The 144179-nt window shown below is 30.8% G+C and overlaps 2 protein-coding genes and 3 long non-coding RNA genes across 12 annotated transcripts; 1 reads left to right on the top strand and 4 right to left on the bottom strand.

The window, feature by feature from the left end:
• Positions 1-6812: 6812 nt before the first annotated feature.
• On the top strand, positions 6813-7604 carry LOC140668222 (uncharacterized). The gene is made up of 2 exons (XR_012047143.1): positions 6813-6921; positions 6987-7604. It is a non-coding gene; the product is annotated as an uncharacterized lncRNA (long non-coding RNA).
• A 14860-nt stretch (positions 7605-22464) lies between these two features.
• On the bottom strand, positions 22465-23410 carry LOC140666534 (uncharacterized). Its single transcript, XR_012046772.1, has 3 exons — positions 23121-23410; positions 22942-23033; positions 22465-22838 (listed from the first exon to the last, which is right to left on the bottom strand). It is a non-coding gene; the product is annotated as an uncharacterized lncRNA (long non-coding RNA).
• Positions 23411-52554: 29144 nt separating this feature from the next.
• On the bottom strand, positions 52555-101083 carry LOC140668353 (uncharacterized). 5 transcript variants are annotated; one of them, XM_072897294.1, is made up of 10 exons: positions 100874-101083; positions 100516-100617; positions 100161-100253; positions 99559-99867; positions 98960-99094; positions 98209-98532; positions 97860-97973; positions 53867-54187; positions 53285-53413; positions 52555-53034 (listed from the first exon to the last, which is right to left on the bottom strand). In XM_072897294.1, the coding sequence occupies exons 1-10, from the start codon at positions 100968-100970 to the stop codon at positions 53012-53014; spliced, it is 1647 nt and encodes a 548-aa protein (XP_072753395.1). In that variant the 5' UTR covers positions 100971-101083; the 3' UTR covers positions 52555-53011. The 5 variants fall into 5 exon arrangements, with proteins under 5 accessions (XP_072753395.1, XP_072753404.1, XP_072753422.1 ...); XM_072897303.1 differs by having other exon boundaries at positions 100516-100614; XM_072897321.1 differs by lacking the exon at positions 100161-100253 and having other exon boundaries at positions 100522-100617.
• A 12530-nt stretch (positions 101084-113613) lies between these two features.
• On the bottom strand, positions 113614-119581 carry LOC140668332 (uncharacterized). 4 transcript variants are annotated; one of them, XM_072897265.1, is made up of 10 exons: positions 119391-119581; positions 119039-119134; positions 118678-118773; positions 117374-117685; positions 116775-116909; positions 116026-116349; positions 115675-115788; positions 114924-115250; positions 114342-114470; positions 113614-114091 (listed from the first exon to the last, which is right to left on the bottom strand). In XM_072897265.1, the coding sequence occupies exons 1-10, from the start codon at positions 119485-119487 to the stop codon at positions 114069-114071; spliced, it is 1653 nt and encodes a 550-aa protein (XP_072753366.1). In that variant the 5' UTR covers positions 119488-119581; the 3' UTR covers positions 113614-114068. The 4 variants fall into 4 exon arrangements, with proteins under 4 accessions (XP_072753366.1, XP_072753372.1, XP_072753361.1 ...); XM_072897271.1 differs by having other exon boundaries at positions 118678-118770; XM_072897260.1 differs by having other exon boundaries at positions 118678-118770; positions 119033-119131.
• Positions 119582-121051: 1470 nt separating this feature from the next.
• On the bottom strand, positions 121052-126735 carry LOC140667193 (uncharacterized). The gene is made up of 3 exons (XR_012046970.1): positions 126587-126735; positions 126239-126517; positions 121052-121432 (listed from the first exon to the last, which is right to left on the bottom strand). It is a non-coding gene; the product is annotated as an uncharacterized lncRNA (long non-coding RNA).
• Between the last annotated feature and the right edge of the window lie 17444 nt (positions 126736-144179).

Here is a 144179-nt window from a genome sequence, read left to right as displayed (position 1 = left end):
AATTGCGGTTCAAGTTTAAACAAAGAGTTAAAATTTTTCGCATAGCAAAAAAAAAATTAAAAAAGTATATGTTTTTATAACAATTATAATAAATAGAAGTAAGATAATTTTTTAATCTTTAATTAAAAATCTATCTGCGTAAAAATGTTGCGTTTTAAAGGTAGCGCTCATTTTATATTTCCCGTAATTATTTAATATATTAAATTGCAATTGTTTCAATGAGTTTAATGCAACTCTATCAGCGATGCAGCGACTGAAAACAAACGTTCATTATTATTCGTCTGATGGATACGACGGACTCTTGATTTCAACCAATTTTCTACTTCCTCTTATAAAATAGAAGGAAACGCGAGGATTCCGGGATGACCGGTTGCAGCGCGTAAAGAGGACGGAGGTTTCCACATCGATGCCCGCGGTGCATCGTCCGATCAGCCGGAAAACGTTCAAACTCACAATCGGCCCCATGAAATATTTCATTCACAGTAAAAATTTTTCTCTCGCATTTTTCTTTGCTACTTTTTTCGCTTTTGCCGAACCTTTCTCCTCTCCTCGTTGTACCGCGGTCCAAAATTGCATATAAACTTCCGTAGGTCAATATAGATGATTAGAATGGAAAGTGAGAGAGATAGATGCACACCATAAATAAGAGAGGATCACAAGAAGAAGGACCAGGAGAGAATCATTAACCTACGCACCCTTTGAATCAACGCGCTCACCCAGAAAATTCGAAAACACGTACGACCAGTCCTTTGCCCTCACGCTCGTTATCGCACGCCCATGTGACCGTTTTCGTATGTACATTTTGCACCGATAAACACGAGAATCAAACGGCTCTCTGTCGATTTTGCCCAAATTTTCATCGTTCAACATGAGAGCAGCCGAGAGGTCAGCCAAACTAGTTTTAGAAGGACGTGAAGGATCGGTAATTATTAGAGTTCTTTGCTACTTTATTTTTAATCATTATGTACAGCATAATCTATTTTTGTGTCTACTATTTATCAAACATTGAATTTTTATGCAATCATTCAATCTATAAAATCACGTAAATGATTCATAAAACAAGATCTTTTTAGATAGGAATTATTTACGATTATTTCCTTTCGAAAGAAATAAATTTAATTCAATAAATGATATCTATATTATTTTTACAAATAATACATTTTTATGTATTTTATAAAACATATGTATAATATATATTATATATAAAATATTATGCATGCATACTATAATTTTTTTAAATAATTGGAATAAGTTAATAATAAATAATTTATTCATGTATGTGTAAAACTGTGATTATTTGTCAAATAATACAATTGCCTACACCCAAATATATATATGTCGTCTTCGTCCCTGGCTCCATATTCACGCGACTGGAACAGGCCGATCCAGCGTATTTATTACGAGCGCGAGCAAAGTGGAAACCAATCGGGGTGGAAATTCTGTCGCGGGCGACTCCGAAGCTTCCTCCTGAAGCGTAAAATCCGAAAGAATCACAGCACGGAGATGAGATCCATTTTTTTTCTCCCCATGGGGACTCTTTCCTTATTTTATCGTCATATTAGGCGAAAAAAGAGGGATAAAGTCGGACGGTCCGACGCGGCGCTCGGACGTGGCTTATCTCCACCGTTCGCAAAGCCTCGCTTCATCCCGCGTATGTAAACTACGTAAACTGCGCTCGAGGGGGTGTCCTGAAAGACCGGCCAATCGCCGTAGTATGGTCGTTTGGCGCTGGACCTTCTCCGATAGTTGAACCTCGTAATTCAAATACTCGCTATGTCCGATCTGCAAATATCACTTTTGCTTCAACGATTACGATTGATGTTTATTTAAATAACATTTGTCCGACATATGTGTTCCTTTCCTGCAACAAATACATGATTCATCTAGTTGGGTTCCCGCATTTGGCGACAATAAATAGGCGTAATTTTATCCCTCGAAATTATCTAGAGAATAAACTGGCATTACCAATCTTCCGCTAAAGTGCATAATGTATTTGTCACATTATGTATGTGTGAATTTTGTGTACGTGTAAAGCAAAATGTGATATTTGTGTGCTTGTGACTGAACTATGTGTAATATAATGGACATATATAATATAATATAAAATAACATTTCCGGTACAAATTTTTCGTTTGCGGGAGAGTCATCAACATTTGAAAAGTCAGTGACAGGATAACAACACGGGACGTTGGAAATATATCCGAGAGCTGCAAATAACACTTTTCTTGTAATTCCTTGGACAAGAGTACGAGGAGTAAGCGCGCCCGAAGGAGGTCACGTCGAGTTGCCCTCGTCATCTCAGATCAATCACGGAATACGGGTAACGTAATCGGAAAGTCCTTTATATCCAACGAAACTAAGTTTCAAGACAATTTGTGTCTCTCTTTGTAAGGAGTAGGTGAAGACGACGAGGGAGAATCTCGGAAAGGAGGAAGGGAGGGTGGAGGGAGACGGGACAGCTACGACAGAAGTAGCGACTTTGCATTGCTCGAAGCTTAGTTCAGACTGCTTTGCCCTAACGCGAAGAGGGGATATCTTCCTTTTTACTCCTCGTCGTGCTCATCTTGGTCCTCTCTCCTAACACGTGGCCGACCTATCCTTTCTTTCCTTCCTTCACTGCTTTTTTTACCTGCCTACGACGGGGGCTGCCCTCGTCCGCAATTCCCTCCAATTCTTTTCTCGAAACAAGTTTGTAAAACGCAATTTTCTCGTAGGTTGACAAGTCATCTAATCGCGAGTTGGAGTACTATATATCTTTCTTTCTTATCCTCTTTTTCTTTCCGTCATTCCATCTACAATCGTAGTCTTCACCTCTTTCTCTCTCTGAAGCGTATCAATTTTTTTCTCTCATGTACTAACAATTTTTCACTTCTTTTTTTCTATATTATATTTATACAAAAATTGTTGCGACTGATAATAATTATTAAAAATAAATATAAGATTTGTAACATTTTAATTTAATTATATGTAATGTTAAATTCCTTGTGTGATTAATTTTATTTCCTAAATCTGACAATGTTATAATCACTTTTAACATTAAAGATTCTAATTTAGTCAAGCTATACTTGCAGCTATATACATACACATACACATACATACACACGAAGCTTCAAGCTCTGGGAAAATACCGAAATCATAAAGCTGGATCTATAATAGGTGTAATAAGCCGTAAACCGTAAGAAATTGATCAATAATGATTGAATATGAGAAGAATAATTGAATGTGATTAGTTAATTTCTTACGGCTTAAAGCTTACCACACCTATTGTAGATCCGGCCTAACTGTGTTTATATCTGAGAGAACTAGCGTGCAATTTCTTTGCGTTTCTCATATGAGAATACTATCGCATTTTTTTTTCAAGAAAGGCTATAGCCGGATAAGCATACTAAAAGTGCCCCCGATGAGTTTTCAAATAACATTTGGCCTGTCATTTTTTCACTGTAAAAAAAAGTTTTCAAAATGTCAGCTCCCTAACTCTATTTCCTGAGCTATCGAGAAAAACGTCATTTTCAGTTTTTATTTATTTTTTCTGTAAATACGCAAAAAAATTATAGAGCCACTTTCTTCTATATAAAAAAGGCCTTCTATATAAAAAATTTTCAAGAAGTTGCAACTTCCTTGAAAATAATAAAATAAGATCAATAAAAAAGCGTTTTAAAGCTTGAAGTTTCTAGTTTTAGAATCTTTAAATAAATTTTAAGTGTTTTTATTCATTACAATTACATTATAAGAAAGTGACGAACATCGATTGAAGAAATTTTCCAAAAGTTTGTTCAAGAACACCGAATTAAAAAAAAATCCTAGCACAATTTTATTAACTGGGTTTTAAAAGAGCAGAGTTTTAGCTTTAATTTCTATTTTTAACGAATGTTCTATGATTTTTTTCGCCGAGATATTCATTATTAAAACAAAATCGAACTATTGACTTTGAACGCTTGTAACTAGTGAAAAGAATGATCGTAAAATAATCATTAAAAAAGCAATTTAAAAAGAAAAGTTAGCACTTTGAAATGCTCCTATCGTTTTTTCAATCATTATTTATTTATAAAGCGTAATTGTTATTTAAGAATTAAATAAAAATTGCACTTTTATCTTTTTTTATTTAATAACAAATCAATGAAAGTTAACGAAAAAAAACGCTAAAATTTTTATGAACTCTACAACATTTAAAAGTCAAAAGCATTCCAGTTACTCGTACAAAAGGCCGCTTTGTTAAGTTCTTTTCAGTATATTTTAAAAATTTAAATCAGATCTTAAATAAAAAATTTAAGTACCGTTAGTATTAGCGTTACCCAAAGCGTATCACATGGAGATTGCATGATTGAATTTTGGCTTCTTTGTATACATGTATTGTATATGTATGTGTATTAGCATACAGAAATGAGATCCCGCGATTCGTCACTTTCACAGTATACACACACATTGCACTTTATGAATTATTGTACAATAATTATTTTAATTAAAATATCTCTATTTAAAATTTTATATTATTTAGCATACAATTTTGGATATTATTATTTTTGTGGGAAATTTGCATAACAACTTTTTTTAATATAATAGTTTTTAAAAAATATAATAGTTTTTAAAAAAATTATACATATAAACTTTTACGTTTATAAATTTTACTTTTCTGCATCAAATATATATTTGTATATTGAAACATGTGACTACAAAAAAGGAAAAGCGGAAAGACCACCACAACAAATGGTGTCTGAAGAAGGTTCTTTGTTCTCTTCCCAAACTGATAACAATAAATTGTATACCTAACGAACGGTATACCTATAAATGTGAATCGGCGATATTTCAGATTTTCAAATAGTTGTGATAATTAATCTCTTTTATAATAACTAATAACAAATTATGATTTAAATAATAGCAATTTGTGTTTTTTAATCAAATTGCCACATTTGTACATCTAAAAACAATAATCCGCATAATTTTCTCAATTTATTCTTCACTAATAATGCAATTCTTTTCAAATACAATTTTGTCTTTCTTAAGACATTTTCTCTATAGATTTATCATATTTAATGAATAATATAAGAGAACTAAACTATATATTAAAAGCAAAATTGGATTTGTATAATTTTTTATCCATTATTTTCTGTATTGATATCAATTTTTATGTTGATACAGCAACTGTTAAAATAATTATTTAAAATAGTTAAGATAACATGAAATTGGTGCCATTTCTCATGAGGCTGATCATATCGTTTATTATGTTGGTGGCGTTGTGGTATAGCCATTGTTTTCTTACTGCAAAGTTCTGAGGATTATTCAGGAACCACGAAAGTAAAGGGTCCAGTTGTCCCTTTTAAGCAAAGTAACGCATCGTTATTCTCTGGCACAAGAGATCAAATTCAAGTTAACACTTACGGTTGATTCTTGGATCATGATGGTGCAGACCAAGATTGTCACGGTTAGACACAACACTGTTAGTCTCATGTTGAAAATTTCCGCATTCAATGTGTATCGTAGTGCAACAGCACGGCATTTATATCATACTGTTGAATGACGCTCTCTGTTTGTTAAGTATTGACAATGAGTAAATTACATGCATCTATTTCACTACTTGCGTAACATGTCGTTAATGAAAGTAATTATCGATTTCATGACGTGCCAAAGTAATCCGCATTTTTCTTGATGTATATATATATATGTTGCTGATACAAAAGTAGCCAGATGCGGAAGTGACGCCTGACAAGTGTATTCAAGTAATAATTTACGTAATTTTATGAAGATACAGAAAAAAAGCATCGGCTTTTTATGCACATTTAAAAACACCACAATGTTATTTGTCAATATTTGAAAGTTATACTTTATCTTAAACAATTAAATGAATACTAGCCAAACTAATTAGTGTATATTGTAAAATGGTTAAAAATCTTTTGCACAATCAAAATTAAATTTTTTAATAATAAAGATTATAATAATAATAAAATAGAATTATATAATCTCTTGTAAAGAGATTGTTATATGTGTAGTATGTATAAATGTTTATTTGTGCTATTTGTGTAATAAAATTAATTTATTATATTGCGATTTGATTAGGAATTAAAGTGCTTCTTCTACTGTAACATGTAACGCAGCGTGGAATCAAGTTACTTTCACCGTTATTAGATTGGAGTATTAACGAAGCATTGCGCTCTTTTTTCACCTGTTCCAGGTTATACAGTAATATAAGCTTGTACAATTTTTGCTAAATATCTTGCATGAGATAAGTAATAAATAATGTCAGTTATATCAGAACAGCAGCCAAAAGTAGATGTACTATTGGTTGGTGCTCTCATATAACTGCCATTATTTATTACTCAAGCAAGATATATAGCAAAAATTGTAAGAGCAGAAATTCTGAGTCTTTTTACTGTAGATTGTGACATTGCAGTAATTAATGAAGACAGTAATAAAAACTAAAATTAACTCTTTGATTATATACATATTTAAAAGTTGTATTTGTAAAAATTGTTTTTGCATAAAAGTATTTCTATCTTGCAGTATAATTATAACTATTGTAATTGTTATAATTATTATTATTATTACAAGAAAAATAAATAATTTTTTGTTCTATTTTGAAAAAATAATAAAAAAAAGAGTTTCATTCCTTTTCACCATGTTGCACCAACTCGAAAAAATAGAAAACAATTTATATACATATTAACAAAAGATGGAATACTTCAGCACTTCGTAAAATCATTAATTACTTTCATTAAACGACATATTACGCAGGTGATGAAACAGGTGCATGTAATTTACTCATAGTCAATACTTAACAAACAGAGAGCGTCATTTAACAGTATGATATAAATGCCGCGCTGTTGCACTACGATACACATTGAAGCGCAAATTTTCAGCATGAGACTAACAGTGTCGTGTCTAATCGTGACAATCTTGGTCTGCACCATCATGATCCAAGAATCAACCGTAAGTATTAACTTGAATTTGATCTCTTGTGCCAGAGAATAACGATGCGTTACTTTGCTTAAAAGGGACAACTGGACCCTTTACCTTGTAAGACGTTTTCGTGGCTCCGGGGTTGTCCTCAGAAGTATGCAGTAAGAAAACAAGGGCTATACAACGACGCCACCAACATAATAAACGATATGATCAGCCTCATGAGAAATGGCACCAATTTCATGTTATCTTAACTATTTTAAATAATTATTTTAACAGTTGCTGTATCAACATAAAAATTTATATCAATACAATAAATAATGAATAAGAAATTATACAAGTCAAATTTTGCTTTTAATATACAGTTTAGTACTCTTATATTATTCATTAAATATGATAAATCTATGGAGAAAATGTCTTAAGAAAGACAAAATTGTATTTGAAAAGAATTGCATTATTAGTGAAGAATAAATTGAGAAAATTATGCGGATTATTGTTTTTAGATGTACAAATGTGGCAATTTGATTAAAAAACACAAATTGCTATTATTTAAATCATAATTTGTTATTAGTTATTATAAAAGAGATTAATTATCACAACTATTTGAAAATCTGAAATATCGCCGATTCACATTTATAGGTATACCGTTCGTTAGGTATACAATTTATTGTTATCAGTTTGAGAAGAGAATAAAGAACCTTCTTAAGACACTATTTATTGTGTTGGTCTTTCCGCTTTTCCTTTTTTGTAGTCACATATTTCAATATACAAAAATATATTTGATGCAGAAAAGTAAAATTTATAAACGTTAAAAGTTTAAAGTATAATAATTTCTTAAAAACATATTATATTAAAAAAAGTTATGCAAATTTCCCACAAAAATAATAATATCAAAAATTGTGTGCCAAAAAAAACTTATGAAATTTTAATAAAGACATTTTAATTGAAATAACTATTGTACAATAATTGGTAAAGTAGTCGTTTTAATTTCTAACAAAAATAATAATATTAAAAATTAAAAACTTGTTCAAAAATGAAAAACTGATAATTAATATATAATAAAAAATTTGTTAATATTTATTAAAAGTACTTGGTGCTACTAAATTTCAAAATATATACTAAACCAACAAAAATTAAATTTTATTTTAAAAAACTAAATTTAATTTAGAAATAGAAATTTAGTTTAATTACATCAATAGTTGCAAAATAAAATGTAAAATACAGGTTGAAATTTCATTAGAATATTGTTCAGTTTAGCCGCGGAAAGTTTTTTAAATTAAAAATTAAAAAAATTTTTTATTTTGTGTTAATTTTTAATTTTTATTTTTTTGATAAGTTTTTAATATTATTATTTTTGTAGGAAATGAAAATAATTATTTTACCAATTATTATGATAGTGTTTTTCAATTAAAATGTTTTTATGTATTCGCCACGAATTATGAAACATGTGCACATCATACAAATCTTATAATTATAAATTATCGGATTTGAATTCTACGTACATTAGAACTCTGACGATCAAAATTTAAGAGAAATCTATTATATCTATTATATTATTTCTTATTACAGTCTAGTAGAAAGGTTTCTTTATACATGGCAAAAGATATGTTTGTTTAATTATCTCAGTGAAAATTATAAATATAGTAAGAAATAGATCGAGTTTAAAGTTTGAAATGTAAAAAAATATATAGGAAGGAAGAATACTTAACTATGTTACAGTAAGAATTACGTATTGTTAGAGAAGAGTATCTTTACTTACTTATAATAATTTAGTTAACACGCAATCTATATAAATGGATCAAATCGTCTACGCGCGATAATCCGAATCGATTTCACATATTGCCGATACGAATGATTAATTGATGTTCCTTGAGGTATTCGCGATCTAAATTCCACGTCCTTTACTCTATCCGTTCCTTTTGGAGGCTTCGAGACGATCATATCGATGGGAATCGATTCCCTTGGATCCGGCTGTAATACCATTTTGGCCCGCATTCGCGCTATCGACGGCGTCTGCACGTCACTCGACGTTAAATTATACGATTAATCTCTTACCGAAAATTAGGTTAGCGGAGTGAGATCACGGCGGATGCTCGGATAGTTCCATCAGTATAGAGAGGGGAGGAAGCGCAGTTTAACGCGAGCGAATTGGAGATTGGAGAGTCGAAGTTTCTGACTGTTCCGAGACCATAATTTTCCTCTAATTAATAGTCACATTGCCATATATTTCTCCATTGATCTCATAATCAATATATACTATCAAATCAATCAGCATAAACTATCAATCTAGCTTTATAAAATTTCGTAAACTGACGTGCCGACAAGGCATATACATAAATTATATATTTTTGTTTTGTTCCCCTAATTTCAAATTTACATCATTCGAGGTATAGACGAATGGATTATCGTTTTAATATACGTAGGAATAATCTCTCATAATTTACGGCTCCTTCCAGTGAAATCGCGATATCGAATGCGGCCGGTTGTGTGTGAATATCCATGCAAATTACATCGATTTGCTTCGGTTCGTTCAACAACGCCTTCAAGGTCTTATCAAGCCCTACGGCTGATCCCTTTGGAATTCGAGGCGAGCCAATTGCAAGCACAGGTGTACGAAACAATGAGGATCCCGTGTCGGTTAAAGAAGAAGAGTAAGTAGCGCGGGGGCAATGAAGAGAGCGAGAGAGGATAGGTGTGTGTGAGAGAGAGAGAGGGGGTAGAAGGGGGGAGGAAATGGAGGTACATTTTACCGATTACAGGGCGAATCTACGGGATCCCTTTCATGCTCTCGTTCCGCGAACGAAGTCAAGTAACAATTCCGGGATTACGGCGCTCCCGAAATGAAATTTCATTCGCGAGTCCCCGAGGAGCGCGTTTCAGGACGAGCGCGAGCAGATCTCTTCCCGCACGGCGTCTCTCTTCCAGGCTTCCCCCCAGGCCGCGCCCAGGTTGGAGAACCTCGTCTTGAAGAGGCCGCCGCCTCCAGTCTCTTCCAATTTTCTCTTCGTTTCGAGAAGAGCGGCGGGAGGTACGCCACCAGGGAGTTTACCGGAAGGATCTCGTCGTGGGACGATATTATTCCTTGCCGCCTTTCCACCCCCCCCTCTCCCCTCCCCCCTCGCGGAGGGTGAACCCTTTGTAGAAGGACTTTCGCGCGACAACGTTTTTAAGGCTCTCTCGCGAGCTTTATTTCTTTTCCCGCCGCCCTTAAATGATTGACGCGTAATCAGCGCGAGCGCGAGGAGGTAACTCGCAAAGAGATAAACTGCGAAACAAGATTGCGACGAGAATAATAGCGTGGCGGATTTCGCTGTGTGTGAATCCATTGAAGCGAAAGGGCAAGTTTTTTTTTTTTTTTTTTTTTTTTTTTTACAACAGGTAAAAAGTTTTACGATCGAACGTACCGCGCGAGGATTGATTTTTGTGGCTCGAGATGAGTTGCAGCGCGCGAATGCATTAATCGTCGGATGAAATTATTTCTCGCTGGAACAATAAAGTATTCTCGATGATCTATTTGAAAGAGTGGATTCATATACGTCGGCTTTTCCCTATCGATAGCGCTTTAGCGCCAACTGGAGGAAGCAGAAACGAATGGGCGCCGCCGACAGACGTACGCTGCACGAAATAGAAACGAGGCGGAAGTTAATCGCCGTCCGCAACGATTTGTTCCGGGATTATTTGGACAAATCGAGATAACTGCCGGAACGCGTTTGTCCTATATATATGTATATACAGGCGTAGGCGCAGTGTAGCTCGTTGATTAGCATGCCACAGCAGCGAGATAAGCGGCCTAGCCGCGACGGTATAGTCAACTAACCGATCCTGAATTCTCCTATAGAACGTTTCACACATGATAATCCACGATCTTGCATAATATGTGCTCGACACTGCACTTAATCTACATATATTCTCATTTTCAGTGTCGAAGGACGCTGCGGTTGAAAATAACAAAATCATTTATTTGCGTAAGAGGCGTATTTAAATTAATGAATAAAAATTATTAACGTAATAATATGTGTCATCTAATAACTTTTTAAATTATATTTAAAAAAGTAGAAAATTTCTTATAAAACTTTCTATACAGATTTGTATTTCGTGTATAAAATACGCGCATTTTCGATAAATAATAAAGTATATATTATAGAGATTAATTATTTCAAATTAATAATAATATTCTATTATTTTTGCTCTAATCATGAACAAATTATACTGCAGAATTTTATTGTAAATAATTTTATGAATAAATGTAGAAAGTGACTTATTTTTTTGAAATATGATTTTTAGAGAATTTTAAAAATAATGACTGAAAATGACGGAAAAAAATTTTATTTATAGTAGATAGCATAGTATCTTTATCCTTTAAACCTGAAGATGACTTACTTGCTGATAACAATGGAAAGTACACGCGTGAACGCAGTTTAGAATGTGCCCGTTGTAGATCGGCCAATGCTCTAGCCCAGCGTGATGTAGATAGGAGGCGAACAATAATTGATCGAACCCCTTAAGCTCCAGCTATAAGCTCATGATCCTGTTATTGCAGATACGCATGGGCGCCGTTACCAATAAACTCATCTACGTTCCCCGAAATACGTATATTCTAATTAAGATTCGCGCTGAGCTCTACGAAGAAGAACAAATCGGAAGAACAATTTTATTGGACACGCGTATCGAATAAATATAAAAATATTTTGCGATACTACATGCATCACTTTAATACAACAATAGTAAAACTTTTAGTTTTTTGTTATTTTTATATAACAAATATTATTTAATATTTTTTTAATTTAATTTAATAACAGTCCACTTTTACATAACGTTAACTTACAACGCATATATATTCCATTATTTTATTAATATACAGAGAGTTATATAATATATATTATTGTATATATTATTTATACATATATACCTATAAATGTTAAAAGATTGATACAATAGTTTTTTTATAAACAAAAATATTTTTTCAAATAACTTTTATTTAAATAAATGTATAAAAAATTTTTAAAACTACTTTTCAGCAATATTTTTCTTACTTTTATTTTCGATCTTTACCAAGTTTTCGTATATAGTATCTAAATTTTATTTTTTTATTACTTGTCATAATATTAATTATTTGTTATAATATTAATTTTATTTAAATGACTTTAATCATTTAAGAAACATTATTTCTAATATTTTTGTTTAAATAATACTTATGTTTAATATTTCATTGATGACAAAAGCAACACATCGCCAGTGATCTAGGCCGCGTGTTCAAAATTAAAAAACAATTGTTAAAACCTTCAACATGTTATTGCAAACTTGAAAAGATTTTATTTTTAATTTTTTTGTTCTTCAAAAGTGCAATGATATTAAATTTGCATTAATAAATTAAATTACTTGCACATTATTAGTTCTTTCAATATTTAAGCTGTCAGATTTCACAATCTTTTTTAACGACAGATTCTTATTATCGACATAAACTTAACACACAATGTATATATATCGAGATATGTAAATATATAAAAAAGAGGTAAATTGAAAAAAAGACTATTACTTATATGAAGTTTGGTTATTTTTTTTACGAGTAAATTCCAGCATTAGATTATTGTGGAATATATTTCTTCAAGTAATATAACACACATGCACACACACCCATACACGTATACACAAATAAATATTTATCGATTTGGATTAATTGTGCAATACTATACAAATGACCATCGAATCAAAATTCGTCTCTGCATTTATACGCGAAAACGCATGTACACGCAAACGCTTTCGTTAGGTTTTTAGAATATCGCGTACCATTGTTATTTCTGTCACAACTTTCATTCGCAATTATTGTTCATAACATATCGAAAACTACCGATCATCGTGTGCAACGCGCTTTTACGCGGCGATAACTCGTCGCTATTTTTTCCTCCTTTTCAAAACAAGCACGGATGAAAAAAATGTTTACGCGAGGCGCGGAGAAATGTGGAAAACTGGGTCTTGCGATAAATCAACGATAACGCGCCGAGCGAAATATAAATTCTATCCGACCACGATGGCATCGGGCGTGTATCCGTTCATATGCGTAGGCTAGAGGCAAAAAAAAAAATTATAAACGCCATCCTCTACTTTGAACATCAGCCCTATGGTCACCACATGGTACCGGCATTTTAGGTGGCTGGCGCGGTAGGTTTTGCGCGCGCGAGGAAATAGATGAAAAAGGGTGAATCGATGCGAATGGCGCGGTACAAAAACGTCGAAATCATTGACGACCCGTTCAACCGTGACTCGAAATAGCCATTGTTATTTATTTGATCGTAGTCATTCGTTTCATCTTCGCCCTCGTGCGATTATGTCGACAATAGTAATTGTACATCTCATTAGTAGTGTGAAGAAGTCGATTATTTTTTCGATAATTTATGAGATAAAAGATTGTTTTTTTTCTTAGCATCGGATAATTTATCTCGAGAAATGTCTGTTATGACAGAAATATAATAATTGCATTGTATGATGCATAGTACGTTGCTCGTGTAGAAACACGTGATATCAATAAAGTACCTGTTCGAAGACTGTTCGAAGACTAAATTTCTAAGATTTACAATTTATCGATTTACAGTTGCCAAACAAGATGATGAGCAAATGTCTACGGACGTAATAGGCCCACAGTCATAAGCGACGCTGACAAGATTTGCATGACAGTACCCCGTCATTACGCACGGCTCGCCCAATCAAATGTCGAGCGCACACCGTTTGCTCATCGAGTGTTTATTGCCTACATGTCCTATGTATATACACACGCGCAGATTTGCTTCTACGGGGGACACGCGTACACATTGCTTGGTTGCACTAATAATCCGTCACTCCGTCTAGACTAGAAACACGAATTAGCATTACTTAAGGCGTGTCAAATGTGCATTTCTCTTTGCATATGAAACAGAGAGCGCAATAAAAAATAAAGAACAATAATTTAATGACATTTTATTTTAATAACTATATTTACTACATATACAATTATACGATTTGTAATTGTAATAATTGTATTAAAATTTATCACGTGTGAGTTTGCGAGAGAAGATGCACAAAATACACATGTCTTTTTATAACAATAACTCGTCCATGCATGATATTAATATGAAGTATCGAGTTTTATCTACATATATAGTTTTTGTAGTCTTTGCATTTGATGATGCGTGCTTAAGTAATAATCGTAATAGAGACGATTAAAAAAGACAGATCGAGACCGTAAGATACTATTTCGAGAAACTTGATATAAAAGATCGCCAGATGAAAAAAATTCTTCGGACTGATTCCATTAACATTTGAACATGGGATTTGAATTGCGACAATGACGATAGATAAATGTATAAATTCCTTTGGTTTTTGAACTTGATACTTTCTTGTTGATAAAAAGACTTTTGCAATTTGGATAAAAATAATGTTGTGAATTAAATTATATAATTAACTATGGTTCTATATAACTTTTAAGCAAATACTTTATTCTAATAAAAAAAATCGAAATATTAAATAATATTTTTTAGAAAATGTATTTCGAAACTGATATTTGAAAATCAAAACGTGAAAAGAATACGCGTTTGAGGTATTAATAAAACACAATTCTGAGAATTTATAAGTTAATGTATAAAAAGGTAACCTTTTTCGAAAATATATACATAGTTGTGACTTATCTGTAACTGAGTTATTTTGTTACATATAGCAATGAAAAAAAAATTGCAAAAAAACAAATTATATTTATCGGCGTAAAAATAAGTAATGACTACTTGGTGGAATAGAATTGTCAAACTCTTTATTCCTTCCCTTCCAGAGCGAGACCGCGTCGGCGCCATTGAGGAACAATAAATGATTATTGTCGGGACTATTACCGCCGGAGTGGTGGCCAGGCCCCATTGGAACTGTCCGGCGGTCAGTTTCCCTCGGCGAATGTGGCCTCGTGTGTACAAGCGGCCAGCGTATACGTGCTGCCATTATTTCTCGTATCTCGCGAGCCCATGCACAGTGCAACCCCCGATCAGGTTTACCACCCGGCGCCATCGGGTGGCCTTTCCCTCCCGCCCCGACCTCCTCCTCTCCCCGTGCTTATTCCACCTCTGAAATACCGACGACACGAGCAAACAAACTGCATTCACTTAATTCGACGCGAGAGTCCGCGCCGAGGAAGATAAAGCGATTTTTGTGACAAGTCGCGAGATTTATAGCTAAAGAGAGTATGAAAAGAGTTTCTTACATTTCGATATAACCAATAGCGGCAATAAATAATAAATTCGGTGTATTTATATAAATATATCCGTATTCTTTGAAAATACTTTAAAAAGATGATGTATTTTTCTTTTCTTTCTCTTTTTTAAAGTTAAATAGTTTATTTATCTCCATTTAAAATTGGTTCTCATTTTCAGTACAAATAAACAAAATTTCGGAATATTTTTTTATCAAATACAGCTAGTTGTTAGAGATATTTAATAGACTCATAATTAGTTTAAGATGATACTAAAGCTTACAAATAATGCTAATATTAATATTTACAAATAATAATGCATTATACTTATTTATGCTTACAAATGCTTTTTTAATTTTTTTTTCATTATTATAAAAATTGTAAAATTTTATTTAAATGTCACAATATTTATACTGCATACAATACTGAAGAACATCATTAGCTGACTTAATAAGTAAAACATTGACATAGAAATGCTGCCATTTGTCTCATATTTTTCAAATACGAGCAAATTTTTATCTCAATTCCTTTTTTCTCGGAAATAACTCAAACATCTCAAATTAATAATTTAATTAGTGCAATAAAAGATAAATAAATCTTTTAATTTGTTTATCAGAAAAACTGTTTATAGGATAAAATTAGTAAACAAACACTTATTTTCGACCACTAATACTTGAAAAAAAAATGTAAGATTTTTATGATAAAATTGGTCATTTTTATATGGAGAGAGAAATAAGCGAGTTTAAACACGTTTCAAAGATTATGCACTCAAGCGTTTCTTTTGTCACGAAACATACAAAGCAGCGAATAGTCATGCTATGTTCAAGATTGTTATCGGTCAAACAAAATGTCCTGTTTCATGCACACAGAGCTGTTGATTCTGAATGGCGAATTATTCACTTTTTCTTTTCATAAACAATAAAACAAGAAAATGCAATATATATTTCTCCCTTTTCATTGTTTTCTTCTTATTGTATTCGAGAAGGAGCACCTTTCGACTATATGTATTTAATGCAAAACCGACACGACACATGTTGGTGCTATAGAATATTACAAGGATACCCCAGTCCTTCTATATACCATTTGCATTTCTATGGAACATGATCGTAACAACAAGGATATGCTAAATATGAAAGAGAGAGAAAGAGAAGCGCATGAATTAATTAAAATATTAAATCTTCAATCTCTCTCTAAGATATGACTCTTTGCGTGGTTAGGTTTATATGATTCAATTAATTAAGTGACAATATATTAGTGCATTTGTATATTTTCGTATATTTATTTCTGTACAAAAATTACTCGTTTATTCATGTAAATAATATTCCCATCAAATCTTTGCTATCAACGCTAATGAATCCATACACGAAAGAAATAATATAAAATAAAAATACTATTGATATGTAAAGTAAACATTAAATCTTACACTTGTTACGTAAATACAAAAGAATAAAAATAAAACTTTGTATGTGTATTGGAGTCGCGACAAGTTAAGAAATATTGAAACAAAATGACAACTTTTTATTATGTCACATAATAGAATGAGTTTATAAAAGTGTATGGAAAAATAATTAATTTGTATGTTAACAACCAAACAGTTTATTCACTGTATTCAAAATAAGAACGTCAAAGGCACGTTAGCATAGACGGCACAAGCAAATTAGCATGGCACGAGTGGACGTTTAAATTCAATTCGGCCAAGGGGGCATCGTATCTGCATAAGAAAAGAGGACCCAATTTACTTAAACGATGCTTCAAAAAGGACGTCCAAGCCAAATCGCCCTGGAAATATTACGCATGAATTCGTCTCTTCCGTGCCATTGAGTAGCAGATGTGTTATGCGTCGCGTATGTTACGGCTTTGCAAAATGTTGCAGTAACGTTATAGAGAGTCCACATTTTATACGATATTCTGCTGCGCAAACTGCATGGGCATTCGCAAATAAAGCCCTTTAAACGAAGAGACTTCAGCGTTCTAGATCCATTATGGATAATATAACTTTTAGATTAAACTCTCTGCAGCACTTTCGAAATCAGCTGCTTCGTGTCTACCCGCGCTTTAAATGTGTATAATGAAATTTTCTTTAATACCGTTAGAAGAATCATCTCTACACAAGTACTAAATTTGTATCGACGCACTCACCAAGATTTTTTACGCTCAATTAGAATCATTAAACGGAGAAAAAGTACATTTTGCGCCGGATCATTATTTTGTTTCGTTAATAAAAGCCCGTAAGTTTCTTGCGCTTGGTTCGGAACAAACGGAAATGGACGCGCGAAAGAAACGGAAGAGGGTAAGGCTGTAAACGCTACAGGCACAATAATTACGTAAGACTCTCTCTTTCTCTCTTCCTCTATTACAATTTATAGTTCTCGTCGTGACTCCTCGAGAAGCTAATCGCCAGCCGGATCTTTCCGGTCGATAGTAGTTTCCTCCGATCTCCCATCGTGTTTCCCGGCGATGCCCGGTAGCTGCTGCATCCAACCTCGGCAGGTGATTACTTTTCACAGTTACATCGCGCCGTTTCTCTCGCAACGGGCAATGCATTTTCCTCTCCCCCGCAATTACTTATCCTGCCGTTAGCGCCGTTGGATACTGTCGTTGATGTGCGTTAGAGTCACTCGGAGATGAAAGGGGGAGGGGGAGAGAGAAAGTAAGAGGAAGGGAAAAGACTCGACGGAAAAAAGAGGGATGGCAGCTCGTAAACGCAGAAGCGAGATGCAAGAACGGTGAAATAGCTGTAGCATGTTGAGAGCTGCTGGTATCTGAAGGACGAAAAGACGCGGCCCCATCGGAAGAAACGGAGAAAGAAAGACAGCGGGAGCGAGAAGGACGAGGGGGACAAGCCGAGAGAGATGGCGGTAGGGAGGGGAAAGAAGGCGGGGGAGAGGTAAACGAGGTACGGAGCGGCGGCTTCAAGGCTCGATTATGTGATATAAAGTTGCCAGAGAGTGAGGGGTGACGAAGGAGGTCGGAGAGGGATGCACCCTCGTTGATTGAGCCGCCACCTCCAACGTGCCGTGAACACATGTGCTGGTGGCAACGCTCTGATTGGAAGCCAGATGGGCTCTTCAGCCTCTTACCTCCGAGCACAAACTCTCACCTCCACTTCCATCTTCTTCTCCTTCTCCTCCTCCTCCTCGTTCTCGTTCTCTTCCTCCTTTTCCTCTTCGGCGGCTCCCATCTTCAGCGTCTCCTTCTTCGATATCCGAAACTCACAGCCGCCGTGGATGACTATCCCACGTCGGTTGTCGCTAGTGTTTCATCTGGATAGATGTCTGCGATTGCCACACGATTGAGCTTAAGACGAATCGGATTTATTTGGGGGAAGAGAGTACCGATTGGAGTTTGTTTGTTGCATCTTAGGATTAATTAATCGCACCGTTAAATGGCAATGTTTGTATTTTTATAAGTAAATATAGAGTTTCATTATTTATTTTATTTGATAGTTTATTCATTGTATTTGATATATATGTATGTATATTTGAATTAAAAAATTTAAATGTTAATATAGACAATAACATAAAGCAGCACGTGCTGTGCTAGTAAATTAGTAATGTCATGCACATATATGTATATAAGAAGCAATAATTTCTCAAAGAAGTACAATTTTCGAAATCTAAATTATTTAAAAAAAGGATTTTTAAATAGAATTTTTGATGCTTGATTATAATGGAAAAAATTAAACAATTTTGATAAATTTTTATAAATTTTAATCATCTCTTTCGATACTTTTGCTAAAGAAAGAAAAAAAATCGATTTTAAATGATTTAAAGAATTTAATATTTAAAAGATATTTAGTAATTTTAGGACACCCTATACAATTGACCTATATAATGGAATATGTCTCCGAGTTTGGATAGTATTCGGATCGTACAATCGTAGAAAGTTTTCTAATGTGGTCGCTGTGAAAAGTTTGCAGTGAGGGTTTTCGCGAAATGGTGCTATGCTTTATTCAAGCTCTCACTTCCTTTCTTATTGCGCGCCAAATACGCGACTACGACGATCGTTCTAACGTGCCAAGAACTATTCAAAAAATCATTGGAGGAAGCCTACCGTTTTGCATTAATGGTGCCGTTTAAAGTTTTCGATCCCGCTTGGCCATTCTCTCGTCTGATACGTTGCGATAGAATACATTTTAACGAAACGAGAAAAACTTCACGGATTCTGCAAAAGTGCAAAGTTGGAAAGTCCATCTGAAAAACATTTCCGAGTCTATAAATAAATACTTTTATAGAAAAAAATTTTTTATATAATTATATAATATATAAATATATATATATACATTTAATATATTTCTCTTAAATATGGTTTTATTAAATTTATTTGCTAGCACAAACATTAATGGTATGAAAAAATCGAGACATAGAGATTCATGGCATTGATTGTGACAGTGATAAATGAGAATAAGAGACTCCAACAAAGACTTATGCTCACGGCAATTAACTGTTTCGTGAAATAATTGCTCGAGTTCATTTAACTTTGCTATCTGACAACATCATTCGTGGTTGACGCGCGAGGCCTATTATGTACGATACGAATTCCCTTTTATTCCGTATTTCGTATCTGTGAGAAATCTTAGTTAGAGCGCGGATTGTATTCTTCAGGATCAGCGGGTGGCGTCGCTTTCTGTCTAATGCAGTGACAACATCATTATAGTATGCGGCTCGTTACATCTTTATCGCGACAAAGAGTCGTCGTGATCTCACCCCGGCATGACAACAATTGTAACGTGCGGTCTATTAAGAGAGAGAGTGTCGTACATTCGTAATTAAAATCTCAGAGATAACTTCTTTATCCCCAATAGATTTTAACATCTGAAATCAAATTATATCCTCCCACGCGTCGCGAAGGAAACCGCGACGTTTTTTTTTTTTTTTTTTTTTGTGCGTACCGTGGCGGTTACGAATGGACATAAGAGGGCTTGTTAGGACGAGCGAGTGGGCGGATGGTAGGTGAACACAAAGATTTTCACCGTAGGGGTGAGTGCAGTCGGGACACACGTATACATACAGAGGACAGTTCACTGGCGTGTAGCCGCTGGCGCCGGCGGTCCCCAGAGGTGGCGATCCTGTTGCGAGCCGAACCTGGCCTGTGGTCGCCGGCTTGTTAGATCTAGTTTGGGGTCGCGGCACCCAGGCCGAGGGCAGGGGGAACGGCACCACTCTTCAGTAGACCGCAATCGGGTATGCAATTTACGTGGTGTCCGACCTCTCTGCGATCCTTCCTCGTCGAATCGGTGCTTCCCTCGACTCGCTCCCTTCCTCTATCCTTTCCATCCCACGCATTTCGAGGATTCGCACTCGTGGACTAAAACGAAAGGGTTGACTGCCGGCTCTCTCTCTGCATTCGATACGCAACAGTGAAAACGTCGCATACGAATGGTAAATCCTGACTACGGCACTAGTTGACGAGAAAGAGAGAGAGAGAGCGAGGGAAAGAGAAAAAGAAAGATAGAAAAGAGATGAGAAAGAGTGAAAGAGAGAGAGAGAGAGAGAGAGAGAGAGAGAGGGAGAGAGAGGGAGAGAGAGAGAGAGAGAGAGAGAGAGAGAGAGAGAGAGAGAGAGAGAGAGAGAGAAAGAGAAGGGTGGCAAGAAGGGGAGAATACGGGAACACGGTCTGAATGAGACGGAAGAACGAAAAGCTGTAGCTGTCGCGAGCAGAAGTTCCTACCTTGCTTACCGTGGGGGTCGGTTTCTTTTCTCGTAAAGGTAGCCATGATTTCACCTGGCCGGGATCTCTATAGCCGGAGGAAAAACGCGCAGGAAATTGGTAACAGGACGACTGCTTGAACACGTGAACTAACAATCTGTCGACGTCGAAGAATGTTTCTGTCGCCATTTCCATCATTTTTTCAAAAGATTCTGCACGTAACATGTCGAACGGATAAAGAAACCGCACAACGTAAAACATATTTGCAATAAATAAATACATTTTATTCCTTTATAAAACAATTTATTTAAACAATGTTGTTTATCTCTCTGCAAAAATATGAATAATAAATTTCATTGGAAATAAACGTTCTGTCGTATTTATTTTGCATTAAGGGTGAATGTAATTATTGCGAGCAGTTTGCGCTTTACACGACTATCCGTTTAAGGCCCACGTGTTAAAATCTCAGGCCGTTCGACGCGTACCAATGCAAATGTCAGGTCGAACGGCATTATCCGGCGTAACGTGCATGTTAATCAGACGAGGCTACGTCGGGTGCCAGCACCGGTGGCATAATTCGCTCAATTTACAAGCATTATCGCGCTCGTTGCATTTAATCGCTGAAAATTAGGTTACGCCAGCGAGCTGACGTGACCACGCTGCTGCTGGCTTTTGCCGTATTAAAACTTTTTTTTTTACGCTTTTACAGCGCGCCACGCTTTTACGAAAGAAAATAAAATCGATGATTAAAAAAGCGATATAAAGGTGTTTTTAGTTTAAAAGGGCCGACTGTGATACTGGTAACCGTGTGTGCGTGATGTGCTTCTGTTTCAAAAATACAACAGATAAAAATAGATTTTTTAGATTTTGTATGCCTGACATTTCTATTTTTACCTGGAATTATCACATATATGTAAGCAGAGTAATCGAAGTAGAATTTTCTTCCAAAAATGCGTCGTCATACGGTCGTCGACAACCAAACAGGCATCTACTTTCACTTCTATGAAATTTATGTATGGAAATATGTGAATAACGCATGCAGAATATATATCGTACCCAGCAGCTGCTGGCGTCTGCGCCGACACGCACATATGCACCATCCACACATACATACACGTACACATACGCACATCTCGTAGGAAAATAAATTCTAGCCTAGCAAAGCCGCCAGGATAGAAATGTGCGCTCGAGCGACTTTTTTCTTTAGTGACATATCTTACCGCTTTTCGCCACATCTCGAAGACATCATCATCGCAAATCCAGCATGTTCGACGAGGGGCCTGCAGGCACGATAAAGAGAAGCGACGAAGCCGTCTATTCACACTAGTATATGCTCGGCATATTCGTTGTATCAATCTCAATGATGGGTTTTTTTAACTAGCAATACGTCGAGAAAATCGCGTAAAAATTTTCAATTTTGTGGTCTTTCTTGTAAATAAAAATAAATCAATATTCATTAAAAATATACTTTGTATCAAATATACTTGAAAAATTTTACCTGACGATAAAAAATTATTACAAATTTTTAAGAAAACTGTTCAAACTTTTTTGATTACGGAATATTGTATTGGATGTTCACTCTTTGAATATGCTCGATTTGCGATGGCTTCGAAATGTGATGAAAAGATAAGACTTGTCTGTAAAGAAGAAAGTCACTTGAGCACACATTTCTAGTCTGGTAGCTTCGCTAGACTAAAATTTCCTTCAAAAAACTTGAAAAGTTATTGTTGGTATATCTAGTATGTTTTTATTAGCAAGACTATTTCTTTCACAGACTACAATTCTAAAATATATTAGTTTGCCTTGTTAATTTGACAAAACTATTATCATATATACTATAATCATATAGTATATTATATATATAATGCATTTTTTTACATTTTAGTACTACTTCCCTTCGCGGAGACTTGACTTTCCAATTTCTTCACTCTTATTGCGCCAATGCTGATATAAGCGGAGCAGCCATAATTTCGCGCTTTCTTCTACCAGTCGCTCTCACTGTAGTTGTCGATGTACTTGCCGATGTAGTAGCCGCTGTTGTAGAGGTCGTTCTACGACAGCCTCTATGTCTACGATGATTCCAAAGCCATTGTTCCTTTAGACAGAGTAACGTATCATTACAAACTTTATTCCTTCTCGACTTTTATAACGCATTGTTATTCTCTGGTAAAAGATTATCAAGATAAATTAATACTAACGGATTCCTGGACCATGGCGCAGACCAAGATTGTCACGATTAGAAACACCACTGTCAGCTTCATTTTGTAATCTTGCGTATCCAATATTTGCACTGTAGTGAAGCAGCATGGTATTTATATCATACTGTCGAATGACGCTCTCCATTTGTTATGTATTGACAATGAGTAATTACACGCACCTGTTTCATCATTTGCGTAGTATGTTGTTAATGAAGGTAATTAATGATTTTACAAAGTGCCAGAGTATTCCGCATTTTCCTTATGTATTATATACGTTACTGATACAAAAGTTGTCAGATGCGGAAGTGATATCTGTATATTCCAATAAATTATGAAGTTACAGGAAAAAAAAATATAACTTCATGCATATTTAGAAACACAACGGCGTCATTTGTCAAGTATTTTAGAGTTATCTTTTCCTTCCTTAAACAAATAAATGAATAATAGTCAAACTAATCTGTATATATTGTAACACGGGTGAAAATTTTTCGCACGACCAAAATTAAATTTTTTAATAATAAGATTATATAATAATAAATAAAATAGAATTATACATATTCTTTTGCAAAGAGATTGTTATATATGTAGTATGTATACATGTTTATTTGTTGTATTCGTGTAATAAAATTAATTTACTATATTGCGATTTGATTAGAAATTAAAGTGCTTCTTTCATTGTGACGTAACTGCATGGAAACGAATTACTTTCGCCGTTATTAGATTGAAGTATTAACGAAGCATTGCGCTCTTTTTCCGCCTGTAATCGGATAATACGTCGACAATGACTATCACGGGACGTATTATGGAAGGGAGTACAAGGCGGATCCGGGCCCTACATGCTTCCAGGTTATACTGTAATACAACCTTCTCTCTGGCACCCTCGTCAACTCATACCGCTCTCACTGTATCACACAATCAAAAACCATCTCTCTCTCTCTCTCTCTCTCTCTCTCTCTCTCTCTCTCTCTCTCTCTCTCTCTCTTTCTCGTGTTTGGTATTTAATCTTCTCTTTCTCCCTGTTGTTGGCCGATTTGATAACGCCTAGCGGTACCTTATATGAGAGAAAAAAAGGGAGAAAGTAATAAAAAAAGGAAAAAAAGAGCGAAAAGAAAAGGGTTTGCACTTATATAAGGGCATCTTTTGATTTATGTCGTCGCGTTTATCGAATGACGCCCAACATCAATCATGTGAATGAAGGTATCGACGTGACGTATGAACCATCGAGCGGGAACCGCGTATGCGAATCTTGGGATCAGATTTGACAGGTCGGATGAACGCGCGGAAGGTAGAATCTTAGCATCTCTTGGCTGTTACTGGTTCCTCCGATTTAATTTTTTACCTCCCGTACGGATGGGACATTTTCTACCTTCTCATAGTAGTTGATGAAATTTGTAAGAATAAAAAAGATACCAAAATTATATTTGCAAGAATTCTTACTTTTTTTTATCTTTTTTCTCTCGTAGTAGTTAAAACTTATTGACAAAAATCTTGGGAAACAGTTTTTGAACTATGAACAATTTGAAAATAGAATAATTTATTTGAACATTACAAGTTTATGAATATAGCTTAATATATTAAAATATAAAGTATTAAAATTTATAATATAAATGTGATATAGAAAGAAATATGTATTTAAGTATTAAGTTGTTTATTCTTATCTTTAACTTTAAAAGAAATATTTAATTTTAAAAAAGTGTCAGGCTAAAAAATTCAATAGTTGAATAGTTTAGAGATATTCTATAGTTAATAAAATATCTCGTAAACTATTCAATTATTGACCATCATATTTGCAAGAAAATGATTTATGTTAAAAAATTATTAAGATAGTGTCATTAAAAAAATAAAGATAACCTTTATAACTCGAAAAGGTTACAAGTAAAAATTATTTTACATGCACTTTGTAAGAAATTCAAGTTTTGCAAATTTTTTTTATTAAACTTTCTTGTAACTTCAACCAAGTGTAAAATATATGCTCGGACATTTTATTTGACAGCTATTGATGTAATTAAACTAAATTTTTATTTCTAAATTAAACTTAGTTTTAAATGAAATTTGTTAGTATATATTTTAAAATTTAGCAGCGCCAAGTATTTTGAATAAAAATTAAAAAAATTGTTTATTATATATTAATTTAAAGTTTTTAATTTTTGAATAAATTTTTTAGTTTTAATATTATTATTTTTGTAAAAATTAAAACAACTATTTTATCAATCATTGTACAATAGTTATTTAAATTAAAATGTCCTTATTTAAAATTTCACAAGTTTTTATTGCTATTTGGCACACAATTTTTTATATTATTAATTTTGCACAACTATTTTTAAAAGATTATTATACATTAAACTTTTAACGTTAATAAATTTTACTTTTTTGCATCAAATATATATTTATACATATATCGAAATATGTATTAATATGTATCGCACTGCGAAATAGGAAAAGCGGAAAGATCAACACAACAAATAGTGTCTTAAGCAGTTCTTTTTCATTTTCTTCTCAAACTGATAATAACGAATTATATATAGATTTTTAAATAGTTGTGATATTTAATCTCTTTTATAATAAATAATAACAATATGTGTTTTTAATAAAATTACTACATTTGTGCGTCCAAAAACAATAATTTGTACAATTTTTTAAATTTATTCTTAATTTAATACAATTTTTTTAAAATATAATTTTATCTTTTTTAAAACATTTGCTGCATAGATTATTATATTTAATGAATAATATAAAAGAACTAAATTATATATTAAAAGCAAAATTGAACTTATATAGTTTCTTATCCATTATTTTCTATATTGATATCAATTTTTATTTTTATTGATACAACAGTTGTTAAAATAATTTACAATGCAAAATTGTGTTTTTTCTCATGATACTCATGATTATATCGTGTTGTTGTATTCGGTTGGATTCGTCGACAAAAAAATGGAAACTGGAAGAGTGAACTAATGTCCGATAATTTTAATTGTTTCTTTTAGAGAAACGCATTGTTATTCTCTGCCTGAATCAAGAAATCAAGTTTAAGTTAACTTACGGATGATTCCTGGATCATGGCGCAAACCAAGATCATCACGATTTGATACATCACTGTTAGTTTCATGTTGAAAACTTGCGCTTCAATATATATCGTAGTGCAACAGTGCGATATTAATACCGCATTGTCAAATAATGATACCTATTTGATAATAAATAATTGCACGCGCCTTGCGTTTCGCCATTTGCGTAACATATCGGTTAATGAGAGTAATTAATGATTTCGCGAGATGCTAAAATAGACTTATAATTGTTTTTCCGTTATTTCCTGCATCGGTAAAAAATTTTTATTGTCATTCTGTATAAATATAGAATTAATTAAAACTGCTAGGCTAATTGAATTTTTATAATTTTTTGTAGAGATGTTTTATATTTTTTGTAAGGATGATTTATTTTGTATTAATTTTCAGTTTTTAATTTTTGCACAAATTTTAATTTTTAATATTATTATTTTTGTATGAATTAAAACAATTATTTTACCAATTATTGTACAACAACAGTTTTTTCAATCAAAATGTTTTTTCTTAATTTTATAAATTTATTTTTATCGAAAGGATTATTCGTATTCATTCTCTTCTAAAATTGATAGCAATGAACTGAATATATCTAAATAGACGATTATTTCAGATTTTCAAACAGGTGTGATAATTAATTTCTTTGATAATAAATAATAACAAATAATGATTAACATAATAACAATTTATGTTTTATAATAAAAGTTACCACATTTGTACATACAAAAACAATAATTTATACAATTCCCTTAATTTATTTTTACTAAATGTAAATTTTTTTACATATACAATTTTGTCTTTTTTAAACATTTTCTTTATAAATTTATTATATTTAATAAATAATATAAGAAAACTAAATTATATAATAACTATAATAATAAATTATATATTGAAAGCAAAAAATATTAAACTTATATAGTTTCTTATTCATTATTTTCTGTATTGAAATAAATTTTTATATTGATACAACAATCGTTAAAGTAATTTATAATACAAATTGGTTTTAATTTTTATGAGACTCATGATTATATCGTTTATTACGATTTTTAGCATTGTTGTTGCCATTGCTGTTGTTGTTGTTGTTGTTGTCCTTCTACGATTTCCTTGGCGCCAAATTCGGTGATACCCAATAGGATTGTTCAATTGTCCCTTTTAGGCAGAGTAAAGCATCGTTATTCTCCGGCATAAGAGATTAGATTCAAATTAATACTTACAATTGATTCCTTGATCATGGCGCAGACCAAGATTGTCACGATTAGATACACTGTTAGTCTTATGTTGAAAACTTGCACATTTAGTGTATATTTTAGTACCACAGTATGTTATTTATACCGCTTTGTTAAATAAAAATATCTAGTATGTGATAATAAATAATTGCACGCGCCTTGAGTTTTGTTACTTGCGTAACATATCGGTTAATGAAAGATTTCATTAATTAAGGATTTCATAAGATGTCAAAATGGACTTATAATTTTTTCTCCATTATTTCTTGCATTGATAAAAATGTTTATCGATGCAGTATTAGTACAGTAATTATTAAAAATTGTTTCTATTTCCCATGACTATTAAGTCATGGAAAATAATAATCATATAGTATATTATAATGAATTTTCTGCATCTTAGCATTATTTTTCGTAAAGACTTGACTTTTCAAGTCCTTCATGTTTATTAGCTAATGCTTAATGAAGCGGAACAGTTATAATTTCACTCTTTCTCATCAAATTGTGGCACCGGCACGATTGTAGTTGTTGTCGTTGTTATAGTTATATGTCTATGGAGTTTCAATACTTACTTTAGTCTTTTGTGTCTTATAATTTGCGCAAATTCGACAAATGTTATATAATGACAGAACACGATAAATCATGATAAAATATGACAAATATTTAGCTTCTTGTGACTTTGTTAATTTTTGGTATGTTGGTTAAACTTATGTTAAACCGTTTTAACATATGATTTATGTTTTTCTGTTCTTTTTTACTTTTTGCGTATATTATTTATGACTAAAGAAACAAGTCTCACTTTACATTAAAAATATTGTTACAATTATATTTACGTCCTTTAAAACATTTTTCTCTTTTAACAACTTTTTTCTGCTCATATCAGCCCATTATTTTTGTACTTATTTTTTTATCTTGCTAATTTGATATTTTTCTAGTATGACGTAAATACTATATAACGGAAAATTCTCGAATAAATATCATAGCGAACATTAACATATCTCATTTATTCAATTTCTCGAATAAATTTAATCTTCATGTGGATCACAGGTTAATATTAATTTCCACTTTTCATTTAAAACTTTATAGCGGATCGACTTTTAATTAAAAAAGTAAATATTGCCGTTTTGCAATTATTCAAAAAAATGATGCAATAAACGATGCATATATTATGGTCACTAACTCTATTAAAAGCTACACGCTGAAAAATCACGTTTAATTACATGAACCTTTGTTACACTTTTAGCAACAAAAAAACGATGTAGTAATAATTGATATAAATGATTCAATTTAATATACTAATGGTTTCACATAGAAAACGCGACGAAAAATAAAAAAAAAAGATACTTCTATCTATAAATACAATTTTATTTCAACAACGCAGCACTTTCTCTGTTATATACTACATTCTCTTTTTTTATAGACTTTGTTATATAGATGGGCATGCATTTTTTTTGAAAATACGCTCACATATACACACACACAGAGAGCACAGGACCATACTATCTCCCGTGATCGTGCGCGGCTGGCGCACGTGCGTGATTGGCACAAATTCATTTCGTGCGATTTACATGTCGCGCGGAAATTGCGTGTCTGGCGCGCATTTGCGGCATGAGGCCTTTTGTTTAGATGGCAAGGTTTGTCATCAGTTCTCTTCGTATTCAGTTGAGTTGTCGTTCTACGAGGTACACAGAATTCGAGAAATGACATGAGAGGGTGACTCCAAGACAATCGTCAGGAATATTGGGCACAGATGTACGCAGACCGTCAAGATTACTTACAATCTTGATAATACTCAGGTGCTTGAATCTGTATAACGGAAATTTGCCTCAATAATAGATTTTGATGACGATCGATCTTGTTTTTTTTTTTAATAATATACTCGTATTTTTTAATTTCCATTTAAATTGATTCACGGTCTATTTATTTATTAAAATTATATCTTTTGAAAAGAACGCCTTTTAAAAATATTTTTTCACATAATTTTGTATGCATTATATTTTTTTGTTAGAAACTACTATAGTTTGTATACGATGGTAGCCAATCAGTTAATGGAAAATATAGCTAGTAAAGATGATAAGTACGCTTGATAATAAATTTCGAAATAGGTTCGCGGCAAAATACGCAAATGTAATAAAAAAATTATTCGCGCGGAAAGCCGAATAAGGAAATTTTTAATTGAATTAAATGAAGCGTTTCATTTAGCTGAAAGTATCGCGGACACATTTTTAAAAGATGAATATTTCTCACATGAGAGAGGTATTCGCCTGCGTGTGTGCGCATCCGTCCCGCCGATTGCACTATCCAGGACGCGAACTCGCGATATTTGCCGATCAAACAGACTTTATAACGAGATGAACGCGTGCAGCCTGTTGATGGAAAATATTGAATGAACGTAAGCTCTATTGTCCTCCTTCGAAAGGGTGGCCAGCTTGTTCGCGTCCGATGGAGGAACGCGACCCTCCGCTGCTGACGGGAATACGAACCCTTTGCGATTCAACGCGAAACAAGCCTATTCAAGCGAGGTATCGAGTGCTCCTGACACCAATTCATGGAATATCAATTTAATGATCGAGAGCCCGACATTCGTTCACGCGATTACCCGGGCCGAATTTTCCCTGTAGAGAAAACTCCGCGACAAGCTGAGAATAAGGCACGTGTGATAGTTTCGTTGCGGTAACATTTTAGTGCCTGAATTTGTGATATCACAATATTTTAATCTGAAAATTGTATCTATTGTCTGCGTTTTCATAGCAAGTATAGTATATAATATATAATATATGACTACTTTAATTAATTTTTAATTGAAAGAGAAAATAAAAGAAAGGCAGGCTTACTAAATTTATTCACTTAAATATAAAGTATAATAAATAATATATAATTATTATTAAAAATGTGAACAGCAATAAACATATTGGAGAGAAGAAAAAAGAGAGAGAGAGAGAGAGAGAGAGAGAGAGAGAGAGAGAGAGAGAGAGAGAGAGAGAGAGAGTTTTGACATGTATTTTAAAATAATCACATCCAAATTTATAAAAGTTGAATTATTCTTAATAAAATTAATATAGTGTTATTATCTACATGTTATAATATAGGTGTTTTGATCACTCAATATACACGTGACAGTAAGAATCATTACTGTTTAGTAGACATTAAATCTTGGCAAACATCTCTAACGTAATGACGACCGTTAGGAGCGCGTGATAAACACTTGAGATAGAACTGCAAATTAATCGACGCGGGAATCGCGAGTGATCCATTCACCTATGTCCATCCTTCTCCCGCCGGTATCAAACAGTGGCCTCGTAATGGGATAGCCCCGACCACAATACGCCCTTCAGCCAGGCGGAAGAGAAACAAGGAAACAGCATTACCCGGGAAACGCGCCGGTAATCCCGACCGATCCAAGAACCATCAGTATCGATGGATGTATCAGCGTCATTGTCACCATCGAAGTCGAGTCCCGCTATCACTTTGAACAGCTGTAGACATTTGAAGAGTAAAAAAAAAACAACATAGAAAAGCAAATAAACATTAAATTGTGAAATTTTATATCATCTAGACTCCTCCATTATGATTAAAATGTCAATTTCGACACCTCGTAATATTATCGATCCATGTTGTAATTAGACTTACGATCGTAAAACATGAGTAGCGCATCGCGTTTATTACGCCGATAGAGTAAATTACGTCATCCATTGGAATACGCACGTACACGCAAACATGGTGCCATTATCATCGACTAACGAGGTGATCCGAACGAATATTGGCCTACGGAAGCGGTGCTATTTCGGCCGATAATTGGTCTCCACCGCATTATCTGGCGATCAAATGCGGAAGTACCATACGAAAGATCAATTATTGCTTCGCAAATCGTCCGTCGTAGTCATTGATAGAGACGTTAAGCTCGCGGAAGTGCGCGAAACAATCCTCGTGAATTTCCACGTGAAGCTGCATGGTCGACCGAAGAGCACGACAGTCACACTCGAGATCCAAGGATTTAGGCGTGTGATACTTGATGAAGTGGCCATTGCGCTAAGTCTGACCAGAACACCGAGGATCGGCCGTTAGGATCGCCGTTGGTGCTCCGTTAGGCGGCTTACGAGGCAGTTACCAGGCCGTTACCATGTCGATGGTGCCACTTGTCTCGAGAGGCACCCTGCTACCTGCTTCAGCCTCGCCCGGATGAATGACATGATTTCAGCTTCGGCTATTCGATCGCATCAATCGTCCAGTCGGCCAGCTTCGCGGGCGATAATGAGCTGATAATGTTTCGAGTATTACGTCGTGTTCTGTTCAGAAATTTTTCGAATCCAGTTAATCAGGCCGAAAAAAATGTAACGGTAGCGGGCAGATAACAGATAGCTCTTCTCGCAATTTATATAAAATTTAAAAATAATAATTCTCTTTAACGGTATAATTTTATCAGTGTTATCCACAATAAGGGTTTCTATCATGCTGTTGTCTTTTGCACTCCATTGTATTATAACTTATTTCTGCTAACACGCCTACTACGCGACAGAGAGCTTTAAAAGGCGATTGTCTGCAATGGAGAGGATAACGGTAGTAAAAAGAAATGACACATTATGTCACTTTTCGATAATGTTGAGAATATATGTACTAAAAAATTAAAGAAAAGGATACAATTTTTTCATGTAAAAGACATAATTTAAATTTCCCGGACTACATATAACACTTATTAAATATATTTATCTTTGTAGAATTTTTTTATAACAACGATAAAAATTATAGAAACAAAATTTACTGCCAATATTAATTGCTGCACTATACAATTATAAGTATAATTATTATACATTAAGCTTGCAATGAGTATACGAATTTTATTTCTCTGTGTCGAATGTTTTATATTGAAACATGTTGTTGCAAAAAGGGAAAAACTGGCAAAACAAACGGCACCTTAAACGCATTGTTAGTCGCTGTTTCTCGCAGATAAAATAGACTAAACCGTCTGAGTAAGATAAATAGGTCGACAAATGCGGAATAAATAAGAAAACAAAAACAATTTGTACAGTTTTAAAAATTTGTATACTTTTTAAAATGTATCTTTTACTAAATGCAAATATTTTCAAATAATAATAGTTCTGTCCCTTGTAAAACATGGCTCGTCTTTTCTCCATTATTCTATTTAATGAATAATATAGCAGAACTATAACTAATCAATTATATATTAAAAGCAAAATGGGCTTAACTAATATCTTATCCATTATATTATTTGTATCGATATCAATTTTTATATTGATACAGCAATTATTAAAAGAATTTACGATACAAAATTGTTTCTATTTCTCATGAATTATATAATCACACAGTATATAAAATTTTCTGCATTTTGTATTAGTTCCCTTCACGGAAATTTAATTTTCAATTTCTTCAAGCATAAGCCAATGCTTATAAAAGAGGAGCAATTATAATTTAACGCTTCCGTCTATCACTCGCTGTAGTATTTGCCGATGGAGCAGACGTTATAGTTGTCGTTGTTGTAGTGGTCATTCTTTCTGTTCTGTCTTGGACTTCTTCTTGATATCATATTTTTGGACCTGACATTTCATCTATCGGAGCTGGTATTAGACTTGACGGTGTCATATTTGTTGTACTTATAGGACCTTCGGGTTCATCACGTTTGTTCAAAGCATGTTCCTTTAGGCAGAATAATGCATCGTTATTCTCCGGCATAAGAGATTAGATTCAAATTAATACTTCAAATGATTCCTTGATCATGGCGCAGACCAAGATTGTCACGATTAGACACAACACTGTTAGTATCATGTTGAAAACTTGCGCATTCAATGTATACCATAGTGTAACATTTATTAACAAATACGACATTCATACCGCATTGTCTAATAACGATATCTATGTTGATAGTAAATAATTATAATAATAATAATAATTGCGCGCGCACGCGCTTGTTTCGCTACTTGCATATCGGTTAATGAGAGTAATTAATGATTTCACAAGATGCCAAAATGGACTAATAATTTTTTCTCCATTATTTTATGCGGCGATATAAATTTTCATGGACGCAGTATCAGTACGTTAGTTATTAAAAATTGTTTTTATTTTCCTATTGACTTGAATAATCATATAATATATTATAATGTATTTTCTACATTTTAGTATTATTTTCCTTTGAAGACTTTTCAATTTCTTCACGATTTTTATGATAATGCTGATATAAGCCGAACAGCCATAATTTCGCGCTACCTTCTACCACTGCCATTACTACTGTGTAGTACGCAATATTCTTGTAGTTCTCGTTGTTGTGTAGATCGTTCTACAGTGGCGTCAATATTCATGATTTCGATGATGCCAGAAAGGGATTAGTTTTTTTAGAATAACGCATTTTTATTAACCTTATTCATTCTCGACTTTTATAACGCATTGGTATTTTCAATTGTATTCTCTAACAAAACAAATATCTTAGGAAGATTCTTCTTTATTCTTTTCTCAAACTGGTATTCTAAAATTTCTTTTCTTAAACTATAGTATTTGTAATGAACTGGGTATATCTAAATGTGAATTGACCATATTTCAAATTTTGAAATTGTTGTGATAATTAATCTTTTTGATAATAAATAATAACAAATAATTTAAATTATAACAATTATGTTTTTAATAAAAGTTTCCACATTTGTACATATCCAAAAACAACAATTTTATTAATTTATTTTTTACTAAATGTAAATTTTTTTCAAATACAATTTTAACTTTATCAAAACATTTGCTTCACATATATTTATCATATTTAATGAATACTGTAAGAGGACTAAATTATATATGAACAGCAAAATTAAATATAATTTTTTATATTGGATAAAATAACAAATAATAATAACAAATAATGATTTAAACAATAACAATTTGTGCTTTTTAAATAAAAGTTACCACATTTGCACATTCAAAAACAATAATTTGTACAATTTTCTTTATTTATTCTTTATTTAATACAAATTTTTTTCAAATACAATTTTGTCTCTTTCAAAACATTTGCTTCATAGATTTATTATATTTAATGAATAATATAAGAGAACTAAATTAGATATTAAAAGCAAAATTGGACTTATATAGTTTTTTATCCATTATTTAATGTATTGATACCAATTTTTATATTGATATAACAATCGTTAAAGTAATTTACAATACAAATTGGTTTTAATTTTTATGAGACTCATGATTATATCGTTTATTACGATTTAGCGTTGTTGTTGTTGTTGTTCTCCTATGATTTCTCTGGCCGAAAATTTAGGGATACTCAAAGATAGAAATGTTCAATTGTCTCTTTTAGGCAGAGTAGAGCATTGTTATTCTCTGACAAGAGATCAGATTCAAGTTAATACTTACAAATGATTCCTGGATCATAACGCAGACCAAGATTATCACTATTAGACACACTGTTAGTCTCATGTTGAAAACTTGCGCATTCAATGTGTATCTTAGTGCAACAGTGCGGCATTTATACCGCCTTGTCTAATAACGATATCTATTTGATAATAAATAATTGCACGCGCTTGTTTCACCACTTGCGTAACGTATCGCTTAATGATAGTAATTAATGATTTCACAATATGCCAAAATGGACTTATAATTTATTCTCCATTATTTCTGCATTAATAAAAACTGTTATCGATGCAGTATCAATGCAATAATTATTAAAAAAATGTTTCTATTTTCCATGAGTTAAATAATATATTATAATGATATGTTCTGCATTTTAGCATTTGGAGATTTGACTGACAATCCTTCACGCTTATTAGCCAATGCTGATATAAAAGGAGCAGCTATAATTTCGCGCCTTCTCATAAAATTGTGACACCGACACATTGTAGTTGTTGTTTTCATTGTTATAGTTGTAAGTTTATGGGGTTTCAATACTTACTTGAGTCTCTTATGTCTTACAAATTGCGCAAATTTGATAGATGTTATGTAATGACAGGCCATGGCGAATAATGACAGAATATGACAAATATTTAACGTCTTGTAACTTTGTTAATTTTTTGTATGTTGGTCAAACTTATGTTAAACATGTGAATCATGGTTTTTTCTTTTTTGTTTTTTAATCATATTATATTTGTGACTGAAGAGACAAAAGTAAAGGTCAAAATGTCTCACTTATACCTATTAAAAATATTGTTACAATTATTTACGTTTATTAAAAAAATTTTATCCTTTAATAACTTTTTCATAATCGTATCCTTCCACTTATTTTTTCAATTTGCTAATTCAATATGACGTAAATACGTATTATATATAACGGAAAATTCTCGAATAAATATCATACCAAACATTAATATATCTCATTTATACCTCATTGTTGAATAATGATATTTATATGATAATAAATAATTGCGCTGGTTTCGTGAATTGCATAACATATATCTCAATGAGAGTAATTAATGATTTCACAAAGTGCCAACTTATAATTTTTTCTCCATTATTTTCTACATCAATAAAAATTTTTATTATCGATGCAGTATTGGTACAGTAGTTGTTAAAATATAATGCAAATTGGCTTTTTATATATCTTTTTAAAAACTTTTTAGAAAAGGAATTCTTTTCTGGAAAATTTTGGGAAATTATATATTATTGAAAATATATTAACAAATTTTATTAAATTTAATATCTATATTATATTTAGACAATATATTCATTATAATATTGATGCTATTTATTTAAAGAATTACGATTTTCTTTCTCTCTCTCTCTCTCTTTCTATTGCTCAGAATAATCTACTTTGTTATACGCGAGAACGTAACTTTGTCACTGGTGCCACAGTGCGTTTTATATGTTCAGATCGCGCTACTGCATTATTCTTGTTTAATTCATTTCAATCGTATCCTTTTTTCGAAATTACCGAACAATCTTCGTCGCGGTAAAACTATGGATCTCTTCTAACTTCAGCAGATATCGGTTTCATCTCCTTGCCCTTTCACCTTCGTCTACTTTTATCCGTGTCTCCGACTCAGAGTTCTTCTCTTTACGCGAATAGTATCTCAACCAGAGACGATTTTTCGCCGGAAGGAACAAAACGCGTGGGTGCTACCGCCTCAGTGCACAGTGCACAGTGCACAGTCGATTCCAACCATGAAAATGGAAAAACGAAACTTTATTTGTGCCTTCGACAGAGAAAAAGAGAGAAAGACAGACAAAGAGAGAGAGAGAGAGAGAGAGAGAGAGAGGGAGAGAGAGAGAAAGTACGAAATATATTGTCACGATTTGAAATTTTGACGTTGAATTTGATGTATTAATTTGATCCACATGATCCATTATACAATCTGCTTAATTGATATTTTCTTCTTTATTCTCAATATTATCTTGTAAACGTAGCAATTACATCAATATTATTGTGCACAAATATAAAACTAAGATAAAACTAAATCATTATTTCTTTCTCTTCATTCTTCTTTCTATTGGTAGAGAGTTCAATAATTTAAAATGACATTGATGAAAAAATTATACAATTATATTTTAAAATGACAGTATTGTATCTATTATATATGAAAGTGTATTAAATACAAATAATTATTATTAGTAATAAATATATAATATGTATATTATATGTTAACCTACTGATCATAATATGTATATTTTATTTCATTATTCTTATCTTTTCTATTTACATCTAAAGGATAAATTAAACTGTTATAGTTATTTTTTAAATATTGTATATTATAATGGCAAACATGTTAAAGTTTACATTTTTCTGAATTTTACTGGTATTTAAAATATACTTTTCAGTGTTATTAGTTTAAGACAATATTAAATTAAATAAACTATAAAATTTTCTTAATCATTTTAGTTACGTTGCATACAATTAAGTCTCGATATAAAGTTCGTAAAAGAAGCAAATATATGTATATATATATATATATATATATATTATTACATATATATATATATATATATATATGTGTAATAATCATAAATAAATAACGCTAGTTATCCGATATAATATACAGTACCTGATTTAAACTACCTGTGCCAATCGTTTTCTTCAAAAATGCAACATAACACGAAGTTAGAAAAAAATTATCATTACTAAAGGACACCTAAAGTATTCAGTAGTGATAGGTTCAATTTCCGAGACAAATCGGAAATAAATGTAACTTGAGTCAATTTTAAAATTTCAAATGGTAACATGGATCGAGTGGAATATTATTGAATAGAGCTTTGAAAAAGCAGCAACTTTTATTAGAACTTAATTCAATTCTTTCTTATAGGTTTCGAGAAAAACAATTAAATGTGTGAATACTTGCAGTAATTTGTAAATGCGTGCCAGGTTTACTCTATCATGTTCTCCATTGTTGTTGGATGTAGATAAAAAATCTCTTTAATCCCTTCCTTGCCAAAAAAATATTCATGGAAGTCAAGTTTAAGGATCGAGATAACCATGTCAAAAAAACATTTATTTTTTATTATTTTTTAATAGTGTTTGACATGTTGTACTAAAGTTTGATACGTAATACTATCGAAATTAAAAAGAAAATACTTAATAGAAATTTTATATTATCAAAGTATTACATAATATAAACATCTTTCTTGACTTTTAGAGAAAATATGATTATAATATTATGAGATTATACATATTTTATGTTAAAAATGTGTATATGTGCATGCATGCATGTGTGCGTGTGTATGTAGCTGACATTTTGTAAAATAATAAAAAAAATTATAGTTTGACATATTTAATTTTGTTTTATTATATACTTTATTTTGTTTTTATAACCTTGAAAATATATATAATTTACAAAAAATATAATTTATATATAAAATAAAATAGGAACTTTTATAAAAAAGATTACACTTTAACTATAAAAAACAAGTTTTAAAATAGAACTAAACATTTATAAATAAATAAAAAGAACATTTTAGCTTAAAATTTATTAGCTCAAATATTTATAAATGTTTACATATAACTTTTAGTATTTATTCTTATGTAATAAAATATAATTATAAACACAATTATTATAAATTGAATTGTAATAATAATATAAGAAAACAAAAAATATTTTGTTGAACAAAGAAAAAATAAAAAAAGAAACAAAGATTTCTACCTATTTTTTAAAAAGCATTGTTACTTGATATTATTTTCTTACACATTTGCACTAACGAATAATATGCATATAATAATAAAATATTGAGTGTATTGATTTATCCTGAAAAAAGTAAATCATCTTACCTAAATTAATGAGAGACAGATGGTCATAACATTTATAAACAAATAGTGAAAACGAATAGAAAAATTATAGTTTATATTACAACTTACATATCTTTATTATATGTATGTTTAATGTTGATTACGACAGCTTAACTGTAATTTATTCAATGTTATACAGTTTAGTAGACACATGAAAAACTTTGCATATATTCGAAAGTATATGGTATAATATTTACAATATCGTTATTTCGAATAATACACGTACATACTGTAAATATCAATGATCTTTAAGAATAATTAAAAAATGCATTGTTAGCGATTATTAGAAAAATTACAGTCTATGGCTATCTTTTCGGGATAGTCATCATACTTGAGTTTATTCTACTTAATTCGGCAAATATCGCAATAGGCGTGAATATTAAAAATATAAAAAAGAAAAAAAAGAGAATACGGTTACAATTTGAAATAAGCTTACTCATGTTTGATTCTTTAAAAAAACAAGATTTATCTCAACACCGGATCTTTATTTTATACGACGTTAATTAATTAATGGCAAAAAATAATATGTTTACAATTTGGATTAATTGCTGAACTTCTGAATTAAATCTGAAATAAAAGTCGCGTTAAGATAAACTGCATTTCTTTAAATCAAATTACGTAGGCATTTCGGCTCTTCAGCTTCAATTTGGTCAAAGTATCGATGAGCTCTCAACATTAGCCAACATTCATACCAACATTCGGCTTTTCGGTTACATCAATGTAATGAATTCGGCAGTACTATCGTGAGCAATATTATGACGGCGGCTTAAAATAAACAGGAAGTTGAGTCGACTAACGCAAGTATTGTAATTATGCTAATAGCCACGGTGTTCAAACGACCTGTGATGTGGTCTAGTGCCGGACTCGTTCGGGTCGCGGTCGATCAAACCAACTTTTTCCTACTACTTATTAATATTACCTGACTCAAAGTCTCGTATCTCTCCTTCATTCGCTTTGCTCTGCAAAGCCCTTGCCAAATCTCCCTTCCTCTTTCTTCCTCTTCATCTTTATTTCTTTTTTCCGATTCTTTTTATACTTTCTCCTCAGTGAACCGCCGTGCAATTCCCCAAGTAAAAATCTTCAACATTTCTTCATTACTTATGGCTCGGCCACGAAGTTACTGCCGAAGGAGAGTATAAGTAACGAAAGACTTTCGTCAAAAAAAATCGACGAATGGAGAATGATACAGCGGACATTCAATCTCGCTAAAATCAAAATTTAATGTTTGGGTGTAAAAAAATTTAGAATTTTTGACACAGATTTTTCTTTTTATAAAATATTTAATTATTACATTAACGATATATATTTATTGTATCTACGTATGTATTAATAAGAAAGAGATGATAGGTTCTTTGAATCCTTATTAAGGAAAAATTGACTTTTAAACTTTGTGAGATTTACGGAATACATCGAGATATATATCATGTGAATTAAATCTTTGAGAGTAATTACGGTATATCACACATTTAGAAACTGCCTGCGAGAATGTCGCGACATTAAAACGAATGTGCGTGGAAGTGAATGTATTACCACAGAAGCAAAGCCTTGCGATTAAAATGCTAAGCAACCGTCACGTATTTATTTACCGTATTACTTACATTGCATTACGTACATCCGTACTCTCGTTATTCCTGCTATTTTACATGTTACATTTCGCTCATTAATCATATCACGAACTAGGTTTCGCAGATTTCAACGTGCAAACTCGAATCTATACAAATTTCCTGATTAACATGTAAATATTACTTCGTAATTAATATCAAATTTTTATACGCTTGTGTTTAACGAAACATGATATATAGGAAAATATAATTCCTATAATTTTATCAAGTTTTTATTCACGTTTTACTTGTAATTTTATATGTTTGATCAATACGCGCTAAAATTATATACAAGGAAAAGAAAGTTTGGAATGAGAGACGAAAGTAAAAAAAACTACGATTTTTATATAATTTAGTATAAAAAATGAACGAGTGACTTTTCACATTTTTGCAATTATCTTTGGTAAGCGACTTTCTCGCCAAATACGGAAAGAAATACAGAAAGAAGAACATCGCAATGCAAAAGCGTAATTGACTCCCGACTTGATTAACAGCTTCACCAATAAAACAGTATCCCGCGAGTCTCGCACTCGTCCACCACTTCAACAAGGGCATAAGCAAACAACGAGTCGCTTTGAACATACGGTGCATTATATCAACAAGCAGTTCTGTCTCTGTTGCTACCGAGAGAGAAAAAGAGAAAGAGAGAGAAAGAGAGAGAATTTATATAAATATATTCAAGAACTTTCGTAGAGCAAAATATCGTTGCAGTCTTGTGTCTCCGTCGAGACTCTGAGGAAGGATATTATCTAAAGCCAGTCTGCAACCGTCTATCGAGTCGTACGTCTCTCGTTCGGTGTTCCATCGAATCTCACGGATCTCCAGACAGAGCAGAAGGAGGCAGGAGTAGGAGATGGGGGTAGGGTCGATCGGATGGAGGGACGTTGGATGAGGGGGTGATCGGTGCGGAGTAAAGTAGAGAAAAGAAGTCCGGATCCAAAGGAATATTTATCGAGTGGATATTGAAATTGATGGTCGCTACCTCAGACATGCTAATCCGACGAGCGAGCGGATTTCTGATAACGCCCGGCGACGGGCAAGAAATAACAGAAGGGTAATTCAAATCGCGAAGACGCGCCGCCGGCGAGATTACTTATGAGGTTTACTTATGAGGCGCCGTGGAAAAACGCCGTTCCATGACACCCTCCTCCGCCACCATCGTTTCCCGGTTTCCTTCCCGTGCGGATCCTCCAAGGGGGAGACATCTTGCCGAAATCAAGAATCTGCCGCGAGCGAACAAGTTGAGACGAGGACGAGGGACAAAAAAGTACGCGCGCAAAGATAGTTTTGTTTGATAGAAAAGACACGGGATATGAATTTTCACGCTTGTAATAGAAATAGTTTGTAGTATGTGTAACAACGTAGTATTGTAAATACTACGATACGTTAATTAACCTTTTGACAGCTATTTTTTTGAAAAGTCAAATTTTTATAAAAAGTATTTATTTAACAAAAACAGTTTTAGTTTAAAATGAATTGAAGTAAGATATTCCTTGAAGCCATCGTTTCTCTTATTCTAATCTCTTCTTTTTCCACTGATTGGCTATAAACATGTCTTTGTATTTTTTTTTTAAATCAGACTTGGATTGAATAAAAGAAATTAAATGCTTATTATAAATCTCTTCGGATGTTTTCTTGCATTTTTATTCTCTCGGTTCCAATTGCTTTCGCCTGTTGAGTTATAATTCTCTGATCAATTGAACTCTGAAGTTTTCAAATTAATTCCAATTTTAGTAAACTTGTAGAAGTGAAAAATATGAAAAAATGCAATGTCTATCAATTAAAATAAAAAATTTATAAATATATATATTTTTTTGAACTTTAAAACATACATCCAACATTTTCAAAGGGTTAACATATTGATCTATTTGCTGTGATAAAATCGGAACTCAATGATTGTTTCTCAGTAATAATACAATTTCTAACTTGAAAGAAGAGCAGGCCCGCAGCTAGCGGTTATCTCGTTAAAAATACATAACAGCCATTTATCCACAAACAGATTGTGCGTCATCCTGTAAATATCTAGAGCGGTTTTATCAAAAAGTGGCGAAGCGCAGCGTACACAATTCTCGTTCTCTCTCTTTTCCTTCCTTCACAAAGAAATATTATTTCCGCATGCCTATTACACTTACCGGGAATGGAGAAAAGCGCGTCGCGAGGTAACCGGTAACTATCCATTTAATGCAACCAGACGGCAGCAAACGCGAAGACGGTGGCCAACAAGAGGCGCGATAACATCTCTACAAAAGATTATAAAAATTCAATTAACTTAGCAGTTTTAATTAATTCCGTATTTATATGATACGATAAACAGAAACTGCCCCCTGCGCGGCCGTTCTGTTTAATCCACGCCATTAAAACGGTAGCGAGTGGTTAGATTGTGGTGGTAGAAGGAAACGCGAAATTATAGTTGTTCCGCTTATATCAGCATTGGTGTAATAACTGTGAAAGAATTGGAAAGTCGAGTCTCCACGAAAAAAATTAATGTTAAGATGAAGAAAATTTATTATAATATACTATATGATTATTTAAGTCATGGACAATAGGAACAATTTTTAACAACTAATGTACTAATACTGCATCGATAAAAATTTGTATCGATGCAGAAAATAATAGAGAAAAAATTATCAGTTCATTTTGGCATCTTGGGGAATTATTAATTATTTTCATTAAACGATATGTTACGCAAGTGGCGAAACAAGCACGTATAATTATTTATTATGAAATAGATATCATTATTTGATGATGCGGTATAAATGCCGCATTGTTGCATTACAATATACATTGAATGCGCAAGTTTTCAACATGAGACTAATAGTGTTGTATCTAATCGTGACGATCTTGGTTTGCACCATGATCAAGGAATCCGTAAGTGTTAACCTGATCTCTTGCGCCAGAGAATGCGTTACTCTGCCTAAAAGGAACAAATCCCTGATCCTGGTGCTAAGCGGCTTGGACGTCATGTACTTACATATTATCACAGCCAGCAATAACTCTAACATCGCCGGCAACAACTCTTACGTATTATCAGCGCCAGCAACAAACTCTAACACCGAACCGTAATAAACGATAGGATCAGGATAAAAAGTAAAAATAATTTCGTAAATTATTTTAACAACTGCTGTATCAGTATAAAAATTCATGTCAATACAGAAAATAATGAATAGAAGTAACTGTATAAGTCTATTTTGTTTTTAATATGTAATTTAGTTCTGTTATATTATTCATTAAATATGATAAATCCGGAGAAAATGGTTTGAAAGAGAAAAAATTATGTTTGAAAATAATTTCTATTGAAATTAAATTCTATTGAATTTGTATTAAATAAAGAATAAAGAACATTACACAAATTTATTTTAATTACATCAGTAACTGTAAAATAAAATGTAAAGAATGATTGTTGATTTCATTAGCATATTGTTCAGCAGCATTATGTTATGTAGCACTAACGCAATGGGCAAACTCGATTTTCCCTATCATTGATTCCATTTAGTTGCCATTTACTCGTTCAAAAAGGAGAACGACACTGAGAAAAGATCAACTGTCACTTGCTCTCTAGTTTCTGCATCATTTTAAAAAAATTTTACATATTTGTTGACAAAATGATTATTGCTATTAAATATTTAAATACTCGATAAACTACTGATCACTGCTTCTATGAAAGTTACACGTATTAGAATATAATTTTATTGTTTAAACTTGTTTTTTCTACCAAAATAATAAAATCAAAAAATTACGTAAAATTGAATACTTTTATTATCACGGTTTTTTATTAAAATCATTGAATCTAATAAATTTTAATATAATTGTATATTTTATTTGGGTATGTACTATATGAGTATATATATATATATATATATATATATATATATATTAATAAAATTATATACACATATAGAAGTTATAAGATATATTTTTATCAAGCAAAGAAAATTTTCGAAGATACAATGACAATCATACTTTACAAAAAGTTACGTGTCAGTAAAATCAGCAGTAGATTGCCAGGGTAGGAGATCGCGTTAATTCGAAGACAAAGAGAGGAGGGAATCTTGTTAGTCCGTTAGCTTTTACAGGATGTCAGGATTTTTGACGTCGGTCGAAAGTTTCGTCGACCGTGAGTGTCGCCGCGATACGGATTTAAATTCAGGCACCGCGAAAATTCCAGAACGCTTCGATACGGGATTGGTAGTCGGGCTCGGGTCGCACGTCCGCGTCGCTGCGAGGTTTCGCGGCTGGTTGCAGGATTGGCTGTTTAATTTCACACTCCCATGATTATATAGGCGAGATGGGGAACATTTATATTCGCGCGCGCGGGAGCGCCGAGGGTGTCTGATTGGGTCCGATATTCAGGGAGTAAAAAAGTTCGGAGCGACGAACGAGCCACACCGATTCTCGTGTCGTTCGCACTCACGGCCAGGTCGTTTCACCGTTTCTCTCTTTATCGTTTTCGTTTCCCACCAGCTGTTTGTCCCCGTTCCGTGTCCTGTCCCTTCATCCCCCATTCCGACACCCTCCCTCCTCCCGCCCTCGCAAAAGCGTATAGATAACCACCAGGATCAGGAATGTATAGACGTAATGCCTCCGTTCGCCGAATCGAAATGTTCGATCATACGCGAGATTGGCTCATTCTTTACCTTCTTGCGGCGTTCCATTTTCGTAGGGCCGACGAAACTCTGGAACGGATATGTGCGAGGGATACTTTGATCGTCGCAGAAAAAAAAAATGAACGAAATGAATCGGGCGAAATCTTGCGAAAGATTTGCAAAGTTTCCAAACAGATAGTCTTAGTGACTGACTTGTCATTGAACATGAATTAAAAACGTGCAAGATTTATGTTTGCAGAATCATATGCAAATAATTAACAATTGTCATCATCTATCAACTTTGTTTTATTAAATAGGCAATTAAAATAGTTTTAATAATTTTAGTATTATTAAAGATTATATAAAGTATATTAAAGATTATATAAAGTTATTACTATCATGAAAATTTTAAAGATTTTTTCGATAGAAATAGAAAAATTTATTATTATATTTATTAATATTTATTATTATATTATATAAAATTTATTATTGTGGTCATATTTTAATTATTATAATTTGACGGATACCTTAAAAAGGATCGTACCGTATACTTATCGGTGGCTTTTGCATTTTTTAAGCATTGGATCATTACACAGGAAGGTCTATGTCATAAAGTATGCTTCAATCATGAAATCTAAGTAACGGCCAAGATAACCACTTTACAGCTCATAGCCGCATAATCTCTGCGGCAATATAATTACTCCAGTGGCACTTTAAGCATTGCTACTACTATGTAATAAAAGTAGCGTTAAAAGGTCTATAGCGATTAACATTAACAATGTGTCAAATAGTTTTGAAGATGACCTTGCATATGTACATATTTACAAATTTATTTTAGTACCTATTATATTTTATAAATAATTAAAATAATACCTATATAGATATTTATGAGGGAAGATTAATGTTTGTATAAAATTATATGATAACAATACTATAACTGTCGAATTGTTATTCAAGAAAATTACCAATCCAACGACAATCTTTACAGCTTGATTTGCTTCGTTTCATCTCTTTCAGATACTTTATAAAAAACTCTACCTTCGGCTTTGAATACTCGCGCCGATCCGCGCCGCGATCAAGCGTGGTGGCCTGTAATCGCGAAAATTTGGAAAAAGGGCTGCAACGGGCCATTGTGTGAACGGACAGTGGATGAGAGGGGGAGCGGCGAAGGCGAATGGATGGCAATCTATAGCGAAAATGCGATTCGCGCGGGACTCGTTTCGAACGGTCAGGCTACGTCAATACTGACTGCTTTTAGTGTGAAATGAATGCTTGTAATTACGAAGGGATCGCAAGAGGGGGTGAAAGAGCGAGGAAGAAAAAGAGAGGCTGGAGTCGGTGTAGCGGGGGGGGAGGATGGGTTGACAGGACTAGTCGGAACGGAGAGGTTGAAAGCTAAAGTCTATCTACAATGATGGACCGTTGGCTCCATCGGTATGTTGCTGCAACGCACTACCCGTCCTGTCATAATGTCTACTAATTGTAATAGCCACCCTCTCTGTCGACCCTCTCGGACGAACGAGAGAACACGCGTAAGCTTGCGAAATGTGCGGACATATTCCGGACGAGGGAAATGTTAAATGACAAGCAAGGATAGTAGAAGAAATTAGATCGATTATACGATCGAAAATTCTTGCTCGAGGATTGATCCACGTCGACGAAATATAAACGTACTTGGTACATTCTCTTTCGGAGTTTATTTAGATTACAGGTGAGCTGCTGCTCTCATTCCATCGGGATTTTCCCTTTATTCAAGAGCCTAGATATCCGCCGCTCCTTGATCAGCTGTACGATTTTTTGTCCGTTCAACTCTTTTACGCCTCGCGTACAGTATCGTGTTATCAGACTGCTCGGTTTTGTCCAACAAAGGAACTCCTTTGCGGACACTGTGCAATTTTTTACGTCAAATCGAAACGAAAATAAATAGCTGGATCTTCAAGCCATTCAAATATTCATCAAAGTGACTACATACATCTGTATTCGTAAATTAGTAGTTTCATTAAAAGAACTATTTCGGGTTTTGATAATATAATGAGTATCATTACACATATTAAATTACCAAATCTCTTATATAATTTAATTAAATACATGCAAGAAAAAAATCTTTTTTATTCTCTTTCTCTCTCTCTCTCTCTCTCTCTCTCTCTCTCTCTCTCTCTCTCTCTTTCTCTCTCCCTATTGTTATTTATATCAAGTGCAACTTCTATGTGTTCACGCGTGCAAAACTATTATAAAAGTAGAATTATAAATCTAGGAAAGTGTGGCGATACGAGTCAGTCGCAGTTGGTGAAGCGCAAAAAATTTCTTTAATCAGTATTAAAATCAAACAAACAAATTAAAATACATATAAATTGGTTTGACATATAAATATAAAATTAAGACGTACGTTTCGGCCTTCTCTTTAGGCCATCTTCAGCGCAAATTAATCGAAATAAACATTATAATAAATATAAACATATTCGCGCGTCAAAAACTGATGTAAAGTAAAGAACGGATAGTTACAATGATAAAGTATGCAATTCGATCACTTACATAAATAATGTGACGTTGACACATGTTGGAGAAGAGTATAAGTCGGAAACGCAGAGTAGCATTCTATCGAACCAAAGTATTATCTTGTCGTTTGTTGGTGCAGATATGTTTATAACAATTGTCTGAACATCACTGGTTGGTAGGCTAATCAAATTAATTAATAAAAATAAAAATTAACTGAAAAAGAAAACCAAAATGGTTAGTCAAACTAATAAAAATGATAGTGATAATGTTGATGAAGTTATATAGTAAAATTTACTAGATTTATAATTCTATTTTTAACAAGTCTTATTATTATTGCTTTTATTATAAAAGTATAATTTTTTTACGATTTGTAATAAATATTCCAACTTGAAATGATATAGTAATAATATGATGAATTGATCTTGGTCATTGATCGTATATTCACAAAAAATCGATAACTAATATAAAACTGCACGTATTTACGATGATATTTTCTCATATACTGTGAATCATTATTGTTGAAATAGAAACGAAAAAAAGAAAGAGGAAATTCTACTCTAGCAACATCTGCCACATAAAGTCTCGTTGCGTCTTTTTCAAAATTGGCGCAAAATTTGCACAAATTTGCAGTGACGTAAACTTTATTAAAGATTTAATTATGCTCACGACACTGAATTAAACCTATTGATAAATTTTTATTGTAAAAATACGAGCAATATACATTTTAATTAATTATAGAAATCGCAATACACAGAAAGCACACAAGTCTATTTACATATTACATAATTGTAAAAAATAATTTTTTATAAATACATTGAGAATTATAAAAATTTCGACTTTGTATATATATATATATATATATACATACAGATGCGACTTTCACATCCCATTTGTTACAATATGATTTATAGCAAAGTAAAATGTAACAAAATGATTAGATTTTTTTGCTCTTTTAAAGACTTATATTTTATTTTATTTTCCAACGCGCACATCATTTTCGGACGGAACTCATCTCCCCCTCCCCCTCCCCCTCCCCCCACTACGCAATTGACTTGCGGCCACATTAATTTAGCGATTCGGGGTAATATATTTCGGAGTTTGCCAGCTGAAACAGCTTTATACGCCAGATTTAATTAATAATCTAGATTAGATATATGAGAGCCATGTGTTGCACGGGGGGGGGGGAGTGTTCTTAGTTGGCAGATTCGGCCTCGACTGTAATTTCGCCGGTAATTGGACCGATACGGAAAATTTGTCTCTTCATCTAATCACTTATCCCGAAACTTATGCCAAGTTGATTCCACGTAATAATATTTCTCAATACACATATATTAAAAAGCATATTTTTATTTAAAATATCAAAAAACATTCAAAACAAGAGAATTATCTGTTAATCAAATCGATAAAGAAAAATATGTGGAAAATATAATAAATATTATTTGTGTAATTTATTATAAACGGAATAAATATATTACATTGCAACTCTATTTGAAAGTGGCATTTACTAATGGAAATGAGTATAGTATTTACGTTTTATTACTTATCAATAAAGTAAATTAATAACTTGATATCTTGTAACTAATAATATAACACATAAACAACTGTTGTTATAAAATTTATAATCAAATAATAAAAATTCTAATGGCTCAAATAGAATATATAAACAATCAAAATTGATTGCTTATAAAATTTATAATAGTAGATTCATTAAATAAAATATAAATTCTGACTTTCTTTATTTATAAAAAAATTATATGTATGGCGATACTCAATTAATAAAAATTTTCAAACTGCGTCTTTACAAAAAATGTTATTTTTTAATTGTTTTTTTAATATATTTTTTTTATCCTAAAATTTAAACTTAAATATTTATGTAATTTGTAAAATCACTTTCATTATGCCACAAACAAAAAATAAATTCGTTAAAACTTATGTTATTTTTCTTACGTCTTGAAAATTATTTTATATGATTCAAAATAAATTTTATTTTTAGTAAATTCTTTATGTAGCATTATCTTCAACATCTGATTTATTTTCGATATCACAGAAAAAGAATCATTACAAAAATTAATGTTATATGTATATATATACACACACACAACACACGCGCGCGCGCGCGCACATGCACGCACACACACACACACACACACACGCACACGCACACGCACACGCACACGCACACGCACACGCACACGCACACGCACACGCACACGCACACGCACACGCACACGCACACGCACACGCACACACACATATATATATATATATATATATATGTGATGGCAAAAAATTTGTGGTTCTAATAAAGTTAATAAAATACTAAAAAATTTTTATTTTATCAGTGATTGCATTCTTCTAATTAGCATATAACTATATCAGCATTTAAAAAAAGTGATTTGCATTGCGCTTTTAAATGTGTGAATACAAAGATAAGTAAAATTCAAATTTATTATTATTTTTACAGTGACAATATGCAACTTTTTAAACTTTTGTGAAAAATATCCTTCAAAGACACTAGGTAAGAGAGAAAAAGACATTCGTATTGTGTACAGAGAAATGTGAACGGATGTTGTATGATATAAATTCATGTATATAAAGTAGACAGCATTATTAATATTAAGAAATCTTAAATTTGTTATTCGAGAAAATACTACTTAAAAGTAGTCATTAATTACACTATAATTAACAGGTTTAAAGTTTCTTCCTATTACCTATACGTTGACATGTCAGATGCAGATTAGATATTTCCAGTTATTACCCGTAGATTTTGGTCGCTCAATCCGAATTTGGTGAGTGGCAGTGATTGTTTATAACATCTGACAGTATATATATTATTTGCAGTCAAAAACTATTGCTATAGTTGTGATAATTTTGTAAACATTTTGGACAGTTGTATATAGAAATAATTATTTTTTTTTAATCCGTGACTTAATTAAATTTTACTTAAGAAAAAAGACATGTAAACAATTTTATTTTAATCAAAAAGTTTCTTTAAAAATTAATGCTCTTAAAAAGAATTAAAAAGAAAACTTAAATCAGATGAAAATTGTGAGTATAGTGTACTTTTTGCAATATACATGTATTTTTGATTTTACTCAGCTAGCGGTTAGTGGGTGCGCGCATACCCCAGCACAAAGAAACATCGTAACTTGTGATAGGTAATTGTAGATTAATTATGAGTTTTTGCTTATACTTATAATACAGTTAATAACGATCTTATCGAGGTAATTGAAAAACGAAAATGAAGATTGAAATCTATATTAACTCATCGAAAAATTATCGTATCAAATTTTTGCGATAATGCATTTTGCAGAAGAAAATTGGAACTTTCACGCACTTTTCATTCTATTGAGCTACGTCAATTGATTCTACGTCGATTGATTCACGTCATGTAACTTATTAAACTGGACTTTCTGTTAACTGATTTTGCAGGTCTTCATTTTGTCATCCGCCATTAGAAAACTAATCATCTCTTAAAATACAGACTTCAAGTTTCATTTTCGTTTTTTTTTAACACCTCGATAGATAATTGTTAACTGTGTTATAAGCATTTGAAACTTTATAATTTTTTTCTATTTTTCTAGTGTACCGCTTTTTTTTCTAGTGAAATGTATATTGTGTCTAACTTATATTTTTTAAGATTTTAAAGTTTTTTTCGAATTTTTTTAACACATTAGGGTTATACTTTGTCAAAAATCTATTTTGTTAAAAATTTATATTTTGTCAAAAATAGCAAAAAGCACATTATTTTTGTATTTTTTACTTCAAATTTTTGAAAAACCAGATATGATAGAACAATTTCATTACTAGACTCAAATTTAGTGGCTAAAAGTCTACGGTAAATGACTTGAGAAACTCAATCCATATTTGACATATTGACCAATGTAATTATCATAATTAAATTAATTTAAAATTGAATAAATACATTACACTATCTCTTTACTTAAAAATGCCATTTATTCTTTGAAACTAGTGTTACTACGTTACATTTATTACAATTAATGTATCATGTTAAAACACATACAAACACACAAATTTGAAGAAATGAAAATTTGAATACATATATTTTTTTTAGTAGAACACATAAAAGCATATTTAAAATATTATTGTTATTAAATCTGTGATGGCGAATTTGTATTTAAAAGAAAAAAAAAAATATTTATATATATGTATAGCGTGTTCATTTAAAAAGTTTCCATCTTGCTTATTTTGTGACTGATTAATTTTTGCGAAAACTACAGAAAGATGTCAATTTTGTTTTCGAGGGGAGCGTATAAATACAATGGTGATATGATAAATGCAACGGTTTTACTTTATCGCCATTGCAGGGATAGCTACCTTAAAAAATTTTAAATAGTAATAGGAATCAAGTAGCATATCATTTTAAAGGTCTTTTGATTTTCTTTAAAACCGCGGTTTTTTTTTTAATTTGAGTGAATATTTTTTGAGAAATCGTACTAGAAAGTTTCAGGTATAAGAAAAAAATTTTAGATGCAAAGATACAATTTAGAGTAAATTTACTTATTTTACATGTTATTTTAAACATTCAAAATATTCGCCGTTATTAGCTAAATAACAAAAAAGACGACCTCAAACTCTAAGCGAACATTTTTAAAGATATTTGTTGGAATGGCTCTACATTCCTGTACAATTCTTTGACTCAAATCATTCATATTTAATTAAACCGTTTACTAATAATGTCAATACCATGTCAGTTGCGCGAAAGTCAAAGTAAATAAAAATCAAAAGATATAAAATTAAAGATGTAAAGTATAGGTAGTCGCACGATTTATAAATAATTTTATAAACAAAATAATGTAACATTTTAGTCGATACAAAGAAAATATTAATTTTTTTTTTAAATCCGTAATTCATATTGCTGCAAATATTTATCATATATTATTTACACATGGTCGTTTTTTGAAACTAGCAGAAATACATATATAATTTAAATTATTTTGTAACAAAATAATTATTGTGTTATAAATGATAATAGCGAAAAGAAGATTAAAAACTATTAAAACTTATTTTTGTTATTTCTATTATATAAATATTCTTGTGATTATAATGCTACATGTATCTTTAATATGTAGTTTGTATTATTGTATAACATACATATTATAACATTTTATATAAAACTAATAATTTATTAAATACTTACTTAATTTAAAACTAACAAAATATAAGTCAAATTGCAATCAATTTTTTTTTCAACTTCCAACAAATCGAGCTAATTGAATAATTTTTCATATAAATAGAATAAAACAAGGATTATTCTCAATTTTTTTAAGAGAATTGTTTGAAGGATTTATTAAAAAAATTCTAATATACCACATAGACATCGGAAAAAAAATATATACAAAATATTCCTTTAATGTCTCTCTTTATGTATAATTTCTTTTTATTTGATTAACTGTAATTAGTCATAAAATATAAAATATTATAGTTCTCCAAATTTACTTCCGTAACAATTAAACTGAAAATTAAAATGTTGCATAACGAACTTGTACATTAGAAGTTATTCTCAAATAGCCACTACATTAGATTATCTTCGAAGGCAATTATGCTATACACATTCCGCTGTAAATTTTGAATTTAGTAATATATATAATATTTTTAAATTATTCTATTTTTAACTAAACTTATAATAAAAATATATCGTTTAACAATCGATTAGTAAACATTTTACCATCTGCAAAACTGCAGAAAAATCAATCTTACTCTTTTAGTTTGCATAAGTTTATTTAATTTTTAAAATTACATTATGTAATAAATATAAAGTCAATTATTACTCGTCAGTGTTGCTATTTCGTTCATTTCCTATTTAAATTGCTGGATTATTGGTTGCTGCTTGTTATAGCAATGTCTTCAATATCTGTTTTGAAATCCATACTACATCGAACATTATTTAAGCTTGCATTGGTTCATCATCTGTACAAAATAATTAAAAAAATAAAATCTGTAAAAATAATCTCAGCGTAATATAAATGCTACAATTATTATTATTTTATAGAAATGTGATTTTATAAATTATTAGTTATATTTATATATTTTATACATGTAATAAATGCAAAAAGATTTAATATCTGAATATAATGTTAGATATAAGATTAACTAATTTAAATATTTAAATATATATAATTTATAATATTATTCACATATTTATAGAATAAATTTATACCTTGTTCATCTTCTTTACTTTCTATTATGTTACTTTTCTTTTTGTGGTATACATATAGGTCCTTTATAAGAGTGAATACCCTACTTTCTAATTCCGCGTTATCATTAATTCCTTGGTTTATTTTATCATCTGTACACAGAATTATTAAAAAAATAAATATTAATAAATGTTTAGTATCATAAAACCTTGTTCTACAATCAAATGTATTATATAATTGGATCCTAACGTTATTATTATTAAATCAAAAAATTATTATTATTAAATCACTGATATTCGAATGTCAAAAAGTATTCATATCCGCGAATATTATACATACCTTTTCTTATACATAATTACTGAAACACGATTTTGACAAACTATCAACTATAATTAAATAATATACTGAAAATATTTAGTCATTATATGTGTACATAATATCAGTTTCAATTTGAATTAACTTAAATATTTGTAATACATTTACGATGTACATAAAAATCTAACATCTATTTTTTAATATTTATTGGAGACAAGAGTATATAATTACAAAAATGATACAATTATAAAAATAGTATAATTAAAAAAATATATTTAAAATTATTTTACCTTGTCGGTTTTTTGTAATTTGATGTTCTTTTATTAAGTGATGTTCAAATGAACGTTGTACGATAACTTCAAAAGAGGAATCACATTTCATGCATTTTAATTCTATATTGTTTACAAGTTTGAAATATTTCCATATAATAGCCTTTAATGCACTTTCTTCTATGTTAATATCCAAATGTTCTCGCAAATGTCTATATTGATTTGACAATTTAAAACAAAGGTTATGTTTTTTACCACATTGTTTGCATTGTGCTTTTACTTTTTCTTTATCGTTTTCTATTGTGCAGTGTTCTATCCACCAGGCTTTGCGTATAACATTTCCTTTAATATTATATTAACAATATTGTCAAGAAATCTTTTATAATCCGAATTGCCAACTCTTTACATCTTTGAATATTATTTAAATAAATAATTTTTTTGTACATAATTATTTAAATAATCGATTTCACAAATTATTAATAATATTCAAAAAAAAAAAATAAAATATCCGGATAAAGTTAATTATAATTATTAAATAAATACAAAATAACAATAACATATCATTAATGTTCTAATTTTCCACTCAGCAATATACGTAAAAACAAAATATATATATATATATATATATATATATATATATATTTATATATCTGTTTTGTATGCAGTTACATTGTTGAATAAGAAAATTAACACACATACAACATAGATGTTGTGTTTTGTTTATTGTGCTTTTATGTTAAATATATAAGAATAACTTAACACATATAAATTTACCTTTTTTATCTATCTTATTTTTCATGTTTTGGAACTTACGTTTTATAATATCTTTATAAGATGATATAAGATTTATTCTATCTCTTTCACTATTAATTCCTTGGTTTATTTCATCTGCATATAGAAAAAAAAATAAATGCTAAAATATCTTTAGTGTTATAAAACTTTATTGAGTTAGTATGTCTGTGTGTAATATTAAGTTTAATTAATTTAAATATTTATAATACATATGCTTAAAGTATATATAAAAGTCAAATATCTTTTTTTTAAAAAGTTTATTGTATATAATAGTAAATAATTAAGAAGTATATAATTAAAGAAATTGTACTATATATGAAATTATTTTTTACCTTGTTTGCTTTCAATTTCACTTTTATGTGTTTGTTTGAGGTGTTTTGAAAAATCATATTTGATTCGTGTTGAAATAAGTTTATTACATTTCATACATTGTAGTAGTATATCGTTTTGAAGTTTAAAATATTGGAAAATACTTTTTGATACATTTTTTTGTTTGTATGTTACCGAATGATTGCGCTCAAAATGTCTACGGCACTTCATGTGGCAAAAGTAAATTCCTTTTTTTTTTTCATTTTTACAATATTTACATTCTGCCATATTGTCTACTATTGTGTAATGTTTTATCCACCAATAATTTTTTATCACATTTTCTTCCGCTTTAATATTATATTAACATGGTGTTATTAATAAATCTTTTATAATTTTAATATCCAAGTCTTTATACCTTTGAATATTATTCAAACAAAATAACTTTCTAGAACGCTATGATTTTTAATACTTGATTTTAAAAATTGTTAATTATATTCAAATAATAGATGTAAAAAATTAAAATGCTTGGATAAAGTAAGTTATAATTATCAAATACATACAAAACAACAGTAACGTAACATTAATGTTATAACAGCAACATAACATTAATGTTATAATTTTTCACTCAGAAATATACATAAAAAGATATGTATGTATATTGCAGGTATATTGTTGAATAAAAAAATTAGGAAATAGATATTATGTTTTTGTTGCTTTAATGGGTAAGTATAACTTAAATAATACTTATAACATAATAATACTTATAACATAATTTACCTTCTTTAATTGTTTCTTCTATTATTTGTTTTTTTCTAGCCTCTACTTGTTGGAATTCGTACTTTGTAAAATTTGATATAATATTTTTTATATTTGCTTCCACGTCACCATTTATTTCCTGGCTCTGTTCATCGTCTGCATGTAAAATGATTGAAAAATAAAGGTTAAAATACTTTTAGTTCAATATTAAATCCTATATCTACATTTAATCTCATTATTTAATTTAATCATAAAATTCTTATTATTACACCACTATTAACCGAATATCAGTTTTCAGATCCGGAAATATTATTTATATGAATCTTTTTGTTTGTGATTACTTAAACACGATTTTGACAATCTATCAATTATAATTAAATAATATAATAAAATAATAATTATATTATTATGTTTAAAATATAATAATACTAAAGATATTTAATTATTATATCTGTATATGATATTAGCTTTAATTTAAATTATCTTAAATATCATTATATAACATATTTATAATGTACAATAAAGGTCAAACATCCGTTTTTTAATATCCTTTTGTATATAAAAGTATATGTTTGAAAAAATAGAACAATACATAATATACATAAAATGAATTTCTTTACCTTGTTTGTTTTCAATTTCATTTTTATGAATCTCTTCTAAGTGATATGAAAGACTACTGTTTAATTGAACTTCGAAAGAACATTTACATTCCAAACATTTTATTACATTGCCTTCAGATTCATAATGTTGCAAAATTTTATATGATAAATTTTCATTTATATTAATTTTGTCATGTTCTGTTAGATGTTCTTTTAAATTCGTTACATCAATTGAAACTTTATGTATGAAACTTTCACGTGTGTCTTTACAATATCTGCAATGTGCTTTATCGTTTTCTATTGTGCAATGTTTTATCCACCAAGCTTTTTCTATGAAAGAAATTTTCTTGCGCTTTAATATGATATTAACATAGTGTTATTAAACTAAATCTCTCATAAATAAATTATTTGTATAATTTAATTCTTTATATAAATTAATTATTCATATATATTTAAATCATGGACTATAATTTAAATCAAATTCTTTTGTATACAATTATTGTATTTGAATACATAATTTTGTTACTAATTGTATTCAAATATAATATAATATAGGTATCAATAATTACATTCAAATTATTAAATCCATAAAAATTAAAATTTTAAAGTTGTAGAACTTTTACCTAAAACGTTGTTTTCTGGTGGATTCTTTTTCTCGTCTTTTTCTGATGAGGCATACTTCCTCTTATTGCTTTTTCTTTCCACATCTGCTTCATCTGCTTGCGTATTAATAAAAATATAATATTAACACTATCTATTATACAACTTATGACATCGAACACAAGAATAGAACTGTTTCGTATAATATAAATCAAATTCTTTGTATAGAATTATTATATTTGAATATATAATTTTGTTATTAATTGTATTCAAATATAATATAATAGGTATTATTAATTATAATAGGCATTATTAATTATATTTAAATATATTAAATTCGTAAAAATTAAAATTTCAAATTTTTATAACTTTTACCCGAAACGTTGTTTTCTGGTGGTTTCTTTTTCTCGTCTTCTTTTAAGTTATCTTTTAACTTATATTTTCGTATATACATGTATATTTTTTTTGACATACTTGCTTGCGTGTTAAGAAATATGATATTAACACTATCTATTATACAACTTATGGTATCGAACACAAGAATAGAACTGTTTCGTCGCAACGTATTTGTAGAATAATTTTGTTAGGAAAGGTCACGAAAGGAGATACTATTTTTCAGAAGAACCTAAATATTGATACACAGTTTAAATCTGACTAATGTTTGTTTTGTATCTAATTATTTAACGATCTTTCGAAATTCACGCTATTTACCAACATGAAATAAACTTAAAAATAAAATTAATTGAAGAGTAAAAACTAATATCGGTGCAGCAATTTTGTTATTTATTTTGTCATAGAATACGAACAGAACATTGAACTTATTAGAAATTATGAGTCTTAAAATCAAATCGCATTCTTTTTAAACTTAAGATCTACGAGACTAATATACATATGAATTATTTTAAATTATGTAAAATTAAAATAAAGTATGTTTTATAATATAAACCACATGAGAAAACACTGAATTAAAGTACTGCTACAATTTTATAAAAAAAAATTCCTCGAATTTCACGCTATATATCAAATGACACGTATACATATATTTTATGTATCTCGTAAATTTTGTAGTAAGATTAGTAATTATAAGAGAGACTCAAAATATGTTACAAAATTGTTAGTAGAAGTATTTTGTGATAAAAATAAAATAAAATAAACTTACTAAAGTAAAGTTATCCTGCACATGTTAGAATATACGTACACACTGCTAATTTATTTATAATAAATAAATATTATTTAAATATAATGTATAAAGAGTACTGTGCAGTAATTATTTAATTGAACTAACATGATTATTGTAATTATAATTAATGCATTTTGCTATATTATTTGCGAGTGCAAAACATTGTTGCAAAACCAATTAAATTGTTTGCGTTTTTTTTGTTTTGTAATGTTGATTTTGACATGTTTTTTTATAACTGCTTTTTGTCTATGATAGTTGTATAACTTTTACCACAATAATTGCATTCTGCTGTAATCTCTCTGTTGTAGTTTAATGTGCAATGTTTTATCCACTAGTACATCATATCTGTTGTAACGTACATTAATATTATATTCATATTATGTACTGCAAAACTTATGCTATCGTAAATTAAAAAATAGAACTATTTGATCGAAACGTATTTGTGCAAACTTTGTTGACAATAAAGTAAAAATATCGAAAGAGATATATGATTTTCTGTAGAAATATAAATATTGATACATAGTTTAATTTTTCGTTTTTTTGTATTTTATATTATATTTTGTATCATTGATCATATATATAATATTGACCGATCACTTTAATTAGCTAAAGTTGAAACATGTCGTAATTTCTTATTTGAATTATTTTTGAGATGTCTTTAATTCTTACATCCATTATTTGTAAAAAAAAAACGTACTAATGTAATGCATAGAAAAACGGAAAAACATGTAATAACATGTGCTATTATATATAAATTTATATGATAATCATAATATTATATAAAGGGCGCCGTTCGTATAGCATTTTATCACTTGTCATTTTGTCATGTTTGAAAAACCTCAGCCCTGTCATTGTAAAATATAATCGCCATTTAAAAACTATTAAACCTCGATATTTTGTTTTAGGATTTTGTATTAGGATCTTGAAATGTTTTAAGGAATCTGTCATTAAGAGGAGATGTGGTGATTTTAGGACACTATATATATTTCAAAATTTAAGCTAGATGTCAATATAAAATAAACTAAAAAATAAAATTAATTGAAGAATAAAAAGTAATATCACTGCAGCAATTTTGGTTTTTATTTTGTTATTAGTAGGATATGAATAAATCTCTCACAGTTGCCGTTTAAGCCATCTTTAAATTTGTTGCACCACATGCTTCTTTTTGGCTTAAAACATTCTGGTCATAAATATTTAATCATCTAAGGATGAATTTTACATTATGATTCACACCTTCTGCTTATAAAAATCTGATAATTATGCGTACCTCGAACTTGGAATAATTTTCGATTACACCAGTAATTTTATTTGCTTGCTAAACTTTAATCAGTGAAAACAACGCTTGCACGGCTATTAGTTTTCTCCTCCCTGTAACAATACATGACCGTGACTTTGAAGCTACTCGTAGAGATATACATATAATCTGCTTACATCTATATTATTGAATCTCGTATAATATTATTAGAAATTTTGATAAATATTTTTTAATAGCTCTTTATTTTATTCCGTATCTTTAAATGCATAAATAAAATGACGTTATCCACATGGCAATTCATTAATTATATCGGGAACAATTATAATTGTCAAGTTGAGACGTAACAAGATCTGAGACGCAAGCATAATTATGGCTATCAGATTCGGAGCTAATAGCTCTGCATCACCCCAAGCGCGGGGTATTGTTGCCATCTCCCTCGTTGCCGCCGGGCTCTCTACGTAATTACCATTACCCACAAACCGATAGCTACCGTGCTTATCATATTCTGCGGCAATAACAGCGTTGGTACAGCTATCACGCTGTGATTGCATTCGATTCGAGATGTTGCCCTGCGTGATCAGAAACAGTTCCAAAAAAGAACCGAATAAGAAATGTCTGTGTGTATCTAGGAAGAAAAGAAAGTTTCAATGAAATCCCACAATAAGTGTCAATGTGTGTTATTCTGATGTTTACAAAAAAATGTTACAACCTATTAACTATTAAATATTCTTTACCGATTTATTATTTTAATTAAAAAAATATATATTTTTACACACATTATCACAACAAGGTAATTAAAGAATATATACCTAAGTTAAAAAATAATGTAAAAATTAATTTCAAGTCAAAAGCTGTAACACAAAGATGAAAAAAAAGATAAATAATAAACAATTGAAAATAAAAAAAATCAGATTAATGCTCGTCATATTTTACTTGAGACGAGAGTCATATTAATAAATTTTCTGCTTACTTTCATAGCATCATCACTTTATTACCCGTATCTATATAACCGCATCGCGTATTTACTTCTCGCTTAATATTCTATGCTTTCATGAGACGGGAGACCGCTTTACGACCGCCGCGAAGTACCGTATAATGCAGTTTTAAGCCACGACTTGTAAGCTCCGGAGACCAATGATAAACCGCCAACAATAATAACGCTTACACGATGTGGCTGAATGCACACTGGAAAATGCATTACGAGATCCCATGCGTGTTACCTAGATCGAAATAAAAAGATATTGCGTGTATATGTAATTGCATCATTAACTTAAATCTCGTTAATTACGTGTACTTTGCACTCTTGCATTGTTTCCAAAAAAGGTATCTATACTATTAGTTGATTTATCTTATATATTTTTCGATTATTATTATTGTTTAATAATTATTCTAAAATTTATAAAAATAATTCTCTATCTACATTCTATACGGTAACGTCACCTTTCTTTTGCTTAAAAAATACGTGTTTCTTCCCATCTTAATTGAAACGACAACATTGCTGTATATTATTAGAAACATAGCATATTTTAAATTTCAGAAGATATATATGTATATATTTTATTGGTTTCTTTCCAGAGCGTCAACACGCAAATTATAATTCTCCGAGAAACATTAAGTATGAAGAAGATTGGTTTTTTAAGGAAATTTATAATCCGCCGGATGGTACGTTTAACGTTCGCTCGTGTCTCGACAAATACCAAGAGAAAAGATTCTCACGGTAGAGAGATACGGTAAACAAAAGACCTGAGAAAGAAGGGAGAATGAGAAAACACTTCTCGCGACGGAAGACTGAGCGAGAGTAAGGAGGAAAAAATTAATTTCGAATAGTCTTCGTCGCGCTGCGTCAGACAAGGCACTGATTTGATCTACTCTTTGAGCGAAGAAACGTGCAAAGAAGCGCATGAATATACTCGAAGATCCTACGATGATATATGCAAAGAATCTAATAAGACCTTTGTAAGTCTCCTAACACGAAAGCAATGTATCTCATTGTTTTAGTTATAAATCAATATTTCGTCAAAGTAACTTGCACGTGATTCTGTATATTTCTTTAATTTGTTTTATTTATCTTCTTATATTTTATATACTAATTCAATCAAAAAATAACAAAATGTATAAAATAAGTTAACAGTGTGTATAAAAATATATTGTAAAATAAATAAATAATTTAAATATATTATATATGTAAAATAAATATATGAACTAATAATATGTGAATACATATATTCATATATACATATATACATACTGTTAATTGATTTATTTTATATATGTAGCTTTTATTTTTGGAAATAAAGAGCGCAAAGTACGAGCATTCTAGAAAAAAGGAAATAATGAAAAGAAAAGAAAAGATTTAATTAAAAGCAGGTCTTATCACGCAATTAACATGTATGTTTCATCAACGTTTACCGGATTTTCCTGGACATCTTATGTTTTCGTTTCAATCGGCGTTCATCCCTCGATTTCGTCTTTTTCGCGCTTTTATCCTTTTTCTCCTTTAAGATACAAAGCGAGTCCATGTCTTCGCTCTTCTTTTGATGCTCTATCTCTTTCTCATTTACATTCTCCCTTGCATGGGAACCAAACGTGAATTCTTGTCACGAGCACGTGCGCGCGCCGCAACACGGCTCGCCGGAAATGACGTAATAATTAATGGACTCGTATCAATTAGCGGATGCCTACATTCCCGACCGGTCGTCAGTTTTAAATCGGTTCACGCGGCGCTGCAAATTTCTCTGTTTCTCTCACCTCCTCCCTTTCTTCTTCCCTTCCAGCCTCCCACACTTCTCTCGCGTACGAACCGCGCCTATTAATTACGAAAAGGTCCATCAATTTGACACATTAACGTATCGCCGGTGCAGATGTCGCACTAACGTTAAATCGCGCCGCCATATGTGACGAAAAATGTATGCCTTGTACGCGGTCGAGCGATCGTTTTTAAAATTCCTCGAGCGATCGTTCCGCGTTAATAACGCGTGACGTCAGAATATTAAGTCACCGAGGTGCGACCTCGATAACTTTATAATTTCGAACGCGAACTTCAAGCGCAATTATCTTAAAATTTTTAGTAATGTTGTAGTTATGTTCTTTAAATCTCTTGGTATAGTTATAATACATATATTGTATATCACGATTATAATTCACGTGGCACGAGATCGAGTGACAAAACAACGTGCCAAAAACTAGAAGGTGGAAGAGCAAAAGCAAAGCCTAACGCAGCCCCCGCAGCTGGCACGTGAAAGCGAAACCATTATTTATAGGGTTTACGAGATCTGGTCCACCGCAAAAGACAACGGGCATTGCGCCTTTGTGGAGGCTATGGCTCGCACAAATCGAGGGTGTTGCCAAGTGGAAACTGAGAAGACGTTACTGTTTACTACATCCGCCGAAAGACCCTTCCCCTTTCCCCCAGAGGATATGTTTGCTTATATTGACCCCCGGTCGCATTCTCTGGTCGCATCATCCTCCGTTCCTTGAACAATGAGTATACCAAATGTACCTATATATATGTATATATATATATACCGAGCACACCTCCTGGGAAGTTAACGACGTCCTGCTTAGGATAATGCGAGCATCAGGGAGCACTGCGGCTCGTAATGAAGGTACACGGACTTTGACCGCGTGCCTTCATTAATGTCATGGGAATGGAAAAGTACTTCTTATATAATTTGATGCATCATGATCATCTTTACGTCAGTTAAACATTACATTGATAAAATCGCACAATTATTATTTCTTTTTAGAATAAAAGATTTTTAATTTATTAAATATATTATCTTCGATAATAAAAGATTTTTATTTTTTCAAAATTATATTTTCTGTACATCTTTTATATTTATTAAATTAAATTTTAAATTATTTCAGCGGTCTATGTTATAACAATTTAATATATTTTTATTTACTTAATAATTATGCGTATCTATATTATAAAAATAAAAATAGATGAAAAATTCAATGAGATGTTTCTGATTTTCAACGATGAAAATAGAATAGCAAACGCTTGTTTCAGTCACAATTTGACGTAAATTCCCGGATAATCAATTTGCGGAAATAAAATTCGAGCGACCATTGTTTGCCGAATCTTACGCACAAAAAGACCATCATCTTCATGCTTTTGCCGCACTCCTTACAAGGATGCGTCTATTTGTACTGTTACCTTTCTGTTGGACCCTTCGAGATAGAAACCCTTCTCCGTTTGACGTATCTCGTTTAAGCTCGAAATCCGCTTGTTTATACAAACTAAGGTGCACCGACGGTGAGAGGAATGGAAATAGCGACAGGGAGGAAACGTAAGAGAAGACAAACGCTAGGGAAAAATTTTTCTATAGACGCCTGCTCCATACAATTTCATCCCTAACCGACAAACTTTTCTTTTTAGACCGACAAGCTTCTTATTGTGAGAGACAATTCCAACAACTGCCGTTCTTTCCCAACCTGCATGCTCGCCTCTTGCTTTTTTTTCTTTCTCTTTCCTCGTAGCTTGCACTTTATCCAGCTTTCGTCCCGGCTTCTTAGTTTCCTTTTTCACACTTTTTTCCGTGTGTGATCTACGAGCGAAGCCGTCCTAGACTTTGGTGTCTCACTCTCGCTTTTCGTAAAATCGACCCTCATAAATCATAAAAATTTGGCGAAAATAACTCCTTCCATCGTATTTATTCTAACTGCATATATATATTTTATAACAATTTTATTGTATAAAAATAACTGTTTTATTATACATAGATTGATGTACAATTCTTTCTCTAGTAGGAAAAATTATCAAGCAATTTTAGATGTATGTGTGCATTACTCAATCCACTCTGTATTTGCAAATTGCATACGAAAAAAAAGTATGCATTCGCGAGGACGCTGCGAGCGAAAGGCTTAAAGCTTAGCTTTTTGCTTTGCCTCTCTCACGTTAGATTACCATTGAAGCTTTCCGATGAGTCCGCGATCGTTCAGCATGCACTGACCTGTGCGTCAGGTTTGTTTTACGAGACATTCACAAGTGCATAACAGTTGATTTGCATTTATATTAGTGCTCGTCGAAGCGTGAGTCTTAGACCATTGTTCATTTCAACCCTGTCAATTTGAACGGTACCCGGTGACCCCGATCGAGAGCGCTGGAGAGTTCGCCCTCCCCTCTTCCTCTCTAAAAACTTTAAACTCTCTGGAGACTGTGTTTAATCGCACGGAATGAGCGCTGGAAGGTATGAAGATGCAACGTCCAATCCGCGGGGATTAAGAGTCGATCGTTCAACACGCGATAGGGCGCACGTATTAATACGCCAGCTGATGCACAACGATCCACGTGACGCTTTCTGCGTCTCATAGATAATTCGATCTGGTGGAATAATAAATGAGACGAACAAACGATCCATGAAATAGGCTCAGTCTGGTGAGCGACTGGTGGCTCTTGACGCGAAACGAGTTTAATCTCCTCCAAAGGAAAATTGGCGTCAGATTTTCTCTCTTTTCCCACGAGTACACTAGTATGTTTTATAAAACTAAGCACAATACAATTAAATATTAATAAAATAGTGTAATTAAAAATCAGGAGAAGACATGTTTTCTTTTTTTTTATAATTAAGTAATAATGAAAACATTAATACTGTTTATTTTAATAAACGAAAAAGAGATTGTGATAAAAATAAATTGCGAAGAAATGGTGGTATTTGTATCTTCGAGAAATATTTGAGACTGATTGGTCGATCTAATTATCGGAACGATTATCCTTGCACATGCATTCGTTGTTTCTCGTCTGCGAAATGAAACTCGGTAAATGCCAAACGTAATTGCAACTATTTCCGCCGGAAACTTTCGCGTGCAAAGTTTCCAGCGAGCGTGGAAGAAATTTCCTTCGTTTTTACAAGCTGACAAAATATTTCAACAATTAAGTAGCTTTAGTAGAGTTGAATAAATTATCTTAGAATCTTATACGCTAAAAATATTCGCCAAAAAGAAATTGAAACGTAGTTTTATTCAATTTTATTCAAGCTTTAATTTTCTTTGAAACAAAAAGAAAAAGATAAAGTGGTAAAATATCTTAAAATTTCCTGTATATATTATCATACTATCAGTAAATATTGCGCACATTTCGCAAAGTCCTCTCACTGCTTACAAATTAAGGGCGCATGAAAATGATCTTTCTTCCACGTTTATCGAATCACGACATACGAGACGGCCCATTAATTACTGTCACGAGGATACAATCGCGTCGAGCTCACGGTGGAAATGGGATAGCATTTTTCCACCGGCTTATCCGACATCAGGAATTCGTCACGAATAAAGCTAGACGATTTAATTCAGCGGCCGAGCTGAGGTTTCTACGATTAGCAAACGCGGTCGCGCGATATTACATTATATGTACCTATAATACGTACGTATACATTTGAGCGAACACTGCCATACGGTCGCACACTATACAAAGTCTTTTTCGTCGCGCAGATGGGAAGGAAAAATCCTATCCACCCGTATGAATATTCAGTTGCGATAAATAAAATTATGCGGGCGCTCTCGATTCATGCTACCAAGGCTCTTTGTATGCAAGGTGTTGGGTCGACGCGGAAATAGGCGCGATAAAATTAGCGTGTCCTCGATTACAGGTAAACTAGGAAATGCGGAAAAAACTTTGGGTAACATCATGTGCGACCTGAATCTATGGTTCGCGTTCGTTAAATAATATTATTACTTTCGCAAATAAATGACAAATAAAATAATTAACGTTAGATATGAGTAAACCGTAGATAAGAGTGCACTGAAAACTACTTTTATTTACATAGATAAGAGCGGAATAATCATTTTTATGCCGATAAATCTTCCGCGTTTTTTTGCTACAATACATCTACCTGCAATATGCAAATACTTCGATAATTTTCTAGCAATTTACTTAATTTAATTTTTTTCCACACACATTTTTTATTGCAATCAAATATCTTTCTTCTCGAATCATTATTTTACGCTACGATTGTCGGGCCAACGTGCGAGATGATTTAATGCCGAGCGTGTTAAAAGGATATTCAAGAAGTCGACGAAGTCATTTGACGACGCGAGCAGATATTAATTTAGGTAGCATAAGTGAGGTACATACCGCGAGCTAGGTGCTACGTAATATTTAAGCTGAGTGCTTCAGGCTGCGTTTCGCTTTTATGTATGTACGAGAGGGATGTACAGCCTGCTAAGCTTGTCCACGGCCGACCCCTCCCCTCTCTCCGTCCTCCGCCCCTGCCGTAACCGCCTGAATTAATCACGGCGCTCTGCGAAAATAATTATTGCTCGTCCCTCGCCTCACGTGTACGGCGCAATAATTAACGTTTACACGTCGCATCGCTCTTTTAAGCGTTCAAGGCGCGTTGCTTCCGGAGAGAGTTAACGAACGAGCCTGCGCTGTATATATTCAGTTATCTCTGATTTTGGTAAAATGTAATCTATGTTGTTGCAAAATTTGCTGCCTGTTGCTTTAAAAATAACTATTTCTTTATTACATTAATAGATTTAAATTAATGTGACGTATTCATTATATTTCGTAATATCTTTAAAAGGAATGAGGATTGAAAGAAAATTATAAAAGTGATTCTTTATCGTTACTCAAAAAGTAACAATCATTATATTATTCGTCTTTTATTTTATTATTGCAAGTTATGTATAATACATACTCGCACGTAAATAAAATTTAAAATTTTTGGAATATTTTGTTATATTAAAATATATCAAACGCGATATAATTTCGATATTGGTATCACTATTAATATATAGTTTATAATAATTTTGATAATAATTTAAATCTTAATATTTTAATTATAAGAAAACATTGTAAACAATTTTTTTTTTCTTTAAAATCTTCAAATTTTGAAAGTGTGAATAAAAAAAGATTTTCTTTCACAAATTCGTAAACGTCTTTACTTTTATGTAATTTTAACGTGAGGTATTAATCTATAAATCAAATTTTAAGTTTTTAATATGTAAAAATTTATAAATTTGCGGTTTAATTTAAAATTAAATTTTATCAAGATTTATTAATCTAAAAAAAAATTAATACTCTTTATATATTTGTTTGCATGGGAATTACCGCGTAAAAGTAATGATAAAAGTAATTCTTGAATTCGTTACCAAAAAATGTATCAGAGTTACTTTTTTGTTATGGATAAAATTTGTAACGTCATTACCGAAAAAAAATAACTGTAACGTCACAAGCAACGCGTAACTTCCTGCTTTAAAGCAAAACTGCTTTGTAGACTGTTCTTACTTAGAATTGAAATCGATTTCGTTTAACGCGTATGTTTGAGCCTGGATAGCAGTTCACTCGGATCGCCGAGAACAGCGAGGATCGTAACGAAGCAGCAAGTAAGTGCAATTCACTTCAGGTGACGGAGCGTGCTTAGAATCCGACCACACACTTGACCGGCCAACTCCAATCCGGTTTGCTAAACTCCGAGATTTTTGACCTCTCGGGTCAACGACATCCGCCAAGTCGAACGATTCGATCTCGTGATTTAGCTCGGATCCCGCCACATATCCCCACCCTCTCAATACCCTTTTGCTCTCTCCCCTATCGTGACTAATCTAGGTTTCCGTAACGCTCGGCAAAAGACGACTGGAGAGACTGTCGCAGCCTCTTTGAGGTGCGGATCACGTCTTGACCGCACCTCGTCCCGTCGAATCGGATCCCGAAACCAACCAGTCCAGGACCAACGGCGACCAACGTAGCGTAAAGGAGCCTGATTGTCCGTATTGTCCGGCCGCGCTAAGTTATGGAGATCCGTAATGCTAACCGGACTGTCCTTACTCTTAGGAACACGAAATCCATCGCCTCCCGGCGATACATCTCTCCGAACGACAAACGGTGGAATCGTGAGGCACGTCACGTAATAAAAGTAGGAAGCGGACATGTGTTTCCAGCGAGGAAGGAAGAGAAAACTTCGCCGGTGATGTTCAGCGCGCCGGAAATCGATTTCCTTCCGATCGTTATATCAAAATATGCTCGCGGCTCTATCTTAGAAAAATAGAGTTTGTATTTATTGTTAGTATTAATAATTACAAAAAAAAGAGTTAACTAACGTATATTAAAAAAGAAAAAGAAGTTTAAATATTTTCCAATAAATATTACGAATCATAAAATTTAATATTCCTGCTGCGTCTTGCTTCTGTCAAAATATGCTTACACCTTACAATGTATTACTGAGAATATATATATCATTCCGCGCCAATAGAGAAGTTGGCTGTTATATTGTAGATTTTACAAAAGATTTTTTGTCGCGTTAAATGACGTTAAGTCTAAAACGGCAAATAACGCTGAGCTGGCCGGATAGGGATAGGACCTGTTCCTGGTTCTCGTTAGCGCCCTCCTACGCCTGGGGTTTGCGCTCTCTTCCGCTTCCAGGCACATCCACTTTACTCAACGAAGGCACACCATGCCGAACAATCGTCTCGTAATTCTTCCCAATCAACCGATTGTCGAAGCTAAAACTATTGTGTCTTTCTATGGGTGTTCCGGCTGAAGCTGAGGATTCGAAAGCATCCCCTTAACTGGCCTGTAACCCCCGCTCTGTCGTCCCCACGTTTCTCTACCTCCGTTTGTCCGTTGACGATGTCGTCGTCGCCGTCGTCGTCGCTTCGATGGCGACAGTCGGTAAAACGTTCCGGTCTTCCCTAAGTGCGGTCAATCGACCGGCAACGACGACCATTGTGTCTCGTCGAGAGGCGTTAAAAGACGCGTTTACGTTTCGTTCATTGTGGCCCTGACATTGCCGTTCACGATTTAGTGCGTTTAAGGAAATTCAATGAATGCCCTGAAATCTCTCGGGTCTCTCAAGCTTGTAAACTAGTAAAAAAATGACACGATGAAAATTTTCATTGCAATTTAATTTTTACTCCTTACATATCAAATTCATCCTTTTGACTAAACAATGGTTGAATGGCTTTTTGATGATCTAAGGCTCCGATTTGAAAAGTAAAAAAATCGTATTGACGCTTTTATTATGAAAATAATTTGTCAATCACTATAGATTCTTCCTACGCGTTAGCTATATTGCTCGTGAATTGAAAGTAAATTCTTTTTCTCGGAAGCATAGATTTTCGTAGCAGTTGAATAGCCCATAGACGTGTCCGCAATATCGCCACGTATATAAAGTTAACTCGAGGAGCGAGATAACGCAGATCTATTGCAGGAAGGAAGAAAGGGAAAAAGGAAAGACGGCGGTGAACTAATGATATCCATCGATATTAAAGTCGAGTGATGCGGCATCACTTACGCAGGGTCATCTGCATTTAAATGAAATCTCTCCGGGGGTGAGAGAGGGGAATTGACTGGCCCGACCATTTTCCACGTTTACAGAAACTTTCGGCGGCCGCGTTATCGATCGTATTTGCATTCACAAACGCTTCCAAAAGTACGATAGACTCCTATTCGTAAAGAAACGATATGAAACATCGAAACTATAAATGACGACATAGCATCTGATATGCATTTTCTCGCTAATTTATTTTAACGATAAACTCGAAGATGACAACTTCAAAAGCGATATTTTTTTTAAATTGTAAAAAATAGAAATAAAAGTATTTTAAATAATAAATCAATTTCTTTTGTATTTCTTCCTTTTTTTATCTTTGATTATTTAAGCTATCAATCAAAATTTCATAAACCTAATTCTTTCCAATAAGAAATGACAATTTCTAATATTTGCGTTTGTTATAATATGTATACGATCATAAATATTTTTTTTTAATACTTCAAATAAAAAGAAAATTAAAATTGAGAAAAAATTAAAAATATTATTAAGGTGCACTAGCTGCGTCACTCTGTTTAAATAATATCATATAAAGAACATAATTACAAAATCTACTTCTTATTTAACTTTATGAAAAAAAATCTAAAAAATCAGAATGAGATAGAGATGTGGATATAGACGGTGATCGCTAAATTGATTATAAATATTAAATTAATAAACTTACAATTAAAGTTCACAAGTCTGGATCACACCATCATTGCAGACACATTGCTGAATTCAAACCGATGCATCAAAAATAACCGGCGACGAGAAACTGCCATTACCATCGAAGAGACGCATCGTGGAATGGCGGACAAGTCGCATAATGGAATACTTTTATCCTCGCGGACGCGATCGTTAATTATTCAGGAACAATCTCTCGCGTTAACTGAGTCCCAATGCTTTTGTGTGGTATCAGCCACACTCCCGCACGCTAAAATTCAATGTAGGTTCTGCGGTTAGAACATTCTTGTCTAAAATAAAAGAAATCGAGTCTCTCGTAAAAATTAAAACGCCGTTATTTGTTATTAAGCTGTAAAATCCGCTTACATTCATCTGTCAATAAAAAATTGTTACCATTATTAAAGAATCGTTTAATTATAAAATAATTTCTGAAAACAAAGCAAGAGTAGCAAAATTATTAATATTTACAGCATATATATATCTTATAGTATTATAAAATTATTTTTTATACAGGAAAGAAATGAGAGAGATTGCTAGATTGCGGAGATATGTTAGATTTCATAGCTATATTAGTATGACGTCGTCTGGACCAAAGTTTGCGAATCACCGACTTCTCTACCAAGAAATCTACTAAGAGGGTGGTTAATGATCTGTGACTATCCTCGAAAGTGACATCTGAACTCATACTCGTTTCCACGTCGTAATCGATCAAATTTCTTCTGTCCGCTTAGCATCGTATCAAATAATGTACAAGTGACTGTATAGTAAGGCTATGCACTCAATCATTCACGCCTACTGGAACGTCTATCGTAACGTCTACAATATATATATGTGTATGAATATATATATACATATTTATATGTGCACATATAAATATTCAACATAAAGATAAATCTCCTTACTTACTTGAGCCCTCTGATAATTTTAATAATAATGTATGTGTAAAAAAGAAGTGGACATGTGAATTATGTATACAGCAAATCTATAAAGATTAAGTCCTGAAAAATAAATCTTGGTCTTAAAAAATGCGAACCAACCGCAAACGATGGTAACAAATTAACTTGTTGCGGAAACGAGGGTCCGAGCTCGTGTATTATCAAAACGGAAGTACAACCGGCCGTGAATCGTCGAAAGGAAAATGCAATACACAAAACAGGAGACGTTTGAACCTGACGCTTGAACTCGAGCCGAGTTTAGGGACAAGTTTTAGGCTTAACTCAATTGCAGCGGCCAACGACAACGATGTAGTGCTTTCCGCTTCGAAGGACCGTTCGTAAATAACCACCCTTGCACGCGACCTTCAAAGGCGTTCTCGCCGATGCATCCTTACTACATTTGAGAAATTTATCGTTTTCTAGTTGAACGAGAAATATTCCAGCCACCCTTCGTGCGAGCACGAGACGATCCGTATAACATCCGCGCGTAGACGCCGAATTTGTAATGAGAGCGCGTCGCGTCTACGGAGAATGAATATATTTCCGAGAGAGTTGGGGAAGAATACTGTAATCTTCCCCGCCACGTAAATCGGAACAGCGACTTGTCATCGTTCACGCGTTATAAATTGATTTACATATCTATTTCTTAGCGGAAAATTTCCGTCTCGCAGGACTTTGTCCGTTCTAATTTCACATAAGTATGTATATCAAACACACTGCGACTATTGCAATTTATTTTAATGAAAAAATTATATATTTAAATTATATATTTAAAATTGTCTTATAATATAATTGTAGCAATGTATCTTTTTTTAAAGAAATATCTCATAATCGGTATAACCAAGCCTTATTTATTTTTAGTAATTTTAGTATATTTTTATTTATTTATCATATTTTAAGAGTAAAAAAGTATAATATGTATGTAATTCTAAAATTTAAATACTATTTACATATGTTTCATTTCGGATATGTGTCTGTGTAAGAGCTTTTTCCAAAAATAAATAGAATTTGGAATTCAAAATAAATAGAAAAAGTTTTAATGTTGCAAATGTGTTTCGATATTATTGATTTTTTAGAAAAATCTTGTCAATCAGAAACATAAAACGGAAGAGTAAAAATTGAATATTTTTACTGAAAATTAATGAAATCTCATACATCTTCGATAAAATTTAATGCTCATTTCTTTGACAAGTGACGTTTTTACTTCAGTTTAAGAGAGTATGTTTAAAAGAGTATATATATCAATGATGAAGTCATACGCGTGTTAAATTCTACGGCAACGCAAAATTTATCGTCCTCCGCTGCGAGAATCTGACGTAGATCGTTACTTCGTTCTCCAGAAGCTCCGACAATCGTGAACGCTGCCTCAACTTTCCAGCAAGTGGTACTCGATAATTCATGGTAAGGAGGCTTAAGTCGCGCATCCACGCGAGACTACCGGGGTTGAAGGGGAAAAAGGGACGGGGGTAGGGGGACGGCACGCTCAGACGCTGTCGTCTAACAGGTGCCGATGGATATATCATCGGAACGCTGCGGCAGGGTAGTTTGCATGAAGACCCTCTCGGTCGACCCCGTCTACTACGCGAGGGTGACGTCACCTCGCGGTGATAGATCGCCTGAATTATAGGCATCGCTAGTCTTGCGCGATGCCTCCACAATGCGCTCCGTGATGTGGAAACAGTTTTCGCCGAGCTTCCCACTCTCCTACACCGAAAGTATAAAGCGCTTATCTAACTTTCCAAAAATATGTTCCGCAGTTAACGTTGATTGACATTTATAGTTAGAATTAATCTGGCTCGGTGAAACGTAACAAGTTTTGCACTAATTTGTCACGTTGAGATCCAAGCGATTTTTGGACAAAGATGTGTTCAGATTTTGACATTACTACAAGTGCAAGAAATTGTTATTTTTATAGAAATAAAAACATGATACAATTTAAAAAGTGAATTTTATTTAATAAAATAAATAGTTTTAAATTACTAATTGTAAGAAAGAAAAAGAGAGAAATTGTATATATGAAAAATAACAAGATTATTCTTCTAATTTTTTAATAAAATATATTTTTTTGTACATTATTATTTTAATAACCGTACAATTGAGATAAATTTGATAATATAACAGGAAATTTTTAGAAATCATATTCAAGTTTAAAAACACATATTATCAAGTTTTTAAATCAATTTTTTTGAAAACAAAGCTTTGTATAAAAAAAAATTTATTTTACATTTTCAATTAACTACTTTGAAGGAAATATTACAGTTAGATCATAATTTCAGACACACTCTACATATTTTTAGGATAACTAAAATTATGGCATCTTACGTGCTTCTTTTGTCGAAATTAAATAAGACATTCCAAGCGCAACGTTCATGAATCGAGATGTCGACAGTATCCACAGATATATATGCCGATAAAACTGAGATAAGCATGACAAAGGGCGCCGAGGAAAGAGGATTCGACGTGAAGGTTCTAAACGTAAATGCGTACGGGATCGTATGAATTTCCAGCTGGTGCCTTTTCAATAATCTATGCACACGTGCGCTGAAGAGAGAAGTGGGGAAGGAAGACGGCATCTCGGAAGCAGGAGAGGAAGAAGACGCAGGGCGCAAACGTGGGATGAGTTTTCGTACGGCGTACGTGAAGACTGGCTTGGATAGGAATCGCTCACCGGGATTCTCAGACAGACCGAATCAATGCAAACAACTGGATATTGCCGGCAATATCAGTTTCCTTAGAGCGGCGCGCCGCTCAACTGCGAAACGCGCCCAGACGACGACGACGACGGCGTCGAAGGTGGCTCGGGATGCTGCGCGGAGCTTCCGTAGAAAGGAGAAAAAGGGGTGGAGAAGGAGAGGAGGGGGGAGGAAAAGAGGTAAAGGAGAAGCGGAAGCGCATATACCCGTCGTAGGCGAAAGTTTGTCTTGTGCCTTCGCGTATCTTTCTCTCTCTCTCTCTCTCTTTCTCTATCTTTCTCTCTTTCCCGTTCGCATCCACGAACTTGCCGACTACGTGATTTATTCAGCCTATTTTATGCGAGAACCCACCATATGAGATTTCCACGGACACCTTATTTCCTATCCCGCGCTAGCGTAAGCGCGCGACTTCTTGCGAGATCGAAGTAGTCCCGAAGAACGGAAAAAATTTCTTTTCGAAAAAAGAAAAAGTATCTTGCTACTTCACGTCGAATATTATTTCGACTTGATTTTACGATTGATAAGTGTTGACGAAATTACGAGTTATCGGGCATTCAAATTTCTAGAGCGCTCAAGATAAGAGGATACAATTGCGTGAAGCACAATAAGACGTGTTTAAGAAGCGGAAAAGGCTACGGAAAAGTGAAATCTTTTTAAGGGCTGAGAAAAAGATTTTATGGCCGCTCGACGATCAGAGGGGGGCCGACGCGACGAGGATGTCTCTGTCGGACAGGCACAATAACTTACTCGCAATCTTGACAAACGGTCCGACGCAGCTATTATACTATGCATCTTGCGCTTTAGAGAACGTTAATGCATCATCTACCGCGTCACCAAGTTAGCATAATGCACTTAACAACTCTCGGATTTGAACTTTGATTATCCATCGAAGTTCTATATCAACATTTAATCTTTCTAAGAAATGTAACTCTCCCCAATTGTCAATCACGCCTTTCAACAACAGAATCTTTTTTTCCCGAGATTTATATAGACTTTGATCGTTCAATCATCATATTCATCAAGAAGAAAAAAATTAATTAATTTAAATACACATTTAAGTCTCATTGTCATTAATATTCGCACGTCATATCGTAAGAAAATGTTGATATATTTAGTTAGGTTTATTAAATTATACGTGTTATGGTATGTTTTATAAACAATCACGCAAATATTTTTACATTTTATAAAACTCAATATTTGGCACAATAAAAAAAATTTGAAAAGTTTTTTAAAAAAGTTTTTACTACATTTCTTTATCGTAATAATCAGAAGCGAGAATTTAATCGATTCAGAATATAACTGTACGTAGAAGGTTTCTGAAGAAGGTCCTCCGTCACAAGCGCATAATTCAAGCAATTAACTTACGTAGAGCCTGTTCAACGCTAATTAATGAATACGTCAGAAACTTCAGGTAACGTACTTCGATTAGTCCACCAAAGAGTTTTATAGTCGCCATGTTAAGCGCTATGAAATTTAATTTCCGATACATCATCGGAATTAGCAATTAATTAAGAAATCTCGTAGCTGGCAATTCTTTTTACATTTTGTATTATGTAACACAAGGAATTATCTACACTAATTGTGTGTCTTTCACGCTATGGACATCTCAATTTTATAATTTTTTTAATAACTATTAAATCGCACATAATATTAATAAATGACATAAATTCTAATATAATTTATTTAAAGTATTGTGTAATAATACACAATTACATAACACCAAATAAATTTAATTATTCATTAAATTATTCATGATATATATTGTATAATTGAGAGAGAGAGAGAGAGAGAGAGAGTGTAATGTCGTTACAATTATATTTTCAGCTCCATTTTCACGAAAAATTCTTCAATAGATTTATATTCCCGCATCATGATTTCCTCATGCATCAAAAGCAAAAGCGGGTGCAAAACGTTTGGATGTCAACGTTGAAAATTGCCGACGTCATCTAAGAACGAAACGCAATTACCAGCAGAATCGTACACCCTTCATATACTATACGCGGGTACCAAGAGATCTGCGATTCCCATTTTTATCCGGCGCTAATGGGACGATGTCAAAGTAAGACCCCTATTTGCCATCTTTGCGATTTTCTGGTTCATCGATCTCAAGGCTAACCCAATAAGTTAGGCGCTATTCTTCTTGAACGCACCCGTAGATTCGCGAAGATTAGAGAATATTACTGATCCTTTTCTAGGATGCACCCACATACATATTATACATTATAAACATTACATATGTTTAATTTTCTATCTTGACTATTATTCAAATAATTAACATTACGGGATAATTATAACTTTTGCTTATAATATCATTTTGCTAATTGAAACTTGAAAACTATTTAACTTAAAAAATATTAAAAATATTAATCATAATTAAATTGAATTAATTCAAAATAAAAGACGCTTTCAAAGTTTTATGTCGGTTTACGCGCACAATCGTCCTTTAATTGAACATTTAAAAATTATTTTTCTATCACTATTTTTAGTTTTTTCACGCTTGTCCAAAATAAAAAATTCTAAAAATAGCAATCGGTTTTATATCACGTATCAGCTATATTATTGCAAGCGGGGAAAATCTAGCAAGGTTGTAACAGCATCGATTTGTTGCGAAGATGACCGGTACGTCATTCATCCCAGCCACGCGCGAAGTCTCCGAGACAATAATTGGCTCGTTCACTCATCTCTCGCTTTGGAGCGGCCGATGGCTGTATTCGTTGAGATTACGCGAAATGGTTGTAAATGCCTGGAGAGAGTACCGACCAGAGTCCAGAGAGTAGAACCGCCTCACCATCCACGTCGCCGTCAAAGAGCGAGCTACTATCTCGCAACTGCAGTTACAACTGCACAAAGGTTAATGCATGCTATTGTTGCTGCCAGCCAGCTAGAACTGCTGTGCTTTCGTCGCATCGTCAGATAAACGCATTCATACGGATGCCGACGAATGCTCTTAGGTTTTCATGATAATCGCTATATACATATTTAGCAAATTTCTATTTTCTAGTTAACAACGTTCTATTTTCTATATAATATATATACAGAGCAAAAAGTTTTGAAAATAGATAATTTGATAATAAAACCTTCTTCTGAGAAAAGATATCAAAAAATTATATTAATAAAATGAGACACTATATATGTATATATATGCCTTGGAACCAAACAATCTTTTAAGAGTGGATTCTCTGACCAATTTTCAGATGATTTGTTTTTTAGCAAAAATGTTGAGGTATCAATAATTTCCGAGTTATGAGCGATTGAAAAAAAAGAATTGTTTGTAAATTAAATTTTGTGGAGTTAAAAGATTAACACAATTACAATTTTCAGATGGAGTTTATTTTAATACATGTTAATTTAAAGATATATGGCAAAAATTAGAAGTTTGCAAAAAATGATGATCTTCCTCGACATTTTTGCTAAGGAAAAAATGTCTCTAAATTGACTAGAGAATTCGCTCTTAGAGAGATGTACGATGGTTTTAGAACATCTTGTATATGTATACGTACTTTAATTTTGTAAATAAAATTTTTGTTACTTCGTTATTTTTTTCAGAAAGTTTTATTATCTAATTATCTACTTTTAAAACTTTTGTCGCTATTTCCCAATTTCGTATCGTTAATAACTCGAAAACTCTCTTGCTTTCTTAAGTTTTTCTTTAGTATTTGTATTTCAAGATAGCAATAATTTTGAAACCCTCGCTTGTTTTAAACAACCGAGAGAAAAGAAACGAGAACTCCATTTGTACTAATGCATTCTTCACTAAGAACCCCCGGTCTTTCCGGGCTAACAGCTTTACTGATAGTTGATGTGGTTCGCCGCAAAGATCACATCAACCAAGCTAAACAGCTTACGTAAAAGCGTACGTTGATAATACACCGAGAATGCCGCGGAGGTTCTTCTCTCGAAGTGGATGGAGGAGGGTGATAAAGCCAGATGAGAGCCTCATCACGTGAATGGCAAGGACACGGCTTTGCTCGGCGCCGGCGTCACGTGATAAGGAAATCAAAATCAGGGCCGATCAAAGCGGACGATACATGTCGAAGTTGATGGAGAACGTTAGCGAATTGCGAGGCGAATCTTGAAGCGCGACGCATCTCGATGGGGTGGAAGGGAAGCGGGGAAGGGAGAATGAGGAGGTACAGCGGGGGCGAACAGAGAAAAGACTGACTCGATTTTAATTTAACCGGAGGATAAATTAAAGGGCATCAATCCGTAGGGCAAAGTGCTGCGGAGGATTAACAGTCGCCTCTCTTAAAGATCTAAAAGGGTGGCGGGGGTAACGACAGACCTTTCGAGTAAAACGACGGCCGGATTCCTAATTCGCTCGGCCCTTGGTCTACCCTAACGGAGGTAATCTTCCAACTCCGTCGTACTTAAGGATGTACGTGCCGCTCCTGCAAATTGTACAATGGAACTAAAAATTTTTAAAGAAACTCCTTTGCGTCGAAGATGCGAAAAATTGTTCTATGTATAGTAATACAATCACAAATTTTCGAATTAAGATTTTCTAAGCTTATATATAGCAAATTTTTATATATTTTTATATATTTTTACATTCCAAAATGTATTAATAAAATATTGTACAGATAGTCACATATATGCTTATTTATTTATAATATGTAATTTAATATATACAATACTATATAATACAATATTTTATTTGGAGATGTATTTTTGAGCATAAATATAAAATGTGTACATTTGATATCTAAGATATATAAGATATGTTTATAAAATATAATTTTAAAGTTTATAAAATAATTAATAAAATATTCTAGATTTGAATTAGTAATAACTGCGCAATACACTGCATCGTTCTATTATAAAAACGCAATGTCTTTAACCGAGATAAGGCAATCGGAGCAATTCCATTGTATCGATATTAGGATCTCGCATCGACTTTAACAGAGGGGAAAACGATCAGAACCAACTTCTCGTATAAGTTGCAGGTTACAGAGGGCCATGAAATCAAGAATGCGCCGCGCCTATGACCATCTACTGTTGTCCTACAACCCGCAGAGAAAGTATATTCCGTCTAATATTCCTATTGGATGGAGGGTTATTACCTTTCTCGATAACGATACTGCCGATATCGACTTATCTTCCAAAACACGCTGTATCATCATTGCCACTATTAATCGCGACTAGAATAGACAATTACAGATACAATTGGCAGTATAGCTTAAATGTAATAGCGACGAAAAAAATACGACTGTACAAATTTATCATATTTATTTTTTTTATACCTGAGAAAAATAGACTTGTGTAACTGTATATGACCATATACATATATATATATATACATATATATTATATATATATAATTAAATTATAATTAAATCTGAAATTTGGCGATCTGGCCATATGTGATGTGATTTGTCTATATATAAGTAAATCTAAAATTTGATGCATATGATCTGACAATATATAATAATATCTTAAATTTGGCGATATAATCTTTATATAATCATATTCGGTTAGATCAATTTTCATATATAATCAGATTTAGCCAAATATGATTATATAAAGGTACATAGTCACATAAGATTTCGTAGATATATTTTATAGTCATATATATATTATCAGATCTTATCATATCTAATTATGTATATTACATATAACCATATTATACTCATTTTTTTTTCAAGTATATAATAAATAAACCAGTGTCTCTTTTTACCATTTTCTATTCTAGTGATGCGTAAAAATGAATCCAATGTTGCAGCCACTATATTTCGAAACACAGTAAAAAAAGATGTAAAACGCCATTTAAAAAGAGGAGGAACCAGATCATAATATCGTAAATAGGGTTGCAAAGGGACGTAAAGTCTCCAAAACTCCAGGTCGATATTTCACGTCGTTTTGCGCGATTAGCGAGTACGGGGATGCAACATCGTTAGCGATTTATGTATAAGGGTAACGTATAAAAGTTATCTACGCGAGTTTCCTCTGCGCTGAACCTCGTACAAAGGTAGAAGTAAGCGCCTTGGTGCGCGGAGAATTTAAGGATAGCTAATTTCAGGAGAGCGGTTACGCGCTTTCTAGAGTCGTGTTATTAGCCGGAATACGATGCCACTCGCTTTTCAAGCGTGAGACAAACGCGCTCTTCTCCGTTTTAATCTTATACAGTCTCTCCTTCATCGCTAATGATTCGGTCGATTTAGATTAGAATTATAAATGAGTAGAAAAAGTAGAAAATCTTTGATAAATAGGGAAAAAGTAAGCTCGTAACATAAGTTATTATTTTATTTTAGACATTATTATATCAATAATTATTAGAAGTGTTAGTAAATATATTTTTCATTATATATTATTAGTAATTAGAAAGAAAAATAAAAATTTCTTATTAACACATTGCAAAATGTGCATCTTGGAAAACAAGATGATAAAATGAAGCATAAAAATAAAAAACAAAAACTTTATTTTTGCGTTGCACAATGAGCTTTTGTTTTGTTATTAAAATAATTTTTTTATTGAATTTTTTAAAGAACTTAAACGTAAAAAAATTATAAGTAATTTAAAAAGAAAAAAAAATTACCTTTAAAAATTAAAAAAGTAGACTCAATTTCAATTGCATTATGAAATTCTTCATGGATAGAAATCGCAAATAAAAACATATGATCTACACTTATACATGAGCCCATTCTAGCATATCACGCATTGAACCAAAAGTTCTTCAGATTTTGACTTTTTAAATGTCACAAATATTTCACATTATTATCCAATTCTGTTTTCTCAAAAATCTATTAAATCCTTGCGTAGAGGAAATATTTTCTGATAATTAATCCTGCTTTAAAGTTTAATTACTATCTACCATACACACAACATACCACAAATATATTAGAATATATTAGAAATGTTATCTATTTTATAAAAAGTTTTAATAGTTGAAAACATATTTGTTTTTACGACTGCCCGGGAAAAAAAGTCCATATAAAATTGGCCATATATAAATTTTGTCAATATCTGAGCATATCTTGTCAAATATAGTTATATATGATAATATGATAATTAAATAAAATCATATATGATATCATATGACTTTATTTAATTATCCATATAACATCATATATGACTATACTTGATAAGACATGATCAGATATTGACAAAATATATGGCCAACTTTTTTTCCCGGGTGTGAACAATGTAATATTGACATCAGTATCTTTCTGCAATTAAAATGGAATCTAATCATCATTATTATATATTACAATTATCGATAATTATAATAATTGCTACAGCAGTTTTAGAAATTAAGGTCCACTTTATATTACTCTTTTTCATATTCCCATTTTTTCCTAACAAAAAAATATATACAACAACAATTTATTTTTAACTAATAATTTAGATAATAATCTTTAATGTTTTATTTTTATTTATTAATATGATTAATTTTTATTATTATTTATTTATTAATGTTATTAATTTTTAATAACATAATTAATTTTCATTTGTATTTTAATATATTTTTATCAAAAATTGTATAAACTTATGTGAAACAAAATAATAAATGTTCAAATAAACGAGTTTTTGCTTGAGAAGGAAATTTTAAATTGTCTAATGAGCATCCCATCTATAAAGAGAGAGTGAGATCTCTCTTCCTTCTCTACCATAGAACATAGTGGCGTAAAAACACACGAGATAACAAGTGATATAAGATAAGAAGATTAAATGAGATGAGATAATGTATGCGGTAGGTCTCGCGGCTGTGCTGTTTTAACCGTTAATTCGTTGTGGATTAATTAAAACAGTTTGCAGGGGAGTGGAACCCTTATACCAGTTGTTAGTATTGCTCCGAGACAGACAATAACGAAAGTAATATATTTCGTCAACGACAACCACTAAACTGCCCATCCGTACATATACATGCACTCTCTAAACGAGTGTTAAGCCGCTTGTCAGACGTTACAAGGGCTACTTTACCCTCCGTCTGATGAAATTCTCTTGCTGAAATTATTTTCAGGCTTGGCGACGGGTTAACGAAGCATCTCGTCGTCGAAAACAAAAGACGAAGAAGGGATCAGTCGGGAATTTTCATGTTGATAATACGAATCATTTAACTCATCAATCTAGTTAATGTAATGAAATTTAGTCAAACATGCGCGAGGTACAGGATATATTTCTTATTACGCTATTAAATTGACATTTTGATTTGAACCGATATCAAGTAATAGTAAAAATAACATTAATTTTTTTTCTGTATTACTCCGTCGTGTAACTGTCGGTAAAAAACGCAATTAAAATAATATAATTTAAACGAGTACGACTTACGTTGCCGCGAGAAAAATTCGCACAGATTTGTATTGTCAAACAACTCTTTCAAGTAATTTCAAACCGTCCGGTTTCCACGCAGCTCCGTATAAACGATAAAGTACGATGATTACGGAGCTGCCGGAAGCTGAAAAGCAATTTCTCTCGTCGCAGACGTTGGAGAAGAGTTCGCTTCTCTCACTTGGAGGTAACGCTCGAATCATTCTACGACGCATCCGCGCCTTGCGGAAGCGCGACTCTTGCCGATTGCATTCTCTGCTGACGCACAAACGTAAATTAAAAATGCTCCGACGCGGTTAACGAGCGGCGAACGACAAAGGGCCGCAACGGCGGACGCAAAGAGAACGAGAGACGCGGTGGCGAAAATTAATATCACCCTTCTGCCTGCCTTCGACCCTCGTGTTATACGCGGGGGCCTCGTGCAAGCGCGCGTGTAACGCGTGTCAAAAGTGCAAACACCGCAGTTCGTCGCAAAAGTTTCGTCCGCGTGTGTTTTCAATTTTCGCGCTTGTAACAAAGAAAGGGACGAATTAAATAATGGAATCCAAATTTTCATTTAAGTTTCGTGAATAGTTATATCCAAATAGCAATTTTTATAAAATATATACGAAATATCTATAATAATAATATTTAAATACTTATTAAAATATTTTGTCGATATTTTTGTACTCTTAGATTATAAAGATTTATTAGATTATAAATACTCCAGCAGAAATTTGAGAAATATTTATTATTATAAAATAATATTATATAAAATATTTAATCTATATTTTAATAATATAAATTGAATACAACTGTTATGATTATTTCTCTTAATGTATATAAAATATGTATACAATATTTATATATTTTTAAAAAATAAATAGTAAAAGTTTTTATGAATATGTATTTATCATAATATCGCGTACTGTCTGAGTAACTGCCAATAATTAAAATAGGATAATTATTAAGAACATTTGTCGAATTTTTAAAGTTTTTAAAGATATAAAGAAAATTATTGTATCGTTCTCCTGAAAAAATAAAAGCGATTGTATTATCCTTTTTGTTACTGACAATGTATTCATTGGCTCATATTTCAGCGTGTAATGCATAAATTTTTGCACATGTACGATAGACGTAGAATATAATACAAACATATTTAAATTACATAATAATAAATTAATTTAAATTTAATTTATATTAAATTAATCATTATATATATATATATATCTTATTTCTTAAATTTATAACAAATTTTAAATAATATTTAATAACGTATAAAAATACAAAATAACGCGTTATAATATGTTCATTTATATGATAAATAATTTCCTGAAGCTGCGAATCATACATTTTATGTAGCACAGAAAAATATATAAAAAATTGTAAATGTCAAAAGAGTAATGTTTATTATTGTTCGTCGTACAAAATGAACTATATAAAATGTACTATACTGTGCAGTTCATAAATCTTTTAGCGTCGATAAATTAATAGCGTATAATTAAGTACACAATTAACTAATCACATTGATTTTATTCTGTGTGTGAACAGCAAATGCTACGTATAACACTGTGCTTAGCAACCGTTTACTTTTAATAAACTTTCATTTACTGCATATACAGATTTGTGAATATTTTTTGAGACGGAAAATTTCTCGACGGAAGCCGCGTCAAAGAGAAATAAATTATTACAAACTATCATGTCACATACAGCACGGTCGCTAAATTTGTTTAACTCGACGCATCTGAGCGTTTCGCAACCGCATCGATGCCGCACGCGACCTCGAGAGGCATCAACACCAAGGCTGTTGCCACGATCGTTAACGCAGTCTTAATTACGACGTTTAAGTAAACGGTCAAACAACCTGACGACGCGAAAGAATTTAATTACCGCCAGTCTGAAAAAGGCCACGAAGCCGAAAGGGAAGAACGAATACCATAATCACGCGTCGGGCTGTAACTGAAAAGGAGATTGAAAATGAGAGAACGAGCTCTCTCTTAAACTAAAATCAGCCCGAATGCAAGTCTATCCTGAATATGATACAACGACGCCGTCTCACGTCAGAGAGACGGTTGCCTGCTAAAGGAAACAATCGCCGAAAAAAAACCTAGAAATCAGAACTAGAAATAAAAAAACGCACGGTATGTGCAAACATTTAAACAACAAATAAATTTGGTTACTTATAATTAATATCACTAATTTATTAAATCTCCTTTTTTCCAAAAAAATATCGTTTTTTAAATTAAAAATCGCTTAACATAAGAGAATATATTATTGACTTAAAATTAATGTATACATATGATTTAATAATAATATGATAACTAAAATACTTAATCTTAGGCTATACATTTTCTTATATCACTTTGCTTAAAATATCCGTTTATTCTGACGAACAGATTATAATTGCTTACTATTTGATCGCTCGAAAGCGTCGGCGAATCGCAACGTAAGTATTTCACGACGATACACAAAATGAAAGCAGCAAAAAGAGATTGAAGCGTAAAAAAAGCTAGTGAAATCGAGCGCGATCGGGCAAAAATATCGCGAAAAAGGAAGGCGAGATAGGTGTCGAAGGGTAGTGTATAGTCCGGTCCGACTCGTACAATGTCGATGAAGTAAAACGGCAGTACGGGGGGGGGGGGGGGTAATTGACGCACCTTTCAGATGTAAATGCGGTTCGTTAGGGAGCCGGCGATGCATCGCTGACGATGCACCGGGAGAATCAGACTCGGCCAGTTGGTAATGCCTCTCTATAACGGAATGGTGAATTGACATGACTCACCCTTCTCTCTCTCTCTCTCTCTCTCTCTGTCTGTCTGTCTGTCTGTCTGTCTCTCTCTTTCTCCATTATTCCGTTGCCCGCGTTTCTGTGACGGAGCGAACAAACTCCAGAAGCCGAGCGCTAAGTGCCATGTGTTTTATCATGGTAATACGTTATCGGAAATTCTTTCGCGACACCATCATAGATATGGTGAAAATTTGCGGACGAGTTGCGCGCTGATTTCGTGCCTCGTCGAGCGATTTGTTACATACGTGATATATGTTCGTGTTATATTTAGATCACGTGATTATGATTTGTCATTAATTTTACACGCGATCAGAGTTGAATATTAACGCGTGTGATCAATGATCTATTAAAATTAAATTATGATTATTTTTTTGTGTCGAATATTTGTATTCTAATTTAATCGTAATACTATTTTATTTTATAATTCAATTCGATAATTTGTAATCTAATAATTTTCTTTGACACGAGAGAAAAATCAATAGTTGCTACACAGATTTTTGATCAAACGAAATAATGTGGACGTAATCTATCACAGCGTGATAGTGCGTCTCTATCTTAATTCAATTTCATCCCTTTTGTTCACAGTTTGCAACAACGTTTTTTTTTATCCTGTCAGATCATCATAGTAACGTGGAAAATTTTTGCCTGAAACTCCGCACCCCCCGTAGAGGCGATCGTATCTCCTTCGACGAAACTCTCGAAGGTCGAATATACCGGGGGAACCTGCAGCCAGCCTCGTTATCCAAAGTTTCTCGTTACGAGGTACCTTGCACGATTCCCTAGCCTAATACGAGGTAAGCTGTTGGATAGCGTGAGTGAGCGCGCGCACGGATGAGCTCGAGATTGAATTCAGCGAAAATTAACGGATATTGTTTATAAGCGGAAACCTCCATGTGGCTCCCCCGTGTAGATTGACATTACTTGTACGGGTGGTTATTGGTATGTTGAGAGGCCGATCGATCCCACATCTCGCCTCGGTTGCATTTCTATCCGAAATTCGCATTCAGTTCGCCTTAATCCTAAGAGCATATAGAAGCCAAGTGATGACAGTGCTTTGAGCATAATTACGTGTGATAAAACGAAAGCCGATGAATTTCGGGATTAAAGAACCCTAAAAGCATTCTTCTGGGGATTAGACTCGCGTTTAAATACGATGTCAGAAAACCTAAAGCTGAGTAAACAAAAAAATAAATAAAACTATTACACAAAAAGTAAATAAATAATTCAAAATTGCGTTTCTCGTGTCGCATGACTTATCTTTCGTTATTTAAAAATAATGTTATATTATATTAAAAAAAAAAATATATATATATATATGTGTGATTTAAGCTATTTAATGTATCTCGAGACGCGCGATTAATATTTGTACAAAACAAGACTAATAGCGCGTAGACACAACCATAATCTTTCGATAATTACTAATCGATTACTTCTAATCTACGATCATTCACGGAACAGTATCAATAGAGAGAGGAAATGTAATGTCATTGCCATAAGGCTGGGCGCCCGCTATTGATAAATCTTCGACGACAGCTCGACTGAACGAAAATCACGTCAGCGTCACATACAGCCCTATAGTAGGAGGGTATTAACGTTCCATAACGTTATTCATTTATCAAATATTCATACCCAGAGCTTGAGAAACGCGTTCACGTGTCTACACGTCATACTTCACACATGCGTGAAATCGTTAATCGCCTAGTTATTAGTCATCTCTCGATCGCAATTTTAAATATGTCATTCGAATAAATGGAAACGTTTTAATAATGGAATTTCGGTGAAAGATATGAAACACAGGGTCTTAAATTATTTTCAGTCTGATTATTTCAGCGATCGATAATTATTTTGACAATTTAGCGATCGATTATTGGAATTTCCGTTCCATATCGTAGAACAGAATGTATGAAACAGCGATTCTCTCGTAGCGAGAGGTGCGGTGAGTCACTGATTAGCAGAAGTCAAGCTGTGGATTAATAGCGTTTACTGATCCGCATTAGTTACGGTTAGTACATTTCAACGCGGTGCCTTGAAATTAGGCACGTACGATAATTAGACGGTGAGCTGCCGCCATTCCATCGCAGAGACTATACGCTGCGGAGGATAATTCGTATGGTCAATAGTTACCCTTGCGCAGCAGTATCGGTCAAGATATTTAATCAATCATTACCTGCATAAATGGTTAAGCTGCCTAACAAACGCTATCTAATATTGTCAACGTTATTTCCCATCGAAATTTTACAAACGCTCGGGTTAATAGTTAGATGAACTCTCTTTTACAGGGCATGAGAATTTAATTTCTATTTAATTTTTATTTACCAAAAGGAATTATGCATTTAGTTTCACGAAATGCCATGTGAACTTGATAAAATTATAAAAAAGGAAGAATATATTGACATTTGATGTATATACATTTAAAGAGAAATATATTTATATTTAACAAAGTTTTTTGAGATATGAGATTTAGATACAGCAATATTTTCTATAAAAAATATTAGGTTGTACTTCTCTTTTATCGATTAAATAGTAAATAAAATCACGTTTTTGCAATGATTTTAAAAATTTGCATTATGAAAACTCGACTTTCGAATCTTTTTATTTTAGGTAATCTGTATAATTCAAGACAGAAAAATGTTTATAATTTTATATACGTGTAAAATGCAGATGAAACTTTTTTCTAAAGAAGTAAAATACATATAAAAAATCTATTTCGGAGAATATGCACATTATTTCTGTTTTAAATTTTTTGTCGGGAATCACCGATCGTATTAAGGTAGACTCAACACAATGTATGTAAATTATTTTGTCTAGACAATACAGATCCGAAAAATCGATCGCGAGCATTTGTCTCGGGGATCGTGCCAACATCCGGGTGTTCGCGAAGAATGAAGAGAGATCTTGGTTTCGTTGCCTGGCGGCGCGGAAGTGGATAACGACCCTGCGGTGGAAAAAAAACTTTTAAAGTAAATATCGTAAAAATTCATTTCCTGCCAGCAATACGTTTCTATTCGTTCCCTTGCTCCCGCATTCTCCTCCTCTTTCGTCGCTCGTTTTTGCTTCTTTCTTCTCGTGCGTTCCCGCCTTTGCACGCTCGAATACAATAATCCTGGTATGAAAGTTCTCGTATTTGCGAGCATTAGGGTGGCTGGAGGGCAAGGGGACGAAAAGTGTCGGTGGCGAGGGGTTAGCCAGGGAAGAGGCTGGTATACAGGTGTTGGCATAGATCGTTTAAGGTGCCGTGTGTTCTTTACGATGAAATTAAAACAAGCGAGACTCCGCGTGAATAGAGAACGGTTAACGGATATTCGTCGACGGCACACAAATCAGTCCCACATAACTAGAACCTGACCTGGTCGGTCGATCCATTACTTTATATCTAACGGCCAATCCACAAATATTATCCGCAAATATTTTCCTCGAGACATATGTATAAATAGATGCGTACCAATTGCGTAAAGAATTTTTGCAAAATTTCTCGAGGACCTCTTCCTCCGCTCCCACCCCACCCAGGTACAATGGCTCTCGTCAACACATTTTTCAAGAAACGGCGACAAAATGTCCCGACCTGAAAAATGTCTCCTGTCTGATATTGGTGGAACTTTTCCGATTCGCCATTGGCAATGTAAACTCGCCTCTACGTGCATTATGCATGCCAGGAAATAGAACGAGTGGGGAACGCGACCTATACACGTATATATATATATATATATATATATATATAGAAACGCGTGTATATCGACCTGCAATGTGTCCGGGTGGCTCAGCCGGGGCCCGGAATTCGGATAATCATGTTACAGTGAACGAGTTGTAAAATTCATGCCTCGTAAATACGAAATCTCCATTGACAATGGAGAAATGGTCCGATCCCGATAGCCGCTGGCCCTCTTTTTTTCCCCTCGCTGGTATATGAGTTTTGAAAATGATACATTCGCATTTTACACTTTCTGATCGTATTTAATGATGAAAAAAAAGAAAAATTCAGATAAATCGAATTTTGCGTTTTGTAAAACGCAAAGAAAGAAAGCTATCTTATTATTTATAATATATTACGCGACTACGTCAATTTATCGTTTACCTCAGATATCGATTTAAATATTTCTGCTGCTATTTATTATGAACTGTTATCAGCCAGTGAGATTATCTGCAATAAATTGCACGTTCGTGATTTCACAATTAATTCATCTCGAATGGTGACTATAATTCAAGATTTGCCATTGCTCGTCATGCGTGTCTTGTCATTATGACATCGATGACAACATATAGTAATCGCCAATATCACGTTTGTACGATCTGGTTAATGTTGATTGACGCCCTATGTACGCATACGGAGGATGTTCCTCGTCGTACGTACACACAGGAAGTATCGGAGCCGAGGGGATGTGCACCGAGTCATAATTAAACCAACACGTACCATGACTGTTTGCCTTCGCATAGCTGGACAGCCTATACATAGCGTTATAAATGCAACTAATCGAATCCACGGAAACTAAAAGAAAATTGATTTTGAAACGTGCGTGTACACAATACAAGGGTGTCCCACTTGAAATGCCTTAATTTGAAATTGATAATAAATTAATGTGGTAAATTGTATTGTACTGTTCCATATGTTATATGATAGGCCGACAAGTACTGGAAGTACTGTAAGAAATTTTATATTTAATGACTCAGACTTACACTGACTGTACAGTACAATTTGATATACCACATACTTCTAGAGAGATAGTAAAATCAAAATGGGGCAATTTCAATTGGATTCACCTTGTATTTCTTGGAGGTATTTTCTAGAAAAGTATAGCTCGCGCAAATAAAGCGATCGATGTTATATGCAAACCATAATAATCTAAGGTATTGCGTACCTTAAAGTGATACTGTCAATGCTTTTCAGCACTGCCTAACAATAATCTTTTAATAGATGATTTTTATAAAACAAAACTTTTGATCCCTGAACAAAAAGTTATTTTTTTAAAACAACAAAAAGAGATCGGAAGACCGTCGTGGAACTAGCATCGAGGAAGCGACATACCACTTGCCCGACAGACAAAGAACCGTTTCTCCGAAATGTTGCCGCACTCAGAGAGGGATGAGTAGCGTAAGACGCTCATGTACAGAGACGTCAGGGTCCAAACGAGGAATCTGAAATTCTCCCTCTTCTCATCCGGCTTGTCTCGCGATGCGGGACGCGCGCGAGACGGGGGTCGAAAGTCAATAATCTTCAAGTAATCCGTCTTTCCGGCGAAAGCTATTTTCATTGTACTCCACAGATTCGTGGTGCGAGTCACGGTTAGGGGATACGGGGGGGGAGAGAGGAGAGAGGAGGGAGCGGGGGAGAGAGGGGAAAGGTGCGGTGCGTTAATCAACTAAAAGCCGGTAGTCTAGGTTTACACACCGCGTCTCAATAGCCACTATCGTCTACCTCGCATACCGATAACTCCGTCCGGAGAGACGACGAGATGCATACATAAGCGTGCGCGTGCAGGCCACATTCTGTAATCAGTTCCCGCGTCCGTTGAGTGATAGCCCATATTTACTTATTGCGTGCCATCGATCATTCAAGATTCCAGACGATAGGGCGATTGCGTGTCGCGACCAGATTCAAAGTTATATCGTTACAAAGGGACAAAGAGAGTTGACAGTTGTAATTATAACTTGACATTGCGCCTCTTATGATAATGTAAGAAAGTTAGGCTCTAAAAATTAAATATAATATAATTATATAATTATTTATATAAAATTATAATATAATTTAGAATTTTTGTATTATATATATTTATAAGACAAAGATACAGAGCGTCATATGCAATAATTCCAATCATATAAATGCGCATATAATCGTAAAGTACGGGTATAATGTGCACGTGCATCTGGAATGCAATGGCAAATCGCAAGTGTCAACGGCTCGGTAGTTTTATGTATATAAAGAGTAGAGAAACTGACACTTTTGTCAGGCAGTATTTTATAAAAGTCGTCCCTCTCACTTATCGAGTAAAGCGATTATCGTTCTCATCTCATTTGTTTATACAATCATATGTCTTACATTTCTTCTTATAACGATTCTCGCAACAGTTAGCTTATTCAAATTTGTAAATAAATGTAAATAACGTAAATAAATGTAAAATTATTGCAAAAATTTCCAAATTAAAGTGCCAATTATCAAACAATAAAAAATAAACAACAATAGAAGATATAAAACATATTCAGTGTACCAATATTTATATTGACATATTATTACATTCGTAAATAAAGAATTATGCGTTTTTTCTAAACCTTTCTTATTTATCAACTTCTACATTGATGAAGTAATTTTTTTCTTATATCTATTAATAGATAAGTTATGATACACAGAAAATATCATGTTAATATGTAGAGTGGACTAGCTGTGAGAGTATATTGCACCAAAAGGCAACAATTTTGTAAAAAATGTAGTATTTGTAGTGCAGTTTATAAAATGTTATATACAAGCAGACATATGTATAAAGAGAATACTAGAAAATACATCCAATATATTAAAATCCTATCAAAACTAAAAGATTCAATAGGAAGCGAGGTTTTTATACGAGACAAAAAATAATATGCAATATAATATTTGTGGTCAATTTTATTGTTGGAAAAATTTTTTTAACTCACATCTAATGCGCTGTTTAAAAAACAAACATAAAGTTGATGAAAGTAAAACAAAACTTCGTAAATGCTGCTCACACATATTTTAATGAGAGACAAGGCAAAATTTATTGTAACATTTTTCACGAAAACCATATTTTTCTAACTTAATAAAACATTTGATCAACGCTTAGTAAGATCGATATGTGTACTTTACAAAATAAGAAAAAAATGATAAATTTTACAGATATGGTACTAATTTACTTTATTGTATTTAATTTTTACGTATAGACAGAGACATAAATATTAGAACATGTGACTTTAGTTGCATGTCAAAATATATGAGAAAAGCATGTACTACTTATGGTTTGATATGTGCAAAAATTCATGTGCGTATAAACAAATAAAAGAAAAGCATATAAAATTTAAACGGGTTTTACATATATTAAATACAAAAGTCAGACATGTAGTATATGTATTATATATTATATATGTATATGTTACATATAGTATATGTATTTATGTTTCACAGGTATTATAAATATTGAAATCCAGCTTATTTATCTAATATTTCAACATGACAAATTCATATTCGTCATCTATTTATAATTCGAATATTTAAAAGAATACATCCAGCATATTTTAAATTCTATAACTGAAAGATTTTGTTGAGAATGAAGTATATATATATATATATATATATATACAGGATGTTCCGAAATGACTGGTAAATATTTTAATGGCAGGTTAATGGCATTTAATACAAAAATGTCGAGGTTACAATAGTTTTCGAACTGGAAGCGATTATATTTTACGAATGGTAGGGATAAGATTTCACGCACTCAGGTATGGCAAAATAATACGTGATAAAAGAATTAGATAAATTAAATAAATTCATAGAAGCATTTTTATCACTTGTATTTTGCCGTATCTGAGTGCGTGAAATCTCAGCTCTACCACATTCGTGAAATATAATCACTTCCAATTTGAAAACTATTGTAGTCTCGACATTTTTGTATTAAACTTTTCGTTTTAAAATGTATATATATATATATATATATATATATATATATATATGTGATGGCAAAAAATTTGTGATTCTAATAGAGTTAACAAAGCACTAAAAAATTTTAATTTTATCAGTGATTATATTCTTTAATTAGCATATAACTGTATCAGCATTTAAAAGAAGTGATTTGCATTGCGCTTTTAAATGTGTGAATACAAAGATAAGTAAAATTCAAATTTATTATTATTTTTACAGTGATAATATGCAACTTTTTAAACTTTCGTGAAAAATATCCTTCAAAGACACTAGGTAAGAGAGAAAAAGACATTCACATTGTGTACAGAGAAATGTGAACGGATGTTGTATGATATAAATGCATGTATATAAAGTAGACAGCATTGCTAATATTAAGAAATCTTAAATTTGTTATTCGAGAAAATACTACTTAAAAGTAGTCATTAATTACACTATAATTAATAGGTTTAAAGTTTCTTCCTATTACCAATACGTTGACATGTCAGATGCAGATTGGATATTTCCAGTTATTACCCGTAGATTTTGGTCGCTCAATCCGAATTTGGTGAGTGGCAGTGATTGTTTATAACATCTGACAGTATATATATTATTTGCAGTCAAAAACTATTGCTCTAGTTGTGATAATTTTGTAAACATTTCGAACAGTTGTATATAGAAATAATTATTTTTTTTTTAATCCGTGACTTAATTAAATTTTACTTAAGAAAAAAGACATGTAAACAATTTTATTTTAATCAAAAAGTTTCTTTAAAAATTAATGCTCTTAAAAAGAATTTAAAAGAAAACTTAAATCAGATGAAAATTGTGAGTATAGTGTACTTTTTGCAATATACATGTATTTTTGATTTTACTCAGCTAGCGGTTAGTGGGTGCGCGCATACCCCAGCACAAAGAAACATCGTAACTTGTGATAGGTAATTGTAGATTAATTATGAGTTTTTGCTTATACTTATAATACAGTTAATAACGATCTTATCGAGGTAATTGAAAAACGAAAATGAAGATTGAAATCTATATTAACTCATCGAAAAATTATCGTATCAAATTTTTGCGATAATGCATTTTGCAGAAGAAAATTGGAACTTTCACGCACTTTTCATTCTATTGAGCTACGTCAATTGATTCTACGTCGATTGATTCACGTCATGTAACTTATTAAACTGGACTTTCTGTTAACTGATTTTGCAGGTCTTCATTTTGTCATCCGCCATTAGAAAACTAATCATCTCTTAAAATACAGACTTCAAGTTTCATTTTCGTTTTTTTTTAACACCTCGATAGATAATTGTTAACTGTGTTATAAGCATTTGAAACTTTATAATTTTTTCCTATTTTTCTAGTGTACCGCTTTTTTTTCTAGTGAAATGTATATTGTGTCTAACTTATATTTTTTAAGATTTTAAAGTTTTTTTCGAATTTTTTTAACACATTAGGGTTATACTTTGTCAAAAATCTATTTTGTTAAAAATTTATATTTTGTCAAAAATAGCAAAAAGCACATTATTTTTGTATTTTTTACTTCAAATTTTTGAAAAACCAGATATGATAGAACAATTTCATTACTAGACTCAAATTTAGTGGCTAAAAGTCTACGGTAAATGACTTGAGAAACTCAATCCATATTTGACATATTGACCAATGTAATTATCATAATTAAATTAATTTAAAATTGAATAAATACATTACACTATCTCTTTACTTAAAAATGCCATTTATTCTTTGAAACTAGTGTTACTACGTTACATTTATTACAATTAATGTATCATGTTAAAACACATACAAACACACAAATTTGAAGAAATAAAAATTTGAATACATATATTTTTTTTAGTAGAACACATAAAAGCATATTTAAAATATTATTGTTATTAAATCTGTGATGGCGAATTTGTATTTAAAAGAAAAAAAAATATTTATATATATGTATAGCGTGTTCATTTAAAAAGTTTCCATCCTGCTTATTTTGTGACTGATTAATTTTGAAAACTACAGAAAGATGTCAATTTTGTTTTCGAGGGGAGCGTATAAATACAATGGTGATATGATAAATGCAACGGTTTTACTTTATCGCCATTGCAGGGATAGCTACCTTAAAAAATTTTAAATAGTAATAGGAATCAAGTAGCATATCATTTTAAAGGTCTTTTGATTTTCTTTAAAACCGCGGTTTTTTTTTAATTTGAGTGAATATTTTTTGAGAAATCGTACTAGAAAGTTTCAGGTATAAGAAAAAAATTTTAGATGCAAAGATACAATTTAGAGTAAATTTACTTATTTTACATGTTATTTTAAACATTCAAAATATTCGCCGTTATTAGCTAAATAACAAAAAAGACGACCTCAAACTCTAAGCAAACATTTTTAAAGGTATTTGTTGGAATGGCTCTACATTCCTGTACAATTCTTCGACTCAAATCATTCATTCATATTTAATTAAACCGTTTACTAATAATGTCAATACCATGTCAGTTGCGCGAAAGTCAAAGTAAATAAAAATCAAAAGATATAAAATTAAAGATGTAAAGTATAGGTAGTCGCACGATTTATAAATAATTTTATAAACAAAATAATGTAACATTTTAGTCGATACAAAGAAAATATTAATTTTTTTTTTAAATCCGTAATTCATATTGCTGCAAATATTTATCATATATTATTTACACATGGTCGTTTTTTGAAACTAGCAGAAATACATATATAATTTAAATTATTTTGTAACAAAATAATTATTGTGTTATAAATGATAATAGCGAAAAGAAGATTAAAAACTATTAAAACTTATTTTTGTTATTTCTATTATATAAATATTCTTGTGATTATAATGCTACATGTATCTTTAATATGTAGTTTGTATTATTGTATAACATACATATTATAACATTTTATATAAAACTAATAATTTATTAAATACTTACTTAATTTAAAACTAACAAAATATAAGTCAAATTGCAATCAATTTTTTTTTCAACTTCCAACAAATCGAGCTAATTGAATAATTTTTCATATAAATAGAATAAAACAAGGATTATTCTCAATTTTTTTAAGAGAATTGTTTGAAGGATTTATTAAAAAAATTCTTAAAGAAATCTTTAGTAAATATATATAATATGTACTAATATACCACATAGACATCGGAAAAAAAATATATACAAAATATTCCTTTAATGTCTCTCTTTATGTATAATTTCTTTTTATTTGATTAACTGTAATTAGTCATAAAATATAAAATATTATAGTTCTCCAAATTTACTTCCGTAACAATTAAACTGAAAATTAAAATGTTGCATAACGAACTTGTACATTAGAAGTTATTCTCAAATAGCCACTACATTAGATTATCTTCGAAGGCAATTATGCTATACACATTCCGCTGTAAATTTTGAATTTAGTAATATATATAAAATTTTTAAATTATTCTATTTTTAACTAAACTTATAATAAAAATATATCGTTTAACAATCGAATAGTAAACATTTTATCATCTGCAAAACTGCAGAAAAATCAATCTTACTCTTTTAATTTGCATAAGTTTATTTAATTTTTAAAATTACATTATGTAATAAATATAAAGTCAATTATTACTCGTCAGTGTTGCTATTTCGTTCATTTCCTATTTAAATTGCTGGATTATTGGTTGCTGCTTGTTATAGCAATGTCTTCAATATCTGTTTTGAAATCCATACTACATCGAACATTATTTAAGCTTGCATTGGTTCATCATCTGTACAAAATAATTAAAAAAATAAAAACTGTAAGAATAATCTCAGCGTAATATAAATGCTACAATTATTATTACTTTATACAAATGTGATTTTATAAATTATTAATTATATTTATATATTTTATACATGTAATAAGTGCAACAAGACTTAATATCTGAATATAATGTTAGATATAAGATTAACTAATTTAAATATTTAAATATATATAATTTATAATATTATTCACATATTTATAGAATAAATTTATACCTTGTTCATCTTCTTTACTTTCTATTATGTTACTTTTCTTTTTGTGGTATACATATAGGTTCGTTATAAGAGTGAATACCCTACTTTCTAATTCCGCTTTATCATTAATTCCTTGGTTTATTTTATCATCTGTACACAGAATTATTAAAAAAATAAATATTAAAATATGTTTAGTATCATAAAACCTTGTTCTACAATCAAATGTATTATATAATTGGATCCTAACGTTATCATTATTAAATAAAAAAATTATTATTATTAAATCACTGATATTCAAATGTCAAAGACTATTCATATCCACGAATATTATACACACCTTTTCTTATACACGATTACTGAAACACGATTTTGACAAACTATCAACTATAATTAAATAATATACTGAAAATATTTAGTCATTATATGTGTACATAATATCAGTTTTAATTTGAATTAACTTAAATAATTGTAATACATTTACGATGTACATAAAAATCTAACATCTATTTTTTAATATTTATTGGAGACAAGAGTATATAATTACGAAAATTGGTACAATTATAAAAATAGTATAATTAAAAAAATATACTTAAAATTATTTTACCTTGTCCGTTTTTTGTAATTTGATGTTCTTTTATTAAGTGATGTTCAAATGAACGTTGTACGATAACTTCAAAAGAGGAATCACATTTCATGCATTTTAATTCTATATTGTTTACAAGTTTGAAATATTTCCATATAATAGCCTTTGATGCACTTTCTTCTATGTTAATATCCAAATGTTTTCGCAAATGTCTATATTGATGTGACAAATCAAAAGAATGTTTATGTTTTTTACCACATTGTTTGCATTGTGCTTTTACTTCTTCTTTATCGTTTGTTATTGTGCAGTGTTCCATCCACCAGGTTTTGCGTATAACATTTCCTTTAATATTATATTAACAATATTGTCAAGAAATCTTTTATAATCCGAATTGCCAACTCTTTACATCTTTGAATATTATTTAAATAAATAATTTTTTTGTACATAATTATTTAAATAATCGATTTTACAAATTATTAATTATATTCAAATAAAAAAAAAATAAAATATCCGGATAAAGTTAATTATAACTATTAAATAAATACAAAATAACAGTAACATATCATTAATGTTCTAATTTTCCACTCAGCAATATACGTAAAAACAAAATATATATATATATATATATTTATATATCTGTTTTGTATGCAGTTACATTGTTGAATAAGAAAATTAACACACATACAACATAGATGTTGTGTTTTGTTTATTGTGCTTTTATGTTAAATATATAAGAATAACTTAACACATATAAATTTACCTTTTTTATCTATCCTATTTTTCATGTTTTGGAACATACGTTTTGCAAGATCTTTATAAGATGATATAAGACTTATTCTATCTCTTTCACTATTAATTCCTTGGTTTATTTCATCTGCATATAGAAAAAAAATAAATGCTAAAATATCTTTAGTGTTATAAAACTTTATTGAGTTATTATGTCTGTGTGTAATATTAAGTTTAATTAATTTAAATATTTATAATACATATGCTTAAAGTATATATAAAAGTCAAATATCTTTTTTTTAAAAAGTTTATTGTATATAATAGTAAATAATTAAGAAGTATATAATTAAAGAAATTGTACTATATATGAAATTATTTTTTACCTTGTTTGCTTTCAATTTCACTTTTATGTGTTTGTTTGAGGTGTTTTGAAAAATCATAGTTGATTTGTATTGAAATAAGTTTATTACATTTCATACATTGTAGTAGTATATCGTTTTGAAGTTTAAAATATTGGAAAATACTTTTTGATACATTTTTTTGTTTGTATGTTACCGAATGATTGCGCTCAAAATGTCTACGGCAATTTATGTTACAAAAGTAAATTGCTTTTTTTTCTTCATCTTTACAATATTTACATTCTGCCATATTGTTTACTATTGTGTAATGTTTTATCCACCAATAATTTTTTATCACATTTTCTTCCGCTTTAATATTATATTAACATGGTGTTATTAATAAATCTTTTATAATTTTAATATCCAAGTCTTTATACCTTTGAATATTATTCAAACAAAATAACTTTCTAGAACGCTATGATTTTTAATACTTGATTTTAAAAATTGTTAATTATATTCAAATAATAGATGTAAAAAATTAGAATGCTTGGATAAAGTAAGTTATAATTATCAAATACATACAAAACAACAGTAACGTAACATTAATGTTATAACAGCAACATAACATTGTTATAATTTTTCACTTAGAAATATACATAAAAAGATATGTATGTATATTGTAGTTATATTGTTTAATAAAAAAATTAGGAAATAGATATTATGTTTTTGTTGCTTTAATGGGTAAGTATAACTTAAATAATACTTATAACATAATAATACTTATAACATAATTTACCTTTTTTAATTGTTTTTTCTATTATCTGTTTTTTTCTAGCCTCTACTTGTTGGAATTCGTACTTTGTAAAATTTGATATAATATTTTTTATATTTGCTTCCACGTCACCATTTATTTCTTGGCTCTGTTCATCGTCTGCATGTAAAATGATTGAAAAATAAAGGTTAAAATATTTTTAGTTCAATATTAAATCCTATATCTACATTTAATCTCATTATTTAATTTAATCATAAAATTCTTATTATTAAACCACTATTAACCGAATATCAGTTTTCAGATCCGGAAATATTATTTATATGAATCTTTTTGTTTCTGATTACTTAAACACGATTTTGACAATCTATCAATTATAATTAAATAATATAATAAAATAATAATTATATTATTATGCTTACAATATAATAAAACTAAAGATATTTAGTTATCATATCTGTATATGATATTAGCTTTAATTTAAATTATCTTAAATATCATTATATAACATATTTATAATGTACAATAAAGGTCAAACATCCGTTTTTTAATATCCTTTTGTATATAAAAGTATATGTTTGAAAAAATAGAACAATACATAATATACATAAAATGAATTTCTTTACCTTGTTTGTTTTCAATTTCATTTTTATGAATCTCTTCTAAGTGATATGAAATACTACTGTTTAATTGAACTTCGAAAGAACATTTACATTCCAAACATTTTATTACATTGCCTTCGGATTCATAATGTTGCAAAATTTTATATGATAAATTTTCATTTATATTAATTTTGTCATGTTCTGTTAGATGTTCTTTTAAATTCGTTACATCAATTGAAACTTTATGTATGAAACTTTCACGTGTGTCTTTACAATATCTGCAATGTGCTTTATCGTTTTCTATTGTGCAATGTTTTATCCACCAAGGTTTTTCTATGAAAGAAATTTTCTTGCGCTTTAATATGATATTAACATAGTATTATTAAACTAAATCTCTCATAAATAAATTATTTGTATAATTTAATTCTTTATATTAATTAATTATTCATATATATTTAAATCATGGACTATAATTTAAATCAAATTTTTTTGTATACAATTATTGTATTTGAATATATAATTTTGTTACTAATTGTATTCAAATATAATATAATATAGGTATCATTAATTACATTCAAATTATTAAATCCATAAAAATTAAAATTTCAAAGTTGTAGAACTTTTACCCAAAACGTTGTTTTCTGGTGGATTCTTTTTCTCGTCTTTTTCTGATGAGGCATACTTTCTCTTATTGCTTTTTGTTTCCACATCTGCTTCATCTGCTTGCGTATTAATAAAAATATAATATTAACACTATCTATTATACAACTTATGACATCGAACACAAGAATAGAACTGTTTCGTATAATATAAATCAAATTCTTTGTATAGAATTATTGTATTTGAATACATAATTTTGTTATTAATTGTATTCAAATATAATATAATAGGTATTATTAATTATAATAGGCATTATTAATTATATTTAAATATATTAAATATATTAAATTCGTAAAAATTAAAATTTCAAATTTTTATAACCTTCACCCAAAACGTTGTTTTCTGGTGGATTCTTTTTCTCGTCTTTTTCTGATGAGACATACTTCCTCTTATTGCTTTTTCTTTCCACATCTGCTTCATCTGCTTGCGTATTAATAAAAATATAACATTAACACTATCTATTATACAACTTATGACATCGAACACAAGAATAGAACTGTTTCGTATAACATAAATCAAATTCTTTGTATAGAATTATTGTATTTGAATACATAATTTTGTTATTAATTGTATTCAAATATAATATAATAGGTATTATTAATTATAATAGGCATTATTAATTATATTTAAATATATTAAATTCGTAAAAATTAAAATTTCAAATTTTTATAACTTTTACCCGAAACGTTGTTTTCTGGTGGTTTCTTTTTCTCGTCTTCTTTTAAGTTATCTTTTAACTTATATTTTCGTATATACATGTATATTTTTTTTGACATACTTGCTTGCGTGTTAAGAAATATGATATTAACACTATCTATTATACAACTTATGGTATCGAACACAAGAATAGAACTGTTTCGTCGCAACGTATTTGTAGAATAATTTTGTTAGGAAAGGTCACGAAAGGAGATACTATTTTTCAGAAGAACCTAAATATTGATACACAGTTTAAATCTGACTAATGTTTGTTTTGTATCTAATTATTTAACGATCTTTCGAAATTCACGCTATTTACCAACATGAAATAAACTTAAAAATAAAATTAATTGAAGAGTAAAAACTAATATCGGTGCAGCAATTTTGTTATTTATTTTGTCATAGAATACGAACAGAACATTGAACTTATTAGAAATTATGAGTCTTAAAATCAAATCATACTATTTCTTACATTTACTCAAAGAAAATTTAAATTGCGTTAAAAATAGCTAGATTATTCGCTGCTGCTTGTTATAACAAAGTCTTTAATATCTGTTTTGAAATCCTTCAAACATTTTTGAGTTTAAATTAATTCATTATCTGCACAAAACAATTAAAAAATAACTGTTTAATAATTTCAACACTGCTACATAACGCATTGCTACAATTATTATTCGATTCGGTCTTGGAATTGTTATTATTATATCGCATATTATCCAAATATGTAAATATTCAGATTTTCAAATGTTATTTGAACTAAAAAAATATTTTGTACCTAATTATTTACAAATATGATTTTATAAATTATTTGTTATATTTATATAATAAGAGCAAAAAAATGACTTATTGTAACTGAATATAATGTTAGTGAATATGACAAAAGCTAATTTTTAATGTATAAACATAATTTAAAAAATATCTAAATGTTTACAGCATTATATCTCGAACGTTATTCAATCTTTTTATTTTCTTCTATCTTACAATTCAATTTATGGAATATATACTTTATAAAATTTGAAATAAGACTTTCTGTATCTGTTAACGCGTTACCATTAATCCCTTGAGTTCATTTGCATAATGCTTGATAAAGATAAGTACTAAAATATTTTTAGTATTATAGAACTTTGTTACAACTATTCACATTATTTCATAGAATCATAAAATAGTTTTATTAAATCACTTACTATCTCAGTATCATAGCACATTTAAATATGTAAATATTATTTAGACAAACCTTTTCTTATATGAGGTTATGGAAATGTATAATTTTACAAACTTTATAATTAAATAATAACATTTATAATTAAATAATAGGCTCAAGAAATGTGGTTATTATATTTGCATAATATTAGCTTTAATTGAGATTGACTCGAATATTTGTATTATATTTATGATGTATATAAATTATAATATATATAAATTTATGATATATATAAAATTTAAACAACTATCCTTTTGCTCTTATACATATATAAAAGAGTTTTAATATAACTATTTTTATTTATTATAAAAATCCATTGCGTAAATAATTGAAAAAGAAATAATTTATGGTCGAATTAAGTATTAAATTAAGAATGAAATATAAAACCTAATAAAAACAAAATGAAATAGCTTTTACAAGTTAGCATGGTAAGTAGAGCGATTTTATTATAAGAAGAGTAATTAATAGCACACCTTATTATAACAATAGTAATTATTAATCTGTATATAGTGCATATTAACATGGAGCTTAAATGAACTTTATCGGATATTGTAACAAATTTCGGATCTTTCTTTGGACCATCCTCAGCGTTATAACAAACACACAGATATAGTATAAAAATGATACAAATATCGCTCACGGACCAATTTAAGAATTAACGCGGATAAAATATGATCGTCATAAAATTAAAAACAGAAACTAATACAAAAAAGTTAGATTTAAAAAAATATAAATATTAACGATTCATATTTGGTCAATTTCATTTATGCTGTCCATTAGAAATGCGAAAGTAGACTTTGTCTCCTCCAATCCGCATCATCTCTTGATTGGCAGACTCAGACACAAAGTACTTGTAAATTTGATTGTTACTATAGTTAGATACGCAAAATATTTCGTTAAAACCGGCAAAGATGTTGAACCAAACATTATTTGATATCGATAAATTTCAAATTCTAAACAACTTTCCTAATTACAATATTTCTATACTGTTATAATAATTTTGTATTTAAATTACGGTTATTAAAAAATTCAAATTGAAGATTCAATGATGGGTTCAAATTTAACAACAGTGATACAGATTGCAAAACAAATTTTATAGATAATGTTACATCAGGCTGTTAATATCATCAATAGTACAACAGTTTTGATTCTAACGGGTTAAGTTGATTAAATGAAGAAATTGACGAGTATTTGTTCGCTTTGCATTTTCATATAATGTAGCGCAATTTTATAAATTAAATATTAGCTTTTTTACAGTTTGTTAATTATACTTTATTTAAACAACGTCAAATATCTGAAACTTATTTATCAATAATTTTATATAACATAAATTTATCAGAATATATTCTATGGAATTTATATAATACATTATATTATATATTATATAATTTTATATTATGTCTTTTAAAAAATTCATAAAACTTTTGCAGGAAACATTTTTCGATAGAGGCCTCTCGATAAAAACCTTTGACGTTCTGACATATCTTGCACATACATGCGCGCGCGCGCGTGTGTGTGTGTGTGTATGTATGTATGTATGTACATAATACACATAATACGTATATGTATAAAACATAAAATATACATATAATATGTATGTATTATAATAAGATATTATAACATTATTATATTTATAAAATCTTTTTAAAATATATATTATACTAATAAGATTATGTATATATATTTTTTTTATTAGTATAATAATATCTATATACAAATTTTATAAACAATGTTACATCAAACAGTTAATTTTATTAATAATACAATCATTTTGACTCTACTTAACGGCTAAATTATCATAAATATTATATAGATATTATATTGTTTAAAATATTATATGACACCATCTGATAGCCCTTTTTATAAAATGCATATTATACTAATCAGAATATGTAAATTTAGATGTTATAATTTAAAACATAAATTATTACAATAGGCAAATGCCAGAGTCAATCAGATATTAAAACGTGCGAGTATTTGTTATACAAATTGAAAAGAGTTACATATAAGCAAACAGTTTGATCCGATATGTAAAATCTTCGTCAGTGGAACATGACTCGTTACATAAATGTAAATATCAAAGTCAACCGAGAGTGAGTGACATTTAAGATTAAAGAATTTAAAATAAAATCATGTAAATAATGTGCCGATTTCACCAATTATAAGATGAGTACTAAAAATCAACATAATTAAAATTTTAAGTAAATTTCTTGAAACAATACGCACGAAAAGAAGTATAAGAACGTATAAAAACAAAGATAATTCTGCAAAACATGTATACAATATGTAATGTTTTTAATAAAACAATTATATACAAAAGGAATATTGTACATAAGATTCTAAGTAGCATGTTTTTTTTAAATAGTCAGAGATAATGAAATAAAATAATAAATGATAGTAATAGTAGAACTACTACTATTACTACTAATAAATGATAAATTAATTACAAAGAATATAATTAAATTATTTGAGTGCAGCGATAAATACGAAATTCTGAAACAGAATTGCTAATTGTGTTAATGTGACAATCCAATACAGCTGATTTCTTGAAAGAAGAATTGCTCATTGTCAGTATATTTCAGTCACATAAATAGCGCCAGTTAAAAATTCTGCATGAAACGTGTTCTAATGCATTCATGGCGAGAATAAAAATTTAAGCCTAAAAAGAGAGAAATTCTAACTAGTAATGTACAGAACAAGAAGGAAAAATTAAATAAAACAGTTTATGTTAAATAAAAATGCTAAAAGTTGTACGAAAGACCAGCTGATTATGATAAGATGGAAAGGACAAGTGAAGAAACAAGAAAGGAAAGGAAAAAGTCTAGGGTAAGGAAAAGCAGAAAAAGGGAGAAAAGGAGAAGGGGGTAAGAAACTGAAAACATCTCGCAAGAAATATCAAAATTAATCTATCCAACGCAGGAGATTCGAATGTGAAAAATTGCTAGAAATACTGATATAGCAATCATTAAGGAGTTCAGTATTGTTCTTTAAATTTTAACTGTTTAATTTTGTTTGATATAAATCATTAAAATATTACGACCAATCAATTTTATAGACAACATTTCAATGCTCATACGTGGAAAAAGGATTCTTAAGTGATGAATAAATTTATTGAGTTTGCAAAACTTTTGAAATTCTTCTCGCAACATCTGTTATTTCAAAAGAAAATAATCTGTTAGTTTTTATTGATCGTACATTTTTACTTTCGCATTTTTGTTACCATCAAAAAAATTTTTGAAAAATAAATTAATATTCTTTCAGATAATATCCCGTCGGATTTATTTTTGAGAATCATTGAAATCTCGCTTGAAAATATTAATGAATTCGACACGTACGCGAAGATCTAGGAAAAAGGACAGCTGTTCAAACAATATCCTTTTTTTACAGTGTTATTTGTTAATAACATTTCCGAGAAGTTTGAATCCGCGGTTCAGTTGTATGGTAAACGATTTGTAATAAATGATTACGGTTATCCTTTTTTAATCTTTGTAAGTTCAAATTTATTAAGGTACATTAGAATCTTTTTCTAATATATTATCGTTGTAATGTGATAAAATCTATTGTCGCGATTGTAATGCGTCACATAATATGGTCAAGTAGACAATTAAAAACAAGAATCTCAGAAAATCATATTAGACAAAATAATGCTTACAATTAGTATTCGGTCATTACGGTATATCGGATTAATCATGACCATGATTTTGATTGAAAACATTCGTATTTTGGATGAGAAATTTTTCTTATAATATTTCGGAAATAATTCATGTCAAGGCAATTCAATGACTTAAATTTATAGAACAACCCCGAACTCTTCAATGATTGTTATACTGATATTCTTAACATCATCTCTCTTTCAAATCTTCCGCGTCGAAGAGATTAGATTTGTATCTTGCCACGTATTGTAATTGGTTTTTTTCCTTCTTTTCATTTTACCTTTCTCAATCAAATCCGTTCTGATCTTCCTTTGCTTTTTTTTCGCTTTTTCTTTCATAATCAGACAGTTTCTCGCATGCTCTTTTCGTTAGGTTAGACTCGACTTAAGTTCGACTATTATTTACAATACATGATTACATTGTCAGGTATACTTTAACTTATTTTTTTTAACTTTACAGCTTAATATAAATTTTGTGTTTTAATGTTTTTGTTTATATTCACTTTTATTAAACATTCTACTTGTGTTACTGTCGGCTTGTTTCTTTTGTCTTTAGGTGTAAAATTATTGTTACTGCCCGGAAAGTATTGTTGTGTGAATACATTTTGTATAAAATTACTAACAATACCAGCATTATTTTTGAGTGATGCAACAACTAAACAATTATTTTGTTGAGAGGATTCAGCTGCAAAAGATGGTCATCACTTCGTTATAAATAGTAATCCAGCCGAGAGAATCTGGAATCATTTCCTGGTTGCAGCGCTCAAGTAATTTAATTTTTTTATTTTTGGAAATTAATTTTTTTTCTAAATGTATGTTCTGATCCTTTGTCTTTACTTATTTATATAATGTATCTATTTAAGTTAAATCTATTTAAGGTAAAGATTCTTCGTGTGTAAATAATTTGAGGATTAGTCTAATTGATTATAATTAATAGTAACATTTCAGCACATAATATCATTAAATTTAATTTATAGTTATCGTAAATAATTCATTGAGTGACTCTATGTACTTTAACAGCTGTACTCCAACGTACTCATAACATACTCAGCGTACTATATGTTTTTTGTTCTAATAAAATTTTTGAAAATAAAATATGACAGATATAGATGTCTTTCAAACATTTTGACAAATGCAATAAAATAAAGTAAATACAAATCTCCAAGAAAATCGAATATTTTAAAATTGAAACAAGAACTTTGAACTTTTAAATAAAAAATACCATTTTGCATATTATTGTAGTTAATATCAAAATGTTTTCAAAATACTGCGATTAAATCTTTCTCTTTTAAAAATTTCGGTAAGATGATCTTCACAAGAGCCATACATAATGATGAAATATCAAAATACTGATACTGCTATTTAATTTTTTAAAATGACAAATTTCTGTTTAAAATATTTTTCTTCTAAATTTGCTTTGTTTTTTTCGATATATTTGATCATTCCTGGATTTTATACATCCATTATATATTAAAGCTAGAAGTTTCTGTATTTTTAAATTCAAATACGTAGTATGCACGTGCAGCTACATAAGAAGCAATAAGCACGTTACATATAGAGATTCCTGTTAAATTTATGTGTTAATTCAAGCAATTACCTGTGTTATAACAATTTCCTGCTTATTTTATAAAAGCAAAATTTGAATTTTTGTGTTAAATTTTTAACACACTCTTATGTTAATATAACATACTGTCGTTATGTTATTTTAACTTTTCTGCATTGAGTTAATATTCACCGGTTCCAATAGTTATAACAATACAATTAACAACTAAATCTCACATTAATTCATATTTTTGTGTTAATTTTTTTACATATTATTTGTATTATTTGTTTACATATTTGCCTTTTGTTAAATTAACATTAAAATTAGAGTGGATAAATTGAGACACGACAAATGTGTTAAATTTAACAGAAAATTTTTTACCGTGTGTGCCATTCATATGTTTGCGCAATCTTTCCTCCCTACCAATCATTAACCCAATGATAGTTCCCGCAAGCGTCAGATAGAAGAATTTGCGCAGAGATGTTGTTTATTTCAATATGAAAAAAAATTAAAATAATATTCACTCCATTAATTTCAAAATTAAACAAAAATAAAAAATATTCTTTTTGTTTTCGCCTTATTTTTATTGTATTTATTTGCACTTTACAAGAAGTAAAATAGTATAAAATATCATTATTAATATTATTATTAATAATTCGAATAAATAAGACTCTCAATATTTACAAACACGTAACTATTAACTTGGCAATAAGAGTCATGCGCGGATATTAATTTAGAATTAATTCTCGCGAAAGTTGAACTGTGCACAGGGCACATATTTTTACTTGGTGTATTTACCAAGAAATAGATTCTCATTTTTGAGAACTCTATAACCCCTTTTTACCCCCCTAAAGAGATGTAGACGAAGAAAACAAATAGACGAGAGAAGTTTTGGGTGTGAGGCTGAATAGCTCAGTGTTAAGGAGCAGTCGCCCGGCAAGCGAAAGACTCGGGTTCGATTCCCGATTCAGCAACTTCGCCCCGATATTTTTTCTCGTCTTTGCATCTTTTGTTTACTGATGATACTTTACCAAGGGCTTATGGTCTACCTAGGGTCCACAAAATTAATACACCATACAGACTTATTGTTTCCTCCATAAACAGTTCTCTATACTTTCTCGCGGTGTTCTTGCATAAAATCATGAATAAGAGTTTTCCTACGACTCCCAGTCATATTAAAAATAATTTTGATCTAGTCAACAAGGTATGAAATTTTCATATAGATGATGATGTAAAGCTAATTTCACTTGAAGTGATCTCATTATTTACTAACATTCCTCTAGATTTAGCATTTGACAGTGTCTCTAAAAGATGGCCTTACGAGATAATTGTGATTTACCTGAAACGGAATTTTTGAGTGGAGTAAAATTGGTTTTATATTCAACCTTTTTTACGTTCAACAATATTACTTATCGCCAGACTTATGGCACTCCTATGGGTTCTCCTCTACCTCCGATTGTGGCAGACATTGTATTACAGGATCTAGAGGAGAGAGAGCTCTGAACACGCTACGTTTTATCCCCCCCCCTTTATATTTTAGATATGTTGACGACATTCTAATGCCAGTTCCTTCTGGTTCTATTGACTTGACGCTTTCTATTTTTAACTCGTTTTACGACAGATTACAATTCACATTAGAGGTAGAATATGACCGGAGAATTAACTTTTTAGACTTAACTTTGATAGTCAAAAATAATTTCTTAATTTCTGACTGGTTTCATAAAACAACTTTCTCGGGAAGATATCTTAATTTCCATTCACAACACCCGCATTGCCAAAAGAAGGGTACGATATTTGGACTCGTGGACAAAGCTTTCGCCTTGTCACACCCTAGATTCCACACAAAAAATTTTGACCTCGTTATTAAAATTTTGATAGACAATTGTTACCCACTCAGTTTGATTTTTGACGTTATCAACCAACGTTTAAAACATTTGACAAACAAACATGACTCTATAAAACACGGGACAGCCGGTAATTCTTTTCTTTTTTTTACCGTGTCATATTTATCGGACATAACTGATCGATTAAAGAACATTACAAAAAATATAGATATTAAATTGTCTTATTTTAGTTTACATAAACTAAGTAGCATAATTAAAGTACATAAGGATGTCGTACCGAGCAACTGTAAAACAAATGTAGTCTACAAAATAAGTTGCTCGGAATGTGATGCAACTTACGTAGGACAAACCTTTAGAATGCTTAAGACGAGAATTTCAGAGCATAGATCGTAAATCAACAGAAATATTAATAACCCTTTAGTTATCACAACTCACAGACTTTTATACAATCATGATTTTTGTTGGAATAATGTCGAGATCTTAGATAAAGTTCCCTTCTATAATAAAAGATTGATCTCGGAGATGTTGTTTATAAAAAGACAGAGTAATGGTTTGAATTTACAGACAGACACAGAAAATTTACCGGTTTTATATCATGACGTAATAAATAAACTTCCGAAAATTTCAAAGTCATGATTTTGTATATAAACGGTCTACCTCACTATTCCTTTAGCAGTAATCGTTTGTAATGTGAATTACATTGTTGGTCTTAGAGAGAAAAAATTTGACAGAGTTTTTTATGTTGTAAGTACTTTCTCAATCAATTGTACATACAGTTTGGTAACTTGAATTATGTTTAAATGAAATTATATATTTCTAGGTTATTGTAATCAAGTCATTAAGCTTTCCTTTTTTAAAATATACGAATTTAATTCTTCCCGGCCTACCAACCGTTGGGAGTTTGATTTATTTAAAGGATACTCGTAAAAAAAAATTTGTTAACTATACTTGTACTTGCGTTCCGCCGACTACTGCTCATGACTTCTTAATATTTTAATTTTTAATTTTTTAATTTTCTTAATTTTATATTTATATTTGTATCATTCTTCCTTTAAATGTAATTCATACACTTATACTTTGCGCTGAAAAAGGCTCAAAACAAGAGCCCGAAACGTTCGTATTTAAAAGCTTCTTATTATATCTTATATTTTGTGTCAATTATATATTTGATTCTTTGAATTATACATTTTTACAACACAATATTGTGCTTTAATCTGAGGTGACTCACATCCATTGCTCTCTAAAGCCTTTCGCCAATTTAATTCTTTGTTATTTGAATGAGAGCTCTTTTTTATGTTTAATAAATTTTAATAGAAATAAATAATTTATATTTATTTTCAATACAAAGATCATTCTTTCTATCCATGTACAATTTTTCCTATCCACAGGTACGATCTGACTTACCTGATTAGAAAGTGAATGCGCAAAACTGAATTTCTAAATAAACTATATTATCTTAACGAAAATAGTAAATGAATTGGAATATTGTTTACTAAACATGTTTAACATATCAAAGAGAACACGTTTGTAAATTTATTGTAATTAAAAAAATTATTGAACATTCGACTTCTAGTGATTTTTTTCGAATTGTGAACAATCTCTTCTAATTTTACCTTATATGTTTTAATATATAATTTTGATTAGTCTGATTTTTGTAATATACACAACTTTTTTTATTCAAAAATTTTAAATATTATTAGAGTGGCGGAAAGCACAAATTTATTTTTTTTTTCCCTAATACAAAGCATGAAAAAATGTTGTTAAATATTTACTTTTTCATATCTGTAGAAATTAATCACATCTTAATAAGGTCGAATAACTACAAATATATTAATAATCACAATCAATCTCTCTATCTTACTTTAAATCATACAAGTTAAGCATAGCAGATTCCCAGTTTCTAGTCGGTGATGAATCAAATCTGAAAAAAATTTTGTTGTAAATGAAAAATAGTATCAACTTGACGAAACATTATCCACTTGATGAAACATTTTTAAATCATATGCATATAATAAAAATTTACTATACTGAATAAATTTATATATTAATAAATATGATATTAATAATTATAATACATTAAAAAAAAAAAAGATCTTATTTGTAAACTTTAAAGTATATTTAAAAGGTTTCTATTTATCTGAATACAACAATTATTAAATTTAGTGACTTGTAATCTGTTATAAATTACATAATTTAATAGAGAAAAAAAAAAATTTTGGGAGATATTAAATATCCGTAAGTTATTCAATAACAATATCAATATCAACAGTATCAAAAATTTTGTTCAAATCGATATAGATAGCAACTTGCAAGTTCTTCTTACTAACCGCGTTTATTTTATCATTAATTCAATGATATAATGATACAACGATACAATAATGATGAGACAGAGCAAGAAGTTATAAAACCATTCAAGTCATTAACAAATACATTTTTAAATATAAATATAATTATAATTATTAAATATAATTTACTAGTTATAATATTTTCGAATATTGTTGGCATTATGCTTTGTTTTCTTATAAAGTTAGAAAGCAGAGTCATATTGTTACTCTAAAATATTACAGTTATACACAGTAATTTTCAAAATTATAGAAGTATTTCACATGATAAAGATTCGTTAAAGATACGTCACATTATTAACATAATATGTTTATACAAAGAATATTGGAGAAATATTTTTCGTACAAACGTTGGAACCAAAACTAAAAATTTAGCCATAAAATATTCAAACAGTCAAAAACAGTACTGTCTATATTAAGAGAATACTCAGCTCATGCTCATATATCATATCGAACCAATAATCTACACTGCTGGAATATATTCATTTAAAACAATCTGCCAGACAGTTGACTATACAGTCGGACCTCTTATCCTACGACATTTTCGATCCGAAATCTTCCCCTTAAATCTCTGATCCTACGACAAAAATTTGAGAATGGGGGTATAATTCTCCTTTAGCGATCGTAACATGAAAGGATTTTTTCTCGTAGGATAAGAGGTTTCGTAGCATAAGAGGGTTGTAGGACAAGAGGTTCGACTGTAGTAAGAAAAAAATTAATACAAAAATTATAAAATATTGTATATAAGTTGCGTTCTGATATTTACTGCCAATACTGAAAATTTATAGTGTATATAACGTAATAAACTATAGATTTTCAATACTGGTACCGAATATCGAAAGGCAGCCATAGCATATATATAATTTAAAAAATTCGTGATCTACTCTAACAAAATTAAAAAATAAGCCAGAAATCAGGATCAAACAGCGGAGGTATACATTGATGTGAAGGGTATATTAAAGCAAGTAGTATATATTGAAAAAAAAGACCATTACTAATAATGTCAATATCACGTCGGTTACGCGAAAGTCGAAAAAAATAAAAATCAAAAGATATAACATTAAAGATGTAAAATACAGGTCTCACAATTTATAAATAATTTTATAAACAATATAATGTAACATTTTAGTCAATACAAAGAAAATATTAATTTTTTTTGAAAATTCGTAACTGATATTACTGCAATTAATCATCACATATTATTTACACATCGTTTTTTGAAATTAGCAGAAATATATATGTGGGATATGGTGGACAGAAAGATGTTATTAACTAAGAAAAGGATTTATTGAGGATATAGAGTATAATATAATAGTGTACGCACAGAATGACGGCTGAATACAGACTGCCCTGAGAGACTGCACTGATTCATCGTGCTCTCTCAATATCTTGTACTAATGTGATTCATCGTGCTTTCTCAATATTTTAATCTGTTATAAACAATGCTAGATACTCGCACCGTATGATCTAGCCGCTATCGCCTGCAACGTCACACGCGCGCACATAAAACTTATCTTCTAATAACAGTGTCCTGAGGAATGCAGTATGTTAAATAATGCGTTTTTAATCCTACATATATATATTATTTAAATTATTTTGTAACAAAATAATTATTGTGTTATAAATGATAATAGCGAAAAGAAGATTCAAAACTAAATATTAAAACTTATTTTTGTTATTTCTATTATATAAATATTCTTGTTATTATAATGCTACATGTATCTTTAATATGTAGTTTGTATTATTGTATAACATACATATTATAACATTTTATATAAAACTAATAATTTATTAAATACTTATTTGATTTAAAACTAACAAAATATAAGTCAAATTGCAATCAATTTTTTTTCCTTTTTTCAACTTCCATCAAATCGAGCCAGTTGGATAATTTTTCATATAAATAGAATAAAACAAGGATTATTTTCAATTTTTTCTAAAGAAATCATTAAAAAGGATTTATTAAAAAAATTCTTTAAAAAATCTTTAGTAAATATATATAATATGAACTAATATACCACATAGTCATCGGAAAAAAAATATATACAAAATATATTCCTTTAAGGTCTCTCTTTATGTATAATTACTTTTTATTTGATTAACTGTAATAGTCATAAAATATAAAATATTATAGTTCTCCAAATTTACTTCCGTAACAATCTAACAGAAAATTAAAATGTTGTATAACGAACTTGTATATTAGAAGTTATTCTCAAATAGCCACTACATTAGATTATCTTCAAACGCAATTATACTATACACATTCCGCTGTACCTTTTGAATTAAGTAATATATATAAAATTTTTAAATTATTCTATTTTTAACTAAACTTATAATAAAAATATATCGTTTAACAATCGATTAGTAAACATTTTACCATCTACAAAACTGCAGAAAAATCAATCTTACTCTTTTAATTTGCATAAGTTTATTTAATTTTTAAAATTACATTATGTAATAAATATAAAGTCAATTATTACTCGTCAGTGTTGCTATTTCATTCATTTCCTATTTAAATTGCTGGATTATTGGTTGCTGCTTGTTATAGCAATGTCTTCAATATCTGTTTTGAAATCCATACTACATCGAACATTATTTAAGCTTGCATTGGTTCATCATCTGTACAAAATAATTAAAAAAATAAAAACTGTAAGAATAATCTCAGCGTAATATAAATGCTACAATTATTATTACTTTATACAAATGTGATTTTATAAATTATTAATTATATTTATATATTTTATACATGTAATAAGTGCAACAAGACTTAATATCTGAATATAATGTTAGATATAAGATTAACTAATTTAAATATTTAAATATATATAATTTATAATATTATTCACATATTTATAGAATAAATTTATACCTTGTTCATCTTCTTTACTTTCTATTATGTTACTTTTCTTTTTGTGGTATACATATAGGTTCTTTATAAGAGTGAATACCCTACTTTCTAATTCCGCGTTATCATTAATTCCTTGGTTTATTTTATCATCTGTACACAGAATTATTAAAAAAATAAATATTAAAATATGTTTAGTATCATAAAACCTTGTTCTACAATCAAATGTATTATATAATTAGATCCTAACGTTATTATTATTAAATCAAAAAATTATTATTATTAAATCACTGATATTCAAATGTCAAAGACTATTCATATCCACAAATATTATACACACCTTTTCTTATACACGATTACTGAAACACGATTTTGACAAACTATCAACTATAATTAAATAATATACTGAAAATATTTAGTCATTATATGTGTACATAATATCAGTTTTAATTTCAATTAACTTAAATAATTGTAATACATTTACGATGTACATAAAAATCTAACATCTATTTTTTAATATTTATTGGAGACAAGAGTACATAATTACAAAAATGGTACAATTATAAAAATAGTATAATTAAAAAAATATACTTAAAATTATTTTACCTTGTCGGTTTTTTGTAATTTGATGTTCTTTTATTAGGTGATATTCAAAATTATTTATGAATTCAACTTGTAAAATTGTGGAATCATTTGCACATTTGGTGCATTTTAGTTGCACATTGTTTACAAGTTTGAAATATTTCCATATAATAGTCTTTATACTTGTTTCTCTGTTAATATCAAAATGTGTTCGCAAATGTGTATATTGACGTGACAATGCAAAAGAAAGTGTATGTTTTTTACCACATTGTTTGCATTGTGCTTTTACTATTTCTTTATCGTTTTCTATTGTGCAGTGTTCTATCCACCAGGCATTGCGTATAACATTTCCTTTAATATTATATTAACAATATTGTCAAGAAATCTTTTATAATCTGAATTGCCAACTCTTTACATCTTTGAATATTATTTAAATAAATAATTTTTTTGTACATAATTATTTATATAATCGATTTCACAAATTATTAATAATATTCAAAAAAAAAAAATAAAATATCCGGATAAAGTTAATTATAACTATTAAATAAATACAAAATAACAGTAACATATCATTAATGTTCTAATTTTCCACTCAGCAATATACGTAAAAACAAAATATATATATATATATTTATATATATATTTATATATCTGTTTTGTATGCAGTTACATTGTTGAATAAGAAAAGTAACACACATACAACATAGATGTTGTGTTTTGTTTATTGTGCTTTTATGTTAAATATATAAGAATAACTTAACACATATAAATTTACCTTTTTTATCTATCCTATTTTTCATGTTTTGGAACATACGTTTTATAAGATCTTTATAAGATGATATAAGACTTATTTTATCTGTTTCACTATCAACTCCTTGGTTTATTTCATCTGCATATAGAAAAAAAAAATAAATGCTAAAATATCTTTAGTGTTATAAAACTTTATTGAGTTATTATGTCTGTGTGTAATATTAAGTTTAATTAATTTAAATATTTATAATACATATGTTTAAAGTATATATAAAAGTCAAATATCTTTTTTTTAAAAAGTTCATTATATATAATAGTAAATAATTAAGAAGTATATAATTAAAGAAATTGTACTATATATGAAATGATTTTTTACCTTGTTTGCTTTCAATTTCACTTTTATGTGTTTGTTTTAAGTGTTTTGAAAAATCATAGTTGATTCGTATTAGAATAAGTTTATTACATTTCGTACATTGTAGTAGTATATCGTTTTGAAGTTTAAAATATTGAAAAATACTTTTTGATACATTTTCTTGTTTGTAAGTTACCGAATGATTGCGCTCAAAATGTTTACGGCACTTTGTTTGGCAAAAGTAAAGTCCTTTTTTTTCTTCATCTTTACAATATTTACATTCTGCCATATTGTTTACTATTGTGTAATGTTTTATCCACCAATGATTTTTTATCACATTTTCTTCCGCTTTAGTATTATATTAACATGGTGTTATTAATAAATCTTTTATAATTTTAATATCCAAGTCTTTATATCTTTGAATATTATTCAAACGAAATAACTTTCTAGAACGCTATTATTTTTAATACTTGATTTTAGAAATTGTTAATTATATTCAAATAATAGATGTAAAAAATTAGAATGCTTGGATAAAGTTAGTTATAATTACCAAATAAATACAAAACAACAGTAACATTAATGTTATAACAGCAACATAATATTAATGTTATAATTTTTCACTGAGAAATATACATAAAAAGATATGTATGTATATTGCAGTTACATTGTTGAATAAAAAAATTAGGAAATAGATATTATGTTTTTGTTGCTTTAATGGGTAAGTATAATTTAAATAATACTTATAACATAATAATACTTATAACATAATTTACCTTCTTTAATTGTTTCTTCTATTATTTGTTTTTTTCTAGCCTCTACTTGTTGGAATTCGTACTTTGTAAAATTTGATATAATATTTTTTATATTTGCTTCCACGTCACCATTTATTTCCTGGCTCTGTTCATCGTCTGCATGTAAAATGATTGAAAAATAAAGGTTAATATATTTTTAGTTCAATATTAAATCCTATATCTACATTTAATCTCATTATTTAATTTAATCATAAAATTCTTATTATTAAACCACTATTAACCGAATATCAGTTTTCAGATCCGGAAATATTATTTATATGAATCTTTTTGTTTGTGATTACTTAAACACGATTTTGACAATCTATCAATTATAATTAAATAATATAATAAAATAATAATTATATTATTATGCTTAAAATATAATAATACTAAAGATATTTAGTTATCATATCTGTATATGATATTAGCTTTAATTTAAATTATCTTAAATATCATTATATAACATATTTATAATGTACAATAAAGGTCAAACATCCGTTTTTTAATATCCTTTTGTATATAAAAGTATATGTTTGAAAAAATAGAACAATACATAATATACATAAAATGAATTTCTTTACCTTGTTTGTTTTCAATTTCATTTTTATGAATCTCTTCTAAGTGATATGGAAGACTACTGTTTAATTGAACTTTGCAAGAATATTCACATTCCAAACATTTTATTACATTGCCTTCGGATTCATAATGTTGCAAAATTTTATATGATGTATTTTCCTTTATATTAATTTTGTCATGTTCTTTTATTAGATGTTTTTTTAAATTCGTTACACCAATTGAAACTCTATGTATGAAACTTTCACGTGTGTCTTTACAATATCTGCAATGTGCTTTATCGTTTTCTATTGTGCAATGTTTTATCCACCAAGGTTTTTCTATGAAAAAAATTTTCTTGCGCTTTAATATGATATTAACTTAGTGTTATTAAACTAAATCTCTCATAAATAAATTATTTGTATAATTTAATTCTTTATATAAATTAATTATTCATATATATTTAAATCATGGACTATAATTTAAATCAAATTCTTTTGTATACAATTATTGTATTTGAATACATAATTTTGTTACTAATTGTATTCAAATATAATATAATATAGGTATCAATTACATTCAAATTATTAAATCCATAAAAATTAAAATTTCAAAGTTGTAGAACTTTTACCCAAAACGTTGTTTTCTGGTGGATTCTTTTTCTCGTCTTTTTCTGATGAGGCATACTTCCTCTTATTGCTTTTTGTTTCCACATCTGCTTCATCTGCTTGCGTATTAATAAAAATATAATATTAACTATCTATTATACAATTTATGACATCGAACACAAGAATAGAACTGTTTCGTATAATATAAATCAAATTCTTTGTATAGAATTATTGTATTTGAATATATAATTTTGTTATTAATTGTATTTAAATATAATATAATAGGTATTATTAATTATAATAGGCATTATTAATTATATTTAAATATATTAAATTCGTAAAAATTAAAATTTCAAATTTTTAGAACTTTTACCCAAAACGTTGTTTTCTGGTGGATTCTTTTTCTCGTCTTTTTCTGATGAGGCATACTTCCTCTTATTGCTTTTTGTTTCCACATCTGCTTCATCTGCTTGCGTATTAATAAAAATATAATATTAACACTATCTATTATACAATTTATGACATCAAACACAAGAATAGAACTGTTTCGTATAATATAAATCAAATTCTTTGTATAGAATTATTGTATTTGAATATATAATTTTGTTATTAATTGTATTCAAATATAATATAATAGGTATTATTAATTATAATAGGCATTATTAATTATATTTAAATATATTAAATTCGTAAAAATTAAAATTTCAAATTTTTATAACTTTTACCCAAAACGTTGTTTTCTGGTGGATTCTTTTTCTCGTCTTTTTCTGATGAGACATACTTCCTCTTATTGCTTTTTCTTTCCACATCTGCTTCATCTGCTTGCGTATTAATAAAAATATAATATTAACACTATCTATTATACAACTTATGACATCGAACACAAGAATAGAACTGTTTCGTATAATATAAATCAAATTCTTTGTATAGAATTATTATATTTGAATATATAATTTTGTTATTAATTGTATTCAAATATAATATAATAGGTATTATTAATTATAATAGGCATTATTAATTATATTTAAATATATTAAATATATTAAATTCGTAAAAATTAAAATTTCAAATTTTTATAACTTTCACCCAAAACGTTGTTTTCTGGTGGATTCTTTTTCTCGTCTTTTTCTGATGAGACATACTTCCTCTTATTGCTTTTTTTTTCCACATCTGCTTCATCTGCTTGCGTATTAATAAAAATATAACATTAACACTATCTATTATACAACTTATGACATCGAACACAAGAATAGAACTGTTTCGTATAACATAAATCAAATTCTTTGTATAGAATTATTGTATTTGAATACATAATTTTGTTATTAATTGTATTCAAATATAATATAATAGGTATTATTAATTATAATAAGCATTATTAATTATATTTAAATATATTAAATTCGTATAAATTAAAATTTCAAATTTTTATAACTTTTACCCGAAACGTTGTTTTCTGGTGGTTTCTTTTTCTCGTCTTCTTTTAAGTTATCTTTTAACTTATATTCTCTTATATACCTGTATATTTTTTTTGACATACTTGCTTGCGTGTTAAGAAATATGATATTAACACTATCTATTATACAACTTATGGTATCGAACACAAGAATAGAACTGTTTCGTCGCAACGTATTTGTAGAATAATTTTGTTAGGAAAGGTCACGAAAGGAGATACTATTTTTCAGAAGAACCTAAATATTGATACACAGTTTAAATCTGATTAATGTTTGTTTTGTATCTTATTATTTAACGATCTTTCGAAATTCACGCTATTTACCAACATAAAATAAACATGAAATAAACTTAAAATAAAATTAATTGAAAAGTAAAAACTAATATCGGTGCAGCAAATTTGTTATTTATTTTGTCATAGGATACGAACAGAACATCGAACTTATGAAAAATTATGGGTCTTAAAATCAATTCGCATTCTTTTTAAACTTAAATATTCTTTTAAACTTAAGATCTACGAGACTAATATACATATAAATTATTTTAAATTATGTAATATTATAATTATAATTTGTTATATGCGCTGCTTGTGTATAATTATGTTTGTTATATCTTTTAGAAATGTGTTCTTATTCTTAGTATATAATTTTTTTAATAGAAATTATGACATAAATTAAAGAACCGTTAAGAATTAAAACATAAACTAATTCACATAAATACATAAATTAAAATGTTTTCAAAAGTGTTTATTAACTATTACATATCACTGTAACTGAAAACCCCGTTGGGTTCTAATGCCAACGGGTGGCATATGTGAAACAAATATTTACAATTCAAGTATTACAATTATATGGAAACGGAAATAGGAAATATAATAATTTTTATATATCATATAAACTTGTTACGAAAAATTACTGCGGCCTCTCAAGTAGAGAGGAATGCAATAGTATAGGCCAAGGTTCGCAATAAGTAATGCCGTTTTAATAATAATAAAAATATATGTAGTATATGTATGTATATACAAAGAAATTATACTACTTATAATTATTCATAAATTGTTATAATAATTAGTTTAGATATTGAAAAAGAGAGAGAGAGAGGAGGGGGGCGGAGAAGGAAGGGAGAGAGAAAGAGAGAGAGAGAGAGAGAGAGAGAGAGAGAGAGAGAGAGAGAGAGAGAGAGAGAGAGAGAGAGAAGTAGGGAGGGAGACAGAGGGAGAGGGAGGGATTGATTGATCGATTGATTGATCTTTATTAGCTTTCTCAGCTATTTGTAGTACAGAATATTATATACTTGTTTAAGTTACATTATAATAAATATGCTCTTTTAACCTACGTTTAAATGATTGAATTATTTCACTTCTTTTTATTTCATCTGGTAAGACGTTATACATTTTCACTCCTTTATAAAACATACTCTTTTGAGCGCTTCTTGTTCTACAAAGTTGTAATGCAATGTCCTCGGCTGGTCGTGTTTGCATTTCACTCTCATTTCTTACTATTTCTATACTATTTCTTAACTAATTCGGTAACATATTTTCTAATATCTTCAAAATAAATATACACACGTTATAATATATAATGTGCCGATTTCACCAATTATAAGATGAGTACTAAAAATTAACATAATTAAAATTTTAAGTAAATTTCTTGAAACAATACGCACGAAAAGAAGTATAAGAACGTATAAAAGCAAAGTGATAATTCTGCAAAAAATGTATACAAAATGTAATGTTTTTAATAAGACAATTATATACCAAAGGGATATTGCATATAAAAATAGTATGTTTTTTTAGTCAGAGATAATAAAATAAAATAATAAAGGATTAATAAATGATAAATTAATCAGAAAGAATATAAATAAATTATTTAAGTACAGCAATAAATACGGAATCCTGAGACAGAATTACTAATTGTGTTGCTGTGACAATCCAATGCAGCTGATTCCTTGAATAATGAATTGTTCAGTATATTTCAGTCACATAAGTAGCGCCAGTTTAAAATTCTGTATAAAACGTCTTCTAATGCATTCCTGGCAAGAACAAAATTTTAAGTTTAAAAAGAGAGAAAATCTAATTAGCAATATGTAAAACAAGCAGGATAAAAAATTAAATAAAAATTAAACTAAATAGTTTATGCTAAATAAAAATACTAAAAGTTGTAACAAACAAATGTGAGCTACATTTATGTGAGTTAAAGCTTACATAAAAACTATTATCACAGAGAGTACATAGCAGACAAAAAGAAGAAAACATACGAAAGACCGGCTGATTATGATAAAATGAAAAGAGAAAATGGAGAAGAAGAAGAAGGCTGGAGTGAGGCAAAGAAGAAAAAGGAAGAAAAAGAAAGGAGTTAAAGAAACTGAAAACATCACGCATAAAATATCAAAATTAATCTATCCAACGCAGGAGATTCGAATGTGAAAGATTGCTAGGAATACTGATATAGCAATCATTAAGGTGTTCAGTATTGTTCTTTAAATTTAAACTATTTAATTTTGTTTGATATGAATTATTAAAATATCACGACAAAGGCCGTAAGCATTTTCATGTAAAACACGCTTTTCCAATCAAAATTATGGTCGTGATTGATCCTGTGTTCCATAAGTATTAAGTATTATTGCGCGTAATACAATAAGAGCGATGCTCGAATATTTTCGTTTTTATTTATCTTCTCGATTGAGCCACATACGATGCATCACAATTATGACGAATCAATTTTACATACAACATTTCAATGCTCATACGTGGAAAGAGTATCTTTATGTGAATAAATCTATTGAGTTTGCAAAACTTTTGAGTTTTTTCTCGCAACCGTTCTTAAAAAGAGAATAGCTATTAGTTTCTATTTATTATACATTTTTATTCTCGCATCTTTGTTTACCATCAAAATAAAAGTTTGAGAAATTAGTTAATATCTTTTTAGATAATAGCTATCCCTACGGATTTTTTTTCTACATTGAATTCTCGCTTGAAAGTATTAATGAGTTTGACACGAAAATCTAAAAAAGAACTACAGCATCATTAAACAAAATTTCTTTTTTATCGCGTTATTTGTGAATAACATTTTCGAGAAGTTTAAATCAGCACTCGGTCATTACGAATCACCTGATTAATCACGACCACCATTTTGATTGAGAAAAAGTCAAACATTTGGATGAGAAGTTTTTATGAGATTTCGATATTGTAATATTACGATATTTAGAAAATGATACATATCAAGAAAATTCAATAGCGTCAATTTATAGAACGAGAACCGAACTTCTCAATGATTGCTGTACTGGTATTTTTAACATCCTCTCACATTCAAATCCCCCTCGTCGGAGAAATTAGATTTGTATCTTGCCGCGTAGTGTGATCGGTTCCTTTTTGTTACGGCTGTTATTTACAAGTTTCGTTACACTGTCAGTTGTACTTTAAGCTCAATATAATTTTTCCGTTTTAATTTTTTTTGTTTAATTTTATTTTTATTAAACATTATCCTACTTTGTACAGCTTACTGTTTGCTCTTTTCTTTCATTTTTTAGATGTAGAATTATTATTACTGACCAAAACATACTGTTGTGTGAACACGTTTCGTATAAAATTATCAACATTATTAGCATTATTCTTGGGTGAAACAACAATTCTATTGTTGAGAGGACTCAGCTAAGAAGAATGATGATCACTTCAATATAATAAAGTAATCCGGCCGATTGAATCTAAAATCATCTTGTGATAGCTGCATTCCAGTAATTTAATTTAATTTTCTGCTTTTAAAAATTAAATTAACGCTTATTTACGTTTATTTATGTCTCTAAAAACATTCAGATTTTATAAATATATGTTTTGAGATCCTCTTACGTTATTTTTTATAATACCGGTATTGTTTACCATACATGTCTTTAATCTTATACTTGTATGTTTTGATTTTTTATTTTCACTGAGTCACGTCTGATCATAATATTTATATGTAATGATTTAATTGTTATTTATTGCCACTGAAAGAATTTTAAAGCGTTGGATCAAAACGTCGGATTTAAAGTAATTTTATTTTGTTTTTTAATTGAATATAAACTCGCTAGACAAGACATTTGTTATTTAAATCTATCGGATTTTTGTTAATTTATATTTTGATTTATATGTATATATATGTGTATATATATGTATGTATGTATGTATATACATATATATAAAATATTCTTAATATTATAATAATATTTTATATTTTTTATTATTATATTTTTATTAGTTCAATAATGTCTGTATAAATTTTATAGACCATGTTATATCAAACATCAATAATATAGTATTCTAATATCTTCAATAATAAAACAGTTTTAGTTCTATTTAATGACTAAATAGTCATAAATATTCCATTGAATTTATATATTATATTATATTATATTATATTGTATATTATGTGACATCATCTTATTTCCTTTTTAAAGTCATAATATCTTTGTGAAAAACATTTCTTGGTCAAAGCCTTGATTTTTGAAAAAAAATATCTGATACGAGTGCTGTCCGATACATCTTGTACATACATACATACACACACATATACATATATATATATATATATATATATATATATATATATATATATAATACACATAATATAATATACATAATAATTATCATACGTTATATATTCTGTATAACAAAAAATTTATATGTATTAATGAAGCTATTATACTAATATTATTATATCTTTATAAATTGCATATTTTATAAAGAATATGTATATTTAGATAATATAATTTGAAATATAAATTATTACAATAGGCAAATGCCAGTGTCAAACAAATTTAAAAACTTGCGAGTATGTATTATAGAACGTTCAAAACAATTACATAAAAACAAATGTTTTTATACGACGCTTTAGAATCCTGGTTAGTAGAACGTTTAAAAACGTTACATAAATAAATATCAAAGTCAGCCGTAAGTCAGTGAAATTAAAAATTAAAGAATTTAAAATAATGTTATATAAACAATCCAATACTAGAAAATAAATAACAACTTGACAAATAATCGATAGAAATAAATAATTTAATAAAGTACACATGATGAAAGCTATAACGTATGCAAGTATAAAAGATATAACGCATGCAAGTAAAATGAAACTTGAGTAAAAATGTAAAATATAATTTTAAGTAGCATATTTTTTTAAAGTGGTTAGAGATATGAGATAATAAAAGAATAATAAATGATAAATTAATCACAAAAAATATAAATAAATTATTTAGCAGAGTGCAACGATAGATACGAAATCCTGAGGCAGAATCCCTAATTGTATTAATTTGGCGGCAATCCTAACGCAGCTGAGTCCTCGAAAAAAAAAATTGTTTAGTGTACTTCACTCACATAAATAGTGCCAGTTAAAAATTTTGCATAAAACATGTTCTAATGTGTTCCTGGTGAGAGCAAAAATTTAAGTTTAAAGAAAGAAAAGATTTAACTAGCAATATGTAGAACGAAAAGAATAAAAAATTAAATAAAATTTAAACTAAATAGTATGTGCTAATTAAAATTTGTAACGAATATGAATTATATATTATATTGATGTGAGTTAAAACTTACATGAGAGTATGACAGACTGGACATGGCAAATGAAAGCAAGAGAGCACGAAGGACCAGCTGATTATGATAAGTGGAAAGCAAAAATAAAGAATCAATGAAGGAAAGGAAGACTGAGATAAGGAGAAAAAAGGGGAAAGTAAGAGAAAAGGAGAAAGGGTTAACGAAATTGACATCTAGAACACACCTTTCAAATCAAAATCATAATCGTGATTGATCTTGTGTTCCGTAATAATCTAGTGCTGAATATTATTGCGCACAATATAAGAACAAAGCTCGGATAGTTTTGTCTTTATCTCTATACGTTTGGCCCACATACAATACGCATCGCAATTACGATAATCAATTTCATATACAACATTCTAACGCTCATATTTGTTCTAACAACTCCGTTCAGCTTGCAAAGACAAAAACAAGATAGCCGTAACCGTTATTACATGTAATCGTTTATCACACAACTAAATCACGGATTCAAACTTCTCGGAAATCTATTAACATATAAGACAGTAAAAAAAGATGTCATTTGAGGATGTTGTCATTCTTCTTAGATCTTCGTGCGTGTATCGAAATTATTAATATTTCCAAGCGAGATTTCAGTGTCGCGTGGAAATATTAAATTAATTTATTAAATAAATATAATAAATATTAAATTGAAAGTAAATCTGAGGGCATAGCCATTATCTAAAAAAAATATTAATTAATTTCTCAATTTTTTTTTTATAATAACAAAAATGCAAGAGTAAAAATGTATAATCAATAGAGACTAAGGGGGACAGCTATTTCCCTTTTTTGAGATAACGAATTTTTTAAATAATTTAATCTAACAAATGTTAACGAGAAAAACTCAGAAATTCAGAAACATTGCAAATTCAATAGAATTATTCATCACATAAAAATCTTCTTCTAATATATGAATGTCGTAATGTCATATATATAAAATTAATCGCCATGATTGCGATGCGTCATATTTTGGCCAAATTAATATACAAAAACGAGAATCTCAGAACATCATAATCATATCAGACGAAATAATGATCATAAGCAGCACTTGGTCGTTACGGAACACCTGATTAATCACTACAATTCTGATTGGGAAAACGTCCGTATTTTAGGTAAGAAATCTTTATTATGATGTTTCGAAAATAATCCGTATCAAATGGCAATTCAATAACTTAAATTTACAGAACGATACCGAACTATTCTATGATTGCTATTACTGATATTCTTAACATTTTCTCGCATTCAAATCCTCTGCGTTAGGGAGAATTATATCTTACTGTATAGTGATCAGTTCTTCTCCTGCCCTTTCCATTTCATCCTTATCTCTCGTTCCTTCTCTTCCGATCATCCTTTGTTTTCCTTCTCCTTTCCTTTCATAATCAGATGGTTTTTCACACGTTTTCTTCGTTACGACTTGCTTACAATGTGATAACAGTCTATGCTTTAACCTAGTACAACTTAATAGAATTTTTTGTTTTAATCTTTTTGTTCAATTCCATTTTTATTTAATGTATCATCCTAGTACTATGTGCGGCTCACCGTTGGTTCTTTTCTTTCTTTAAATTAAAAATTATTGTTATTGCCCGGAACTTACTGTTGTGTGAACACATTTCGTATAAAATTACCAGTATTAATTATGGGCGATGCAACAACTAAACAATTCTTTTGTTGAGAGAATTCAGCTGCAAAATATTATTATCAACCGGGAGAATCTGGATTCATCTCGTAGCGCACTCAAGTTTTTTACTTCTTTCATTCTTGGAAATTAATTTAAAATTTATTTACGTTTATATACGAATTTAAAAAACATGTAAATTTTCTTTATAAATGTATGTATGTTCTAATATTCTTTTGAAATGTTGTTTAAAAAATTTTGTGTACATAATTATTTACAAATATGACTTTATCAACTATCAGTTTTATTTATATTAATAAAAACAAAAAGGTGATTAATTATATGTAAATATAATGTTATTACAGTTATTACGAAAGCTAATTTAAACAAAATTTAATAATATTTAAATATTTATAACATTATATCTCGTTCATCTTTTTCATTTTCTTCTATCTCACATTTAATATATGGAATATATACTTTATAAGATTTGATATAACATCTTCCTATATCTGTTCCCTCATCACATTAATTCTTTGACTTGGTTCAGCTGCACACAGAATGATTGAAAAAATAAGTGTTAAAATATTTTTAGTATTACATATATAGAACTTTGTTCTACAACTAATCGCATTTTTTAGTAGATAAAATTGTTATTACTAAATCTCTTATAATTTGAATGTCAGTGTATTTAGATTTGCAAATATTATTTATTGTCAGACAAACCTTTTCTTATGTACGATTATTGAAACATATGATTTTACAAACTATCAATTATAATTAAATAATAGACTCAAGAAATTTAATTATTATATATGCATATTAATTTTAATTGAAATTACGTTCATTGAAATTGAATCATAACAAATCGTGCACTTTAGTATATGGTTTTTGAATGCAAAATATTACCTTAATTAATTATTTTCTGCAATTTTTATGTTAATTTTCGGATGTTGTGTTCTTACATTGTGTTTCATAAATTAGTCGCTTTAATAGAAACTTTATAATTTTTACTACAAAAGTTGCATTTAACTATATCTTTTTCTACTGTTCGATGTTTTACCCACTAGATTTCGTATCTTCTGCTCTGATAAATCTATTGAGCTTGCCAAGACTGAAAAGGATAAACGTTTATCAACTGGACTGTAGATTCAAAGTTACACGAAGTTACGGAAACATTGTTAACAAATGTCACGGTAAGAAAAATGTTAACTTTCGAAAAACTTTATTATCGTTCACAAATCTTGTTTTAGTGTGTGTCGAGTTCATTAATATTTTCAGGCGTGATCTTAAAGCAAAAAAAAGAAATGAATTTGAGTAGATGACCATTCCGTCCTTTAAGAGAATATTAATCAACATCTCAAAATTTTTTTTATAGTATTGTGGATGCAAAAGTAAAAAAGCACAATCAATAAGACTAATGACTGTTCACCTTTTTTAAGATAAAGTATTGTAAGAAGAATCTTAGAAATCTTTCTACAAAAAATAGTTTATGAAACTAATTGAACTCGGAACGATCTCTACTCACAATTAGGATAATTGTTACATTTAAAACGTTTAGTTTATTATTATTTACATGCTCAATCGTAAATTTTAATCCAGAATGGAAAGTGTTGAATTTATTCAAAATCAAAACATATTGAGATAAAAAAGTGTTACTAAGACGATGTCGTTGATGTATTTTAAATACGTTAAAAAATGTAAGTTTAAAGAATTATTCATAATCATTAAAAAATTGATGCATAAATCTTAATAAATATAATAGAATTGATAGATATATATTAATTAATAAAGTAAAATTTTTAGATTAATATCATATATTTATTGAACTTATAATCTATCCGCATATAGAGACACAAATATATTTTATCGAAAATAGATTTATTGTAGTTTTAAAATATTAGAGTTTAATTCATTTTATTGTTTCTTTCTTCGTCAATCTGATCGTTTAAGTTACGCTAATTTATTTGGCAGATTTATGTTTTTATAATTTAAAAGTATTTGTGAATTAGTAATTTTATTTTTGCTCACAAGATTATAAAATAATTTTTTGAATAAATATATATGACTTTACTTTAAAATTATAAAAAATCGAAACAAATGTTTTGAGAGCTGGAGAACAATTCAACTTTTACTTAAAACTCGCATTAATCTAACAAATTCTGTATACTTGTACAATACATACTGACTAACATATAAAATATGAAATGTATACAAAAATTATTATATTTTAAAAATTCAATTCTATAGTTCCTCTGTAGTCTGTGTTTTTCTCATAAATATTTCATATATTTACAACAATGTAATAAAAAATTAATTGCATAACTAAAAGAATTTCTGTTATATCATTTTAGAGATTAATATTTAATCTTCATTTTTAAATTTTTGCAAAAAAAGTTTACAAGGTAAATTGTAAAAAGATACAATCGATATTAGCGCATAAGTGTATACATTATTATGTTCGCCGCAATGTTTGATCGCTCGCAATTGACAAAAAAAAAAAAAAAAAAAAAAAAAAAACAATTGGGTAAAAAATCGCTGAACGCAAGCATTAAGGGATAATCGACTTCCGGTGGACAGTTACGGCCTGTCGCATTCACAAAGGAGCGTGTAAATGCGCCGGACGAGGAATAGTTACGATTGCAACGCGCAAACGTTACAGAAGATACGATCCCGGACGGATGTCTATGTGGAAAGAGAAGCGACGTATCGAGGTGGAAACACGACGGCAGGCGAGAAGCGAAGGGAAAACATTGTGCACACTGCCGTAACTTGGCGTCACGGTCGGTGAGCTTCATCGATCACCGGCCAACTCAATTTGTCTCCATTGATACCAATCTGCTGAGCAAGCTCGGCCACTCTGTATACCTCTTCCCTCCCTCTCTCCCTCCCTCCCTACCTCTCTTTCTTTTTTCTTCTTCTTCATTGGCTAATATCTCGCTATTATAGAAAAATGTGCCAAAAAAACGCATGGATGTTGCGAACCGTGCCTTCACATACAATGCAAGCACGAGAAATTATTCAAGCATGTCAATTAATCCTTTCACTTGACGCGAGTACCCATTTAAACGCGTCTACTTTCGTATCCCAGATGTTTGCCAGCGGCTTTTTCAAGTTACACGTATCAATTAATCGTATTATGAGTCACCGATTCCAAAAATGCATTTGGCTACAGTTCTTTCGGAGAAATTTGTAGCATTATATACATATGTATATACATGGCAAGAGTGATCGTCGAAGCACAAATTTTGATCAAAGTAGAATAATTTCCGCGTCTGATTGCGCGCAATCCTAAACCGCGAGATCGCGAATAATTTCTCACCAAAGTTACAGGTGTAATAATTTCGCTCGCACAGCCGATAGTGAATGATTAAATTGCGTGAATGTCCTGGAGTTAGTCGACCGCAGCTACTATGCGGGGTTGACTCTAACGTAAGAGACGAGGGGCGGAAACATCGCGATATAATCAACTAGAATTAAACTATCCCCTCGCCAGGCAAATCCGACCTGAAAAGTCCCACCGCCTCCTCTCCAAGAGAGACCTAGGTAGACACCTTAGATCGGTAAAGCAGCCGACTGATTCGCGCTATGGGATATAGAATGGAGATGTGTGTTAGATGTGGGTACCTATCTACGTAGGTGTAGACGCTTTATATATAAGCGTAAGAGGACTAGTCGATGAGATGGTGAGAGCGGACGAGCCCGTGGGGCGCGGAAAAGGGGGGTTGAAAGCTGAAAGTGAAGCGGAGACGCGGGCGCCAGAACCGGTGTACAGACACGGGTACGAAACGGGTTTCTATCAAATTATAAGTTGTCACACGGATGACGACGCAGCGCAGCCGAGCCGAGCTGACTCCGGGCTTAGCTTTCCCAGTTAACGCCGCCGCCAATCAGACCAGCCCTCCGCCACCCCGCAATCTCCTCCCTTTTCATCCTTTCGTCCTGCAACCCTAACTCGCGCGATGTGAACTCTGTTCGCTCCTCTCTCTTTCTCTCTCTCTCTTTCTCTCTCTCTCTCTCTCTCTCTCTCTCTCTTCTCTTTTACCTATCTACATATCTTCAATCCGTCTATCATCCATTTCCATGTCCGTTATTCTCCTCCACTTATCGTTCTTTTCTCCCTCTTTTCTTCTTCATCCTCCTTTTTCCACCGTTCTCTTATTGCGCTCGGTACACTTCGACGTTCTTCACCACGGTACCGTGGTCTTTCCGCTTCTTGAACGCTCGGAAGGAAGCAAGAAACTCTGAGCTCGTAGGCGCTTCGCAGCTGGCGGGCTCGGCATTTGCATGCGAGGAATTTATAATTGGGCAATGTTTATCTTATGCCAGTGAAGCTACACCGCCGCGCGCATTGCCGCGCTGTAACTACGGTGAACTACGGTGGAGAAGGTGGCCTCAACCCAAACCCTTGGCTCGTTAGTCTGCCAGTTAAATCGGTACGCAAACGAAGCAGCGACTTTTCCACAAATGAAAAAATCCATAAACTGCGTTAGTTTCTTGTATTATTATACCATGCAGAATAAATTACATAGCATTGTTCTGATTATTTTTACACCTAAGAGATAAGTTGTTGAAAACGTCAAAAAAGCAATTGAAAAACGGATATAAAATGTTCTTTGATCTGTCTTGTTAGAGTTTGTCTTTATTTGAAAAGTTTGTATAATTTTATCAAGTAATGTGTAAAATATATATATTCTAATTTTTATAATATTTCTATAAAATATTTTTCACTGTTAATTGTGTTCAGCGAAAATTGTATGTTAGTTTAAAAATTAGAATTTTCCCACGATCTGGATTAAAAGTCTCTCAAAAATGGAACGTGCAATATTAACCAGAGCCAAAGAGAAAAGAATATGGCTTTAAAGACTATTATTTTCCGGATCTATCGACTGCCAAAAGTATTTCAGGCTGTATTCCAGGCTGAAGTTTCGAGCGTGAGTACCGCTGCGATTTGGCAGTTCCTCCGTTCTGTGTCGCGTCGGGGCGAAAAGATATCGCAATATTATACAATGATAATGGGGACCGCTCAATAACATCGCGAAGAGTAATAGCAGCGGCATTGTGCTTAATGGCTAGGGTATTCCACGGAGGGAATCGAAGCTACGGTTTATCGTAGCTCGGATAGGCGTTAGGGTTCCACAGTGACGGATAGTCGTGTCGAGTTCGGCCCTACAGGTTACTCTTCCGCTTCGTGAGGTCTCGAGAATGAGAATGAGATATAATGAGTAAATTTAATAGCGAAGAAGGCATACTTGTTTCTACGGATTTTTATAAGAATCATAAATATTGAGACTGTGAAACGCAATCTGAGTAGTAATTCTTCGCAAAGTAATTACTTCAGAATTGGAATTTTATACTGAATTATATAAATACAAAGCTACAGATTTTATAACATCGTGATATGTTTCACATAAATCTCTTTATATTTTTGTTTTATTTAATAATAAAGTACATGTTTCGTATCTTTTTAATTACTTTACTTATCTTTTTTTTACAACACATTATTATAATTTTCGTTATACATTATATTATTATAAAACACTTGCCTCCGGCAATTTTTTATTTAACATTCAAAAAACTGTAAACAAAAAAAGAGAGATAGATCGATAAAGAATAGCGTAAAAAAATTAACAAGTATAGAGACTGCGTGCGAGTACCATTATAGCATGTTCGAGTGTAAATAAAAAAGGCGTAGAAAGAAATCAAGAACGAAGGGAGGGTGACAAGCGTATCTAAGGGGTGTGACTCGGTGCCTTTAATGCTTCAGCATTTCAAAACAAATATCCTCGCTGCTTCTCCTTCGTGAGGGCGTTCATTGGTACACATTTCTTCGTCTTGCGCATAATCACGATTTCTCGGCTCGAATAATTTCCAATGGATTTCCATAAGAGCTTACCCGCGATTTATTATAAACGCATTATGCTCCCTGGTGATGGCCCTTTTTATACCCTAACCCTAAAGCATCGGCACCCTTCCTGCGAAAGAGGAGCCACGCAAGATTCGCGTTCCCATCCTTTCAAAGAGGATTTCTTTTCGAACTTACGTCCCCTGGACGAGTTCGAGCCTCGACAAACGAGAGTTGAGTTCCTTCAGATTTGTGAACGTATTTATGTCGGATAATCACTCAAGAGAGGGTCTTTCTTATCGTCGTGAATTAATGACTGTATACGAAAACACCGTAAGAGCAGTTCTTGCAAATATATAATACATTATTATTATACTTGACATGCTTTGTAATCTTTATAATAATGTGCCAATAGAATATAAAATACAATTGTATTAGTATCAAAAATATTAATAAAATATTAAAATTTCTTCTCAAAAGAAAGAATCAATTTTTATTATTATGTTAAAGTGTGTTTACAATTTGCAAATATTAAATAAAATCATTGATTACATTCAGATTTTTTTATACTTAAGTATTTAACAATTGTGTAACAATTGTTCAGATTAAATAGAACATTGATTAAACTTGGAAATCTTTAATCTTTTCATAAACAAATATCTTTTAAAAATTTTATTGAAGCAATTCATACATTTAAAATATTTTTAGAATGGTTAAATTAAAAATTCAAATCGGTCAAAGTAAAAACTTCGAGAATGTATTCAATGCAGAATATAAATAAAAAATTTGAATATCTTTTAATGCAAATTTGTATATCAATTTTAAAGTCGTTGCATTTAAATGTAAGGCTAAATATTTTCAAAATTCAAAATAATAGATACAATATAACAAAGTAGAAAATTAAAATTTTTATTAAAGTAAATATATTTATAAAAGCTATTTATATATATTGAAATATTAAAATGACTTTTTGAAAGAGAAAATATTATATTTATTATACACACACATATATATATATATATATATATATACATATAAAATATTTTTACAGTCCGATGTAAGAGAATCAGATAAAAAAAATTATCATGTAAAAAAGTAGATTATATATAAATTTAAGTTGTTTAAAAATTAAAAATAAGTTTTCTCTATTTTAGAAATTTATTAAAAATCATTTTAAAATCAATATCTAACATTTCTTTATATTTCTTTTTGTTCAAGCCGTTCAAAAGATGCATAATTAATTTTATAAAGATTGTGATCATTTTTAAAAACTTTTTAACGCACGTGTGTATTTTAATCCGCTAAAGGGTTAAATCTCGCCGGTATTCGTTGAAGCAATAAGCCGAATAATTTATCTCATTCTCGTACAGAGTCGGTCCATCGATCGATCGCTCGCGGTGCGGATCACGTTCGTTGACGTCAAATACTGCGGCATTCCGTGTCCTTCGATCCTTCGCGGAGGGACGCGGCGCGTCGCGACGCGCTTAAGAGTTACAAGTTGCAAGCTAATGTTTGCAATTTACCCAGGCGTGTGGTGGATCTCGCCGGCGAGCAAACTGGGTGGCCGATGCGGAAGGCTTCCTAAAGCATTTTCAGGAAGCACGGTGAGCGTGCTCTCTTCAGCCACCGCCGACGCCACCGCTACTCCAGCAGTAGCAGCAACGGCAGCGATAACGGATAGCGCAGCGGTAGCCTGGTAGCAGCACCAACCAGCGCGCCGCATCAAGTATCACTCTATTTACCCGTCAAATATTTGTGCTTTTACCGTGGAACGCCGTATCCGAAGCCCCTCTTCTCTCTCTCTCTCTCTCTCTCTCTCTCTCTCTCTCTCTCTCTCTCTCTCTGTCTCTTTCTCTCTTAACTGCACACTCTATCCTCTAGTGCCACTTTGTATACAGCGAACACTGCCGGCTGAATTTCCCTAACGAAAACTTGCCGAAAATTTGCAATTCGTAAAGAGCGCAAGGCAACGGACCCTTACTTGCCACTCGGTCGTGAATGGCGAGGTAACCGAGACGTCGAAATAACGACTTCGTTTTAACGTCGAACGAACCTCTGAAACCGAGTGAGCGTTCGTTAGATATTACGAACGTATTTTTAGAGAGAGGAAAAACTTTAGAGTTTTCTCGAACCTTTTCTATTCGTGTTCCAATCTTTTGGAATTTTAGACATATATGTAATGTACATAGGATAGAGCGTTGAACATTCGAAGATGGGATTAAATGTACACTACACGAATATTTATAAAAGGAATGTTATATTGAGATTAAAATAATTTTAGATGAAGAATCCATATATTTATATACATATAGTTCCCATATATAGTTGCTACATGCGTTATTAGTAATGCATAATTTTGACTTGCGACTCCATTTTCTTCAATAATATTTTCTATCCAAACCTATATAAAAGACATTCACGCAAATAAATTTAAATCGATCGATCAAAGTGTAAGAATATACGACCGTTCTGTAACTGGAATAGACGGCGGAAATAGAACAAAGGACTCGTAACATGTGCCAAAAATAAGGATTCTCTCAAGAAGAAACTAGGAGGACGATGGCAAGCATCACAGTGCCCGTAGGCTGGTCACGGATGTGACGCACGAGCAGGTACCGCACAGCCGTCTTTCTTCTTTTCTCTTCCACCTGCACCGTTTCTTCTGTTTTGGCCTCCCCCGAGCTGGCCACTCTCGAGAATTCTAATATCTACGTTTGACGTCATGCCAAATACTTATTCTACTCGTCTGGAATAAGACAGCGAGCGACGCCACAATAGACGGAGGCGATCGAAAAGGAAGGAAAAACGGACGTCCAGAATCTCTCTGACGAGAGTATTGTACTTTTCTGCGCGACCCGCTCTATCGGAAGGAGAAATAATCGTCATTAAACATACGACGTAATAACAATAATTTCGCTTTCGATTCGAATTCGAAGTCGAACGTAAGTCGTGCGAGCATTTCTCTGATTCTTTGCCGAATTTAAAATTGAAGGCACACACAGATATCGCGCACGTAATGTCGATTTTACTGACAATCAAAAAATCATTACATAGCTAGGTATCGACGATATGAAATTCTAGATGTAATAATTTTGCTCAGAACTGTTCATTAGTGTAATATTCGTTCGCAGAGTTGTCGGGGAAAATTGATCGAGTCGGAAACTTGAATGGAAATTCGAGTTGGAGCGCGTTACTTTTCGGTGAGAAACACACACCCCTTGGTAAAATCGACAAAGTTTGCACCTCCCGAATTCAGTCCGTTCTGATGATTGCGATGGAAATCGTCGGAATTATCGGCAGCATGGCAGCGCGGGTTATAGTACGTACGGACAGCACGCAGCATGCGGACTGTCCGATTTGAATACATAACTGGCTGGATATAAACGAGCCTATGAATAAAATTTAAATTCCAATCACAGTGACCGAACAATGCGACAATATCCGCGATCGCGCGGTAGCAATTGTGTCATATAACACGAAGCGCAACGAGAGAATCTAAATTTTCCGCCGTCTAGAAAACCACTACTTGCGATCACCTATCTAAGGTGAATCTTAAATATGACAATCTTAATTAATAATGATCGCGTCGATAACAACACTCAACTGTATTTTTTTCGAGACAAATACTGTAATACAAGTTAACATAGAGTAGAAACATTTCTTAGATATTCATATTTTTCAAATATACGTATATTTTTGAAGAATAATGACAAGTGTAAAAAATATTTATATAAATACATTTACGATTACAAAAAAGATGAAAAACTGTTGCGAAATAATCCGCGCGCATGTACATACATATAGATGTTTAATGTTTTATAAATATACATATACATATAACACATTTTTTTCTGTCTCTACTCAATTACCGAGGAGAAAAGTTAATTGACAAATTTGACAAATTTTATCAGTCGACAAACACGTGCAGTCAGAAATCTCGTAACGAAAGGCAAACGCGTCATAATTGCCACGTAATTATGCGCATTTTAATTTGCAAGCGGGCGTTTATACCATCGGTTTCTCTCCCTCGTCCCTCCCCCCGATCTCTTATACACACGCGCGCAAGTGAAATCCCAGCAAATTACAATCATGCCTGTTTGACGTGCGCGCGACGGTTTGATTTATTAATCACCGACTCGGCTGCGGAAACAGTCCCGAATATTTTTGCACCGTCAGAGAGCGCCGTAATTTTCTCCACCAACACACACGCGTTGTAATATTTATGTCCGAGTGTGGGCGCGCATTTTGTATTATCCCCCTGTTCGACTCTCCGTCCCCTTCGATATCCCTTTGCGGATTCGGATGGCAAAAGGGCGCGAGTCGCGTTTGACGCGAAGCGATCGATTAGACAGCCGTGTGATGGACAATGACCGTCATTTTTATCTACAAATGTATACAAATTAACAAAAAATGCGTCTTTCTTTTGAACGATTGGCGCATAGATGGAGTCGATGGAGAGAACGGAAAAGGAAATCGGTAATTTTCGCGCCGGCTATTTTAATCGTGATTCCCCGCATTTTTATTCCACACCTCGGTGTTGTCATCGCGTTGATTGGTGCAAACGTGAAAAAGATTCGGTTTGGCAAAAGTCGATGGTGCAACTCTCGTTAACCTCGATGCAATTATATATATATATATTGTATATATTGTACATGTGCGTATTTATATATATACATATACAATATATTATACAGAAATAGAAAGAGAGAGAGAGACAGAGAGAGACAGAGAGAGAGAGAGAGAGAGAGAGAGAGAGAGAGACGTGCAAGCTGCATGTAAATCGCGATAATGTCGAATGTATGTAACGTACCGTTGAATGACGCTAATGAGTAAATAATATGCGCACAATATTAACGTTCACAAACAACTTGGTTCGTTATGCTTTGTTTCTATCGGCATGGCAGGGCGGAACGTTTAATTATTGATATTCGCTGTGATTCTGGTAAAATGAACGCCGTCGTTACACGCGTGCGTTTAACGAACGACTTATGCGCATTGCACCACACGGTCTATTTGCTCGAAACATTATCGAGTGATGGGATAATTGCTGAAACTCTATAAATTTATAATTGTATCGCGACACTGCATATTTTTATTAGGGTTTTACGATTTTTATCTTGTTGAGCTTCTCTTCTAACAATATATTGTATGTACAGAGGTCACAAGCTTGCCGAACTTTAATCATTTAATCAAGAACCGATTTTTTATTTTATAATTGAATAATTAAATAATTAAAAATTCTAGTTTACTTCTAGTTTATAAAAGATTATTTTTGAAATTTAATTTCTATCATTTTCTAGAATACTTTATTTCTTTTGTTGATTTGTATTAACGATACATTTTTTTTACATTATATCTCACATGCTAAGTGCATTATTTAATTTACTTGAATAAGGCGCCACGCTAACGAAATTACACACGCTAGTAGTCTGATTGTATTACGACGCTCTGATTAACGGTCTTTGCTCCGATCCAAGGGGTACAATGTAGTACGATATATCAGCGTCTTGTAGTGTTTCATGGATCAACAACCATGGTGGCGCTAGTACATTTTCGTAAATCAGCATGGATGCACATGACAAAGGATGTGTCTCACGAGTTCATCGTCTTGGAAATTTCAATATATCATTAGTTCTTTTTAATCTTCAAAAGTGCAGTTTGATACGTTATTTTCTTGTAACAATGATTCCATAAACGTGATGAAATTGCAATACTCGAGATATTGCAGTAGAAACATTAATCCTAACATTTGTGTACAAAATGTATTGATACTAATATTATACAATTTTAGTACACATTTTATCATAATAAATTTTAATATATATTTTAAGTAATTAAAAATTACAATTAAAATAATACGTGTAATTTTTTGAGAGATATTATTTATAAATTTGGATAGAGTAATTATAATTAGATACCGAAAAAATTTAGCGTTAATTAAGATCAAATATTCGAGATTTTAAAGATTTAAAAAATTATTCTCTAGATTTTTTCAACATTTTCAATTAAGTTATATTTAAAATATAAGAAAGTGTAATATGACGTATATTGTAGAACAAGTTGCGACATATGGAAGATCCCAGATTTCGACAAAATCGAGAGGAAACAGTCATCGGAAAACGGAAATCCGGATGGTGCGTGGGAGAAAAGTAAGGATATAAACAACCGGCAAAGTAAAAGTCGCATACGAAACTCGGAGTAACTTATCACTTTCCCTTAATCGGGATCAGCCGCGCGACAGAGCCGATGATGTTCTAGTCTCATCGCGTTAAATATTCAGAAGAAGCCTGCTGCCGATGTAAATCAGAGGGCCAACCGCCCTCTGCCAACCGCTTTTTCCGAAACTCGACTCGTCGACTACGAAGTCAACAATCGTTCTTCCTAGCTTTCGCTTTCCACTGGCCAACAAGATCCGGCATGAGAGAAGTATAAGTAAAGAATAAAATGTGAATCCAAAGAAATCGGAAAAACTATCAAGTGTAATCTATAATTGATTGCACAGCTTTGATCCCGTGTAAAAAAATTCATAATTTTTTGAAATTCATAAATCAAAGGTGTAACACGGGCATTTTTTTCTGACATCGTAAATAATCTTTTATGTTATAGTTTTTTATTATATTTTATATTATTTTCGATATTATATTTAGTATTAATCAAAAATATTTATTTTATTATATATACGATTACTATTTTATTTTTATTATTACTATTTTATTATATTCAATTCTAATTTTAGTTAAATTTTAATTAACATGTATTGTCTCATCTCTGCTCAACACATTCACATTTTATCTTTAAATATATTTGACAACTATTTATTAATTATTTATCACAATCAAGATTTTTTAGAACTTAATTATTATCAATTTTTACTACAATAGATCGTCAAAAATTAAATTAAAAATAAATTTTTTTTTCATATCTATTATATATTTCTATTATTTTATATAAAAATTTTTTTATATTTTTTATAACGTGAATTTATATCGTCAATATATAGAAATTCATTTTGTAGAAATAATCTATTAAATATGCATTTTATTAATAAAAATATAATACAAATTTAAATATTAAATTTTCAACATGTGTTTAAATTTGTCAACATATATTCATAAAAATAAAATCGAATTTTATTTATTATAATAAAAACAATTTCAATAATAAAATAGTTTAATAAATTGATTAATAAAATAATGAAATTTTGTATATATATCTAATTTATAATCAAAACATGGAAGAGTTTGAAAACATAAAATAACAGATGTTTTTATTATATCTCTTTTGAATTATTTATCTTATTGTCAGACAAAATTTTTACGCTAATTTTTGTAAATTCTTTAAAATTGTAATATGTGAAAAAATGTAAAAATTGCTAACATGTAACTGTGTATGCAATAAACGCTAAATAGAGTGAATAATAATGTATAGTTTTAGTAAAAAAATATGCATTTTTTTTCTTAAGAAATTGCTAATCTTAAGTACAAAATAATATATTGCTTGTATGAATATGTAGTCATCTTATGCGGTTTATCGTTAAGACGCGAAAAGCACAAAGCAACGCAAGTAAATTATTAAAATTAAATTTTAAAGATACTTAAAAACATTAAGGCATATAAAAAAATAATAAATAACATAATAAGTACAACAAATAATATATTATTTTTCATTATAATATAATATAAATAATATACAATAATAAAAATAATATAAAAAGTTATATTTATATGCATATAAATGCATATAAATGTGTAATTAAGAGAGAGAGAGAGAGAGAGAGAGAGAGAGAGAGAGAGAAAGTGGTAAAATAAAATAGTTTTTAATGTAAACACAAAATAACGATTATCAAATAAGAATTAACGAAGTAATCCAATACATCAGGCAAATTTGTAAACTAGATCAATATTTATTTTCAGCAGAAAGTGATATATCATTCTATGACCTTTACTCTTTGTTAATTTCTAAAAACACTCTGACGAAACAATTCTTCATTTTTGTTTAGTAATAGACAATAATTTGTGATACAGGGCTGATACCAGCTCTGCAATACCACGTTAATGCAAAAATTTAATTCTAGTTGGATGTGGGAATATATTACATCAAAAAGCGATAATTTTGTACAATATATTGAAGTATTTGTAATTTACTTTATGCAATTTATAGATATAAAAGAACACACTGTTTAAAAGATCGTAGTGAAAATACATGTGGAATATTTTTTTATATACGCGTGACATAACAAATAGTAATTGGGAGCTACGCTTTTACACGGGAGAGAATTATCAGATAAAGTGTAATATTTGTGGTCATAGTTACGAAACACGTTTCTATCCAGCATTAAAACTACACTTAAATATTCGACATGAAGTTAATGAAAATACAGCAAATAAACTTTTTGAAATAATGTACTTATATTTTAATAAGGCACAATGCAAACGTTGTAATAATATATTTCGAAAAAGTAATTCTTTTAATTTCATGAAACATTTACTCGATATTCATCAGATTAATGTACCTTCGGATATCAGATCAAAGGAATAAGAGAAAAAGCGATTTTTATAAATATATCACTAATTTACTTTTTGAGTTGTTTTTTTAATAAAAATATGTACATATACAAAAAGTCAGAAAATTTAGAAAATTTAGAATTATAAAATTTAGATTTTCATAAATATATAATTTATATGTATATATGTATATTTGAGTCAGACATATATCACTAATATTTGATAAATATTATACAGATATTAAAATCAAGTTTGTTTAGCTAATATTATATTTAAATTTGTCACCTATTTATAATCCAAATGTAATCAAAGTTTTGTGAAAATTAAACATGTTAAAGTAAATGTTTAAATAGTCGAGCAAATATTTTTAAATCTGGATAATATTAAAAAATAAATATTCGAAGTCTGTCAAATATTTATTCAAATATTCAAATGTGTATATTTATTTGCAGTTGATAGTGACTTCCTTGCAATGTCTTGTATCAGTGAATTACCTTTTCTGAAACCGTGTTTTTCTTTTTTTTTGGTTTTTTTGAAGGCATTTGGTTTAATAGCAAAGATGGAATACATGTTTATATTTTACATTCTGTAGTTTAAATGTTTTAATTATTTCTTTCTTTTAATTATTTTCTTATTATATAATAAATTTTTTGTATTTTCTCTTTATCTCTACAGTATTGGAGATGGGCCAAACAAGGCATCGAAACGATTAATATAGTTTAACATAATTTATAATTAGTATTTGATTTTTTTGCGCCTTTTTTGGCACGAACAATCACGGTGTGCATTCCGTGTCTGCAAATTCTGGAACACCCTGTATAATATTTCATTGTGAAATATTTATATCTATATTATAAATATTTTTTGAACCAATTTTATCAAATTATTTCCATATATAAATGTATAGAGAAAGAAAAACATTATATATATATTTATTATAAACATTATATACAAATAAGTCCCATAATTTGGATTAAGGAAATACTTCCGCCTGCTTTTGATTCCAACAGATAATAACGCAAACGGCAGTAAATCAAGATGATCAATGTCACACGGTGCATACGAGGATTCCGAGGGAAGCAGGGTCGAGGGTGATGAATCCTCCAAGGAACGTAGAGAAGCGGGTGGTAGACTGTTGGGGTTGAAACAGAGGAGACTAGCTATTACTATCAATTTGCATGCCTTCGGTCACTCGATCTGCCTTTATCGTCCTTTCATCTTGGCGATATACGGGAGGCTTATTTCCGCTCATATATATTTCTCAACCCCAATAAGAGATCCACAGTCATGTCTTCTCTTTTTCTCTTCTATTTCCTCTTGAGAACACTCTCGAAGAACTTTGTGCCAGAACGCAGGAGATTCCTGTTCAACGCTAATAGGCTATTCGTCGACCTCAATAATATCAATAAAATCGATTCTAGAGATGAGAGAAAAAAATCTATAAAATATTAATCTGTATAAATAAATATGTAGAAAAATATAAAAAATACATGTAAAATAATAAAATTTAATATCAATAATATATATATTCTTTAAGAATATATATAGATTATATTGTATCTTGACAAATATTATTTTCAATCAACAAATAAATCATATAATTATTCTTATAATTTTGAACAAAATTGTTATTATTGCAAATTTTTATTGATCATATATTTTAATGATTATTTATTCCAAACAAGTTTAGTAATTACATATAAAATACATGTACATTATATATATATATATATATATTATCGTACATATACATTATCGTAATACGTTCAACGAACTCATCGTTGATTAATATAAGAGTATCCAGCATGACTTGGCTTCTTTCCCTATTTGCATCTGAGAGCACTTTATCCTTTCTTCTCTCTTCTCCCCCCCCCCCTCTCTCTCTCTCTCTCATTCTCGAGAATTGCAAAATCATTATTTGATAGCAAGAATTTCTCGCCAGAAACGTAATGATTCGAATCGTTAGAAAACTTATGCAGGGCAAATCTCTTCTCTTTTTGAGCGCTGTGCTACGCGAGGAGAAACATGAAAAGGATCCTCCAAACGACTGTGGCCGCCTCCCTCACAGTCAAAGGTACCGGGAAGTAAGAAGAAGCTTGGCCGGCTGAGAAACAGCCAGGTAAAAGGAATCCACTCGACCCAAAAAGCATTCAATGAGACCGTCGACGGAATATGAGCGCATCCAACGCGAATATGATGGAAATATCGGATCGTGTGCGTTTTTCGCTACAGACCAGACCAAATTTTACAACTCCCTTCCCTTTCCTCCTCCAGTTTCTTCTTAACACGGAGATATGATTGAATCTCTGAGATATGATTGAAATCCGCGTCTTCGGTAAATATTATATTTCACGAGAATGTAAATCGTAATTATGTATTTTTTAATGTAATTTTGATGTCAAAATTAAATTGGACCATTCAACTCGAGGGGTTGATCGATATATTATCTACTCTCACGAGATCGTAGTTTTGAATACACTAACTGGGGGAAGTTACGAGGAGACGAGCGCTATCTCGAAGCACTCTGTATAACATAGTTATACGATTTATATTGCATGTCGATAGCATAATAATTCCACTCGATGATTAAAGTGAAACTTTGATTACACTCGACTTTAGGAGTTCCATTTCACCGTGCACGTACATACATGCGTGTATAGTTTTAACGTATTATCGAATGTGCCGGTCAACCATCCCGTTATCCGTCAACATACTTTTAGCGAGTAATGCGAAAATCGCCGCGGTTGAAACTTTTTTATTAAATTTCCATCGCATTACTTAGTGTCCGACCATCATTATACTCGTCTATCCGTCCGCGACAGAAATGTTGGACCGGGTAGCGGGAATCATTCAAATTGTATTTATGAATTCTAAAGTTTTTCCGACAAACCACACAGCACGCGCACGCGCGAACGGTCCGATGTAGGAAACTTTAAATAAAATTCATTTGGGGAGATTCGTGATCCGGCATTACCATAAATTTGCAAGCTACCAGGTGCGCGGACTTGGAATTTATTTCAACTTCAACTACCAGGACATTTCTGACAAAAAGAGAGAGAATCTCAGAATTCTATGCTGAAAATACACTTCTCAGATTCTTCATCTTATTATATTATAATCATTATGATATCCGCAAATTACGACGATTATAATGAGAACATTAGTCGAGCGTATTTTTATCAATTTTTATAATTACCATTCGTATTTTTAGCAATCGACAATACGGATAAAATTCTCTATAAAGATATCCCGCT

The sequence above is a fragment of the Anoplolepis gracilipes genome, chromosome 1 (genome assembly GCF_047496725.1).
Source record: "Anoplolepis gracilipes chromosome 1, ASM4749672v1, whole genome shotgun sequence".
In the NCBI taxonomy this organism is placed as follows: Eukaryota; Metazoa; Arthropoda; class Insecta; order Hymenoptera; family Formicidae; genus Anoplolepis; species Anoplolepis gracilipes.
This window is presented reverse-complemented; position numbering and strand designations above follow the sequence as displayed.

Excerpts from the sequence above, each read along its gene's own strand:
- LOC140668353 (XM_072897294.1), bottom strand. The coding sequence starts at position 100,970 with ATGTCAAAAAAAATATACATGTATATACGAAAATATAAGTTAAAAGAT. Across the intron at positions 100,254-100,515 it reads AAACAACGTTTTGGGTGAAG|ATGAAGCAGATGTGGAAACA; the intron begins GTTATAAAAATT and ends ATACGCAAGCAG. Across the intron at positions 98,533-98,959 it reads AGAAAAAACAATTAAAAAAG|CGGAAGAAAATGTGATAAAA; the intron begins GTAAATTATGTT and ends ATAATATTAAAG.
- LOC140668332 (XM_072897265.1), bottom strand. The coding sequence starts at position 119,487 with ATGTCAAAAAAAATATACAGGTATATAAGAGAATATAAGTTAAAAGAT. Across the intron at positions 119,135-119,390 it reads ACCAGAAAACAACGTTTCGG|CAGATGAAGCAGATGTGGAA; the intron begins GTAAAAGTTATA and ends TTAATACGCAAG. Across the intron at positions 117,686-118,677 it reads ACCAGAAAACAACGTTTTGG|AAAAACCTTGGTGGATAAAA; the intron begins GTAAAAGTTATA and ends TTTTTTTCATAG.